The following is a 144,179-nucleotide window of genomic DNA, read 5'->3' as shown; positions in this document are numbered from 1 at the left end:
ATTTGGAAGCCCATAGAGGGCTTTGGTGAAAAAGGTAATATCCTCAGATGAAATGTGGAAAGAAGCTTTCTGAGAAACTGCTTAGTGATCTGTTAATTCATCTCACAGAGTTACATCTGTATTTCGTGGATCTCTTTGCTAGCCTTATTTCTGTGGAATCTGAGAACAGATATTTCGGATCCCTTTGAAGACTATAGGAACAAAGGAAATATCCTCCGATAACAAAGAGAAAGAAGCTTTCTGAGAAACTTCTTTGTGTTCTGTGAAATCATCTCACAGAGTTACAGCTTTCCCCTCAAGAAGCCTTTCCTAAGACAGTTCTTGTGGAATTGGTAAAGTGATATTTGGAAGCCCATAGAGGGCTATGGTGAAAAAGGAAATATCCTCCGATGAAATCTGGAAAGAAGCTTTCTGAGAAACTGCTTAGTGTTCTGTTAATTCATCTCACAGAGTTACATCTGTATTTCGTGGATCTCTTTGCTAGCCTTATTTCTGTGGAATCTGAGAACAGATATTTCGGATCCCTTTGAAGACTATAGGGCCAAAGGAAATATCCTCCGATAACAAAGAGAAAGAAGCTTTCTGAGAAACTTCTTTGTGTTCTGTGTAATCATCTCACAGAGTTACAGCTTTCCCCTCAAGAAGCCTTTCGCTAAGACAGTTCTTGTGGTATTGGCAAAGTGATATTTGGAAGAGCATAGAGGGCTAAGGTGAAAAAGGTAAAATCCTCAGATGAAATCTGGAAAGAAGCTTTCTGAGAAACTGCTTAGTGTTCTGTTAATTCATCTCACAGAATTACATCTGTATTTCGTGGATCTCTTTGCTAGCCTTATTTCTGTGGAATCTGAGAACAGATATTTTGGATCCCTATGAAGACTATAGGGCCAAAGGAAATATCCTCCGATAACAAAGAGAAAGAAGCTTTCTGAGAAACTTCTTTGTGTTCTGTGAAATCATGTCACAGAGTTACAGCTTTCCCCTCAAGAAGACTTTCGATAAGACAGTTCTTGTGGAAATGGCAAAGTGATATTTGGAAGCCCATAGAGGGCTATGGTGAAAAAGGAAATATCCTCAGATGAAATCTTTAAAAAAGCTTTCTGAGAAACTGCTTAGTGTTCTGTTAATTCATCTCACAGAGTTATATCTGTATTTCGTGGATCTCTTTGCTAGCCTTATTTCTCTTCAATCTGAGAACAGATATTTCGGATCCGTTTGAAGACTATAGGGCCAAAGGAAATATCCTCCGATAACAAAGAGAAAGAAGCTTTCTGAGAAACTTCTTTGTGTTCTGTGGAATCATCTCACAGAGTTACAGCTTTCCCCTCAAGAAGCCTTTCGCTAAGACAGTTCTTGTGGAATTGGCAAAGTGATATTTGGAAGCCAATAGAGGGCTATGGTGAAAAAGGAAATATCCTCCGATGAAATCTGGAAAGAAGCTTTCTGAGAAACTGCTTAGTGTTCTGTTAATTCATCTCACAGAGTTACATCTGTATTTCGTGGAACTCTTTGCTAGCCTTATTTCTGTGGAATCTGAGAACAGATATTTCGGATCCCTTTGAAGACTATAGGAACAAAGGATATATCCTCCGATATCAAATAGAAAGAAGCTTTCTGAGAAACTTCTTTGTGTTCTGTGAAATCATCTCACAGAGTTACAGCTTTCCCCTCAAGAAGCCTTTCGCTAAGACAGTTCTTGTGGAATTGGCAAAGTGATATTTGAAAGCCCAAAGAGGGCTATGGTGAAAAAGGAAATATCCTCAGATGGAATCTGGAAAGAAGCTTTCTGAGAAACTGCTTAGTGTTCTGTTAATTCATCTCACAGAGTTACATCTGTATTTCGTGGATCTCTTTGCTAGCCTTATTTCTGTGGAATCTGAGAACAGATATTTCCGATCCCTTTGAAGACTACAGGGCCAAAGGAAATATCCTCCGATAACAAAGAGAAAGAAGCTTTCTGAGATACTTCTTTGTGTTCTGTGAAATCATCTCACAGAGATACAGCTTTCCCATCAAGAAGCCTTTCGCTAAGACAGTTCTTGTGGATTTGGTAAAGTGATATTTGGAAGCCCATAGAGGGCTATGTTGAAGAAGGTAATATCTTCAGATGAAATCTGGAAAGAAGCTTTCTGAGAAACTGCTTAGTCTTCTGTTAATTCATCTCACAGTGTTACATCTGTATTTCGTGGATCTCTTTGCTAGCCTTATTTCTGGATAATCTGAGAACAGATATTTCGGATCCCTTTGAAGACTCTAGGGCCAAAGGAAATATCTTCCGATAACAAAGAGAAAGAAGCTTTCTGAGAAACTTATTTGTGTTCTGTGAAATCATCTCACAGAGTTACAGCTTTCCCCTCAAGAAGCCTTTCGCTAAGACAGTTCTTGTGGAATTGGAAAATTGATATTTGAAAGCCCAAAGAGGGCTATGGTGAAAAAGGAAATATCTTCAGATGAAATCTGGAAAGAAGCTTTCTGAGAAACTGCTTAGTGTTCTGTTAATTCATCTCACAGAGTTACATCTGTATTTCGTGAATCTCTTTGCTAGCCTTATTTCTGTGGAATCTGAGAACAGATATTTCGCAACCCTTAGAAGACTGTAGGGCCAAAGGAAATATCCTGTGATAACAAAGAGAAAGAAGCTTTCTGAGAAACTTCTTTGTGTTCTGTGAAATCATCTCACTGAGTTACAGCTTTCCCCTCAAGAAGCCTTTCGCTAAGACAGTTCTTGTGGAATTGGCAAAGTGATATTTGGAAGCCCATAGAGGGCTATGGTGAAAAAGGAAATATCCTCACATGAAATCTGGAAAGAAGCTTTCTGAGAGACTGCTTAGTGTTCTGATAATTCATCTCACATAGTTACATCTATATTTCGTGGATCTCTTTGCTAGTCTTATTTCTGTGGAATCTGAGAACAGATATTTCGGATCCCTTTGAAGACTACAGGGCCAAAGGAAATATCCTCCGATAACAAAGAGAAAGAAGCTTTCTGAGAAACTTCTTTGTGTTCTGTGAAATCATCTCACAGAGTTACAGCTTTCCCCTCAAGAAGCCTTTCGCTAAGACAGTTCTTGTGGAATTGGCAAAGTGATATTTGGAAGCCCCTAGAGGGCTATGGTGAAAAAGGAAATATCCTCACATGAAATCTGGAAAGAAGCTTTCTGAGAGACTGCTTAGTGTTCTGTTAATTCATCTCACATAGTTACATCTATATTTCGTGGATCTCTTTGCTAGCCTTATTTCTGTGGAATCTGAGAACAGATATTTCGGATCCCTTTGAAGACTATAGGGCCAAAGGAAATATCCTCCGATAACAAAGAGAAAGAAGCATTCTGAGAAACTTCTTTGTGTTCTGTGAAATCATCTCACAGAGATACAGCTATCCCCTCAAGAAGCCTTTCGCTAAGACAGTTCTTGTGGAATTGGCAAAGTTATATTTGGAAGCCCATAGAGGGCTTTGGTGAAAAAGGTAATATCCTCAGATGAAATGTGGAAAGAAGCTTTCTGAGAAACTGCTTAGTGATCTGTTAATTCATCTCACAGAGTTACATCTGTATTTCGTGGATCTCTTTGCTAGCCTTATTTCTGTGGAATCTGAGAACAGATATTTCGGATCCCTTTGAAGACTATAGGAACAAAGGAAATATCCTCCGATAACAAAGAGAAAGAAGCTTTCTGAGAAACTTCTTTGTGTTCTGTGAAATCATCTCACAGAGTTACAGCTTTCCCCTCAAGAAGCCTTTCCTAAGACAGTTCTTGTGGAATTGGTAAAGTGATATTTGGAAGCCCATAGAGGGCTATGGTGAAAAAGGAAATATCCTCCGATGAAATCTGGAAAGAAGCTTTCTGAGAAACTGCTTAGTGTTCTGTTAATTCATCTCACAGAGTAACATCCGTATTTCGTGGATCTCTTTGCTAGCCTTATTTCTGTGGAATCTGAGAACAGATATTTCGGATCCCTTTGAAGACTATAGGGCCAAAGGAAATATCCTCCGATAACAAAGAGAAAGAAGCTTTCTGAGAAACTTCTTTGTGTTCTGTGTAATCATCTCACAGAGTTACAGCTTTCCCCTCAAGAAGCCTTTCGCTAAGACAGTTCTTGTGGTATTGGCAAAGTGATATTTGGAAGAGCATAGAGGGCTAAGGTGAAAAAGGTAAAATCCTCAGATGAAATCTGGAAAGAAGCTTTCTGAGAAACTGCTTAGTGTTCTGTTAATTCATCTCACAGAATTACATCTGTATTTCGTGGATCTCTTTGCTAGCCTTATTTCTGTGGAATCTGAGAACAGATATTTTGGATCCCTATGAAGACTATAGGGCCAAAGGAAATATCCTCCGATAACAAAGAGAAAGAAGCTTTCTGAGAAACTTCTTTGTGTTCTGTGAAATCATGTCACAGAGTTACAGCTTTCCCCTCAAGAAGACTTTCGATAAGACAGTTCTTGTGGAAATGGCAAAGTGATATTTGGAAGCCCATAGAGGGCTATGGTGAAAAAGGAAATATCCTCAGATGAAATCTTTAAAAAAGCTTTCTGAGAAACTGCTTAGTGTTCTGTTAATTCATCTCACAGAGTTATATCTGTATTTCGTGGATCTCTTTGCTAGCCTTATTTCTCTTCAATCTGAGAACAGATATTTCGGATCCGTTTGAAGACTATAGGGCCAAAGGAAATATCCTCCGATAACAAAGAGAAAGAAGCTTTCTGAGAAACTTCTTTGTGTTCTGTGGAATCATCTCACAGAGTTACAGCTTTCCCCTCAAGAAGCCTTTCGCTAAGACAGTTCTTGTGGAATTGGCAAAGTGATATTTGGAAGCCAATAGAGGGCTATGGTGAAAAAGGAAATATCCTCCGATGAAATCTGGAAAGAAGCTTTCTGAGAAACTGCTTAGTGTTCTGTTAATTCATCTCACAGAGTTACATCTGTATTTCGTGGAACTCTTTGCTAGCCTTATTTCTGTGGAATCTGAGAACAGATATTTCGGATCCCTTTGAAGACTATAGGAACAAAGGATATATCCTCCGATATCAAATAGAAAGAAGCTTTCTGAGAAACTTCTTTGTGTTCTGTGAAATCATCTCACAGAGTTACAGCTTTCCCCTCAAGAAGCCTTTCGCTAAGACAGTTCTTGTGGAATTGGCAAAGTGATATTTGAAAGCCCAAAGAGGGCTATGGTGAAAAAGGAAATATCCTCAGATGGAATCTGGAAAGAAGCTTTCTGAGAAACTGCTTAGTGTTCTGTTAATTCATCTCACAGAGTTACATCTGTATTTCGTGGATCTCTTTGCTAGCCTTATTTCTGTGGAATCTGAGAACAGATATTTCCGATCCCTTTGAAGACTACAGGGCCAAAGGAAATATCCTCCGATAACAAAGAGAAAGAAGCTTTCTGAGATACTTCTTTGTGTTCTGTGAAATCATCTCACAGAGATACAGCTTTCCCATCAAGAAGCCTTTCGCTAAGACAGTTCTTGTGGATTTGGTAAAGTGATATTTGGAAGCCCATAGAGGGCTATGTTGAAGAAGGTAATATCTTCAGATGAAATCTGGAAAGAAGCTTTCTGAGAAACTGCTTAGTCTTCTGTTAATTCATCTCACAATGTTACATCTGTATTTCGTGGATCTCTTTGCTAGCCTTATTTCTGGATAATCTGAGAACAGATATTTCGGATCCCTTTGAAGACTCTAGGGCCAAAGGAAATATCTTCCGATAACAAAGAGAAAGAAGCTTTCTGAGAAACTTATTTGTGTTCTGTGAAATCATCTCACAGAGTTACAGCTTTCCCCTCAAGAAGCCTTTCGCTAAGACAGTTCTTGTGGAATTGGAAAATTGATATTTGAAAGCCCAAAGAGGGCTATGGTGAAAAAGGAAATATCTTCAGATGAAATCTGGAAAGAAGCTTTCTGAGAAACTGCTTAGTGTTCTGTTAATTCATCTCACAGAGTTACATCTGTATTTCGTGAATCTCTTTGCTAGCCTTATTTCTGTGGAATCTGAGAACAGATATTTCGGATCCCTTTGAAGACTATAGGGCCAAAGGAAATATCCTCCGATAACTAAGAGAAAGAAGCTTTCTGAGAATCTTCTTTGTGTTCTGTGAAATCATCTCACAGAGTTGCAGCTTTCCCCTCAAGAAGCCTTTCGCTAAGACAGTTCTTGTGGAATTGGCAAAGTGATATTTGGAAGCCCATAGAGGGCTATGGTGAAAAAGGAATTATCCTCAGATGAAATCTGGAAAGAAGCTTTCTGAGAAACTGCTTACTGTTTTGTTATTTCATCTCACAGAGTTACATCTGTATTTCGTGGATCTCTTTGCTAGCCTTATTTCTGTGGAATCTGAGAACAGATATTTCGCAACCCTTAGAAGACTGTAGGGCCAAAGGAAATATCCTCTGATAACAAAGAGAAAGAAGCTTTCTGAGAAACTTCTTTGTGTTCTGTGAAATCATCTCACTGAGTTACAGCTTTCCCCTCAAGAAGCCTTTCGCTAAGACAGTTCTTGTGGAATTGGCAAAGTGATATTTGGAAGCCCATAGAGGGCTATGGTGAAAAAGGAAATATCCTCAGATGAAATCTGGAAAGAAGCTTTCTGAGAGACTGCTTAGTGTTCTGTTAATTCATCTCACATAGTTACATCTATATTTCGTGGATCTCTTTGCTAGTCTTATTTCTGTGGAATCTGAGAACAGATATTTCGGATCCCTTTGAAGACTACAGGGCCAAAGGAAATATCCTCCGATAACAAAGAGAAAGAAGCTTTCTGAGAAACTTCTTTGTGTTCTGTGAAATCATCTCACAGAGTTACAGCTTTCCCCTCAAGAAGCCTTTCGCTAAGACAGTTCTTGTGGAATTGGCAAAGTGATATTTGGAAGCCCCTAGAGGGCTATGGTGAAAAAGGAAATATCCTCACATGAAATCTGGAAAGAAGCTTTCTGAGAGACTGCTTAGTGTTCTGTTAATTCATCTCACATAGTTACATCTATATTTCGTGGATCTCTTTGCTAGCCTTATTTCTGTGGAATCTGAGAACAGATATTTCGGATCCCTTTGAAGACTATAGGGCCAAAGGAAATATCCTCCGATAACAAAGAGAAAGAAGCATTCTGAGAAACTTCTTTGTGTTCTGTGAAATCATCTCACAGAGATACAGCTATCCCCTCAAGAAGCCTTTCGCTAAGACAGTTCTTGTGGAATTGGCAAAGTTATATTTGGAAGCCCATAGAGGGCTTTGGTGAAAAAGGTAATATCCTCAGATGAAATGTGGAAAGAAGCTTTCTGAGAAACTGCTTAGTGATCTGTAAATTCATCTCACAGAGTTACATCTGTATTTCGTGGATCTCTTTGCTAGCCTTATTTCTGTGGAATCTGAGAACAGATATTTCGGATCCCTTTGAAGACTATAGGAACAAAGGAAATATCCTCCGATAACAAAGAGAAAGAAGCTTTCTGAGAAACTTCTTTGTGTTCTGTGAAATCATCTCACAGAGTTACAGCTTTCCCCTCAAGAAGCCTTTCGTAAGACAGTTCTTGTGGAATTGGTAAAGTGATATTTGGAAGCCCATAGAGGGCTATGGTGAAAAAGGAAATATCCTCCGATGAAATCTGGAAAGAAGCTTTCTGAGAAACTGCTTAGTGTTCTGTTAATTCATCTCACAGAGTAACATCCGTATTTCGTGGATCTCTTTGCTAGCCTTATTTCTGTGGAATCTGAGAACAGATATTTCGGATCCCTTTGAAGACTATAGGGCCAAAGGAAATATCCTCCGATAACAAAGAGAAAGAAGCTTTCTGAGAAACTTCTTTGTGTTCTGTGTAATCATCTCACAGAGTTACAGCTTTCCCCTCAAGAAGCCTTTCGCTAAGACAGTTCTTGTGGTATTGGCAAAGTGATATTTGGAAGAGCATAGAGGGCTATGGTGAAAAAGGTAAAATCCTCAGATGAAATCTGGAAAGAAGCTTTCTGAGAAACTGCTTAGTGTTCTGTTAATTCATCTCACAGAGTTACATCTGTATTTCGTGGATCTCTTTGCTAGCCTTATTTCTGTGGAATCTGAGAACAGATATTTTGGATCCCTATGAAGACTATAGGGCCAAAGGAAATATCCTCCGATAACAAAGAGAAAGAAGCTTTCTGAGAAACTTCTTTGTGTTCTGTGAAATCATGTCACAGAGTTACAGCTTTCCCCTCAAGAAGACTTTCGATAAGACAGTTCTTGTGGAAATGGCAAAGTGATATTTGGAAGCCCATAGAGGGCTATGGTGAAAAAGGAAATATCCTCAGATGAAATCTTTAAAAAAGTTTTCTGAGAAACTGCTTAGTGTTCTGTTAATTCATCTCACAGTGTTATATCTGTATTTCGTGGATCTCTTTGCTAGCCTTATTTCTCTTCAATCTGAGAACAGATATTTCGGATCCGTTGGAAGACTATAGGGCCAAAGGAAATATCCTCCGATAACAAAGAGAAAGAAGCTTTCTGAGAAACTTCTTTGTGTTCTGTGGAATCATCTCACAGAGTTACAGCTTTCCCCTCAAGAAGCCTTTCGCTAAGACAGTTCTTGTGGAATTGGCAAAGTGATATTTGGAAGCCAATAGAGGGCTATGGTGAAAAAGGAAATATCCTCCTATGAAATCTGGAAAGAAGCTTTCTGAGAAACTGCTTAGTGTTCTGTTAATTCATCTCAGAGAGTTACATCTGTATTTCGTGGAACTCTTTGCTAGCCTTATTTCTGTGGAATCTCAGAACAGATATTTCGGATCCCTTTGAAGACTATAGGAACAAAGATATATCCTCCGATATCAAATAGAAAGAAGCTTTCTGAGAAACTTCTTTGTGTTCTGTGAAATCATCTCACAGAGTTACAGCTTTCCCCTCAAGAAGCCTTTCGCTAAGACAGTTCTTGTGGAATTGGCAAAGTGATATTTGAAAGCCCAAAGAGGGCTATGGTGAAAAAGGAAATATCCTCAGATGAAATCTGGAAAGAAGCTTTCTGAGAAACTGCTTAGTGTTCTGTTAATTCATCTCAGAGAGTTACATCTGTATTTCGTGGAACTCTTTGCTAGCCTTATTTCTGTGGAATCTCAGAACAGATATTTCGGATCCCTTTGAAGACTATAGGAACAAAGGATATATCCTCCGATATCAAATAGAAAGAAGCTTTCTGAGAAACTTCTTTGTGTTCTGTGAAATGATCTCACCGAGTTACAGCTTTCCCCTCAAGAAGCCTTTCGCTAAGACAGTTCTTGTGGAATTGGCAAAGTGATATTTGAAAGCCCAAAGAGGGCTATGGTGAAAAAGGAAATATCCTCAGATGAAATCTGGAAAGAAGCTTTCTGAGAAACTGCTTAGTGTTCTGTTAATTCATCTCACAGAGTTACATCTGTATTTCGTGGATCTCTTTGCTAGCCTTATTTCTGTGGAATCTGAGAACAGATATTTCGGATCCCTTTGAAGACTACAGGGCCAAAGGAAATATCCTCCGATAACAAAGAGAAAGAAGCTTTCTGAGAAACTTCTTTGTGTTCTGTGAAATCATCTCACAGAGTTACAGCTTTCCCCTCAAGAAGCCTTTCGCTAAGACAGTTCTTGTGGAATTGGCAAAGTGATATTTGGAAGCCCCTAGAGGGCTATGGTGAAAAAGGAAATATCCTCACATGAAATCTGGAAAGAAGCTTTCTGAGAGACTGCTTAGTGTTCTGTTAATTCATCTCTCATAGTTACATCTATATTTCGTGGATCTCTTTGCTAGCCTTATTTCTGTGGAATCTGAGAACAGAAATTTCGGATCCCTTTGAAGACTATAGGGCCAAAGGAAATATCCTCCGATAACAAAGAGAAAGAAGCATTCTGAGAAACTTCTTTGTGTTCTGTGAAATCATCTCACAGAGATACAGCTATCCCCTCAAGAAGCCTTTCGCTAAGACAGTTCTTGTGGAATTGGCAAAGTTATATTTGGAAGCCCATAGAGGGCTTTAGACTATAGGGCCAAAGGAAATATCCTCCGATAACTAAGAGAAAGAAGCTTTCTGAGAATCTTCTTTGTGTTCTGTGAAATCATCTCACAGAGTTGCAGCTTTCCCCTCAAGAAGCCTTTCGCTAAGACAGTTCTTGTGGAATTGGCAAAGTGATATTTGGAAGCCCATAGAGGGCTATGGTGAAAAAGGAATTATCCTCAGATGAAATCTGGAAAGAAGCTTTCTGAGAAACTGCTTACTGTTTTGTTATTTCATCTCACAGAGTTACATCTGTATTTCGTGGATCTCTTTGCTAGCCTTATTTCTGTGGAATCTGAGAACAGATATTTCGGATCCCTTTGAAGACTACAGGGCCAAAGGAAATATCCTCCGATAACAAAGAGAAAGAAGCTTTCTGAGAAACTTCTTTGTGTTCTGTGAAATCATCTCACAGAGTTACAGCTTTCCCCTCAAGAAGCCTTTCGCTAAGACAGTTCTTGTGGAATTGGCAAAGTGATATTTGGAAGCCCCTAGAGGGCTATGGTGAAAAAGGAAATATCCTCACATGAAATCTGGAAAGAAGCTTTCTGAGAGACTGCTTAGTGTTCTGTTAATTCATCTCTCATAGTTACATCTATATTTCGTGGATCTCTTTGCTAGCCTTATTTCTGTGGAATCTGAGAACAGATATTTCGGATCCCTTTGAAGACTATAGGGCCAAAGGAAATATCCTCCGATAACAAAGAGAAAGAAGCATTCTGAGAAACTTCTTTGTGTTCTGTGAAATCATCTCACAGAGATACAGCTATCCCCTCAAGAAGCCTTTCGCTAAGACAGTTCTTGTGGAATTGGCAAAGTTATATTTGGAAGCCCATAGAGGGCTTTGGTGAAAAAGGTAATATCCTCAGATGAAATGTGGAAAGAAGCTTTCTGAGAAACTGCTTAGTGATCTGTTAATTCATCTCACAGAGTTACACCTGTATTTCGTGGATCTCTTTGCTAGCCTTATTTCTGTGGAATCTCAGAACAGATATTTCGGATCCCTTTGAAGACTATAGGAACAAAGGAAATATCCTCCGATAACAAAGAGAAAGAAGCTTTCTGAGAAACTTCTTTGTGTTCTGTGAAATCATCTCACAGAGTTACAGCTTTCCCCTCAAGAAGCCTTTCGTAAGACAGTTCTTGTGGAATTGGTAAAGTGACATTTGGAAGCCCATAGAGGGCTATGGTGAAAAAGGAAATATCCTCCGATGAAATCTGGAAAGAAGCTTTCTGAGAAACTGCTTAGTGTTCTGTTAATTCATCTCACAGAGTTACATCTGTATTTCGTGGATCTCTTTGCTAGCCTTATTTCTGTGGAATCTGAGAACAGATATTTCGGATTCCTTTGAAGACTATAGGGCCAAAGGAAATATCCTCCGATAACAAAGAGAAAGAAGCTTTCTGAGAAACTTCTTTGTGTTCTGTGTAATCATCTCACAGAGTTACAGCTTTCCCCTCAAGAAGCCTTTCGCTATGACAGTTCTTGTGGTATTGGCAAAGTGATATTTGGAAGAGCATAGAGGGCTATGGTGAAAAAGGTAAAATCCTCAGATGAAATCTGGAAAGAAGCTTTCTGAGAAACTGCTTAGTGTTCTGTTAATTCATCTCACAGAGTTAAATCTGTATTTCGTGGATCTCTTTGCTAGCCTTATTTCTGTGGAATCTGAGAACAGATATTTCGGATCCCTTTGAAGACTATAGGAACAAAGGAAATATCCTCCGATAACAAAGAGAAAGAAGCTTTCTGAGAAACTTTTCTGTGTTCTGCGAAATCATCTCACAGAGTTACAGCTTTCCCCTCAAGAAGCCTTTCGCTAAGACAGTTCTTGTGGAATTGGCAAAGTGATATTTGAAAGCCCAAAGAGGGCTATGGTGAAAAAGGAAATATCCTCAGATGAAATCTGTAAAGAAGCTTTCTGAGAAACTACTTAGTGTTCCGTTAATTCATCTCACAGAGTTACATCTGTATTTCGTGGATCTCTTTGCTAGCCTTATTTCTGTGGAATCTGAGAACAGATATTTCGGATCCCTTTGAAGACTATAGGGCCAAAGGAAATATCCTCTGAAACAAAGAGAAAGAAGCTTTCTGAGATACTTCTTTGTGTTCTGTGAAATCATCTCACAGAGATACAGCTTTCCCCTCAAGAAGCCTTTCGCTAAGACAGTTCTTGTGGATTTGGTAAAGTGATATTTGGAAGCCCATAGAGGGCTATGTTGAGAAAGGTAATATCCTCAGATGAAATCTTTAAAGAAGCTTTCTGAGAAACTGCTTAGTGTTCTGTTAATTCATCTCACAGAGTTATATGTGTATTTCTTGGATCTCTTTGCTAGCCTTATTTCTCTTCAATATGAGAACAGATATTTCGGATGCCTTTGAAGACTATAGGGCCAAAGGAAATATCCTCCGATAACAAAGAGAAAGAAGCTTTCTGAGAAACTTCTTTGTGTGCTGTGGAATCATCTCACAGAGTTACAGCTTTCCCCTCAAGAAGCCTTTCGCTAAGACAGTTCTTGTGGAATTGGCAAAGTGATATTTGGAAGCCAATAGAGGGCTATGGTGAAAAAGGAAATATCCTCCGATGAAATCTGGAAAGAAGCTTTCTGAGAAACTGCTTAGTGCTCTGTTAATTCATCTCACAGAGTTACATCTGTATTTCGTGGAACTCTTTGCTAGCCTTATTTCTGTGGAATCTCAGAACAGATATTTCGGATCCCTTTGAAGACTATAGGAACAAAGGATATATCCTCCGATATCAAATAGAAAGAAGCTTTCTGAGAAACTTCTTTGTGTTCTGTGAAATCATCTCACAGAGTTACAGCTTTCCCCTCAAGAAGCCTTTCGCTAAGACAGTTCTTGTGGAATTGGCAAAGTGATATTTGAAAGCCCAAAGAGGGCTATGGTGAAAAAGGAAATATCCTCAGATGGAATCTGGAAAGAAGCTTTCTGAGAAACTGCTTAGTGTTCTGTTAATTCATCTCACAGAGTTACATCTCTATTTCGTGGATCTCTTTGCTAGCCTTATTTCTGTGGAATCTGAGAACAGATATTTCGGATCCCTTTGAAGACTACAGGGCCAAAGGAAATATCCTCCGATAACAAAGAGAAAGAAGCTTTCTGAGATACTTCTTTGTGTTCTGTGAAATCATCTCACAGAGATACAGCTTTCACATCAAGAAGCCTTTCGCTAAGACAGTTCTTGTGGATTTGGTAAAGTGATATTTGGAAGCCCATAGAGGGCTATGTTGAAAAAGGTAATATCTTCAGATGAAATCTGGAAAGAAGCTTTCTGAGAAACTGCTTAGTCTTCTGTTAATTCATCTCACAGTGTTACATCTGTATTTCGTGGATCTCTTTGCTAGCCTTATTTCTGTGGAATCTGAGAACAGATATTTCGGATCCCTTTGAAGACTCTAGGGCCAAAGGAAATATCTTCCGATAACAAAGAGAAAGAAGCTTTCTGAGAAACTTATTTGTGTTCTGTGAAATCATCTCACAGAGTTACAGCTTTCCCCTCAAGGAGCCTTTCGCTAAGACAGTTCTTGTGGAATTGGCAAAGTGATATTTGGAAGCCCATAGAGGGCTATGGTGAAAAAGGAAAATCCTCCGATGAAATCTGGTAAGAAGCTTTCTGAGAAACTGCTTAGTGTTCTGTTAATTCATCTCACAGAGTTACATCTGTATTTCGTTGATCTCTTTGGTAGCCTTATTTCTGTGGAATCTGAGAACAGATGTTTCGGATCCCTTTGAAGACTTTAGGGCCAAAGGAAATATCCTCCGATAACAAAGAGAAAGAAGCATTCTGAGAAACTTCTTTGTGTTCTGTGAAATCATCTCACAGAGATACAGCTATCCCCTCAAGAAGCCTTTCGCTAAGACAGTTCTTGTGGAATTGGCAAAGTTATATTTGGAAGCCCATAGAGGGCTTTGGTGAAAAAGGTAATATCCTCAGATGAAATCTGGAAAGAAGCTTTCTGAGAAACTGCTTAGTGATCTTTTAATTCATCTCACAGAGTTACATCTGTATTTCGTGGATCTCTTTGCTAGCCTTATTTCTGTGGAATCTGAGCACAGATATTTCGGATAGCTTTGAAGACTATAGGAACAAAGGAAATATCCTCCGATAACAAAGAGAAAGAAGCTTTCTGAGAAACTTCTTTGTGTTCTGTGAAATCATCTCACAGAGTTACAGCTTTCCCCTCAAGAAGCCTTTCGCTAAGACAGTTCTTGTGTAATTGGCAAAGTGATATTTGAAAGCCCTTAGAGGGCTATGTTGAAAAAGGAAATATCCTCAGATGAAATCCGGAAATAAGCTTTCTGAGAAACTGCTTAGTGTTCTGTTAATTCATCTCACAGAGTTACATCTCTATTTCGTGGATCTCTTTGCTAGCCTTATTTCTGTGGAATCTGAGAACACATATTTCGGATCCCTTTGAAGACTATAGGGCCAAAGGAAATATCCTCCCATAACAAAGAGAAAGAAGCTTTCTGAGAAACTTCTTTGTGTTCTGTGAAATCATCTCACAGAGTTACAGCTTTCCCCTCAAGAAGTCTTTTGCTAAGACAGTTCTTGTGGAATTGGCAAAGTGATATTTGGAAGTCCATAGAGGGCTATGGTGAAAAAGGAAATATCCTCCGATGAAATCTGGAAAGAAGCTTTCTGAGAAACTGCTCTGTGATGTGTGACTTCCACTCACAGAGTTACATCTGTATTTCGTGGATCTCTTTGCTAGCCTTATTTCTGTGGAATCTGAGAACAGATATTTCGGATCCCTTTGAAGACTATAGGGCCAAAGGAAATATCCTCCGATAACTAAGAGAAAGAAGCTTTCTGAGAATCTTCTTTGTGTTCTATGAAATCATCTCACAGAGTTGCAGCTTTCCCCTCAAGAAGCCTTTCGCTAAGACAGTTCTTGTGGAATTGGCAAAGTGATATTTGGAAGCCCTTAGAGGGCTATGGTGAAAAAGGAATTATCCTCAGATGAAATCTGGAAAGAAGCTTTCTGAGAAACTGCTTACTGTTTTGTTATTTCATCTCACAGAGTTACATCTGTATTTCGTGGATCTCTTTGCTAGCCTTATTTCTGTGGAATCTGAGAACAGATATTTCGCAACCCTTAGAAGACTGTAGGGCCAAAGGAAATATCCTCTGATAACAAAGAGAAAGAAGCTTTCTGAGAAACTTCTTTGTGTTCTGTGAAATCATCTCACTGAGTTACAGCTTTCCCCTCAAGAAGCCTTTCGCTAAGCCAGTTCTTCTGGAATTGGCAAAGTGATATTTGGAAGCCCCTAGAGGGCTATGGTGAAAAAGGAAATATCCTCAGATGAAATCTGGAAAGAAGTTTTCTGAGAAACTGCTTACTGTTCTGTTAATTCATCTCACAGAGTTACTTCTGTATTTCGTGGATGTCTTTGCTAGCCTTATTTCTGTTTAATCTCAGAAGAGATATTTCGGATTCCCTTGAAAACTATAGGGCCAAAGGAAATATCCTCTGATAACAAAGAGAATGAAGCTTTCTGAGAAACTTCTTTGTGTTCTGTGAAATCATCTCACAGAGTTACAGCTTTCCCCTCAAGAAGCCTTTCGCTAAGACAGTTCTTGTGGAATTGGCAAAGTGATATTTGGAAGCCCATAGAGGACTATGGTGAAAAAGGAAATATCCTCAGATGAAATCTGGAAAGAAGCTTTCTGAGAAACTGCTTAGTGTTCTGTTAATTCATCTCACAGAGTTACATCTGTATTTCGTGGATCTCTTTGCTAGCCTTTTATCTGTGCAATCTGAGAAGAGATATTTTGAATCCCTTTGAAGACTATAGTGCCAAAAGAAATATCCTCCGATAACAAAGAGAAAGAAGCTTTCTGAGAAACTTCTTTGTGTTCTGTGAAATCATCTCACAGAGTTACAGCTTTCCCCTCAAGAAGCCTTTCGCTAAGACCGTTCTTGTGGAAATGGCAAAGTGATATTTGGAACCCCTAGAGGGCTATGGTGAAAAAGGAAATATCCTCAGTTGAAATCTGGAAAGAAGCTTTCTGAGAAACTGCTTAGTGTTCTGTTAATTCATCTCACAGAGTTACATCTGTATTTCGTGGATCTCTTTGCTAGCCCTATTTCTGTTGAATCTGAGAACAGATATTTCGGATCCCTTTGAAGACTGTAGGAACAAAGGAAGTATCCTCCATAACAAATAGAAAGAAGCTTTCTGAGAAACTTCTTTGTGTTCTGTGAAATCATCTCAGAGAGTTACAGCTTTCCTCTCAAGAAGCTTTTCGCTAAGACAGTTCTTGTGGAATTGGCAAAGTGATATTTGGAAGTCCATAGAGGGCTATGGTGAAAAAGGAAATATCCTCCGATGAAATCTGGAAAGAAGCTTTCTGAGAAACTGCTTAGTGTTCTGTTAATTCATCTCACAGAGTTACATCTGTATTTCGTGGATCTCTTTGCTAGCCTTATTTCTGTGCAATCTGAGAACAGATATTTTGGATCCCTTTGAAGACTATAGGGCCAAAGGAAATATCCTCCGAAATAAAGAGAAAGAAGCTTTCTGAGAAACTTCTTTGTGTTCTGTGTAATCATCTCACAGAGTTACAGCTTTTCCCTCAAGAAGCCTTTCGATAAGACAGTTCTTGTGGAAATGGCAAAGTGATATTTGGAAGCCCATAGAGGGCTATGGTGAAAAAGGAAATATCCTCAGATGAAATATGGAAAGAAGCTTTCTGAGAAACTGCTCTGTGATGTGTGACTTCCACTCACAGAGTTACATCTGTATTTCGTTGATCTCTTTGCTAGCCTTATTTCTGTGGAATCTGAGAACAGATGTTTCGGATCCCTTTGAAGACTATAGGGCCAAAGGAAATATCCTCCGATAACAAAGAGAAAGAAGCTTTCTGAGAAACTTCTTTGTGTGCTGTGGAATCATCTCACAGAGTTACAGCTTTCCCCTCAAGAAGCCTTTCGCTAAGACAGTTCTTGTGGAATTGGCAAAGTGATATTTGGAAGCCAATAGAGGGCTATGGTGAAAAAGGAAATATCCTCCGATGAAATCTGGAAAGAAGCTTTCTGAGAAACTGCTTAGTGTTCTGTTAATTCATCTCACAGAGTTACATCTGTATTTCGTGGAACTCTTTGCTAGCCTTATTTCTGTGGAATCTCAGAACAGATATTTCGGATCCCTTTGAAGACTATAGGAACAAAGGATATATCCTCCGATATCAAATAGAAAGAAGCTTTCTGAGAAACTTCTTTGTGTTCTGTGAAATCATCTCACAGAGTTACAGCTTTCCCCTCAAGAAGCCTTTCGCTAAGACAGTTCTTGTGGAATTGGCAAAGTGATATTTGAAAGCCCAAAGAGGGCTATGGTGAAAAAGGAAATATCCTCAGATGGAATCTGGAAAGAAGCTTTCTGAGAAACTGCTTAGTGTTCTGTTAATTCATCTCACAGAGTTACATCTGTATTTCGTGGATCTCTTTGCTAGCCTTATTTCTGTGGAATCTGAGAACAGATATTTCGGATCCCTTTGAAGACTACAGGGCCAAAGGAAATATCCTCCGATAACAAAGAGAAAGAAGCTTTCTGAGATACTTCTTTGTGTTCTGTGAAATCATCTCACGGAGATACAGCTTTCCCATCAAGAAGCCTTTCGCTAAGACAGTTCTTGTGGATTTGGTAAAGTGATATTTGGAAGCCCATAGAGGGCTATGTTGAAAAAGGTAATATCTTCAGATGAAATCTGGAAAGAAGCTTTCTGAGAAACTGCTTAGTCTTCTGTTAATTCATCTCACAGTGTTACATCTGTATTTCGTGGATCTCTTTGCTAGCCTTATTTCTGGATAATCTGAGAACAGATATTTCGGATCCCTTTGAAGACTCTAGGGCCAAAGGAAATATCTTCCGATAACAAAGAGAAAGAAGCTTTCTGAGAAACTTATTTGTGTTCTGTGAAATCATCTCACAGAGTTACAGCTTTCCCCTCAAGGAGCCTTTCGCTAAGACAGTTCTTGTGGAATTGGCAAAGTGATATTTGGAAGCCCATAGAGGGCTATGGTGAAAAAGGAAATATCCTCCGATGAAATCTGGTAAGAAGCTTTCTGAGAAACTGCTTAGTGTTCTGTTAATTCATCTCACAGAGTTACATCTGTATTTCGTTGATCTCTTTGGTAGCCTTATTTCTGTGGAATCTGAGAACAGATGTTTCGGATCCCTTTGAAGACTTTAGGGCCAAAGGAAATATCCTCCGATAACAAAGAGAAAGAAGCATTCTGAGAAACTTCTTTGTGTTCTGTGAAATCATCTCACAGAGATACAGCTATCCCCTCAAGAAGCCTTTCGCTAAGACAGTTCTTGTGGAATTGGCAAAGTGATATTTGGAAGCCCCTAGAGGGCTTTGGTGAAAAAGGTAATATCCTCAGATGAAATCTGGAAAGAAGCTTTCTGAGAAACTGCTTAGTGGTCTTTTAATTCATCTCACAGAGTTACATCTGTATTTCGTGGATCTCTTTGCTAGCCTTATTTCTGTGGAATCTGAGCACAGATATTTCGGATAGCTTTGAAGACTATAGGAACAAAGGAAATATCCTCCGATAACAAAGAGAAAGAAGCTTTCTGAGAAACTTCTTTGTGTTCTGTGAAATCATCTCACAGAGTTACAGCTTTCCCCTCAAGAAGCCTTTCGCTAAGACAGTTCTTGTGTAATTGGCAAAGTGATATTTGAAAGCCCTTAGAGGGCTATGTTGAAAAAGGAAATATCCTCAGATGAAATCCGGAAATAAGCTTTCTGAGAAACTGCTTAGTGTTCTGTTAATTCATCTCACAGAGTTACATCTCTATTTCGTGGATCTCTTTGCTAGCCTTATTTCTGTGGAATCTGAGAACAGATATTTCGGATCCCTTTGAAGACTATAGGGCCAAAGGAAATATCCTCCCATAACAAAGAGAAAGAAGCTTTCTGAGAAACTTCTTTGTGTTCTGTGAAATCATCTCACAGAGTTACAGCTTTCCCCTCAAGAAGTCTTTTGCTAAGACAGTTCTTGTGGAATTGGCAAAGTGATATTTGGAAGTCCATAGAGGGCTATGGTGAAAAAGGAAATATCCTCAGATGAAATCTGGAAAGAAGCTTTCTGAGAAACTGCTCTGTGATGTGTGACTTCCACTCACAGAGTTACATCTGTATTTCGTGGATCTCTTTGCTAGCCTTATTTCTGTGGAATCTGAGAACAGATATTTCGGATCCCTTTGAAGACTATAGGGCCAAAGGAAATATCCTCCGATAACTAAGAGAAAGAAGCTTTCTGAGAATCTTCTTTGTGTTCTATGAAATCATCTCACAGAGTTGCAGCTTTCCCCTCAAGAAGCCTTTCGCTAAGACAGTTCTTGTGGAATTGGCAAAGTGATATTTGGAAGCCCATAGAGGGCTATGGTGAAAAAGGAATTATCCTCAGATGAAATCTGGAAAGAAGCTTTCTGAGAAACTGCTTACTGTTTTGTTATTTCATCTCACAGAGTTACATCTGTATTTCGTGGATCTCTTTGCTAGCCTTATTTCTGTGGAATCTGAGAATAGATATTTCGCAACCCTTAGAAGACTGTAGGGCCAAAGGAAATATCCTCTGATAACAAAGAGAAAGAAGCTTTCTGAGAAACTTCTTTGTGTTCTGTGAAATCATCTCACTGAGTTACAGCTTTCCCCTCAAGAAGGCTTTCGCTAAGACAGTTCTTGTGGAATTGGCAAAGTGATATTTGGAAGCCCATAGAGGGCTATGGTGAAAAAGGAAATATCCTCACATGAAATCTGGAAAGAAGCTTTCTGAGAGACTGCTTAGTGTTCTGTTAATTTATCTCACATAGTTACATCTATATTTCGTGGATCTCTTTGCTAGTCTTATTTCTGTGGAATCTGAGAACAGATATTTCGGATCCCTTTGAAGACTACAGGGCCAAAGGAAATATCCTCCGATAACAAAGAGAAAGAAGCTTTCTGAGAAACTTCTTTGTGTTCTGTGAAATCATCTCACAGAGTTACAGCTTTCCCCTCAAGAAGCCTTTCGCTAAGCCAGTTCTTCTGGAATTGGCAAAGTGATATTTGGAAGCCCCTAGAGGGCTATGGTGAAAAAGGAAATATCCTCAGATGAAATCTGGAAAGAAGTTTTCTGAGAAACTGCTTACTGTTCTGTTAATTCATCTCACAGAGTTACTTCTGTATTTCGTGGATGTCTTTGCTAGCCTTATTTCTGTTTAATCTCAGAAGAGATATTTCGGATTCCCTTGAAAACTATAGGGCCAAAGGAAATATCCTCTGATAACAAAGAGAATGAAGCTTTCTGAGAAACTTCTTTGTGTTCTGTGAAATCATCTCACAGAGTTACAGCTTTCCCCTCAAGAAGCCTTTCGCTAAGACAGTTCTTGTGGAATTGGCAAAGTGATATTTGGAAGCCCATAGAGGGCTATGGTGAAAAAGGAAATATCCTCAGATGAAATCTGGAAAGAAGCTTTCTGAGAAACTGCTTAGTGTTCTGTTAATTCATCTCACAGAGTTACATCTGTATTTCGTGGATCTCTTTGCTAGCCTTTTATCTGTGCAATCTGAGAAGAGATATTTTGAATCCCTTTGAAGACTATAGTGCCAAAAGAAATATCCTCCGATAACAAAGAGAAAGAAGCTTTCTGAGAAACTTCTTTGTGTTCTGTGAAATCATCTCACAGAGTTACAGCTTTCCCCTCAAGAAGCCTTTCGCTAAGACAGTTCTTGTGGAAATGGCAAAGTGATATTTGGAACCCCTAGAGGGCTATGGTGAAAAAGGAAATATCCTCAGTTGAAATCTGGAAAGAAGCTGTCTGAGAAACTGCTTAGTGTTCTGTTAATTCATCTCACAGAGTTACATCTGTATTTCGTGGATCTCTTTGCTAGCCCTATTTCTGTTGAATCTGAGAACAGATATTTCGGATCCCTTTGAAGACTGTAGGAACAAAGGAAGTATCCTCCATAACAAATAGAAAGAAGCTTTCTGAGAAACTTCTTTGTGTTCTGTGAAATCATCTCAGAGAGTTACAGCTTTCCTCTCAAGAAGCTTTTCGCTAAGACAGTTCTTGTGGAATTGGCAAAGTGATATTTGGAAGTCCATAGAGGGCTATGGTGAAAAAGGAAATATCCTCCGATGAAATCTGGAAAGAAGCTTTCTGAGAAACTGCTTAGTGTTCTGTTAATTCATCTCACAGAGTTACATCTGTATTTCGTGGATCTCTTTGCTAGCCTTATTTCTGTGCAATCTGAGAACAGATATTTTGGATCCCTTTGAAGACTATAGGGCCAAAGGAAATATCCTCCGAAATAAAGAGAAAGAAGCTTTCTGAGAAACTTCTTTGTGTTCTGTGTAATCATCTCACAGAGTTACAGCTTTTCCCTCAAGAAGCCTTTCGATAAGACAGTTCTTGTGGAAATGGCAAAGTGATATTTGGAAGCCCATAGAGGGCTATGGTGAAAAAGGAAATATCCTCAGATGAAATATGGAAAGAAGCTTTCTGAGAAACTGCTCTGTGATGTGTGACTTCCACTCACAGAGTTACATCTGTATTTCGTTGATCTCTTTGCTAGCCTTATTTCTGTGGAATCTGAGAACAGATGTTTCGGATCCCTTTGAAGACTATAGGGCCAAAGGAAATATCCTCCGATAACAAAGAGAAAGAAGCTTTCTGAGAAACTTCTATGTGTGCTGTGGAATCATCTCACAGAGTTACATCTTTCCCCTCAAGAAGCCTTTCGCTAAGACAGTTCTTGTGGAATTGGCAAAGTGATATTTGGAAGCCAATAGAGGGCTATGGTGAAAAAGGAAATATCCTCCGGTGAAATCTGGAAAGAAGCTTTCTGAGAAACTGCTTAGTGTTCTGTTAATTCATCTCACAGAGTTACATCTGTATTTCGTGGAACTCTTTGCTAGCCTTATTTCTGTGGAATCTCAGAACAGATATTTCGGATCCCTTTGAAGACTATAGGAACAAAGGATATATCCTCCGATATCAAATAGAAAGAAGCTTTCTGAGAAACTTCTTTGTGTTCTGTGAAATCATCTCACAGAGTTACAGCTTTCCCCTCAAGAAGCCTTTCGCTAAGACAGTTCTTGTGGAATTGGCAAAGTGATATTTGAAAGCCCAAAGAGGGCTATGGTGAAAAAGGAAATATCCTCAGATGGAATCTGGAAAGAAGCTTTCTGAGAAACTGCTTAGTGTTCTGTTAATTCATCTCACAGAGTTACATCTCTATTTCGTGGATCTCTTTGCTAGCCTTATTTCTGTGGAATCTGAGAACAGATATTTCGGATCCCTTTGAAGACTATAGGGCCAAAGGAAATATCCTCCCATAACAAAGAGAAAGAAGCTTTCTGAGAAACTTCTTTGTGTTCTGTGAAATCATCTCACAGAGTTACAGCTTTCCCCTCAAGAAGTCTTTTGCTAAGACAGTTCTTGTGGAATTGGCAAAGTGATATTTGGAAGTCCATAGAGGGCTATGGTGAAAAAGGAAATATCCTCAGATGAAATCTGGAAAGAAGCTTTCTGGGAAACTGCTCTGTGATGTGTGACTTCCACTCACAGAGTTACATCTGTATTTCGTGGATCTCTTTGCTAGCCTTATTTCTGTGGAATCTGAGAACAGATATTTCGGATCCCTTTGAAGACTATAGGGCCAAAGGAAATATCCTCCGATAACTAAGAGAAAGAAGCTTTCTGAGAATCTTCTTTGTGTTCTATGAAATCATCTCACAGAGTTGCAGCTTTCCCCTCAAGAAGCCTTTCGCTAAGACAGTTCTTGTGGAATTGGCAAAGTGATATTTGGAAGCCCATAGAGGGCTATGGTGAAAAAGGAATTATCCTCAGATGAAATCTGGAAAGAAGCTTTCTGAGAAACTGCTTACTGTTTTGTTATTTCATCTCACAGAGTTACATCTGTATTTCGTGGATCTCTTTGCTAGCCTTATTTCTGTGGAATCTGAGAACAGATATTTCGCAACCCTTAGAAGACTGTAGGGCCAAAGGAAATATCCTCTGATAACAAAGAGAAAGAAGCTTTCTGAGAAACTTCTTTGTGTTCTGTGAAATCATCTCACTGAGTTACAGCTTTCCCCTCAAGAAGGCTTTCGCTAAGACAGTTCTTGTGGAATTGGCAAAGTGATATTTGGAAGCCCATAGAGGGCTACGGTGAAAAAGGAAATATCCTCACATGAAATCTGGAAAGAAGCTTTCTGAGAGACTGCTTAGTGTTCTGTTAATTTATCTCACATAGTTACATCTATATTTCGTGGATCTCTTTGCTAGTCTTATTTCTGTGGAATCTGAGAACAGATATTTCGGATCCCTTTGAAGACTACAGGGCCAAAGGAAATATCCTCCGATAACAAAAAGAAAGAAGCTTTCTGAGAAACTTCTTTGTGTTCTGTGAAATCATCTCACAGAGTTACAGCTTTCCCCTCAAGAAGCCTTTCGCTAAGCCAGTTCTTCTGGAATTGGCAAAGTGATATTTGGAAGCCCCTAGAGGGCTATGGTGAAAAAGGAAATATCCTCAGATGAAATCTGGAAAGAAGTTTTCTGAGAAACTGCTTACTGTTCTGTTAATTCATCTCACAGAGTTACTTCTGTATTTCGTGGATGTCTTTGCTAGCCTTATTTCTGTTTAATCTCAGAAGAGATATTTCGGATTCCCTTGAAAACTATAGGGCCAAAGGAAATATCCTCTGATAACAAAGAGAATGAAGCTTTCTGAGAAACTTCTTTGTGTTCTGTGAAATCATCTCACAGAGTTACAGCTTTCCCCTCAAGAAGCCTTTCGCTAAGACAGTTCTTGTGGAATTGGCAAAGTGATATTTGGAAGCCCATAGAGGGCTATGGTGAAAAAGGAAATATCCTCAGATGAAATCTGGAAAGAAGCTTTCTGAGAAACTGCTTAGTGTTCTGTTAATTCATCTCACAGAGTTACATCTGTATTTCGTGGATCTCTTTGCTAGCCTTTTATCTGTGCAATCTGAGAAGAGATATTTTGAATCCCTTTGAAGACTATAGTGCCAAAAGAAATATCCTCCGATAACAAAGAGAAAGAAGCTTTCTGAGAAACTTCTTTGTGTTCTGTGAAATCATCTCACAGAGTTACAGCTTTCCCCTCAAGAAGCCTTTCGCTAAGACAGTTCTTGTGGAAATGGCAAAGTGATATTTGGAACCCCTAGAGGGCTATGGTGAAAAAGGAAATATCCTCAGTTGAAATCTGGAAAGAAGCTTTCTGAGAAACTGCTTAGTGTTCTGTTAATTCATCTCACAGAGTTACATCTGTATTTCGTGGATCTCTTTGCTAGCCCTATTTCTGTTGAATCTGAGAACAGATATTTCGGATCCCTTTGAAGACTGTAGGAACAAAGGAAGTATCCTCCATAACAAATAGAAAGAAGCTTTCTGAGAAACTTCTTTGTGTTCTGTGAAATCATCTCAGAGAGTTACAGCTTTCCTCTCAAGAAGCTTTTCGCTAAGACAGTTCTTGTGGAATTGGCAAAGTGATATTTGGAAGTCCATAGAGGGCTATGGTGAAAAAGGAAATATCCTCCGATGAAATCTGGAAAGAAGCTTTCTGAGAAACTGCTTAGTGTTCTGTTAATTCATCTCACAGAGTTACATCTGTATTTCGTGGATCTCTTTGCTAGCCTTATTTCTGTGCAATCTGAGAACAGATATTTTGGATCCCTTTGAAGACTCTAGGGCCAAAGGAAATATCCTCCGAAATAAAGAGAAAGAGGCTTTCTGAGAAACTTCTTTGTGTTCTGTGTAATCATCTCACAGAGTTACAGCTTTTCCCTCAAGAAGCCTTTCGATAAGACAGTTCTTGTGGAAATGGCAAAGTGATATTTGGAAGCCCATAGAGGGCTATGGTGAAAAAGGAAATATCCTCAGATGAAATATGGAAAGAAGCTTTCTGAGAAACTGCTCTGTGATGTGTGACTTCCACTCACAGAGTTACATCTGTATTTCGTTGATCTCTTTGCTAGCCTTATTTCTGTGGAATCTGAGAACAGATGTTTCGGATCCCTTTGAAGACTATAGGGCCAAAGGAAATATCCTCCGATAACAAAGAGAAAGAAGCTTTCTGAGAAACTTCTATGTGTGCTGTGGAATCATCTCACAGAGTTACATCTTTCCCCTCAAGAAGCCTTTCGCTAAGACAGTTCTTCTGGAATTGGCAAAGTGATATTTGGAAGCCAATAGAGGGCTATGGTGAAAAAGGAAATATCCTCCGATGAAATCTGGATAGAAGCTTTCTGAGAAACTGCTTAGTGTTCTGTTAATTCATCTCACAGAGTTACATCTGTATTTCGTGGAACTCTTTGCTAGCCTTATTTCTGTGGAATCTCAGAACAGATATTTCAGATCCCTTTGAAGACTATAGGAACAAAGGATATATCCTCCGATATCAAATAGAAAGAAGCTTTCTGAGAAACTTCTTTGTGTTCTGTGAAATCATCTCACAGATTTACAGCTTTCCCCTCAAGAAGCCTTTCGCTAAGACAGTTCTTGTGGAATTGGCAAAGTGATATTTGAAAGCCCAAAGAGGGCTATGGTGAAAAAGGAAATATCCTCAGATGGAATCTGGAAAGAAGCTTTCTGAGAAACTGCTTAGTGTTCTGTTAATTCATCTCACAGAGTTACATCTGTATTTCGTGGATCTCTTTGCTAGCCTTATTTCTGTGGAATCTGAGAACAGATATTTCGGATCCCTTTGAAGACTACAGGGCCAAAGGAAATATCCTCCGATAACAAAGAGAAAGAAGCTTTCTGAGATACTTCTTTGTGTTCTGTGAAATCATCTCACAGAGATACAGCTTTGCCATCAAGAAGCCTTTCGCTAAGACAGTTCTTGTGGATTTGGTAAAGTGATATTTGGAAGTCCATAGAGGGCTATGTTGAAAAAGGTAATATCTTCAGATGAAATCTGGAAAGAAGCTTTCTGAGAAACTGCTTAGTCTTCTGTTAATTCATCTCACAGTGTTACATCTGTATTTCGTGGATCTCTTTGCTAGCCTTATTTCTGGAAAATCTGAGAACAGATATTTCGGATCCCTTTGAAGACTCTAGGGCCAAAGGAAATACCTTCCTATAATAAAGAGAAAGAAGCTTTCTGAGAAACTTATTTGTGTTCTGTGAAATCATCTCACAGAGTTACAGCTTTCCCCTCAAGAAGCCTTTCGCTAAGACAGTTCTTGTGGAATTGGCAAAGTGATATTTGGAAGCCCATAGAGGGCTATGGTGAAAAAGGAAATATCCTCCGATGAAATCTGGTAAGAAGCTTTCTGAGAATCTGCTTAGTGTTCTGTTAATTCATCTCACAGAGTTACATCTGTATTTCGTTGATCTCTTTGGTAGCCTTATTTCTGTGGAATCTTAGCACAGATGTTTCGGATCCCTTTGAAGACTATAGGGCCAAAGGAAATATCCTCCGATAACAAAGAGAAAGAAGCATTCTGAGAAACTTCTTTGTGTTCTGTGAAATCATCTCACAGAGATACAGCTATCCCCTCAAGAAGCCTTTCGCTAAGACAGTTCTTCTGGAATTGGCAAAGTGATATTTGGAAGCCCCTAGAGGGCTTTGGTGAAAAAGGTAATATCCTCAGATGAAATCTGGAAAGAAGCTTTCTGAGAAACTGCTTAGTGATCTGTTAATTCATCTCACAGATTTACATCTGTATTTCGTTGATCTCTTTGCTAGCCTTATTTCTGTGGAATCTGAGAACAGATATTTCGGATAGCTTTGAAGACTATAGGAACAAAGGAAATATCCTCCGATAACAAAGAGAAAGAAGCTTTCTGAGAAACTTCTTTGTGTTCTGTGAAATCATCTCACAGAGTTACAGCTTTCCCCTCAAGAAGCCTTTCGCTAACACAGTTCTTGTGTAATTGGCAAAGTGATATTTGAAAGCCCTTAGAGGGCTATGTTGAAAAAGGAAATATCCTCAGATGAAATCCGGAAATAAGCTTTCTGAGAAACTGCTTAGTGTTCTGTTAATTAATCTCACAGTGTTACATCAGTATTTCGTGGATCTCTTTGCGAGCCTTATTTCTGTGGAATCTGAGAACAGATATTTCGGATCCCTTTGAAGACTATAGGGCCAAAGGAAATATCCTCCGATAACAAAGAGAAAGAAGCTTTCTGAGAAACTTCTTTGTGTTCTGTGAAATCATCTCACAGAGTTACAGCTTTCCCCTCAAGAAGTCTTTTGCTAAGACAGTTCTTGTGGAATTGGCAAAGTGATATTTGGAAGCCCATAGAGGGCTATGGTGAAAAAGGAAATATCCTCAGATGAAATCTGGAAAGAAGCTTTCTGAGAAACTGCTCTGTGATGTGTGACTTCCACTCACAGAGTTACATCTGTATTTCGTGGATCTCTTTGCTAGCCTTATTTCTGTGGAATCTGAGAACAGATATTTCGGATCCCTTTGAAGACTATAGGGCCAAAGGAAATATCCTCCGATAACTAAGAGAAAGAAGCTTTCTGAGAATCTTCTTTGTGTTCTGTGAAATCATCTCACAGAGTTGCAGCTTTCCCCTCAAGAAGCCTTTCGCTAAGACAGTTCTTGTGGAATTGGCAAAGTGATATTTGGAAGCCCATAGAGGGCTATGGTGAAAAAGGAATTATCCTCAGATGAAATCTGGAAAGAAGCTTTCTGAGAAACTGCTTACTGTTTTGTTATTTCATCTCACAGAGTTACATCTGTATTTCGTGGATCTCTTTGCTAGCCTTATTTCTGTGGAATCTGAGAACAGATATTTCGCAACCCTTAGAAGACTGTAGGGCCAAAGGAAATATCCTCTGATAACAAAGAGAAAGAAGCTTTCTGAGAAACTTCTTTGTGTTCTGTGAAATCATCTCACAGAGTTACAGCTTTCCCCTCAAGAAGCCTTTCGCTAAGACAGTTCTTGTGGAATTGGCAAAGTGATATTTGGAAGCCCATAAAGGGCTATGGTGAAAAAGGCAATATCCTCAGATGAAATATGGAAAGAAGCTTTCTGAGAAACTGCTTAGTGTTCTGTTAATTCATCTCACAGAGTTACATCTGTATTTCGTGGATCTCTTTGCTAGCCTTTTTTCTGTGCAATCTGAGAAGAGATATTTTGAATCCCTTAGAAGACTATAGTGCCAAAGGAAATATCCTCCGATAACAAAGAGAAAGAAGCTTTCTGAGAAACTTCTTTGTGTTCTGTGAAATCATCTCACAGAGTTACAGCTTTTCCCTCAAGAAGCCTTTCGATAAGACAGTTCTTGTGGAAATGGCAAAGTGATATTTGGAAGCCCATAGAGGGCTATGGTGAAAAAGGAAATATCCTCAGATGAAATCTTTAAAGAAGCTTTCTGAGAAACTGCTTAGTGTTCTGTTAATTCATCTCACAGAGTTACATCTGTATTTCGTGGATGTCTTTGCTAGCCTTATTTCTGTTTAATCTCAGAAGAGATATTTCGGATCCCTTTGAAGACTGTAGGGCCAAAGGAAATTTCCTCCGATAACAAAGAGAATGAAGCTTTCTGAGAAACTTCTTTGTGTTCTGTGAAATCATCTCACAGAGTTACATCTTTCCCCTCAAGAAGCCTTTCGCTAAGACAGTTCTTGTGGAATTGGCAAAGTGATATTTGGAAGCCCATAGAGGGCTATGGTGAAAAAGGAAATATCCTCAGATGAAATCTGGAAAGAAGCTTTCTGAGAAACTGCTTAGTGTTCTGTTAATTCATCTCACAGAGTTACATCTGTATTTCGTGGATCTCTTTCCTAGCCTTATTTCTGTGCAATCTGAGAAGAGATATTTTGAATCACTTTGAAGACTATAGAGCCAAGGGAAATATCCTCCGATAACAAAGAGAAAGAAGCTTTCTGAGAAACTTCTTTGTGTTCTGTGAAATCATCTCACAGAGTTACAGCTTTCCCCTCAAGAAGCCTTTCGCTAAGACAGTTCTTGTGGAAATGGCAAAGTGATATTTGGAACCCCTAGAGGGCTATGGTGAAAAAGGAAATATCCTCAGATGAAATCTGGAAAGAAGCTTTCTGAGAAACTGCTTAGTGTTCTGTTAATTCATCTCACAGAGTTACATCTGTATTTCGTGGATCTTTTTGCTAGCCTTATTTCTGTTCAATCGGAGAACAGATATTTCGGATGCTTTTGAAGACTATAAGGCCAAAGGAAATATCCTCCGATAACAAATAGAAAAAAGCTTTCTGAGAAACTTCTTTGTGTTCTGTGTAATCATCTCACAGAGTTACAGCTTTCCCCTCAAGAAGCCTTTCGCTAAGACAGTTCTGGTGCAATTTGCAAAGTGATATTTGGAAGCCCATAGAGCGCTATGGTGAAAAAGGAAATATCCTCCGATGAAATATGGAAAGAAGGTTTCTGAGAAACTGCTTAGTGTTCTGTTAATTCATCTCACAGAGTTACATCTGTATTTCGTGGATCTCTTTGCTAGCCTTATTACTGTGGAATCTGAGGACAGGTATTTCGGATCCCTTTGAAGACTATAGGAACAAGGAAATATCCTCCGATAACAAATAGAAAGAAGCTTTCTGAGAAACTTCTTTGTGTTCTGTGAAATCTTCTCACAGAGTTACAGCTTTCCCCTCAAGAAGCCTTTCGCTAAGACAGTTCTTGTGGAATTGGAAAAGTGATATTTGAAAGCCCATAGAGGGCAAAGGTGAAAAAGGAAATATCCTCAGATGAAATCTGGAAAGAAGCTTTCTGAGAAACTGCTTAGTGTTTTGTTAATTCATTTCACAGAGTTACATCTGTATTTCGTGGATCTCTTTGCTAGCCTTATTTCTGTTTTATCTGAGAACAGATATTTCGGATCCCTTTGAAGACTATAGGGCCGAAGGATATATCCTCCGATAACAAAGAGAAAGAAACTTTCTGAGAAACTTCTTTGTGTTCTGTGAAATCATCTCACAGAGATACAGCTTTCCATTCCAGAAGCCTTTCGCTAGGACAGTTCTTGTGGAACTGGCAAAGTGATATTCGGAAGCCCATAGAGGGCTATGGTGAAAAAGGAAATATCCTCAGATGAAATCTGGAAAGAAGCTTTCTTAGAAACTGCTTAGTGTTCTGTTAATTCATCTCAGAGTTATATCGGTATTTCGTGGATTGCTTTGCTAGCCTTATTTCTGTGGAATCTGAGAACAGATATTTCGGATCCCTTTGAAGACTATAGGGCCAAAGGAAATATCCTCCCATAACAAAGAGAAAGAAGCTTTCTGAGAAACTTCTTTGTGTTCTGTGAAATCATCTCACAGAGGTACAGCTTTCCCCTCAAGAAGTCTTTTGCTAAGACAGTTCTTGTGGAATTGGCAAAGTGATATTTGGAAGCCCATAGAGGGCTATGGTGAAAAAGGAAATATCCTCAGATGAAATCTGGAAAGAAGCTTTCTGAGAAACTGCTCTGTGATGTGTGACTTCCACTCACAGAGTTACATCTGTATTTCGTGGATCTCTTTGCTAGCCTTATTTCTGTGGAATCTGAGAACAGATATTTCGGATCCCTTTGAAGACTATAGAGCCAAAGGAAATATCCTCCGATAACAAAGAGAAAGAAGCTTTCTGAGAAACTTCTTTGTGTTCTGTGAAATCATCTCACAGAGTTGCAGCTTTCCCCTCAAGAAGCCTTTCGCAAAGACAGTTCTTGTGGAATTGGCAAAGTGATATTTGGAAGCCCATAGAGGGCTATGGTGAAAAAGGAATTATCCTCAGATGAAATCTGGAAAGAAGCTTTCTGAGAAACTGCTTACTGTTCTGTTATTTCATCTCACAGAGTTACATCTGTATTTCGTGGATCTCTTTGCTAGCCTTATTTCTGTGGAATCTGAGAACAGATATTTCGGAACCCTTAGAAGACTGTAGGGCCAAAGGAAATATCCTCTGATAACAAAGAGAAAGAAGCTTTCTGAGAAACTTCTTTGTGTTCTGTGAAATCATCTCACTGAGTTACAGCTTTCCCCTCAAGAAGCCTTTCGCAAGACAGTTCTTGTGGAATTGGCAAAGTGATATTTGGAAGCCCATAGAGGGCTATGGTGAAAAAGGAAATATCCTCAGATTAAATCTGAAAAGAAGCTTTCTGAGAAACTGCTTAGTGTTCTGTTAATTCATCTCACATAATTACATCTATATTTCCTGGATCTCTTTGCTAGTCTTATTTCTGTGGAATCTGAGAACAGATATTTCGGATTGCTTTGAAGACTACAGGGCCAAAGGAAATATCCTCCGATAACAAAGAGAAAGAAGCTTTCTGAGAAACTTCTTTGTGTTCTGTGAAATCATCTCACAGAGTTACAGCTTTCCCCTCAAGAAGCCTTTCGCTAAGACAGTTCTTGTGGAATTGGCAAAGTGATATTTGGAAGCCCCTAGAGGGCTATGGTGAAAAAGGAAATATCCTCAGATGAAATCTGGAAAGAAATTTTCTGAGAAACTGCTTACTGTTCTGTTAATTCATCTCACAGAGTTACATCTGTATTTCGTGCATGTCTTTGCTAGCCTTATTTCTGTTTAATCTCAGAAGAGATATTTCGGATCCCTTTGAAGACTGTAGGGCCAAATGAAATTTCCTCCGATAAAAAAGAGAAAGAAGCTTTCTGAGAAACTTCTTTGTGTTCTGTGAAATCATCTCACAGAGTTACATCTTTCCCCTCAAGAAGCCTTTCGCTAAGACAGTTCTTGTGGAATTGGCAAAGTGATATTTGGAAGCCCATAGAGGGCTATGGTGAAAAAGGAAATATCCTCAGATGAAATCTGGAAAGAAGCTTTCTGAGAAACTGCTTAGTGTTCTGTTAATTCATCTCACAGAGTTACATCTGTATTTCGTGGATCTCTTTGCTAGCCTTATTTCTGTGCAATCTGAGAAGAGATATTTTGAATCACTTTGAAGACTATAGTGCCAAAGGAAATATCCTCCGATAACAAAGAGAAAGAAGCTTTCTGAGAAACTTCTTTGTGTTCTGTGAAATCATCTCACAGAGTTACAGCTTTCCCCTCAAGAAGCCTTTCGCTAAGACAGTTCTTGTTGAAATGGCAAAGTGATATTTGGAACCCCTAGAGGGCTATGGTGAAAAAGGAAATATCCTCAGATGAAATCTGGAAAGAAGCTTTCTGAGAAACTGCTTAGTGTTCTGTTAATTCATCTCACAGAGTTACATCTGTATTTCGTGGATCTTTTTGCTAGCCTTATTTCTGTTCAATCGGAGAACAGATATTTCGGATGCTTTTGAAGACTATAAGGCCAAAGGAAATATCCTCCGATAACAAATAGAAAAAAGCTTTCTGAGAAACTTCTTTGTGTTCTGTGTAATCATCTCACAGAGTTACAGCTTTCCCCTCAAGAAGCCTTTCGCTAAGACAGTTCTGGTGCAATTTGCAAAATGATATTTGGAAGCCCATAGAGGGCTATGGTGAAAAAGGAAATATCCTCCGATGAAATATGGAAAGAAGGTTTCTGAGAAACTGCTTAGTGTTCTGTTAATTCATCTCACAGAGTTACATCTGTATTTCGTGGATGTCTTTGCTAGCCTTATTACTGTGGAATCTGAGGACAGGTATTTCGGATCCCTTTGAAGACTATAGGAACAAAGGAAATATCCTCCGATAACAAATAGAAAGAAGCTTTCTGAGAAACTTCTTTGTGTTCTGTGAAATCATCTCACAGAGTTACAGCTTTCCCCTCAAGAAGCCTTTCGCTAAGACAGTTCTTGTGGAATTGGAAAAGTGATATTTGAAAGCCCATAGAGGGCAAAGGTGAAAAAGGAAATATCCTCAGATGAAATCTGGAAAGAAGCTTTCTGAGAAACTGCTTAGTGTTCTGTTAATTCATCTCACAGAGTTACATCTGTATTTCGTGGATCTCTTTGCTAGCCTTATTTCTGTGGAATCTGAGAACAGATATTTCGGATCCCTTTGAAGACTATAGGGCCAAAGGAAATATCCTCCGATAACAAAGAGAAAGAAGCTTTCTGAGAAACTTCTTTGTGTTCTGTGAAATCATCTCACAGAGTTACAGCTTTCCCCTCAAGAAGCCTTTCGCTAAGACAGTTCTTGTGGAATTGGCAAAGTGATATTTGGAAGCCCATAGAGGGTTATGGTAAAAAAGGAATTATCCTCCAATGAAATCTGGAAAGAAGCTTTCTAAGAAACTGCTTAGTGTTCTGTTAATTCATCTCACAGAGTTACATCTGTATTTCGTGGATCTCTTTGCTAGCCTTATTTCTGTGGAATCTGAGAACAATTATTTCGGATCCCTTTGAAGACTATAGGAACAAAGGAAATATCCTCCGATAACAAAGAGAAAGAAGCTTTCTGAGAAACTTCTTTGTCTTCTGTGAAATCATCTCACAGAGTTACAGCTTTCCCCTCAAGAAGCCTTTCGCTAACACAGTTCTTGTGTAATTGGAAAAGTGATATTTGAAAGCCCTTGAGGGCTATGGTGAAAAAGGAAATATCCTCAGATGAAATCCGGAAATAAGCTTTCTAAGAAACTGCTTAGTGTTCTGTTAATTCATCTCACAGAGTTACATCTCTATTTCGTGGATCTCTTTGCTAGCCTTATTTCTGTGGAATCTGAGAACAGATATTTCGGATCCCTTTGAAGACTATAGGGCCAAAGGAAATATCCTCCCATAACAAAGAGAAAGAAGCTTTCTGAGAAACTTCTTTGTGTTCTGTGAAATCATCTCACAGAGTTACAGCTTTCCCCTCAAGAAGTCTTTTGCTAAGACAGTTCTTGTGGAATTGGCAAAGTGATATTTGGAAGTCCATAGAGGGCTATGGTGAAAAAGGAAATATCCTCCGATGAAATCTGGAAAGAAGCTTTCTGAGAAACTGCTCTGTGATGTGTGACTTCCACTCACAGAGTTACATCTGTATTTCGTGGATCTCTTTGCTAGCCTTATTTCTTGGAATCTGAGAACAGATATTTCGGATCCCTTTGAAGACTATAGGGCCAAAGGAAATATCCTCCGATAACTAAGAGAAAAAAGCTTTCTGAGAATCTTCTTTGTGTTCTGTGAAATCATCTCACAGAGTTGCAGCTTTCCCCTCAAGAAGCCTTTCGCTAAGACAGTTCTTGTGGAATTGGCAAAGTGATATTTGGAAGCCCATAGAGGGCTATGGTGAAAAAGGAATTATCCTCAGATGAAATCTGGAAAGAAGCTTTCTGTGAAACTCCTTAGTGTTCTGTTATTTCATCTCACAGAGTTACATCTGTATTTCGTGGATCTCTTTGCTAGCCTTATTTCTGTGGAATCTGAGAACAGATATTTCGGAACCTTTAGAAGACTGTAGGGCCAAAGGAAATATCCTCTGATAACAAAGAGAAAGAAGCTTTCTGAGAAACTTCTTTGTGTTCTGTGAAATCATCTCACTGAGTTACAGCTTTCCCCTCAAGAAGTCTTTCGCAAGACAGTTCTTGTGTAATTGGCAAAGTGATATTTGGAAGCCCATAGAGGGCTATGGTGAAAAAGGAAATATCCTCAGATTAAATCTGGAAAGAAGCTTTCTGAGAAACTGCTTAGTGTTCTGTTAATTCATCTCACATAGTTACATCTATATTTCGTGGATCTCTTTGCTAGTCTTATTTCTGTGGAATCTGAGAACAGATATTTCGGATCCCTTTGAAGACTACAGGGCCAAAGGAAATATCCTCCGATAACAAAGAGAAAGAAGCTTTCTGAGAAACTTCTTTGTGTTCTGTGAAATCATCTCACAGAGTTACAGCTTTCCCCTCAAGAAGCCTTTCGCTAAGTCAGTTCTTGTGGAATTGGCAAAGTGATATTTGGAAGCCCCTAGAGGGCTATGGTGAAAAAGGAAATATCCTCAGATGAAATCTGGAAAGAAGTTTTCTGAGAAACTGCTTACTGTTCTGTTAATTCATCTCACAGAGTTACATCTGTATTTCGTGGATGTCCTTGCTAGCCTTATTTCTGTTTAATCTCAGAAGAGATATTTCGGATTCCCTTGAAAACTATACGGCCAAAGGAAATATCCTCCGATAACAAAGAGAATGAAGCTTTCTGAGAAACTTCTTTGTGTTCTGTGAAATCATCTCACAGAGTTAGAGCTTTCCCCTCAAGAAGCCTTTCGCTAAGACAGTTCTTGTGGAATTGGCAAAGTGATATTTGGAAGCCCATAGAGGGCTATGGTGAAAAAGGAAATATCCTCAGATGAAATCTGGAAAGAAGCTTTCTGAGAAACTGCTTAGTGTTCTGTTAATTCATCTCACAGAGTTACATCTGTATTTCGTGGATCTCTTTGCTAGCCTTATTTCTGTGCAATCTGAGGACAGGTATTTCGGATCCCTTTGAAGACTATAGGAACAAAGGAAATATCCTCCGATAACAAAGAGAAAGAAGCTTTCTGAGAAACTTCTTTGTGTTCTGTGAAATCATCTCACAGAGTTACAGCTTTCCCCTAAAGAAGCCTTTCGCTAAGACAGTTCTTGTGGAATTGGCAAAGTGATATTTGGAAGCCCATAGAGGGTTATGGTAAAAAAGGAATTATCCTCCAATGAAATCTGGAAAGAAGCTTTCTAAGAAACTGCTTAGTGTTCTGTTAATTCATCTCACAGAGTTACATCTGTATTTCGTGGATCTCTTTGCTAGCCTTATTTCTGTGGAATCTGAGAACAATTATTTCGGATCCCTTTGAAGACTATAGGAACAAAGGAAATATCCTCCGATAACAAAGAGAAAGAAGCTTTCTGAGAAACTTCTTTGTCTTCTGTGAAATCATCTCACAGAGTTACAGCTTTCCCCTCAAGAAGCCTTTCGCTAACACAGTTCTTGTGTAATTGGAAAAGTGATATTTGAAAGCCCTTGAGGGCTATGGTGAAAAAGGAAATATCCTCAGATGAAATCCGGAAATAAGCTTTCTAAGAAACTGCTTAGTGTTCTGTTAATTCATCTCACAGAGTTACATCTCTATTTCGTGGATCTCTTTGCTAGCCTTATTTCTGTGGAATCTGAGAACAGATATTTCGGATCCCTTTGAAGACTATAGGGCCAAAGGAAATATCCTCCGATAACAAAGAGAAAGAAGCTTTCTGAGAAACTTCTTTGTGTTCTGTGAAATCATCTCACAGAGTTACAGCTTTCCCCTAAAGAAGCCTTTCGCTAAGACAGTTCTTGTGGAATTGGCAAAGTGATATTTGGAAGCCCATAGAGGGTTATGGTAAAAAAGGAATTATCCTCCAATGTAATATGGAAAGAAGCTTTCTAAGAAACTGCTTAGTGTTCTGTTAATTCATCTCACAGAGTTACATCTGTATTTCGTGGATCTCTTTGCTAGCCTTATTTCTGTGGAATCTGAGAACAATTATTTCGGATCCCTTTGAAGACTATAGGAACAAAGGAAATATCCTCCGATAACAAAGAGAAAGAAGCTTTCTGAGAAACTTCTTTGTGTTCTGTGAAATCATCTCACAGAGTTACAGCTTTCCCCTCAAGAAGCCTTTCGCTAACACAGTTCTTGTGTAATTGGAAAAGTGATATTTGAAAGCTCTTGAGGGCTATGGTGAAAAAGGAAATATCCTCAGATGAAATCCGGAAATAAGGTTTCTAAGAAACTGCTTAGTGTTCTGTTAATTCATCTCACAGAGTTACATCTGTATTTCGTGGATCTCTTTGCTAGCCTTATTTCTGTGGAATCTGAGAACAGATATTTCGGATCCCTTTGAAGACTATAGGGCCAAAGGAAATATCCTCCCATAACAAAGAGAAAGAATCTTTCTGAGAAACTTCTTTGTGTTCTGTGAAATCATCTCACAGAGTTACAGGTTTCCCCTCAAGAAGTCTTTTGCTAAGACAGTTCTTGTGGAATTGGCAAAGTGATATTTGGAAGCCCATAGAGGGCTATGGTGAAAAAGGAAATATCCTCAGATGAAATCTGGAAAGAAGCTTTCTGAGAAACTGCTCTGTGATGTGTCACTTCCACTCACAGAGTTACATCTGTATTTCGTGGATCTCTTTGCTAGCCTTATTTCTGTGGAATCTGAGAACAGATATTTCGGATCCCTTTGAAGACTATAGGGCCAAAGGAAATATCCTCCGATAACAAAGAGAAAGAAGCTTTCTGAGAATCTTCTTTGTGTTCTGTGAAATCATCTCACAGAGTTGCAGCTTTCCCCTCAAGAAGCCTTTCGCTAAGACAGTTCTTGTGGAATTGGAAAAGTGATATTTGAAAGCCCATAGAGGGGAAAGGTGAAAAAGGAAATATCCTCAGATGAAATTTGGAAAGAAGCTTTCTGAGAAACTGCTTAGTGTTCTGTTAATTCATCTCACAGAGTTACATCTGTATTTCGTGGATCTCTTTGCTAGCCTTATTTCTGTGGAATCTGAGAACAGATATTTCGGATCCCTTTGAAGACTATAGGGCCAAAGGAAATATCCTCCGATAACAAAGAGAAAGAAGCTTTCTGAGAAACTTCTTTGTGTTCTGTGAAATCATCTCACAGAGTTACAGCTTTCCCCTCAAGAAGCCTTTCGCTAAGACAGTTCTTGTGGAATTGGCAAAGTGATATTTGGAAGCCCATAGAGGGTTATGGTAAAAAAGGAATTATCCTCCAATGAAATCTGGAAAGAAGCTTTCTAAGAAACTGCTTAGTGTTCTGTTAATTCATCTCACAGAGTTACATCTGTATTTCGTGGATCTCTTTGCTAGCCTTATTTCTGTGGAATCTGAGAACAATTATTTCGGATCCCTTTGGAGACTATAGGAACAAAGGAAATATCCTCCGATAACAAAGAGAAAGAAGCTTTCTGAGAAACTTCTTTGTGTTCTGTGAAATCATCTCACAGAGTTACAGCTTTCCCCTCAAGAAGCCTTTCGCTAACACAGTTTTTGTGTAATTGGAAAAGTGATATTTGAAAGCCCTTGAGGGCTATGGTGAAAAAGGAAATATCCTCAGATGAAATCCGGAAGTAAGCTTTCTAAGAAACTGCTTAGTGTTCTGTTACTTCATCTCACAGAGTTACATCTCTATTTCGTGGATCTCTTTGCTAGCCTTATTTCTGTGGTATCTGAGAACAGATATTTCGGATCCCTTTGAAGACTATAGGGCCAAAGGAAATATCCTCCCATAACAAAGAGAAAGAAGCTTTCTGAGAAACTTCTTTGTGTTCTGTGAAATCATCTCACAGAGTTACAGCTTTACCCTCAAGAAGTCTTTTGCTAAGAGAGTTCTTGTGGAATTGGCAAAGTGATATTTGGAAGCCCATAGAGGGCTATGGTGAAAAAGGAAATATCCTCAGATGAAATCTGGAAAGAAGCTTTCTGAGAAACTGCTCTGTGATGTGTGACTTCCACTCACAGAGTTACATCTGTATTTCGTGGATCTCTTTGCTAGCCTTATTTCTGTGGAATCTGAGAACAGATATTTCGGATCCCTTTGAAGACTATAGGGCCAAAGGAAATATCCTCCGATAACTAAGAGAAAGAAGCTTTCCGAGAATCTTCTTTGTGTTCTGTGAAATCATCTCACAGAGTTGCAGCTTTCCCCTCAAGAAGCCTTCCGCAAAGACAGTTCTTGTGGAATTGGCAAAGTGATATTTGGAAGCCCATAGAGGGCTATGGTGAAAAAGGAATTATCCTCAGATGAAATCTGGAAAGAAGCTTTCTGAGAAACTGCTTACTGTTCTGTTATTTCATCTCACAGAGTTACATCTGTATTTCGTGGATCTCTTTGCTAGCCTTATTTCTGTGGAATCTGAGAACAGATATTTCGGAACCCTTAGAAGACTGTAGGGCCAAAGGAAATATCCTCTGATAACAAAGAGAAAGAAGCTTTCTGAGAAACTTCTTTGTGTTCTGTGAAATCATCTCACTGAGTTACAGCTTTCCCCTCAAGAAGCCTTTCGCAAGACAGTTCTTGTGGAATTGGCAAAGTGATATTTGGAAGCCCATAGAGGGCTATGGTGAAAAAGGAAATATCCTCAGATTAAATCTGGAAAGAAGCTTTCTGAGAAACTGTTTAGTGTTCTGTTAATTCATCTCACATAGTTACATCTATATTTCCTGGATCTCTTTGCTAGTCTTATTTCTGTGGAATCTGAGAACAGATATTTCGGATTGCTTTGAAGACTACAGGGCCAAAGGAAATATCCTCCGATAACAAAGAGAAAGAAGCTTTCTGAGAAACTTCTTTGTGTTCTGTGAAATCATCTCACAGAGTTACAGCTTTCCCCTCAAGAAGCCTTTCGCTAAGACAGTTCTTGTGGAATTGGCAAAGTGATATTTGGAAGCCCCTAGAGGGCTATGGTGAAAAAGGAAATATCCTCAGATGAAATCTGGAAAGAAGCTTTCTGAGAAACTGCTTAGTGTTCTGTTAATTCATCTCACAGAGTTACATCTGTATTTCGTGGATCTCTTTGCTAGCCTTATTTCTGTGCATTCTGAGAAGAGATATTTTGAATCACTTTGAAGACTATAGAGCCAAAGGAAATATCCTCCGATAACAAAGAGAAAGAAGCTTTCTGAGAAACTTCTTTGTGTTCTGTGAAATCATCTCACAGAGTTACAGCTTTCCCCTCAAGAAGCCTTTCGCTAAGACAGTTCTTGTGGAAATGGCAAAGTGATATTTGGAACCCCTAGAGGGCTATGGTGAAAAAGGAAATATCCTCAGATGAAATCTGGAAAGAAGCTTTCTGAGAAAATGCTTAGTGTTCTGTTAATTCATCTCACAGAGTTACATCTGTATTTCGTGGATCTTTTTGCTAGCCTTATTTCTGTTCAATCGGAGAACAGATATTTCGGATGCTTTTGAAGACTATAAGGCCAAAGGAAATATCCTCCGATAACAAATAGAAAAAAGCTTTCTGAGAAACTTCTTTGTGTTCTGTGTAATCATCTCACAGAGTAACAGCTTTCCCCTCAAGAAGCCTTTCGCTAAGACAGTTCTGGTGCAATTTGCAAAGTGATATTTGGAAGCCCATAGAGGGCTATGGTGAAAAAGGAAATATCCTCCGATGAAATATGGAAAGAAGGTTTCTGAGAAACTGCTTAGTGTTCTGTTAATTCATCTCACAGAGTTATATCTGTATTTCGTGGATCTCTTTGCTAGCCCTATTACTGTGGAATCTGAGGACAGGTATTTCGGATCCCTTTGAAGACTATGGGAACAAAGGAAATATCCTCCGATAACAAATAGAAATAAGCTTTCTGAGAAACTTCTTTGTGTTCTGTGAAATCATCTCACAGAGTTACAGCTTTCCCCTCAAGAAGCCTTTCGCTAAGACAGTTCTTGTGGAATTGGAAAAGTGATATTTGAAAGCCCATAGAGGGCAAAGGTGAAAAAGGAAATATCCTCAGATGAAATCTGGAAAGAAGCTTTCTGAGAAACTGCTTAGTGTTCTGTTAATTCATCTCACAGAGTTACATCTGTATTTCGTGGATCTCTTTGCTAGCCTTATTTCTGTAGAATCTGAGAACAGATATTTCGGATCCCTTTGAAGACTATAGGGCCAAAGGAAATATCCTCCGATAACAAAGAGAAAGAAGCTTTCTGAGAAACTTCTTTGTGTTCTGTGAAATCATCTCACAGAGTTACAGCTTTCCCCTCAAGAAGCCTTTCGCTAAGACAGTTCTTGTGGAATTGGCAAAGTGATATTTGGAAGCCCATAGAGGGTTATGGTAAAAAAGGAATTATCCTCCAATGAAATCTGGAAAGAAGCTTTCTAAGAAACTGCTTAGTGTTCTGTTAATTCATCTCACAGAGTTACATCTGTATTTCGTGGATCTCTTTGCTAGCCTTATTTCTGTGGAATCTGAGAACAATTATTTCGGATCCCTTTGAAGACTATAGGAACAAAGGAAATATCCTCCGATAACAAAGAGAAAGAAGCTTTCTGAGAAACTTCTTTGTGTTCTGTGAAATCATCTCACAGAGTTACAGCTTTCCCCTCACGAAGCCTTTCGCTAACACAGTTCTTGTGTAATTGGCAAAGTGATATTTGAAAGCCCTTGAGGGCTATGGTGAAAAAGGAAATATCCTCAGATGAAATCCGGAAATAAGCTTTCTAAGAAACTGCTTAGTGTTCTGTTAATTCATCTCACAGAGTTACATCTCTATTTCGTGGATCTCTTTGCTAGCCTTATTTGTGTGGAATCTGAGAATAGATATTTCGGATCCCTTTGAAGACTATAGGGCCAAAGGAAATATCCTCCCATAACAAAGAGAAAGAAGCTTTCTGAGAAACTTCTTTGTGTTCTGTGAAATCATCTCACAGAGTTACAGCTTTCCCCTCAAGAAGTCTTTTGCTAAGACAGTTCTTGTGGAATTGGCAAAGTGATATTAGGAAGCCCATAGAGGGCTATGGTGAAAAAGGAAATATCCTCAGATGAAATCTGGAAAGAAGCTTTCTGAGAAACTGCTTAGTGTTCTGTTAATTCATCTCACAGAGTTACATCTGTATTTCGTGGATCTCTTTGCTAGCCTTATTTCTGTGCAATCTGAGAAGAGATATTTTGAATCACTTTGAAGACTATAGAGCCAAAGGAAATATCCTCCGATAACAAAGAGAAAGAAGCTTTCTGAGAAACTTCTTTGTGTTCTGTGAAATCATCTCACAGAGTTACAGCTTTCCCCTCAAGAAGCCTTTCGCTAAGACAGTTCTTGTGGAAATGGCAAAGTGATATTTGGAACCCCTAGAGGGCTATGGTGAAAAAGGAAATATCCTCAGATGAAATCTGGAAAGAAGCTTTCTGAGAAAATGCTTAGTGTTCTGTTAATTCATCTCACAGAGTTACATCTGTATTTCGTGGATCTTTTTGCTAGCCTTATTTCTGTTCAATCGGAGAACAGATATTTCGGATGCTTTTGAAGACTATAAGGCCAAAGGAAATATCCTCCGATAACAAATAGAAAAAAGCTTTCTGAGAAACTTCTTTGTGTTCTGTGTAATCATCTCACAGAGTAACAGCTTTCCCCTCAAGAAGCCTTTCGCTAAGACAGTTCTGGTGCAATTTGCAAAGTGATATTTGGAAGCCCATAGAGGGCTATGGTGAAAAAGGAAATATCCTCCGATGAAATATGGAAAGAAGGTTTCTGAGAAACTGCTTAGTGTTCTGTTAATTCATCTCACAGAGTTATATCTGTATTTCGTGGATCTCTTTGCTAGCCCTATTACTGTGGAATCTGAGGACAGGTATTTCGGATCCCTTTGAAGACTATGGGAACAAAGGAAATATCCTCCGATAACAAATAGAAATAAGCTTTCTGAGAAACTTCTTTGTGTTCTGTGAAATCATCTCACAGAGTTACAGCTTTCCCCTCAAGAAGCCTTTCGCTAAGACAGTTCTTGTGGAATTGGAAAAGTGATATTTGAAAGCCCATAGAGGGCAAAGGTGAAAAAGGAAATATCCTCAGATGAAATCTGGAAAGAAGCTTTCTGAGAAACTGCTTAGTGTTCTGTTAATTCATCTCACAGAGTTACATCTGTATTTCGTGGATCTCTTTGCTAGCCTTATTTCTGTAGAATCTGAGAACAGATATTTCGGATCCCTTTGAAGACTATAGGGCCAAAGGAAATATCCTCCGATAACAAAGAGAAAGAAGCTTTCTGAGAAACTTCTTTGTGTTCTGTGAAATCATCTCACAGAGTTACAGCTTTCCCCTCAAGAAGCCTTTCGCTAAGACAGTTCTTGTGGAATTGGCAAAGTGATATTTGGAAGCCCATAGAGGGTTATGGTAAAAAAGGAATTATCCTCCAATGAAATCTGGAAAGAAGCTTTCTAAGAAACTGCTTAGTGTTCTGTTAATTCATCTCACAGAGTTACATCTGTATTTCGTGGATCTCTTTGCTAGCCTTATTTCTGTGGAATCTGAGAACAATTATTTCGGATCCCTTTGAAGACTATAGGAACAAAGGAAATATCCTCCGATAACAAAGAGAAAGAAGCTTTCTGAGAAACTTCTTTGTGTTCTGTGAAATCATCTCACAGAGTTACAGCTTTCCCCTCACGAAGCCTTTCGCTAACACAGTTCTTGTGTAATTGGCAAAGTGATATTTGAAAGCCCTTGAGGGCTATGGTGAAAAAGGAAATATCCTCAGATGAAATCCGGAAATAAGCTTTCTAAGAAACTGCTTAGTGTTCTGTTAATTCATCTCACAGAGTTACATCTCTATTTCGTGGATCTCTTTGCTAGCCTTATTTGTGTGGAATCTGAGAATAGATATTTCGGATCCCTTTGAAGACTATAGGGCCAAAGGAAATATCCTCCCATAACAAAGAGAAAGAAGCTTTCTGAGAAACTTCTTTGTGTTCTGTGAAATCATCTCACAGAGTTACAGCTTTCCCCTCAAGAAGTCTTTTGCTAAGACAGTTCTTGTGGAATTGGCAAAGTGATATTAGGAAGCCCATAGAGGGCTATGGTGAAAAAGGAAATATCCTCAGATGAAATCTGGAAAGAAGCTTTCTGAGAAACTGCTTAGTGTTCTGTTAATTCATCTCACAGAGTTACATCTGTATTTCGTGGATCTCTTTGCTAGCCTTATTTCTGTGCAATCTGAGAAGAGATATTTTGAATCACTTTGAAGACTATAGAGCCAAAGGAAATATCCTCCGATAACAAAGAGAAAGAAGCTTTCTGAGAAACTTCTTTGTGTTCTGTGAAATCATCTCACAGAGTTACAGCTTTCCCCTCAAGAAGCCTTTCGCTAAGACAGTTCTTGTGGAAATGGCAAAGTGATATTTGGAACCCCTAGAGGGCTATGGTGAAAAAGGAAATATCCTCAGATGAAATCTGGAAAGAAGCTTTCTGAGAAACTGCTTAGTGTTCTGTTAATTCATCTCACAGAGTTACATCTGTATTTCGTGGATCTTTTTGCTAGCCTTATTTCTGTTCAATCGGAGAACAGATATTTCGGATGCTTTTGAAGACTATAAGGCCAAAGGAAATATCCTCCGATAACAAATAGAAAAAAGCTTTCTGAGAAACTTCTTTGTGTTCTGTGTAATCATCTCACAGAGTTACAGCTTTCCCCTCAAGAAGCCTTTCGCTAAGACAGTTCTGGTGCAATTTGCAAAGTGATATTTGGAAGCCCATAGAGGGCTATGGTGAAAAAGGAAATATCCTCCGATGAAATATGGAAAGAAGGTTTCTGAGAAACTGCTTAGTGTTCTGTTAATTCATCTCACAGAGTTACATCTGTATTTCGTGGATCTCTTTGCTAGCCTTATTACTGTGGAATCTGAGGACAGGTATTTCGGATCCCTTTGAAGACTATAGGAACAAAGGAAATATCCTCCGATAAGAAATAGAAAGAAGCTTTCTGATAAACTTCTTTGTGTCCTGTGAAATCATCTCACAGAGTTACAGCTTTCCCCTCAAGAAGCCTTTCGCTAAGACAGTTCTTGTGGAATTGGAAAAGTGATATTTGAAAGCCCATAGAGGGCAAAGGTGAAAAAGGAAATATCCTCAGATGAAATCTGGAAAGAAGCTTTCTGAGAAACTGCTTAGTGTTCTGTTAATTCATCTCACAGAGTTACATCTGTATTTCGTGGATCTCTTTGCTAGCCTTATTTCTGTGGAATCTGAGAACAGATATTTCGGATCCCTTTGAAGACTATAGGGCCAAAGGAAATATCCTCCGATAACAAAGAGAAAGAAGCTTTCTGAGAAACTTCTTTGTGTTCTGTGAAATCATCTCACAGAGTTACAGCTTTCCCCTCATGAAGCCTTTCGCTAAGACAGTTCTTGTGGAATTGGCAAAGTGATATTTGGAGGCCCATAGAGGGTTATGGTAAAAAAGGAATTATCCTCCAATGAAATCTGGAAAGAAGCTTTCTAAGAAACTGCTTAGTGTTCTGTTAATTCATCTCACAGAGTTACATCTGTATTTCGTGGATCTCTTTGCTAGCCTTATTTCTGTGGAATCTGAGAACAATTATTTCGGATCCCTTTGGAGACTATAGGAACAAAGGAAATATCCTCCGATAACAAAGAGAAAGAAGCTTTCTGAGAAACTTCTTTGTGTTCTGTGAAATCATCTCACAGAGTTACAGCTTTCCCCTCAAGAAGCCTTTCGCTAACACAGTTCTTGTGTAATTGGAAAAGTGATATTTGAAAGCCCTTGAGGGCTATGGTGAAAAAGGAAATATCCTCAGATGAAATCCGGAAATAAGCTTTCTGAGAAACTGCTTAGTGTTCTGTTAATTCATCTCACAGAGTTACATCTGTATTTCGTGGATCTCTTTGCTAGCCTTATTTCTGTGCAATCTGAGAAGAGATATTTTGAATCACTTTGAAGACTATAGAGCCAAAGGAAATATCCTCCGATAACAAAGAGAAAGAAGCTTTCTGAGAAACTTCTTTGTGTTCTGTGAAATCATCTCACAGAGTTACAGCTTTCCCCTCAAGAAGCCTTTCGCTAAGACAGTTCTTGTGGAAATGGCAAAGTGATATTTGGAACCCCTAGAGGGCTATGGTGAAAAAGGAAATATCCTCAGATGAAATCTGGAAAGAAGCTTTCTGAGAAACTGCTCTGTGATGTGTGACTTCCACTCACAGAGTTACATCTGTATTTCGTGGATCTCTTTGCTAGCCTTATTTCTGTGGAATCTGAGAACAGATATTTCGGATCCCTTTGAAGACTATAGGGCCAAAGGAAATATCCTCCGATAACTAAGAGAAAGAAGCTTTCTGAGAATCTTCTTTGTGTTCTGTGAAATCATCTCACAGAGTTGCAGCTTTCCCCTCAAGAAGCCTTTCGCAAAGACAGTTCTTGTGGAATTGGCAAAGTGATATTTGGAAGCCCATAGAGGGCTATGGTGAAAAAGGAATTATCCTCAGATGAAATCTGGAAAGAAGCTTTCTGAGAAACTGCTTACTGTTCTGTTATTTCATCTCACAGAGTTACATCTGTATTTCGTGGATCTCTTTGCTAGCCTTATTTCTGTGGAATCTGAGAACAGATATTTCGGAACCCTTAGAAGACTGTAGGGCCAAAGGAAATATCCTCTGATAACAAAGAGAAAGAAGCTTTCTGAGAAACTTCTTTGTGTTCTGTGAAATCATCTCACTGAGTTACAGCTTTCCCCTCAAGAAGCCTTTCGCAAGACAGTTCTTGTGGAATTGGCAAAGTGATATTTGGAAGCCCAAAGAGGGCTATGGTGAAAAAGGAAATATCCTCAGATTAAATCTGGAAAGAAGCTTTCTGAGAAACTGCTTAGTGTTCTGTTAATTCATCTCACAGAGTTACATCTATATTTCCTGGATCTCTTTGCTAGTCTTATTTCTGTGGAATCTGAGAACAGATATTTCGGATTGCTTTGAAGACTACAGGGCCAAAGGAAATATCCTCCGATAACAAAGAGAAAGAAGCTTTCTGAGAAACTTCTTTGTGTTCTGTGAAATCATCTCACAGAGTTACAGCTTTCCCCTCAAGAAGCCTTTCGCTAAGACAGTTCTTGTGGAATTGGCAAAGTGATATTTGGAAGCCCCTAGAGGGCTATGGTGAAAAAGGAAATATCCTCAGATGAAATCTGGAAAGAAATTTTCTGAGAAACTGCTTACTGTTCTGTTAATTCATCTCACAGAGTTACATCTGTATTTCGTGGATGTCTTTGCTAGCCTTATTTCTGTTTAATCTCAGAAGAGATATTTCGGATCCCTTTGAAGACTGTAGGGCCAAAGGAAATTTCCTCCGATAACAAAGAGAATAAAGCTTTCTGAGAAACTTCTTTGTGTTCTGTGAAATCATCTCACAGAGTTACATCTTTCCCCTCAAGAAGCCTTTCGCTAAGACAGTTCTTGTGGAATTGGCAAAGTGATATTTGGAAGCCCATAGAGGGCTATGGTGAAAAAGGAAATATCCTCAGATGAAATCTGGAAAGAAGCTTTCTGAGAAACTGCTTAGTGTTCTGTTAATTCATCTCACAGAGTTACATCTGTATTTCGTGGATCTCTTTGCTAGCCTTATTTCTGTGCAATCTGAGAAGAGATATTTTGAATCACTTTGAAGAATATAGAGCCAAAGGAAATATCCTCCGATAACAAAGAGAAAGAAGCTTTCTGAGAAACTTCTTTGTGTTCTGTGAAATCATCTCACAGAGTTACAGCTTTCCCCTCATGAAGCCTTTCGCTAAGACAGTTCTTGTGGAATTGGCAAAGTGATATTTGGAGGCCCATAGAGGGTTATGGTAAAAAAGGAATTATCCTCCAATGAAATCTGGAAAGAAGCTTTCTAAGAAACTGCTTAGTGTTCTGTTAATTCATCTCACAGAGTTACATCTGTATTTCGTGGATCTCTTTGCTAGCCTTATTTCTGTGGAATCTGAGAACAATTATTTCGGATCCCTTTGGAGACTATAGGAACAAAGGAAATATCCTCCGATAACAAAGAGAAAGAAGCTTTCTGAGAAACTTCTTTGTGTTCTGTGAAATCATCTCACAGAGTTACAGCTTTCCAATCAAGAAGCCTTTCGCTAACACAGTTCTTGTGTAATTGGAAAAGTGATATTTGAAAGCCCTTGAGGGCTATGGTGAAAAAGGAAATATCCTCAGATGAAATCCGGAAATAAGCTTTCTGAGAAACTGCTTAGTGTTCTGTTAATTCATCTCACAGAGTTACATCTGTATTTCGTGGATCTCTTTGCTAGCCTTATTTCTGTGCAATCTGAGAAGAGATATTTTGAATCACTTTGAAGACTATAGAGCCAAAGGAAATATCCTCCGATAACAAAGAGAAAGAAGCTTTCTGAGAAACTTCTTTGTGTTCTGTGAAATCATCTCACAGAGTTACAGCTTTCCCCTCAAGAAGCCTTTCGCTAAGACAGTTCTTGTGGAAATGGCAAAGTGATATTTGGAACCCCTAGAGGGCTATGGTGAAAAAGGAAATATCCTCAGATGAAATCTGGAAAGAAGCTTTCTGAGAAACTGCTTAGTGTTCTGTTAATTCATCTCACAGAGTTACATCTGTATTTCGTGGATCTTTTTGCTAGCCTTATTTCTGTTCAATCGGAGAACAGATATTTCGGATGCTTTTGAAGACTATAAGGCCAAAGGAAATATCCTCCGATAACAAATAGAAAAAAGCTTTCTGAGAAACTTCTTTGTGTTCTGTGTAATCATCTCACAGAGTTACAGCTTTCCCCTCAAGAAGCCTTTCGCTAAGACAGTTCTGGTGCAATTTGCAAAGTGATATTTGGAAGCCCATAGAGGGCTATGGTGAAAAAGGAAATATCCTTCGATGAAATATGGAAAGAAGGTTTCTGAGAAACTGCTTAGTGTTCTGTTAATTCATCTCACAGAGTTACATCTGTATTTCGTGGATCTCTTTGCTAGCCTTATTACTGTGGAATCTGAGGACAGGTATTTCGGATCCCTTTGAAGACTATAGGAACAAAGGAAATATCCTCCGATAACAAATAGAAAGAAGCTTTCTGAGAAACTTCTTTGTGTTCTGTGAAATCATCTCACAGAGTTACAGCTTTCCCCTCAAGAAGCCTTTCGCTAAGACAGTTCTTGTGGAATTGGAAAAGTGATATTTGAAAGCCCATAGAGGGCAAAGGTGAAAAAGGAAATATCCTCAGATGAAATCTGGAAAGAAGCTTTCTGAGAAACTGCTTAGTGTTCTGTTAATTCATCTCACAGAGTTACATCTGTATTTCGTGGATCTCTTTGCTAGCCTTATTTCTGTGGAATCTGAGAACAGATATTTCGGATCCCTTTGAAGACTATAGGGCCAAAGGAAATATCCTCCGATAACAAAGAGAAAGAAGCTTTCTGAGAAACTTCTTTGTGTTCTGTGAAATCATCTCACAGAGTTACAGCTTTCCCCTCAAGAAGCCTTTCGCTAAGACAGTTCTTGTGGAATTGGCAAAGTGATATTTGGAGGCCCATAGAGGGTTATGGTAAAAAAGGAATTATCCTCCAATGAAATCTGGAAAGAAGCTTTCTAAGAAACTGCTTAGTGTTCTGTTAATTCATCTCACAGAGTTACATCTGTATTTCGTGGATCTCTTTGCTAGCCTTATTTCTGTGGAATCTGAGAACAATTATTTCGGATCCCTTTGGAGACTATAGGAACAAAGGAAATATCCTCCGATAACAAAGAGAAAGAAGCTTTCTGAGAAACTTCTTTGTGTTCTGTGAAATCATCTCACAGAGTTACAGCTTTCCCCTCAAGAAGCCTTTCGCTAACACAGTTTTTGTGTAATTGGAAAAGTGATATTTGAAAGCCCTTGAGGGCTATGGTGAAAAAGGAAATATCCTCAGATGAAATCCGGAAGTAAGCTTTCTAAGAAACTGCTTAGTGTTCTGTTACTTCATCTCACAGAGTTACATCTCTATTTCGTGGATCTCTTTGCTAGCCTTATTTCTGTGGTATCTGAGAACAGATATTTCGGATCCCTTTGAAGACTATAGGGCCAAAGGAAATATCCTCCCATAACAAAGAGAAAGAAGCTTTCTGAGAAACTTCTTTGTGTTCTGTGAAATCATCTCACAGAGTTACAGCTTTACCCTCAAGAAGTCTTTTGCTAAGAGAGTTCTTGTGGAATTGGCAAAGTGATATTTGGAAGCCCATAGAGGGCTATGGTGAAAAAGGAAATATCCTCAGATGAAATCTGGAAAGAAGCTTTCTGAGAAACTGCTCTGTGATGTGTGACTTCCACTCACAGAGTTACATCTGTATTTCGTGGATCTCTTTGCTAGCCTTATTTCTGTGGAATCTGAGAACAGATATTTCGGATCCCTTTGAAGACTATAGGGCCAAAGGAAATATCCTCCGATAACTAAGAGAAAGAAGCTTTCTGAGAATCTTCTTTGTGTTCTGTGAAATCATCTCACAGAGTTGCAGCTTTCCCCTCAAGAAGCCTTTCGCAAAGACAGTTCTTGTGGAATTGGCAAAGTGATATTTGGAAGCCCATAGAGGGCTATGGTGAAAAAGGAATTATCCTCAGATGAAATCTGGAAAGAAGCTTTCTGAGAAACTGCTTACTGTTCTGTTATTTCATCTCACAGAGTTACATCTGTATTTCGTGGATCTCTTTGCTAGCCTTATTTCTGTGGAATCTGAGAACAGATATTTCGGAACCCTTAGAAGACTGTAGGGCCAAAGGAAATATCCTCTGATAACAAAGAGAAAGAAGCTTTCTGAGAAACTTCTTTGTGTTCTGTGAAATCATCTCACTGAGTTACAGCTTTCCCCTCAAGAAGCCTTTCGCAAGACAGTTCTTGTGGAATTGGCAAAGTGATATTTGGAAGCCCAAAGAGGGCTATGGTGAAAAAGGAAATATCCTCAGATTAAATCTGGAAAGAAGCTTTCTGAGAAACTGCTTAGTGTTCTGTTAATTCATCTCACAGAGTTACATCTATATTTCCTGGATCTCTTTGCTAGTCTTATTTCTGTGGAATCTGAGAACAGATATTTCGGATTGCTTTGAAGACTACAGGGCCAAAGGAAATATCCTCCGATAACAAAGAGAAAGAAGCTTTCTGAGAAACTTCTTTGTGTTCTGTGAAATCATCTCACAGAGTTACAGCTTTCCCCTCAAGAAGCCTTTCGCTAAGACAGTTCTTGTGGAATTGGCAAAGTGATATTTGGAAGCCCCTAGAGGGCTATGGTGAAAAAGGAAATATCCTCAGATGAAATCTGGAAAGAAATTTTCTGAGAAACTGCTTACTGTTCTGTTAATTCATCTCACAGAGTTACATCTGTATTTCGTGGATGTCTTTGCTAGCCTTATTTCTGTTTAATCTCAGAAGAGATATTTCGGATCCCTTTGAAGACTGTAGGGCTAAAGGAAATTTCCTCCGATAACAAAGAGAATAAAGCTTTCTGAGAAACTTCTTTGTGTTCTGTGAAATCATCTCACAGAGTTACATCTTTCCCCTCAAGAAGCCTTTCGCTAAGACAGTTCTTGTGGAATTGGCAAAGTGATATTTGGAAGCCCATAGAGGGCTATGGTGAAAAAGGAAATATCCTCAGATGAAATCTGGAAAGAAGCTTTCTGAGAAACTGCTTAGTGTTCTGTTAATTCATCTCACAGAGTTACATCTGTATTTCGTGGATCTCTTTGCTAGCCTTATTTCTGTGCAATCTGAGAAGAGATATTTTGAATCACTTTGAAGAATATAGAGCCAAAGGAAATATCCTCCGATAACAAAGAGAAAGAAGCTTTCTGAGAAACTTCTTTGTGTTCTGTGAAATCATCTCACAGAGTTACAGCTTTCCCCTCAAGAAGCCTTTCGCTAAGACAGTTCTTGTGGAAATGGCAAAGTGATATTTGGAACCCCTAGAGGGCTATGGTGAAAAAGGAAATATCCTCAGATGAAATCTGGAAAGAAGCTTTCTGAGAAACTGCTTAGTGTTCTGTTAATTCATCTCACAGAGTTACATCTGTATTTCGTGGATCTTTTTGCTAGCCTTATTTCTGTTCAATCGGAGAACAGATATTTCGGATGCTTTTGAAGACTATAAGGCCAAAGGAAATATCCTCCGATAACAAATAGAAAAAAGCTTTCTGAGAAACTTCTTTGTGTTCTGTGTAATCATCTCACAGAGTTACAGCTTTCCCCTCAAGAAGCCTTTCGCTAAGACAGTTCTGGTGCAATTTGCAAAGTGATATTTGGAAGCCCATAGAGGGCTATGGTGAAAAAGGAAATATCCTCCGATGAAATATGGAAAGAAGGTTTCTGAGAAACTGCTTAGTGTTCTGTTAATTCATCTCACAGAGTTACATCTGTATTTCGTGGATCTCTTTGCTAGCCTTATTACTGTGGAATCTGAGGACAGGTATTTCGGATCCCTTTGAAGACTATAGGAACAAAGGAAATATCCTCCGATAACAAATAGAAAGAAGCTTTCTGAGAAACTTCTTTGTGTTCTGTGAAATCATCTCACAGAGTTACAGCTTTCCCCTCAAGAAGCCTTTCGCTAAGACAGTTCTTGTGGAATTGGAAAAGTGATATTTGAAAGCCCATAGAGGGCAAAGGTGAAAAAGGAAATATCCTCAGATGAAATCTGGAAAGAAGCTTTCTGAGAAACTGCTTAGTGTTCTGTTAATTCATCTCACAGAGTTACATCTGTTTTTCGTGGATCTCTTTGCTAGCCTTATTTCTGTGGAATCTGAGAACAGATATTTCGGATCCCTTTGAAGACTATAGGGCCAAAGGAAATATCCTCCGATAACAAAGAGAAAGAAGCTTTCTGAGAAACTTCTTTGTGTTCTGTGAAATCATCTCACAGAGTTACAGCTTTCCCCTCAAGAAGCCTTTCGCTAAGACAGTTCTTGTGGAATTGGCAAAGTGATATTTGGAGGCCCATAGAGGGTTATGGTAAAAAAGGAATTATCCTCCAATGAAATCTGGAAAGAAGCTTTCTAAGAAACTGCTTAGTGTTCTGTTAATTCATCTCACAGAGTTACATCTGTATTTCGTGGATCTCTTTGCTAGCCTTATTTCTGTGGAATCTGAGAACAATTATTTCGGATCCCTTTGGAGACTATAGGAACAAAGGAAATATCCTCCGATAACAAAGAGAAAGAAGCTTTCTGAGAAACTTCTTTGTGTTCTGTGAAATCATCTCACAGAGTTACAGCTTTCCCCTCAAGAAGCCTTTCGCTAACACAGTTCTTGTGTAATTGGAAAAGTGATATTTGAAAGCCCTTGAGGGCTATGGTGAAAAAGGAAATATCCTCAGATGAAATCCGGAAGTAAGCTTTCTAAGAAACTGCTTAGTGTTCTGTTACTTCATCTCACAGAGTTACATCTCTATTTCGTGGATCTCTTTGCTAGCCTTATTTCTGTGGTATCTGAGAACAGATATTTCGGATCCCTTTGAAGACTATAGGGCCAAAGGAAATATCCTCCCATAACAAAGAGAAAGAAGCTTTCTGAGAAACTTCTTTGTGTTCTGTGAAATCATCTCACAGAGTTACAGCTTTACCCTCAAGAAGTCTTTTGCTAAGAGAGTTCTTGTGGAATTGGCAAAGTGATATTTGGAAGCCCATAGAGGGCTATGGTGAAAAAGGAAATATCCTCAGATGAAATCTGGAAAGAAGCTTTCTGAGAAACTGCTCTGTGATGTGTGACTTCCACTCACAGAGTTACATCTGTATTTCGTGGATCTCTTTGCTAGCCTTATTTCTGTGGAATCTGAGAACAGATATTTCGGATCCCTTTGAAGACTATAGGGCCAAAGGAAATATCCTCCGATAACTAAGAGAAAGAAGCTTTCTGAGAATCTTCTTTGTGTTCTGTGAAATCATCTCACAGAGTTGCAGCTTTCCCCTCAAGAAGCCTTTCGCAAAGACAGTTCTTGTGGAATTGGCAAAGTGATATTTGGAAGCCCATAGAGGGCTATGGTGAAAAAGGAATTATCCTCAGATGAAATCTGGAAAGAAGCTTTCTGAGAAACTGCTTACTGTTCTGTTATTTCATCTCACAGAGTTACATCTGTATTTCGTGGATCTCTTTGCTAGCCTTATTTCTGTGGAATCTGAGAACAGATATTTCGGAACCCTTAGAAGACTGTAGGGCCAAAGGAAATATCCTCTGATAACAAAGAGAAAGAAGCTTTCTGAGAAACTTCTTTGTGTTCTGTGAAATCATCTCACTGAGTTACAGCTTTCCCCTCAAGAAGCCTTTCGCAAGACAGTTCTTGTGGAATTGGCAAAGTGATATTTGGAAGCCCATAGAGGGCTATGGTGAAAAAGGAAATATCCTCAGATTAAATCTGGAAAGAAGCTTTCTGAGAAACTGCTTAGTGTTCTGTTAATTCATCTCACAGAGTTACATCTATATTTCGTGGATCTCTTTGCTAGTCTTATTTCTGTGGAATCTGAGAACAGATATTTCGGATTGCTTTGAAGACTACAGGGCCAAAGGAAATATCCTCCGATAACAAAGAGAAATAAGCTTTCTGAGAAACTTCTTTGTGTTCTGTGAAATCATCTCACAGAGTTACAGCTTTCCCCTCAAGAAGCCTTTCGCTAAGACAGTTCTTGTGGAATTGGCAAAGTGATATTTGGAAGCCCCTAGAGGGCTATGGTGAAAAAGGAAATATCCTCAGATGAAATCTGGAAAGAAATTTTCTGAGAAACTGCTTACTGTTCTGTTAATTCATCTCACAGAGTTACATCTGTATTTCGTGGATGTCTTTGCTAGCCTTATTTCTGTTTAATCTCAGAAGAGATATTTCGGATCCCTTTGAAGACTGTAGGGCCAAAGGAAATTTCCTCCGATAACAAAGAGAATAAAGCTTTCTGAGAAACTTCTTTGTGTTCTGTGAAATCATCTCACAGAGTTACATCTTTCCCCTCAAGAAGCCTTTCGCTAAGACAGTTCTTGTGGAATTGGCAAAGTGATATTTGGAAGCCCATAGAGGGCTATGGTGAAAAAGGAAATATCCTCAGATGAAATCTGGAAAGAAGCTTTCTGAGAAACTGCTTAGTGTTCTGTTAATTCATCTCACAGAGTTACATCTGTATTTCGTGGATCTCTTTGCTAGCCTTATTTCTGTGCAATCTGAGAAGAGATATTTTGAATCCCTTTGAAGACTATAGAGCCAAAGGAAATATCCTCTGATAACAAAGAGAAAGAAGCTTTCTGAAAAACTTCTTTGTGTTCTGTGAAATCATCTCACAGAGTTACAGCTTTCCCCTCAAGAAGCCTTTCGCTAAGACAGTTCTTGTGGAAATGGCAAAGTGATATTTGGAACCCCTAGAGGGCTATGGTGAAAAAGGAAATATCCTCAGATGAAATCTGGAAAGAAGCTTTCTGAGAAACTGCTTAGTGTTCTGTTAATTCATCTCACAGAGTTACATCTGTATTTCGTGGATCTTTTTGCTAGCCTTATTTCTGTTCAATCGGAGAACAGATATTTCGGATGCTTTTGAAGACTATAAGGCCAAAGGAAATATCCTCCGATAACAAATAGAAAAAAGCTTTCTGAGAAACTTCTTTGTGTTCTGCGTAATCATCTCACAGAGTTACAGCTTTCCCCTCAAGAAGCCTTTCGCTAAGACAGTTCTGGTGCAATTTGCAAAGTGATATTTGGAAGCCCATAGAGGGCTATGGTGAAAAAGGAAATATCCTCCGATGAAATATGGAAAGAAGGTTTCTGAGAAACTGCTTAGTGTTCTGTTAATTCATCTCACAGAGTTATATCTGTATTTCGTGGATCTCTTTGCTAGCCTTATTACTGTGGAATCTGAGGACAGGTATTTCGGATCCCTTTGAAGACTATAGGAACAAAGGAAATATCCTCCGATAACAAATAGAAAGAAGCTTTCTGAGAAACTTCTTTGTGTTCTGTGAAATCATCTCACAGAGTTACAGCTTTCCCCTCAAGAAGCCTTTCGCTAAGACAGTTCTTGTGGAATTGGAAAAGTGATATTTGAAAGCCCATAGAGGGCAAAGGTGAAAAAGGAAATATCCTCAAATGAAATCCGGAAATAAGCTTTCTAAGAAACTGCTTAGTGTTCTGTTAATTCATCTCACAGAGTTACATCTATATTTCGTGGATCTCTTTGCTAGCCTTATTTCTGTGGAATCTGAGAACACATATTTCGGATCCCTTTGAAGACTATAGGGCCAAAGGAAATATCCTCCCATAACAAAGAGAAAGAAGCTTTCTGAGAAACTTCTTTGTGTTCTGTGAAATCATCTCACAGAGTTACAGCTTTCCCCTCAAAAAGTCTTTTGCTAAGAGAGTTCTTGTGGAATTGGCAAAGTGATATTTGGAAGCCCATAGAGGGCTATGGTGAAAAAGGAAATATCCTCAGATGAAATCTGGAAAGAAGCTTTCTGAGAAACTGCTCTGTGATGTGTGACTTCCACTCACAGAGTTACATCTGTATTTCGTGGATCTCTTTGCTAGCCATATTTCTGTGGAATCTGAGAACAGATATTTCGGATCCCTTTGAAGACTATAGGGCCAAAGGAAATATCCTCCGATAACTAAGAGAAAGAAGCTTTCTGAGAATCTTCTTTGTGTTCTGTGAAATCATCTCACAGAGTTGCAGCTTTCCCCTCAAGAAGCCTTTCGCAAAGACAGTTCTTGTGGAATTGGCAAAGTGATATTTGGAAGCCCATAGAGGGCTATGGTGAAAAAGGAATTATCCTCAGATGAAATCTGGAAAGAAGCTTTCTGAGAAACTGCTTACTGTTCTGTTATTTCATCTCACAGAGTTACATCTGTATTTCGTGGATCTCTTTGCTAGCCTTATTTCTGTGGAATCTGAGAACAGATATTTCGGAACCCTTAGAAGACTGTAGGGCCAAAGGAAATATCCTCTGATAACAAAGAGAAAGAAGCTTTCTGAGAAAATTCTTTGTGTTCTGTGAAATCATCTCACTGAGTTACAGCTTTCCCCTCAAGAAGCCTTTCGCAAGACAGTTCTTGTGGAATTGGCAAAGTGATATTTGGAAGCCCATAGAGGGCTATGGTGAAAAAGGAAATATCCTCAGATTAAATCTGGAAAGAAGCTTTCTGAGAAACTGCTTAGTGTTCTGTTAATTCATCTCACATAGTTACATCTATATTTCCTGGATCTCTTTGCTAGTCTTATTTCTGTGGAATCTGAGAACAGATATTTCGGATTGCTTTGAAGACTACAGGGCCAAAGGAAATATCCTCCGATAACAAAGAGAAAGAAGCTTTCTGAGAAACTTCTTTGTGTTCTGTGAAATCATCTCACAGAGTTACAGCTTTCCCCTCAAGAAGCCTTTCGCTAAGACAGTTCTTGTGGAAATGGCAAAGTGATATTTGGAACCCCTAGAGGGCTATGGTGAAAAACGAAATATCCTCAGATGAAATCTGGAAAGAAGCTTTCTGAGAAAATGCTTAGTGTTCTGTTAATTCATCTCACAGAGTTACATCTGTATTTCCTGGATCTTTTTGCTAGCCTTATTTCTGTTCAATCGGAGAACAGATATTTCGGATGCTTTTGAAGACTATAAGGCCAAAGGAAATATCCTCCGATAACAAATAGAAAAAAGCTTTCTGAGAAACTTCTTTGTGTTCTGTGTGATCATCTCACAGAGTTACAGCTTTCCCCTCAAGAAGCCTTTCGCTAAGACAGTTCTGGTGCAATTTGCAAAGTGATATTTGGAAGCCCATAGAGGGCTATGGTGAAAAAGGAAATATCCTCCGATGAAATATGGAAAGAAGGTTTCTGAGAAACTGCTTAGTGTTCTGTTAATTCATCTCACAGAGTTACATCTGTATTTCGTGGATCTCTTTGCTAGCCTTATTACTGTGGAATCTGAGGACAGGTATTTCGGATCCCTTTGAAGACTATAGGAACAAAGGAAATATCCTCCGATAACAAATAGAAAGAAGCTTTCTGAGAAACTTCTTTGTGTTCTGTGAAATCATCTCACAGAGTTACAGCTTTCCCCTCAAGAAGCCTTTCGCTAAGACAGTTCTTGTGGAATTGGAAAAGTGATATTTGAAAGCCCATAGAGGGCAAAGGTGAAAAAGGAAATATCCTCAGATGAAATCTGGAAAGAAGCTTTCTGAGAAACTGCTTAGTGTTCTGTTAATTCATCTCACAGAGTTACATCTGTATTTCGTGGATCTCTTTGCTAGCCTTATTTCTGTGGAATCTGAGAACAGATATTTCGGATCCCTTTGAAGACTATAGGGCCAAAGGAAATATCCTCCGATAACAAAGAGAAAGAAGCTTTCTGAGAAACTTCTTTGTGTTCTGTGAAATCATCTCACAGAGTTACAGCTTTCCCCTCAAGAAGCCTTTCGCTAAGACAGTTCTTGTGGAATTGGCAAAGTGATATTTGGAAGCCCATAGAGGGTTATGGTAAAAAAGGAATTATCCTCCAATGAAATCTGGAAAGAAGCTTTCTAAGAAACTGCTTAGTGTTCTGTTAATTCATCTCACAGAGTTACATCTGTATTTCGTGGATCTCTTTGCTAGCCTTATTTCTGTGGAATCTGAGAACAATTATTTCGGATCCCTTTGAAGACTATAGGAACAAAGGAAATATCCTCCGATAACAAAGAGAAAGAAGCTTTCTGAGAAACTTCTTTGTGTTCTGTGAAATCATCTCACAGAGTTACAGCTTTCCCCTCACGAAGCCTTTCGCTAACACAGTTCTTGTGTAATTGGCAAAGTGATATTTGAAAGCCCTTGAGGGCTATGGTGAAAAAGGAAATATCCTCAGATGAAATCCGGAAATAAGCTTTCTAAGAAACTGCTTAGTGTTCTGTTAATTCATCTCACAGAGTTACATGTCTATTTCGTGGATCTCTTTGCTAGCCTTATTTCTGTGGAATCTGAGAATAGATATTTCGGATCCCTTTGAAGACTATAGGGCCAAAGGAAATATCCTCCCATAACAAAGAGAAAGAAGCTTTCTGAGAAACTTCTTTGTGTTCTGTGAAATCATCTCACAGAGTTACATCTTTCCCCTCAAGAAGCCTTTCGCTAAGACAGTTCTTGTGGAATTGGCAAAGTGATATTTGGAAGCCCATAGAGGGCTATGGTGAAAAAGGAAATATCCTCAGATGAAATCTGGAAAGAAGCTTTCTGAGAAACTGCTTAGTGTTCTGTTAATTCATCTCACAGAGTTACATCTGTATTTCGTGGATCTCTTTGCTAGCCTTATTTCTGTGCAATCTGAGAAGAGATATTTTGAATCACTTTGAAGACTATAGAGCCAAAGGAAATATCCTCCGATAACAAAGAGAAAGAAGCTTTCTGAGAAACTTCTTTGTGTTCTGTGAAATCATCTCACAGAGTTACAGCTTTCCCCTCAAGAAGCCTTTCGCTAAGACAGTTCTTGTGGAAATGGCAAAGTGATATTTGGAACCCCTAGAGGGCTATGGTGAAAAAGGAAATATCCTCAGATGAAATCTGGAAAGAAGCTTTCTGAGAAACTGCTTAGTGTTCTGTTAATTCATCTCACAGAGTTACATCTGTATTTCGTGGATCTTTTTGCTAGCCTTATTTCTGTTCAATCGGAGAACAGATATTTCGGATGCTTTTGAAGACTATAAGGCCAAAGGAAATATCCTCCGATAACAAATAGAAAAAAGCTTTCTGAGAAACTTCTTTGTGTTCTGTGTAATCATCTCAGAGAGTTACAGCTTTCCCCTCAAGAAGCCTTTCGCTAAGATAGTTCTTGTGGAATTGGCAAAGTGATATTTGGAAGCCCATAGAGGGCTATGGTGAAAAAGGAAATATCCTCCGATGAAATATGGAAAGAAGGTTTCTGAGAAACTGCTTAGTGTTCTGTTAATTCATCTCACAGAGTTACATCTGTATTTCGTGGATCTCTTTTCTAGCCTTATTACTGTGGAATCTGAGGACAGGTATTTCGGATCCCTTTGAAGACTATAGGAACAAAGGAAATATCCTCCGATAACAAATAGAAAGAAGCTTTCTGAGAAACTTCTTTGTGTTCTGTGAAATCATCTCACAGAGTTACAGCTTTCCCCTCAAGAAGCCTTTCGCTAAGACAGTTCTTGTGGAATTGGAAAAGTGATATTTGAAAGCCCATAGAGGGCAAAGGTGAAAAAGGAAATATCCTCAGATGAAATCTGGAAAGAAGCTTTCTGAGAAACCGCTTAGTGTTCTGTTAATTCATCTCACAGAGTTACATCTGTATTTCGTGGATCTCTTTGCTAGCCTTATTTCTGTGGAATCTGAGAACAGATATTTCGGATCCCTTTGAAGACTATAGGGCCAAAGGAAATATCCTCCGATAACAAAGAGAAAGAAGCTTTCTGAGAAACTTCTTTGTGTTCTGTGAAATCATCTCACAGAGTTACAGCTTTCCCCTCAAGAAGCCTTTCGCTAAGACAGTTCTTGTGGAATTGGCAAAGTGATATTTGGAAGCCCATAGAGGGTTATGGTAAAAAAGGAATTATCCTCCAATGAAATCTGGAAAGAAGCTTTCTAAGAAACTGCTTAGTGTTCTGTTAATTCATCTCACAGAGTTACATCTGTATTTCGTGGATCTCTTTGCTAGCCTTATTTCTGTGGAATCTGAGAACAATTATTTCGGATCCCTTTGAAGACTATAGGAACAAAGGAAATATCCTCCGATAACAAAGAGAAAGAAGCTTTCTGAGAAACTTCTTTGTGTTCTGTGAAATCATCTCACAGAGTTACAGCTTTCCCCTCACGAAGCCTTTCGCTAACACAGTTCTTGTGTAATTGGCAAAGTGATATTTGAAAGCCCTTGAGGACTATGGTGAAAAAGGAAATATCCTCAGATGAAATCCGGAAATAAGCTTTCTAAGAAACTGCTTAGTGTTCTGTTAATTCATCTCACAGAGTTACATCTCTATTTCGTGGATCTCTTTGCTAGCCTTATTTCTGTGGAATCTGAGAATAGATATTTCGGATCCCTTTGAAGACTATAGGGCCAAAGGAAATATCCTCCCATAAGAAAGAGAAAGAAGCTTTCTGAGAAACTTCTTTGTGTTCTGTGAAATCATCTCACAGAGTTACAGCTTTCCCCTCAAGAAGTCTTTTGCTAAGACAGTTCTTGTGGAATTGGCAAAGTGATATTTGGAAGCCCATAGAGGGCTATGGTGAAAAAGGAAATATCCTCAGATGAAATCTGGAAAGAAGCTTTCTGAGAAACTGCTCTGTGATGTGTGACTTCCACTCACAGAGTTACATCTGTATTTCGTGGATCTCTTTGCTAGCCTTATTTCTGTGGAATCTGAGAACAGATATTTCGGATCCCTTTGAAGACTATAGGGCCAAAGGAAATATCCTCCGATAACTAAGAGAAAGAAGCTTTCTGAGAATCTTCTTTGTGTTCTGGGAAATCATCTCACAGAGTTGCAGCTTTCCCCTCAAGAAGCCTTTCGCTAAGACAGTTCTTGTGGAATTGGCAAAGTGATATTTGGAAGCCCATAGAGGGCTATGGTGAAAAAGGAATTATCCTCAGATGAAATCTGGAAAGAAGCTTTCTGAGAAACTGCTTACTGTTCTGTAATTTCATCTCACAGAGTTACATCTGTATTTCGTGGATCTCTTTGCTAGCCTTATTTCTGTGGAATCTGAGAACAGATATTTCGGAACCCTTAGAAGACTGTAGGGCCAAAGGAAATATCCTCTGATAACAAAGAGAAAGAAGCTTTCTGAGAAACTTCTTTGTGTTCTGTGAAATCATGTCACAGAGTTACAGCTTTCCCCTCAAGAAGCCTTTCGCTAAGACAGTTCTTGTGGAATTGGCAAAGTGATACTTGGAAGCCCCTAGAGGGTTATGGTGAAAAAGGAATTATCCTCCGATGAAATCAGGAAAGAAGGTTTCTGAGAAACTGCTTAGTGTTCTGTTAATTCATCTCACAGAGTTACATCTGTATTTCGTGGATCTCTTTGCTAGCCTTATTTCTGTTGAATATGAGAACAGATATTTCGGATCCCTTTGAAGACTATAGGGCGAAAGGAAATATCCTCTGATAACAAAGAGAATGAAGCTTTCTGAGAAACTTCTTTGTGTTCTGTGAAATCATCTCACAGAATTACAGCTTTCCCCTCAAGAATCCTTTCGCTAAGACAGTTCTTGTGGAATTGGCAAAGTGATATTTGGAAGCCCAGAGAGGGCTATGGTGAAAAAGGAAATATCCTCAGATGATACCTGAAAAGAAGCTTTCTGAGAAACTGCTTAGTGTTCTGTTAATTCATCTCACAGAGTTACATCTGTATTTCGTGGATCTCTTTGCTAGCCTTATATCTGGGGAATCTGAGAACAGATATTTCGGATCCCTTTGAAGACTAAAGGGCCAAAGGAAATATCCTCCGATAACAAAGAGAAAGAAGCTTTCTGAGAAACTTCTTTGTGTTCTGTGTAATCATCTCAGAGAGTTACAGCTTTCCCCTCAAGAAGCCTTTCGCTAAGACAGTTCTTGTGGAAATGGCAAAGTGATATTTGGAAGCCCATAGAGGGCTATGGTGAAAAAGGAAATATCCTCAGATGAAATCTGGAAAGAAGCTTTCTGAGAAACTGATTAGTGTTCTGTTAATTCATCTCACAGAGTTACATCTGTATTTCGTGGGTCTCTTTGCTAGCCTTATTTCTGTGGAATCTGAGAACAGATATTTCGGATCCCTTTGAAGACTATAGGGCCAAAGGAAATATCCTCCGATAACAAAGAGAAAGAAGCTTTCTGAGAAACTTGTTTGTGTTCTGTGAAATCATCTCACGGAGTTACAGCTTTCCCCTCAAGAAGCCTTTTGCTAAGACAGTTCTTCTGGAATTGGCAAAATGATATTTGGAAGCGCCTAGAGGGCTATGGTGAAAAATGAAATATCCTCAGATGAAATCTGGAAACGAGTTTTCTCTGAAACTGCTCTGTGATGTGTGACTTCCACTCACAGAGTTATATCTGTATTTCGTGGATCTCTTTGCTAGCCTTATATCTGGGGAATCTGAGAACAGATATTTCAGATCCCTTTGAAGACTATAGGGCCAAAGGAAATATCCTCCGATAACAAAGAGAAAGAAGCTTTCTGAGAAACTTCTTTGTGTTCTGTTTAATCATCTCAGAGAGTTACAGCTTTCCCCTCAAGAAGCCTTTTGCTAAGACAGTTCTTCTGGAATTGGCAAAGTGATATTTGGAAGTCCATAGAGGGCTATGGTGACAAAGGAAATATCCTCCGATGAAATCTGTAAAGAAGATTTCTGAGAAACTGCTTAGTGTTCTGTTAATTCATCTCACAGAGTTACATCTGTATTTCGTGGATCTCTTTGCTAGCCTTATTTCTGTGCAATCTGAGAACAGATATTTTGGATCCCTTTGAAGACTATAGGGCCAAAGGAAATATCCTCCGAAATAAAGAGAAAGAAGCTTTCTGAGAAACTTCTTTGTGTTCTGTGTAATCATCTCACAGAGTTACAGCTTTCCCCTCAAGAAGCCTTTCGATAAGACAGTTCTTGTGGAAATGGCAAAGTGATATTTGGAAGCCCATAGAGGGCTACGGTGAAAAAGGAAATATCCTCAGATGAAATCTTTAAAGAAGCTTTCTGAGAAACTGCTTAGTGTTCTGTTAATTCATCTCACAGAGTTATATCTGTATTTCGTGGATCTCTTTGCTAGCCTTATTTCTCTTCAATCTGAGAACAGATATTTCGGATGCCTTTGAAGACTATAGGGCCAAAGGAAATATCCTCCGATAACAAAGAGAAAGAAGCTTTCTGAGAAACTTCTTTGTGTTCTGTGGAATCACCTCACAGAGTTACAGCTTTCCCCTCAAGAAGCCTTTCGCTAAGACAGTTCTTCATGAATTGGCAAAGTGATATTTGGAAGCCCATAGAGGGCTATGGTGAAAAAGGAAATATCCTCCGATGAAATCTGGAAAGAAGCTTTCTGAGAAACTGCTTAGTGTTCTGTTAATTCATCTCACAGAGTTACATCTGCATTTCGTGGAACTCTTTGCTAGCCTTATTTCTGTGGATTCTCAGGACAGATATTTCGGATCCCTTTGAAGACTATAGGAACAAAGGATATATCCTCCGATATCAAATAGAAAGAAGCTTTCTGAGAAACTTCTTTGTGTTCTGTGAAATCATCTCACAGAGTTACAGCTTTCCCCTCAAGAAGCCTTTCGCTAAGACAGTTCTTGTGGAATTGGCAAAGTGATATTTGAAAGCCCAAAGAGGGCTATGGTGAAAAAGGAAATATCCTCAGATGAAATCTGTAAAGAAGCTTTCTGAGAAACTGCTTAGTGTTCTGTTAATTCATCTCACAGAGTTACATCTGTATTTCGTGGATCTCTTTGCTAGCCTTATTTCTGTGGAATCTGAGAACAGATATTTCGGATCCCTTTGAAGACTATAGGGCCAAAGGAAATATCCTCCGATAACAAAGAGAAAGAAGCTTTCTGAGAAACTTCTTTGTGTTCTGTGTAATCATCTCACAGAGTTACAACTTTCCCCTCAAGAAGCCTTTCGCTAAGAAAGTTCTTGTGGTATTGGCAAAGTGATATTTGGAAGAGCATAGAGGGCTATGGTGAAAAAGGTAAAATCCTCAGATGAAATCTGGAAAGAAGCTTTCTGAGAAACTGCTTAGTGTTCTGTTAATTCATCTCACAGAGTTACATCTGTATTTCGTGGATCTCTTTGGTAGCCTTATTTCTGTGGAATCTGAGAACAGATATTTCGGATCCCTTTGAAGACTATAGGGCCAAAGGAAATAACTTCCGATAACAAAGAGAAAGAAGCTTTCTGAGAAACTTGTTTGTATTCTGTGAAATCATCTCACAGAGTTACAGCTTTCCCCTCAAGAAGCCTTTTGCTAAGACAGTTCTTCTGGAATTGGCAAAATGATATTTGGAAGCGCCTAGAGGACTATGGTGAAAAATGAAATATCCTCAGATGAAATCTGGAAACAAGTTTTCTCTGAAACTGCTCTGTGATATGTGACTTCCACTCACAGAGTTACATCTGTATTTCGTGGATCTCTTTGCTAGCCTTATATCTGGGGAATCTGAGAACAGATATTTCAGATCACTTTGAAGACTATAGGTCCAAAGGAAATATCCTCCGATAACAAAGAGAAAGAAGCTTTCTGAGAAACTTCTTTGTGTTCTGTTTAATCATCTCAGAGAGTTACAGCTTTCCCCTAAAGAAGCCTTTCGCAAAGACAGTTCTTGTGGAAATGGCAAAGTGATATTTGGAAGCCCATAGAGGGCTTTGGTGAAAAAGGAAATATCCTCAGATGAAATCTGGAAAGAAGCTTTCTGAGAAACTGCTTAGTGTTCTGTTAATTCATCTCACAGAGTTACATCTGTATTTCGTGGATCTCTTTGCTAGCCTTATTTCTGTGGAATCTGAGAAGAGATATTTCGGATGCCTTTGAAGACTATAGGTCCAAAGGAAATATCCTCCGATAACAAAGAGAAAGAAGCTTTCTGAGAAACTTCTTTGTGTTCTGTGGAATCACCTCACAGAGTTACAGCTTTCCCCTCAAGAAGCCTTTCGCTAAGACAGTTCTTGTGGAATTGGCAAAGTGATATTTGGAAGCCCATAGAGGGCTATGGTGAAAAAGGAAATATCCTCCGATGAAATCTGGAAAGAAGCTTTCTGAGAAACTGCTTAGTGTTCTGTTAATTCATCTCACAGAGTTACATCTGTATTTCGTGGAACTCTTTGCTAGCCTTATTTCTGTGGATTCTCAGGACAGATATTTCGGATCCCTTTGAAGACTATAGGAACAAAGGATATATCCTCCGATATCAAATAGAAAGAAGCTTTCTGAGAAACTTCTTTGTGTTCTGTGAAATCATCTCACAGAGTTACAGCTTTCCCCTCAAGAAGCCTTTCGCTAAGACAGTTTTGTGGAATTGGCAAAGTGATATTTGAAAGCCCAAAGAGGGCTATGGTGAAAAAGGAAATATCCTCAGATGAAATCTGTAAAGAAGCTTTCTGAGAAACTGCTTAGTGTTCTGTTAATTCATCTCACAGAGTTACATCTGTATTTCGTGGATCTCTATGCTAGCCTTAGTTCTGTGGAATCTGAGAACAGATATTTCGGATCCCTTTGAAGACTATAGGGCCAAAGGAAATATCCTCCGATAACAAAGAGAAAGAAGCTTTCTGAGAAACTTCTTTGTGTTCTGTGTAATCATCTCACAGAGTTACAACTTTCCCCTCAAGAAGCCTTTCGCTAAGAAAGTTCTTGTGGTATTGGCAAAGTGATATTTGGAAGAGCATAGAGGGCTATGGTGAAAAAGGTAAAATCCTCAGATGAAATCTGGAAAGAAGCTTTCTGAGAAACTGCTTAGTGTTCTGTTAATTCATCTCACAGAGTTACATCTGTATTTCGTGGATCTCTTTGGTAGCCTTATTTCTGTGGAATCTGAGAACAGATATTTCGGATCCCTTTGAAGACTATAGGGCCAAAGGAAATAACTTCCGATAACAAAGAGAAAGAAGCTTTCTGAGAAACTTGTTTGTGTTCTGTGAAATCATCTCACAGAGTTACAGCTTTCCCCTCAAGAAGCCTTTTGCTAAGACAGTTCTTCTGGAATTGGCAAAATGATATTTGGAAGCGCCTAGAGGGCTATGGTGAAAAAGGAAATATCCTCAGATGAAATCTGGAAACAAGTTTTCTCTGAAACTGTTCTGTGATGTGTGACTTCCACTCACATAGTTACATTTGTATTTCGTGGATCTCTTTGCTAGCCTTATATCTGGGGAATATGAGAACTGATATTTCAGATCCCTTTGAAACTATAGGGCCAAAGGAAATATCCTCCGATAACAAAGAGATAGAAGCTTTCTGAGAAACTTCTTTGTGTTCTGTGAAATCATCTCACAGAGTTACAGCTTTCCCCTCACGAAGCCTTTCGCTAACACAGTTCTTGTGTAATTGGCAAAGTGATATTTGAAAGCCCTTGAGGGCTATGGTGAAAATGGAAATATCCTCAGATGAAATCCGGAGATAAGCTTTCTAAGAAACTGCTTAGTGTTCTGTTAATTCATCTCACAGAGTTACATCTCTATTTCGTGGATCTCTTTGCTAGCCTTATTTCTGTGGAATCTGAGAATAGATATTTCGGATCCCTTTGAAGACTATAGGGCCAAAGGAAATATCCTCCGATAACAAAGAGAAAGAAGCTTTCTGAGAAACTTCTTTGTGTTCTGTGAAATCATCTCACAGAGTTACAGCTTTCCCCTCAAGAAGTCTTTTGCTAAGACAGTTCTTGTGGAATTGGCAAAGTGATATTTGGAAGCCCATAGAGGGCTATGGTGAAAAAGGAAATATCCTCCGATGAAATCTGGAAAGAAGCTTTCTGAGAAACTGCTCTGTGATGTGTGACTTCCACTCACAGAGTTACATCTGTATTTCGTGGATCTCTTTGCTAGCCTTATTTCTGTGGAATCTGAGAACAGATATTTCGGATCCCTTTGAAGACTATAGGGCCAAAGGAAATATCCTCCGATAACAAAGAGAAAGAAGCTTTCTGAGAAACTTCTTTGTGTTCTGTGAAATCATCTCACAGAGTTGCAGCTTTCACCTCAAGAAGCCTTTCCCTAAGACAGTTCTTGTGGAATTGGCAAAGTGATATTTGGAAGAGCATAGAGGGCTATGGTGAAAAAGGTAATATCCTCAGATGAAATCTGGAAAGAAGCTTTCTGAGAAACTGCTTAGTGTTCTGTTAATTCATCTCACAGAGTTACATCTGTATTTCGTGGATCTCTTTGCTAGCCTTATTTCGGTGGAATCTGAGAACAGATATTTCGGATCCCTTTGAAGACTATAGGGCCAAAGGAAATATCCTCCGATAACAAAGAGAAAGAAGCTTTCTGAGAAACTTCTTTGTGTTCTGTGGAATCATCTCACAGAGTTACAGCTTTCCCCTCCAGAAGCCTTTCGCTAAGACAGTTCTTGTGGAATTGGCAAAGTGATATTTGGAAGCCCAGAGACGGCTATGGTGAAAAAGGAAATATCCTCAGATGAAATCTGGAAAGAAGCTTTCTGAGAAACTGCTTAGTGTTCTGTTAATTCATCACAGAGTTACATCTATATTTCGTGGATCTCTTTGCTAGCCTTATTTCTGTGGAATCTGAGAACAGATATTTCGGATCCCTTTGAAGACTATAGGGCCAAAGGAAATATCCTCCGATAACAAAGAGAAAGAAGCTTTCTGAGAAACAGCTTTGGGTTCTGTGAAATCATCTCACAGAGTTACAGCTTTCTCCTCAAGAAGCCTTTTGCTAAGACAGTTCTTCTGGAATTGGCAAAGTGATATTTCATAGCCCATAGAGGGCTATGGTGAAAAAGGAAATATCCTCAGATGAAATCTGGAAAGAAGCTTTCTGAGAAACTGCTTAGTGTTCTGTTAATTCATCTCACAGAGTTACATCTGTATTTCGTGGATCTCTTTGCTAGCCTTATTTCTGTGGAATGTGAGAAGAGATATTTCGGATCCCTTTGAAGACCATAGGGCCAAAGGAAATATCCTCCGATAACAAAGAGAAAGAAGCTTTCTGAGAAACTTCTTTGTGTTCTGTGAAATCATCTCACAGAGTTACAGCTTTCCGCTCAAGAAGTCTTTCTCTAAGACAGTTCTTGTGGAATTTGCAAAGTGATATTTGGAAGCCCATAGATGGCTATGGTGAAAAAGGAATTATCCTCAGATGAAATCTGGAAAGAAGCCTTCTGAGAAACTGCTTAGTGTTCTGTTAATTCATCTCACAGAGTTACATCTGTATTTCTTGGATCTCTTTGCTAGCCTTATTTCTGTGGAATCTGAGAACAGATATTTCGGATCCCTTTGAAGACTATAGGGAAAAAGGAAATATCCTCTGATAACAAAGAGAAAGAAGCTTTCTGAGAAACTTCTTTGTGTTCTGTGTAATCATCTCACAGAGTTACAGCTTTCCCCACAAGAAGCCTTTTGCTAAGACAGTTCTTGTGGAATTGGCAAAGTGATATTTGGAAGCCCAGAGAGGGCTATGGTCAAAAAGGAAATATCCTCAGATGAAATCTGGAAAGAAGCTTTCTGAGAAACTGCTCTGTGATGTGTGACTTCCACTCACAGAGTTACATCTGTATTTCGTTGATCTCTTTGCTAGCCTTATTTCTGTGGAATCTGAGAACAGATATTTCGGATCCCTTTGAAGACTATAGGGACAAAGGAAATATCCTCCAATAACAAAGAGAAAGAAGCTTTCTGAGAAACTTTTCTGTGTTCTGTGAGATCATCTCACAGAGTTACAGCTTTCCCCTCAAGAAGCATTTCGCTAAGACAGTTCTTGTGGAATTGGCAAAGTGATATTTGGAAGCCCATAGAGGGCTATGGTGAAAAAGGAAATATCCTCCGATGAAATCTGGAAAGAAGCATTCTGAGAAACTGCTTAGTGTTCTGTTAATTCATCTCACAGAATTATATCTGTATTTCGTGGATCTCTTTGCTAGCCTTATTTCTGTGGAATCTGAGAATAGATATTTCGGATCCCTTTGAAGACTATAGGGCCAAAGGAAATATCCTCCGATAACAAAGAGAAAGAAGCTTTCTGAGAAACTTCTTTGTGTTCTGTGAAATCATCTCACAGAGTTATAGCTTTCACCTCAAGAAGCCTTTCCCTAAGACAGTTCTTGTGGAATTGGCAAAGTGATATTTGGAAGAGCATAGAGGGCTATGGTGAAAAAGGTAATATCCTCAGATGAAATCTGGAAAGAAGCTTTCTGAGAAACTGCTTAGTGTTCTGTTAATTCATCTCACAGAGTTACATCTGTATTTCGTGGATCTCTTTGCTAGCCTTATTTCGGTGGAATCTGAGAACAGATATTTCGGATCCCTTTGAAGACTATAGGGCCAAAGGAAATATCCTCCGATAACAACGAGAAAGAAGCTTTCTGAGAAACTTCTTTGTGTTCTGTGGAATCATCTCACAGAGTTACAGCTTTCCCCTCCAGAAGCCTTTCGCTAAGACAGTTCTTGTGGAATTGGCAAAGTGATATTTGGAAGCCCAGAGAGGGCTATGGTGAAAAAGGAAATATCCTCAGATGAAATCTGGAAAGAAGCTTTCTGAGAAACTGCTTAGTGTTCTGTTAATTCATCTCACAGAGTTACATCTGTATTTCGTGGATCTCTTTGCTAGCCTTATTTCTGTGGAATCTGAGAACAGATATTTCGGATCCCTTTGAAGACTATAGGGCCAAAGGAAATATCCTCCGTTAACAAAGAGAAAGAAGCTTTCTGAGAAACTTCTTTGTGTTCTGTGAAATCATCTCACAGAGTTACAGCTTTCTCCTCAAGAAGCCTTTTGCTAAGACAGTTCTTCTGGAATTGGCAAAGTGATATTTCATAGCCCATAGAGGGCTATGGTGAAAAAGGAAATATCCTCAGATGAAATCTGGAAAGAAGCTTTCTGAGAAACTGCTCTGTGATGTATGACTTCCACTCACAGAGTTACATCTGTATTTCGTTGATCTCTTTGCTAGCCTTATTTCTGTGGAATCTGAGAACAGATATTTCGGATCCCTTTGAAGACTATAGGGCCAAAGGAAATATCCTCCAATAACAAAGAGTAAGAAGCTTTCTGAGAAACTTTTCTGTGTTCTGTGAGATCATCTCACACAGTTACAGCTTTCCCCTCAAGAAGCCTTTCCCTAAGACAGTTCTTGTGGAATTGGCAAAGTGATATTTGGAAGAGCATAGAGGGCTATGGTGAAAAAGGAAATATCCTCAGATGAAATCTGGAAGGAAGCTTTCTGAGAAACTGCTTAGTGTTCTGTTAATTCATTTCACAGAGTTACATCTGTATTTCGTGGATCTCTTTGCTAGCCTTATTTCGGTGGAATCTGAGAACAGATATTTCGGATCCCTTTGAAGACTATAGGGCCAAAGGAAATATCCTCCGATAACAAAGAGAAAGAAGCTTTCTGAGAAACTTCTTTGTGTTCTGTGGAATCATCTCACAGAGTTACAGCTTTCCCCTCCAGAAGCCTTTCGCTAAGACAGTTCTTGTGGAATTGGCAAAGTGATATTTGGAAGCCCAGAGAGGGCTATGGTGAAAAAGGAAATATCCTCAGATGAAATCTGGAAAGAAGCTTTCTGAGAAACTGCTTAGTGTTCTGTTAATTCATCTCACAGAGTTACATCTGTATTTCGTGGATCTCTTTGCTAGCCTTATTTCTGTGGAATCTGAGAACAGATATTTCGGATCCCTTTGAAGACTATAGGGCCAAAGGAAATATCCTCCGATAACAAAGAGAAAGAAGCTTTCTGAGAAACTTCTTTGTGTTCTGTGAAATCATCTCACAGAGTTACAGCTTTCTCCTCAAGAAGCCTTTTGCTAAGACAGTTCTTCTGGAATTGGCAAAGTGATATTTCGTAGCCCATAGAGGGCTATGGTGAAAAAGGAAATATCCTCAGATGAAATCTGGAAAGAAGCTTTCTGAGAAACTGCTTAGTGTTCTGTTAATTCATCTCACAGAGTTACATCTGTATTTCGTGGATCTCTTTGCTAGCCTTATTTCTGTGGAATGTGAGAAGAGATATTTCGGATCCCTTTGAAGACCATAGGGCCAAAGGAAATATCCTCCGATAACAAAGAGAAAGAAGCTTTCTGAGAAACTTCTTTGTGTTCTGTGTAATCATCTCACAGAGTTACAGCTTTCCCCTCAAGAAGCCTTTCGCTAAGACAGTTCTTGTGGAAATGGCAAAGTGATATTTGGAAGCCCTTAGAGGGCTGTGGTGAAAAAGGAAATATCCTCCGATGAAATCTGGAAAGAAGCTTTCTGAGAAACTGCTTAGTGTTCTGTTAATTCATCTCACAGAGTTACATCTGTATTTCGTGGATCTCTTTGCTAGCCTTATTTCTGTGCAATCTGAGAACAGATATTTCGGATGCCTTTGAAGACTATAGGGAAAAAGGAAATATCCTCTGATAACAAAGAGAAAGAAGCTTTCTGAGAAACTTCTTTGTGTTCTGTGTAATCATCTCACAGAGTTACAGCTTTCCCCACAAGAAGCCTTTTGCTAAGACAGTTCTTGTGGAATTGTCAAAGTGATATTTGGAAGCCTATAGAGGGCTATGGTGAAAAAGGAAATATCCTCAGATGAAATCTGGAAAGAAGCTTTCTGAGAAACTGCTTAGTGTTCTGTTAATTCATCTCACAGAGTTACATCTGTATTTCGTGGATCTCTTTGCTAGCCTTATTTCTGTGGAATCTGAGAACAGATATTTTGGATCCTTTTGAAGCCTATAGGGCCAAAGGAAATATCCTCCGATAAAAAAGAGAAAGAAGCTTTCTGAGAAACTTCTTTGTGTTCTGTGAAATCATCTCACAGAGTTACAGCTTTCCCCTCCAGAAGCCTTTCGGTAAGACAGTTCTTGTGGAATTGGCAAAGTGATATTTGGAAGCCCATAGAGGGCTATGGTCAAAAAGGAAATATCCTCAGATGAAATCTGGAAAGAAGCTTTCTGAGAAACTGCTCTGTGATGTGTGACTTTCACTCACAGAGTTACATCTGTATTTCGTTGATCTCTTTGCTAGCCTTATTTCTGTGGAATCTGAGAACAGATATTTCGGATCCCTTTGAAGACTATAGGGCCAAAGGAAATATCCTCCAATAACAAAGAGAAAGAAGCTTTCTGAGAAACTTTTCTGTGTTCTGTGAGATCATCTCACAGAGTTACAGCTTTCCCCTCAAGAAGCCTTTCGCTAACACAGTTCTTGTGGAATTGGCAAAGTGATATTTGGAAGCCCATAGAGGGCTATGGTGAAAAAGGAAATATCCTCCGATGAAATCTGGAAAGAAGCATTCTGAGAAACTGCTTAGTGTTCTGTTAATTCATCTCACAGAATTATATCTGTATTTCGTGGATCTCTTTGCTAGCCTTATTTCTGTGGAATCTGAGAACAGATATTTCGGATCCCTTTGAAGACTATAGGGCCATAGGAAATATCCTCCGATAACAAAGAGAAAGAAGCTTTCTGAGAAACTTCTTTGTGTTCTGTGAAATCATCTCACAGAGTTATAGCTTTCACCTCAAGAAGCCTTTCCCTAAGACAGTTCTTGTGGAATTGGCAAAGTGATATTTGGAAGAGCATAGAGGGCTATGGTGAAAAAGGTAATATCCTCAGATGAAATCTGGAAAGAAGCTTTCTGAGAAACTGCTTAGCGTTCTGTTAATTCATCTCACAGAGTTACATCTGTATTTCGTGGATCTCTTTGCTAGCCTTATTTCGGTGGAATCTGAGAACAGATATTTCGGATCCCTTTGAAGACTATAGGGCCAAAGGAAATATCCTCCGATAACAAAGAGAAAGAAGCTTTCTGAGAAACTTCTTTGTGTTCTGTGGAATCATCTCACAGAGTTACAGCTTTCCCCTCCAGAAGCCTTTCGCTAAGACAGTTCTTGTGGAATTGGCAAAGTGATATTTGGAAGCCCAGAGAGGGCTATGGTGAAAAAGGAAATATCCTCAGATGAAATCTGGAAAGAAGCTTTCTGAGAAACTGCTTAGTGTTCTGTTAATTCATCTCACAGTGTTACATCTGTATTTCGTGGATCTCTTTGCTAGCCTTATTTCTGTGGAATCTGAGAACAGATATTTCGGATCCCTTTGAAGACTATAGGGCCAAAGGAAATATCCTCCGATAACAAAGAGAAAGAAGCTTTCTGAGAAACTTCTTTGTGTTCTGTGAAATCATATCACAGAGTTACAGCTTTCTCCTCAAGAAGCCTTTTGCTAAGACAGTTCTTCTGGAATTGGCAAAGTGATATTTCGTAGCCCATAGAGGGCTATGGTGAAAAAGGAAATATCCTAAGATGAAATCTGGAAAGAAGCTTTCTGAGAAACTGCTTAGTGTTCTGTTAATTCATCTCACAGAATTACATCTGTATTTCGTGGATCTCTTTGCTAGCCTTATTTCTGTGGAATCTGAGAAGAGATATTTCGGATCCCTTTGAAGACCATAGGGCCAAAGGAAATATCCTCCGATAACAAAGAGAAAGAAGCTTTCTGAGAAACTTCTTTGTGTTCTGTGAAATCATTTCACAGAGTTACAGCTTTCCCCTCAAGAAGTCTTTCTCTAAGACAGTTCTTGTGGAATTTGCAAAGTGATATTTGGAAGCCCATAGAGGGCTATGGAGAAAAAGGAATTATCCTCAGATGAAATCTGGAAAGAAGCCTTCTGAGAAACTGCTTAGTGTTCTGTTAATTCATCTCACAGAGTTACATCTGTATTTCTTGGATCTCTTTGCTAGCCTTATTTCTGTGGAATCTGAGAACAGATATTTCGGATCCCTTTGAAGACTATAGGGAAAAAGGAAATATCCTCTGATAACAAAGAGAAAGAAGCTTTCTGAGAAACTTCTTTGTGTTCTGTGTAATCATCTCACAGAGTTACAGCTTTCCCCACAAGAAGCCTTTTGCTAAGACAGTTCTTGTGGAATTGTCAAAGTGATATTTGGAAGCCTATAGAGGGCTATGGTGAAAAAGGAAATATCCTCAGATGAAATCTGGAAAGAAGCTTTCTGAGAAACTGCTTAGTGTTCTGTTAATTCATCTCACAGAGTTACATCTGTATTTCGTGGATCTCTTTGCTAGCCTTATTTCTGTGGAATCTGAGAACAGATATTTTGGATCCTTTTGAAGCCTATAGGGCCAAAGGAAATATCCTCCGATAACAAAGTGAAAGAAGCTTTCTGAGAAACTTCTTTGTGTTCTGTGAAATCATCTCACAGAGTTACAGCTTTCCCCTCCAGAAGCCTTTCGGTAAGACAGTTCTTGTGGAATTGGCAAAGTGATATTTGGAAGCCCATAGAGGGCTATGGTCAAAAAGGAAATATCCTCAGATGAAATATGGAAAGAAGCTTTCTGAGAAACTGCTCTGTGATGTGTGACTTCCACTCACAGAGTTACATCTGTATTTCGTTGATCTCTTTGCTAGCCTTATTTCTGTGGAATCTGAGAACAGATGTTTCGGATCCCGTTGAAGACTACAGGGCCAAAGGAAATATCCTCCGATAACAAAGAGAAAAAAGCTTTCTGAGAATCTTCTTTGTGTTCTGTGAAATCATCTCACAGAGTTACAGCTTTCCCCTCAAGAAGCCTTTCGCTAAGACAGTTCTTGTGGAATTGGCAAAGTGATATTTGGAAGACCATAGAGGTCTATTGTGAAAAAGGAAATATCCTCAGATGAAATCTGGAAAGAAGCTTTCTGAGAAACTGCTTAGTGTTCTGTTAATTCATCTCACAGAGTTACATCTGTATTTCGTGGATCTCTTTGCTAGTCTTATTTCTGTGCAATCTGAGAACAGATATTTTGGATCCCTTTGAAGACTATAGGAACAAAGGAAATATCCTCCGATAATAAATAGAAAGAAGCTTTCTGAGAAACTTCTTTGTGTTCTGTGTAATCATCTCACAGAGTTACAACTTTCCCCTCAAGAAGCCTTTCGCTAAGACAGTTCTTGTGGAAATGGCAAAGTGATATTTGGAAGCCCATAGAGGGTTATGGTGAAAAAGGAAATATCCTCCGATGAAATCTGGAAAGAAGCTTTCTGAGAAACTGCTTAGTGTTCTGTTAATTCATCTCACAGTGTTACATCTGTATTTCGTGGATCTCTTTGCTAGCCTTATTTCTGTTCAATCTGAGAACACATATTTCGGATGCCTTTGAAGACTATAGGGCCAAAGGAAATATCCTCCGATAACAAAGAGAAAGAAGCTTTCTGAGAAACTACTTTGTGTTCTGTGTAATCATCTCACAGACTTACAGCTTTCCCCTCAAGAAGCCTTTCGCTAAGACAGTTCTTGTGGAATTGGTAAAGTGATATTTGGAAGCCCATAGAGGGCTATGGTGAAAAAGGAAATATCCTCCGATGAAATCTGGAAAGAAGCTTTCTGAGAAACTGCTTAGTGTTCTGTTAATTCATCTCACAGAGTTACATCTGTATTTCGTGGATCTCTTTGCTAGCCTTTTTTCTGGGGAATCTGAGAACAGATATTTCGGATCCCATTGAAGACTGTAGGAACAAAGGAAATATCCTCCATAACAAATAGAAAGAAGCTTTCTGAGAAACTTCTTTGTGTTCTGTGAAATCATCTCACAGAGTTACAGCTTCCCTCTCAAGAAGCTTTTCGCTAAGACAGTTCTTGTGGAATTGGCAAAGTGATATTTGGAAATCCATAGAGGGCAATGGTGAAAAAGGAAATATCCTCCGATGAAATCTGGAAAGAAGCTTTCTGAGAAACTGCTTAGTATTCTGTTATTTCATCTCACAGAGTTACATCTGTATTTCGTGGATCTCTTTGCTAGCCTTATTTCTGTGCAATCTGAGAACAGATATTTTGGATCCCTTTTAAGACTATAGGACCAACGGAAATATCCTCCGAAAATAAAGAGAAAGAAGCTTTCTGAGAAACTTCTTTGTGTTCTGTGTAATCATCTCACAGAGTTACAGCTTTCCCCCAAGAAGCCTTTCGATAAGACAGTTCTTGTGGAAATGGCAAAGTGATATTTGGAAGCCCGTAGAGGGCTATGGTGAAAAAGGAAATATCCTCAGATGAAATATGGAAAGAAGCTTTCTGAGAAACTGCTCTGTGATGTGTGACTTCCATTCACAGAGTTACATCTGTATTTCGTTGATCTCTTTGCTAGCCTTATTTCTGTGGAATCTGAGAACAGATGTTTCGGATCCCTTTGAAGACTATAGGGCCAAAGGAAATATCCTCCGATAACAAAGAGAAAGAAGCTTTCTGAGAATCTTCTTTGTGTTCTGTGAAATCATCTCACAGAGTTACAGCTTTCCCCTCAAGAAGCCTTTCGCTAAGACAGTTCTTGTGGAATTGGCAAAGTGATATTTGGAAGCCCATAGAGGTCTATTGTGAAAAAGGAAATATCCTCAGATGAAATCTGGAAAGAAGCTTTCTGAGAAACTGCTTAGTGTTCTGTTAATTCATCTCACAGAGTTACATCTGTATTTCGTGGATCTCTTTGCTAGCCTTATTTCTGTGCAATCTGAGAACAGATATTTTGGATCCCTTTGAAGACTATAGGAACAAAGGAAATATCCTCCGATAATAAATAGAGAGAAGCTTTCTGAGAAACTTCTTTGTATTCTGTGTAATCATCTCACAGAGTTACAGCTTTCCCCTCAAGAAGCCTTTCGCTAAGACAGTTCTTGTGGAAATGGCAAAGTGATATTTGGAAGCCCTTAGAGGGCTATGATGAAAAAGGAAATATCCTCCGATGAAATCTGTAAAGAAGCTTTCTGAGAAACTGCTTAGTGTTCTGTTAATTCATCTCACAGAGTTACATCTGTATTTCGTGGATCTCTTTGCTAGCCTTATTTCTGTGCAATCTGAGAACAGATATTTCGGATGCCTTTGAAGACTATAGGGCCAAAGGAAATATCCTCCGATAACAAAGAGAAAGAAGCTTTCTGAGAAACTTCTTTGTGTTCTGTGTAAACATGTCACAGAGTTACAGCTTTCCCCTCAAGAAGCCTTTCGCTAAGACAGTTCTTGTGGAATTGGCAAAGTGATATTTGGAAGAGCATAGAGGGCTATGGTGAAAAAGGTAAAATCCTCAGATGAAATCTGGAAAGAAGCTTTCTGAGAAACTGCTTAGTGTTCTGTTAATTCATCTCACAGAGTTACATCTGTATTTCGTGGATCTCTTTGCTAGCCTTATTTCGGTGGAATCTGAGAACAGATATTTCGGATCCCTTTGAAGACTATAGGGCCAAAGGAAATATCCTCCGATAACAAAGAGAAAGAAGCTTTCTGAGAAACTTCTTTGTGTTCTGTGGAATCATCTCACAGAGTTACAGCTTTCCCCTCAAGAAGCCTTTCGCTAAGACAGTTCTTGTGGAATTGGCAAAGTGATATTTGGAAGCCCATAGATTGCTATGGTGAAAAAGGAAATATCCTCCGATGAAATCTGGAAAGAAGCTTTCTGAGAAACTGCTTAGTGTTCTGTTAATTCATCTCACAGAGTTACATCTGTATTTCGTGGATCTCTTTGCTAGCCTTATTTCTGTGGAATCTGAGAAGAGATATTTCGGATCCCTTTGAAGACTATAGGGCCAAAGGAAATATCCTCCGATAACAAAGAGAAAGAAGCTTTCTGAGAAACTTCTTTGTGTTCTGTGAAATCATCTCACAGAGTTACAGCTTTCTCCTCAAGAAGCCTTTTGCTAAGACAGTTCTTCTGGAATTGGCAAAGTGATATTTCGTTGCCCATAGAGGGCTATGGTGAAAAAGGAAATATCCTCAGATGAAATCTGGAAAGAAGCTTTCTGAGAAACTGCTTAGTGTTCTGTTAATTCTTCTCACAGAGTTACATCTGTATTTCTTGGATCTCTTTGCTAGCCTTTTTTCTGTGGAATCTGAGAACAGATATTTCGGATCCCATGGAAGACTGTAGGAACAAAGAAAATATCCTCCATAACAAATAGAAAGAAGCTTTCTGAGAAACTTCTTTGTGTTCTGTTAAATCATCTCACAGAGTTACAGCTTTCCTCTCAAGAAGCTTTTCGCTAAGACAGTTCTTGTGGAATTGGCAAAGTGATATTTGGAAGTCCATAGAGGGCAATGGTGAAAAAGGAAATATCCTCCGATGAAATCTGGAAAGAAGCTTTCTGAGAAACTGCTTAGTATTCTGTTAATTCATCTCACAGAGTTAAATCTGTATTTCGTGGATCTCTTTGCTAGCCTTATTTCTGGGGAATCTGAGAACAGATATTCTGGATCCCTTTTAAGACTATAGGACCAACGGAAATATCCTCCGAAAATAAAGAGAAAGAAGCTTTCTGAGAAACTTCTTTGTGTTCTGTGTAATCATCTCAAAGAGTTACAGCTTTCCCCTCAAGAAGCCTTTCGATAAGACAGTTCTTGTGGAAATGGCAAAGTGATATTTGGAAGCCCATAGAGGGCTATGGTGAAAAAGGAAATATCCTCAGATGAAATATGGAAAGAAGCTTTCTGAGAAACTGCTCTGTGATGTGTGACTTCCACTCACAGAGTTACATCTGTATTTCGTTGATCGCTTTGCTAGCCTTATTTCTGTGGAATCTGAGAACAGATGTTTCGGATCCCTTTGAAGACTATAGGGCCAAAGGAAATATCCTCCGATAACAAAGAGAAAGAAGCTTTCTGAGAATCTTCTTTGTGTTCTGTGAAATCATCTCACAGAGTTACAGCTTTCCCCTCAAGAAGCCTTTCGCTAAGACAGTTCTTGTGGAATTGGCAAAGTGATATTTGGAAGCCCATAGAGGTCTATTGTGAAAAAGGAAATATCCTCAGATGAAATCTGGAAAGAAGCTTTCTGAGAAACTGCTTAGTGTTCTGTTAATTCATCTCACAGAGTTACATCTGTATTTCGTGGATCTCTTTGCTAGCCTTATTTCTGTGCAATCTGAGAACAGATATTTTGGATCCCTTTGAAGACTATAGGAACAAAGGAAATATTCTCCGATAATAAATAGAAAGAAGCTTTCTGAGAAACTTCTTTGTGTTCTGTGTAATCATCTCACAAAGTTACAGCTTTCCCCTCAAGAAGCCTTTCGCTAAGACAGTTCTTGTGGAAATGGCAAAGTGATATTTGGAAGCCCATAGAGGGCTATGGTGAAAAAGGAAATATCCTCCGATGAAATCTGGAAAGAAGCTTTCTGAGAAACTGCTTAGTGTTCTGTTAATTCATCTCACAGAGTTACATCTGTATTTCGTGGATCTCTTTGCTAGCCTTATTTCTGTTCAATCTGAGAACAGATATTTCGGATGCCTTTGAAGACTATAGGGCCAAAGGAAATATCCTCCGATAACAAAGAGAAAGAAGCTTTCTGAGAAACTTCTTTGTGTTCTGTGTAATCATCTCACAGAGTTACAGCTTTCCCCTCAAGAAGCCTTTCGCTAAGACAGTTCTTGTGGAATTGGTAAAGTGATATTTGGAAGCCCATAGAGGGCTATGGTGAAAAAGGAAATATCCTCCGATGAAATCTGGAAAGAAGCTTTCTGAGAAACTGCTTAGTGTTCTGTTAATTCATCTCACAGAGTAACATCTGTATTTCGTGGATCTCTTTGCTAGCCTTATTTCTGTGGAATCTGAGAACAGATATTTCGGATCCCTTTGAAGACTATAGGGCCAAAGGAAATATCCTCCGATAACAAAGAGAAAGAAGCTTTCTGAGAAACTTCTTTGTGTTCTGTGGAATCATGTCACAGAGTTACAGCTTTCCCCTCAAGAAGCCTTTCGCTAAGACAGTTCTTGTGGAATTGGCAAAGTGATATTTGGAAGAGCATAGAGGGCTATGGTGAAAAAGGTAAAATCCTCTAATGAAATCTGGAAAGAAGCTTTCTGAGAAACTGCTTAGTGTTCTGTTAATTCATCTCACAGAGTTACATCTGTATTTCGTGGATCTCTTTGCTAGCCTTATTTCTGTGGAATCTGAGAACAGATATTTTGGATCCCTATGAAGACTATAGGGCCAAAGGAAATATCCTCCGATAACACAGAGAAAGAAGCTTTCTGAGAAACTTCTTTGTGTTCTGTGAAATCATCTCACAGAGTTACAGCTTTCCCCTCAAGAAGACTTTTGCTAAGACAGTTCTTCTGGAATTGGCAACGTGATATTTCGTAGTCCATAGAGGGCTATGGTGAAAAAGGAAATATCCTCAGATGAAATCTGGAAAGAAGCTTTCTGAGAATCTGCTTAGTGTTCTGTTAATTCATCTCACAGAGTTACATCTGTATTTCGTGGATCAATTTGCTAGCCTTATTTCTGTGGAATCTGAGAACAGATATTTCGGATCCCTTTGAAGACTGTAGGAACAAAGGAATTATCCTCCATAACAAATAGAAAGAAGCTTTCTGAGAAACTTCTTTGTGTTCTGTGAAATCATCTCACAGAGATACAGCTTTCCTCTCAAGAAGCTTTTCGCTAAGACAGTTCTTGTGGAATTGGCAAAGTGATATTTGGAAGTCCATAGAGTGCTATGGTGAAAAAGGAAATATCCTCCGATGAAATCTGGAAAGAAGCTTTCTGAGAAACTGCTTAGTGTTCTGTTAATTCATCTCACAGAGTTACATCTGTATTTCTTGGATCTCTTTGCTAGCCTTATTTCTGTGCAATCTGAGAACAGATATTTTGGATCTCTTTAAAGACTATAGGGCCAAAGGAAATATCCTCCGAAATAAAGAGAAAGAAGTTTTCTGAGAAACTTCTTTGTGTTCTGTGGAATCATCTCACTGAGTTACAGCTTTCCCCTCAAGAAGCCTTTCGATAAGACAGTTCTTGTGGAAATGGCAAAGTGATATTTGGAAGCCCATAGAGGGCTATGCTGATAAAGGAAATATCCTCCGATGAAATCTGGAAAGAAGCTTTCTGAGAAACTGCTTAGTGTTCTGTTAATTCATCTCACAGAGTTACATCTGTATTTCGTGGAACTCTTTGCTAGCCTTATTTCTGTGGAATCTCAGAACAGATATTTCGGATCCCTTTGAAGACTATAGGAACAAAGGATATATCCTCCGATATCAAATAGAAAGAAGCTTTCTGAGAAACTTCTTTGTGTTCTGTGAAATCATCTCACAGAGTTACAGCTTTTCCCTCAAGAAGCCTTTCGCTAAGACAGTTCTTGTGGAATTGGCAAAGTGATATTTGAAAGCCCAAAGAGGGCAATGGTGAAAAAGGAAATATCCTCAGATGAAATCTGGAAAGAAGCTTTCTGAGAAACTGCTTAGTGTTCTGTTAATTCATCTCACAGAGTTACATCTGTATTTCGTGGATCTCTTTGCTAGCCTTAGTTCTGTGGAATCTGAGAACAGATATTTCGGATCCCTTTGAAGACTATAGGGCCAAAGGAAATATCCTCCGATAACAAAGAGAAAGAAGCTTTCTGAGATACTACTTTGTGTTCTGTGAAATCATCTCTCAGAGATACAGCTTTCCCCTCAAGAAGCCTTTCGCTAAGACAGTTCTTGTGGATTTGGTAAAGTGATATTTGGAAGCCCATAGAGGGCTATGTTGAAAAAGGTAATATCTTCAGATGAAATCTGGAAAGAAGCTTTCTGAGAAACTGCTTAGTCTTCTGTTAATTCATCTCACAGAGTTACATCTGTATTTCGTGGATCTCTTTGCTAGCCTTATTTCTGGATAATCTGAGAACAGATATTTCGGATCCCTTTGAAGACTCTAGGGCCAAAGGAAATATCTTCCGATAACAAAGAGAAAGAAGCTTTCTGAGAAACTTATTTGTGTTCTGTGAAATCATCTCACAGAGTTACAGCTTTCCCCTCAAGAAGCCTTTCGCTAAGACAGTTCTTGTGGAATTGGCAAAGTGATATTTGGAAGCCCATAGAGGGCAATGGTGAAAAAGGAAATATCCTCCGATGAAATCTGGTAAGAAGCTTTCTGAGAAACTGCTTAGTGTTCTGTTAATTCACCTCACAGAGTTACATCTGTATTTCGTTGATCTCTTTGGTAGCCTTATTTCTGTGGAATCTGAGAACAGATGTTTCGGATCCCTTTGAAGACTATAGGGCCAAAGGAAATATCCTCCGATAACTAAGAGAAAGAAGCATTCTGAGAAACTTCTTTGTGTTCTGTGAAATCATCTCACAGAGATACAGCTATCCCCTCAAGAAGCCTTTCGCTAAGACAGTTCTTGTGGAATTGGCAAAGTGATATTTGGAAGCCCATAGAGGGCTTAGGTGAAAAAGGTAATATCCTCAGATGAAATCGGGAAAGAAGCTTTCTGAGAAACTCCTTAGTGATCTTTTAATTCATCTCACAGAGTTACATCTGTAATTCGTGGATCTCTTTGCTAGCCTTATTTCTGTGGAATCTGAGAACAGATATTTCGGATCCCTTTGAAGACTATAGGAACAAAGGAAATATCCTCCGATAACAAAGAGAAAGAAGCTTTCTGAGAAACTTCTTTGTGTTCTGTGAAATCATCTCACAGAGTTACAGCTTTCCCCTCAAGAAGCCTTTCGCTAACACAGTTCTTGTGTAATTGGCAAAGTGATATTTGAAAGCCCTTAGAGGGCTATGGTGAAAAAGGAAATATCCTCAGATGAAATCCGGAAATAAGCTTTCTGAGAAACTGCTTAGTGTTCTGTTAATTCATCTCACAGAGTTACATCTGTATTTCGTGGATCTCTTTGCTAGCCTTATTTCTGTTGAATCTGAGAACAGATATTTCGGATGCTTTTGAAGACTATAAGGCCAAAGGAAATATCCTCCGATAACAAAGAGAAAAAAGCTTTCTGAGAAACTTCTTTGTGTTCTGTGTAATCATCTCACAGAGTTACAGCTTCCCCCTCAAGTAGCCTTTCGCTAAGACAGTTCTGGTGCAATTTGCAAAGTGATATTTGGAAGCCCATAGAGGGCTATGGTGAAAAAGGAAATATCCTCCGATGAAATCTGGAAAGAAGCTTTCTGAGAAACTGCTTAGTGTTCTGTTAATTCATCTCACAGAGTTACATCTGTATTTCGTGGATCTCTTTGCTAGCCTTATTTCTGTGCAATCTGAAAACAGATATTTTGGATCCCTTTGAAGACTATAGGAACAAAGGAAATATCCTCCGATAATAAATAGAAAGAAGGTTTCTGAGAAACTTCTTTGTGTTCTGTGTAATCATCTCACAGAGTTACAGCTTTCCCCTCAAGAAGCCTTTCGCTAAGACAGTTCTTGTGGAAATGGCAAAGTGATATTTGGAAGCCCTTAGAGGGATATGGTGAAAAAGGAAATATCCTCCGATGAAATCTGGAAAGAAGCTTTCTGAGAAACTGCTTAGTGTTCTGTTAATTCATCTCACAGAGTTACATCTGTATTTCGTGGATCTCTTTGCTAGCCTTATTTCTGTTCAATCTGAGAACAGATATTTCGGATGCCTTTGAAGACTATAGGGCCAAAGGAAATATCCTCCGATAACAAAGAGAAAGAAGCTTTCTGAGAAACTACTTTGTGTTCTGTGTAATCATCTCACAGACTTACAGCTTTCCCCTCAAGAAGCCTTTCGCTAAGACAGTTCTTGTGGAATTGGTAAAGTGATATTTGGAAGCCCATAGAGGGCTATGGTGAAAAAGGAAATATCCTCCGATGAAATCTGGAAAGAAGCTTTCTGAGAAACTGCTTAGTGTTCTGTTAATTCATCTCACAGAGTTACATCTGTATTTCGTGGATCTCTTTGCTAGCCTTTTTTCTGTGGAATCTGAGAACAGATATTTCGGATCCCATTGAAGACTGTAGGAACAAAGGAAATATCCTCCATAACAAATAGAAAGAAGCTTTCTGAGAAACTTCTTTGTGTTCTGTGAAATCATCTCACAGAGTTACAGCTTTCCTCTCAAGAAGCTTTTCGCTAAGACAGTTCTTGTGGAATTGGTAAAGTGATATTTGGAAGCCCATAGAGGGCTATGGTGAAAAAGGAAATATCCTCCGATGAAATCTGGAAAGAAGCTTTCTGAGAAACTGCTTAGTGTTCTGTTAATTCATCTCACAGAGTTACATCTGTATTTCGTGGATCTCTTTGCTAGCCTTTTTTCTGGGGAATCTGAGAACAGATATTTCGGATCCCATTGAAGACTGTAGGAACAAAGGAAATATCCTCCATAACAAATAGAAAGAAGCTTTCTGAGAAACTTCTTTGTGTTCTGTGAAATCATCTCACAGAGTTACAGCTTCCCTCTCAAGAAGCTTTTCGCTAAGACAGTTCTTGTGGAATTGGCAAAGTGATATTTGGAAATCCATAGAGGGCAATGGTGAAAAAGGAAATATCCTCCGATGAAATCTGGAAAGAAGCTTTCTGAGAAACTGCTTAGTATTCTGTTATTTCATCTCACAGAGTTACATCTGTATTTCGTGGATCTCTTTGCTAGCCTTATTTCTGTGCAATCTGAGAACAGATATTTTGGATCCCTTTTAAGACTATAGGACCAACGGAAATATCCTCCGAAAATAAAGAGAAAGAAGCTTTCTGAGAAACTTCTTTGTGTTCTGTGTAATCATCTCACAGAGTTACAGCTTTCCCCCAAGAAGCCTTTCGATAAGACAGTTCTTGTGGAAATGGCAAAGTGATATTTGGAAGCCCGTAGAGGGCTATGGTGAAAAAGGAAATATCCTCAGATGAAATATGGAAAGAAGCTTTCTGAGAAACTGCTCTGTGATGTGTGACTTCCATTCACAGAGTTACATCTGTATTTCGTTGATCTCTTTGCTAGCCTTATTTCTGTGGAATCTGAGAACAGATGTTTCGGATCCCTTTGAAGACTATAGGGCCAAAGGAAATATCCTCCGATAACAAAGAGAAAGAAGCTTTCTGAGAATCTTCTTTGTGTTCTGTGAAATCATCTCACAGAGTTACAGCTTTCCCCTCAAGAAGCCTTTCGCTAAGACAGTTCTTGTGGAATTGGCAAAGTGATATTTGGAAGCCCATAGAGGTCTATTGTGAAAAAGGAAATATCCTCAGATGAAATCTGGAAAGAAGCTTTCTGAGAAACTGCTTAGTGTTCTGTTAATTCATCTCACAGAGTTACATCTGTATTTCGTGGATCTCTTTGCTAGCCTTATTTCTGTGCAATCTGAGAACAGATATTTTGGATCCCTTTGAAGACTATAGGAACAAAGGAAATATCCTCCGATAATAAATAGAGAGAAGCTTTCTGAGAAACTTCTTTGTATTCTGTGTAATCATCTCACAGAGTTACAGCTTTCCCCTCAAGAAGCCTTTCGCTAAGACAGTTCTTGTGGAAATGGCAAAGTGATATTTGGAAGCCCTTAGAGGGCTATGATGAAAAAGGAAATATCCTCCGATGAAATCTGTAAAGAAGCTTTCTGAGAAACTGCTTAGTGTTCTGTTAATTCATCTCACAGAGTTACATCTGTATTTCGTGGATCTCTTTGCTAGCCTTATTTCTGTGCAATCTGAGAACAGATATTTCGGATGCCTTTGAAGACTATAGGGCCAAAGGAAATATCCTCCGATAACAAAGAGAAAGAAGCTTTCTGAGAAACTTCTTTGTGTTCTGTGTAAACATGTCACAGAGTTACAGCTTTCCCCTCAAGAAGCCTTTCGCTAAGACAGTTCTTGTGGAATTGGCAAAGTGATATTTGGAAGAGCATAGAGGGCTATGGTGAAAAAGGTAAAATCCTCAGATGAAATCTGGAAAGAAGCTTTCTGAGAAACTGCTTAGTGTTCTGTTAATTCATCTCACAGAGTTACATCTGTATTTCGTGGATCTCTTTGCTAGCCTTATTTCGGTGGAATCTGAGAACAGATATTTCGGATCCCTTTGAAGACTATAGGGCCAAAGGAAATATCCTCCGATAACAAAGAGAAAGAAGCTTTCTGAGAAACTTCTTTGTGTTCTGTGGAATCATCTCACAGAGTTACAGCTTTCCCCTCAAGAAGCCTTTCGCTAAGACAGTTCTTGTGGAATTGGCAAAGTGATATTTGGAAGCCCATAGATTGCTATGGTGAAAAAGGAAATATCCTCCGATGAAATCTGGAAAGAAGCTTTCTGAGAAACTGCTTAGTGTTCTGTTAATTCATCTCACAGAGTTACATCTGTATTTCGTGGATCTCTTTGCTAGCCTTATTTCTGTGGAATCTGAGAAGAGATATTTCGGATCCCTTTGAAGACTATAGGGCCAAAGGAAATATCCTCCGATAACAAAGAGAAAGAAGCTTTCTGAGAAACTTCTTTGTGTTCTGTGAAATCATCTCACAGAGTTACAGCTTTCTCCTCAAGAAGCCTTTTGCTAAGACAGTTCTTCTGGAATTGGCAAAGTGATATTTCGTTGCCCATAGAGGGCTATGGTGAAAAAGGAAATATCCTCAGATGAAATCTGGAAAGAAGCTTTCTGAGAAACTGCTTAGTGTTCTGTTAATTCTTCTCACAGAGTTACATCTGTATTTCTTGGATCTCTTTGCTAGCCTTTTTTCTGTGGAATCTGAGAACAGATATTTCGGATCCCATGGAAGACTGTAGGAACAAAGAAAATATCCTCCATAACAAATAGAAAGAAGCTTTCTGAGAAACTTCTTTGTGTTCTGTTAAATCATCTCACAGAGTTACAGCTTTCCTCTCAAGAAGCTTTTCGCTAAGACAGTTCTTGTGGAATTGGCAAAGTGATATTTGGAAGTCCATAGAGGGCAATGGTGAAAAAGGAAATATCCTCCGATGAAATCTGGAAAGAAGCTTTCTGAGAAACTGCTTAGTATTCTGTTAATTCATCTCACAGAGTTAAATCTGTATTTCGTGGATCTCTTTGCTAGCCTTATTTCTGGGGAATCTGAGAACAGATATTCTGGATCCCTTTTAAGACTATAGGACCAACGGAAATATCCTCCGAAAATAAAGAGAAAGAAGCTTTCTGAGAAACTTCTTTGTGTTCTGTGTAATCATCTCAAAGAGTTACAGCTTTCCCCTCAAGAAGCCTTTCGATAAGACAGTTCTTGTGGAAATGGCAAAGTGATATTTGGAAGCCCATAGAGGGCTATGGTGAAAAAGGAAATATCCTCAGATGAAATATGGAAAGAAGCTTTCTGAGAAACTGCTCTGTGATGTGTGACTTCCACTCACAGAGTTACATCTGTATTTCGTTGATCGCTTTGCTAGCCTTATTTCTGTGGAATCTGAGAACAGATGTTTCGGATCCCTTTGAAGACTATAGGGCCAAAGGAAATATCCTCCGATAACAAAGAGAAAGAAGCTTTCTGAGAATCTTCTTTGTGTTCTGTGAAATCATCTCACAGAGTTACAGCTTTCCCCTCAAGAAGCCTTTCGCTAAGACAGTTCTTGTGGAATTGGCAAAGTGATATTTGGAAGCCCATAGAGGTCTATTGTGAAAAAGGAAATATCCTCAGATGAAATCTGGAAAGAAGCTTTCTGAGAAACTGCTTAGTGTTCTGTTAATTCATCTCACAGAGTTACATCTGTATTTCGTGGATCTCTTTGCTAGCCTTATTTCTGTGCAATCTGAGAACAGATATTTTGGATCCCTTTGAAGACTATAGGAACAAAGGAAATATTCTCCGATAATAAATAGAAAGAAGCTTTCTGAGAAACTTCTTTGTGTTCTGTGGAATCATCTCACAAAGTTACAGCTTTCCCCTCAAGAAGCCTTTCGCTAAGACAGTTCTTGTGGAAATGGCAAAGTGATATTTGGAAGCCCATAGAGGGCTATGGTGAAAAAGGAAATATCCTCCGATGAAATCTGGAAAGAAGCTTTCTGAGAAACTGCTTAGTGTTCTGTTAATTCATCTCACAGAGTTACATCTGTATTTCGTGGATCTCTTTGCTAGCCTTATTTCTGTGGAATCTGAGAAGAGATATTTCGGATCCCTTTGAAGACTATAGGGCCAAAGGAAATATCCTCCGATAACAAAGAGAAAGAAGCTTTCTGAGAAACTTCTTTGTGTTCTGTGAAATCATCTCACAGAGTTACAGCTTTCTCCTCAAGAAGCCTTTTGCTAAGACAGTTCTTCTGGAATTGGCAAAGTGATATTTCGTTGCCCATAGAGGGCTATGGTGAAAAAGGAAATATCCTCAGATGAAATCTGGAAAGAAGCTTTCTGAGAAACTGCTTAGTGTTCTGTTAATTCTTCTCACAGAGTTACATCTGTATTTCTTGGATCTCTTTGCTAGCCTTTTTTCTGTGGAATCTGAGAACAGATATTTCGGATCCCATGGAAGACTGTAGGAACAAAGAAAATATCCTCCATAACAAATAGAAAGAAGCTTTCTGAGAAACTTCTTTGTGTTCTGTTAAATCATCTCACAGAGTTACAGCTTTCCTCTCAAGAAGCTTTTCGCTAAGACAGTTCTTGTGGAATTGGCAAAGTGATATTTGGAAGTCCATAGAGGGCAATGGTGAAAAAGGAAATATCCTCCGATGAAATCTGGAAAGAAGCTTTCTGAGAAACTGCTTAGTATTCTGTTAATTCATCTCACAGAGTTAAATCTGTATTTCGTGGATCTCTTTGCTAGCCTTATTTCTGGGGAATCTGAGAACAGATATTCTGGATCCCTTTTAAGACTATAGGACCAACGGAAATATCCTCCGAAAATAAAGAGAAAGAAGCTTTCTGAGAAACTTCTTTGTGTTCTGTGTAATCATCTCAAAGAGTTACAGCTTTCCCCTCAAGAAGCCTTTCGATAAGACAGTTCTTGTGGAAATGGCAAAGTGATATTTGGAAGCCCATAGAGGGCTATGGTGAAAAAGGAAATATCCTCAGATGAAATATGGAAAGAAGCTTTCTGAGAAACTGCTCTGTGATGTGTGACTTCCACTCACAGAGTTACATCTGTATTTCGTTGATCGCTTTGCTAGCCTTATTTCTGTGGAATCTGAGAACAGATGTTTCGGATCCCTTTGAAGACTATAGGGCCAAAGGAAATATCCTCCGATAACAAAGAGAAAGAAGCTTTCTGAGAATCTTCTTTGTGTTCTGTGAAATCATCTCACAGAGTTACAGCTTTCCCCTCAAGAAGCCTTTCGCTAAGACAGTTCTTGTGGAATTGGCAAAGTGATATTTGGAAGCCCATAGAGGTCTATTGTGAAAAAGGAAATATCCTCAGATGAAATCTGGAAAGAAGCTTTCTGAGAAACTGCTTAGTGTTCTGTTAATTCATCTCACAGAGTTACATCTGTATTTCGTGGATCTCTTTGCTAGCCTTATTTCTGTGCAATCTGAGAACAGATATTTTGGATCCCTTTGAAGACTATAGGAACAAAGGAAATATTCTCCGATAATAAATAGAAAGAAGCTTTCTGAGAAACTTCTTTGTGTTCTGTGTAATCATCTCACAAAGTTACAGCTTTCCCCTCAAGAAGCCTTTCGCTAAGACAGTTCTTGTGGAAATGGCAAAGTGATATTTGGAAGCCCATAGAGGGCTATGGTGAAAAAGGAAATATCCTCCGATGAAATCTGGAAAGAAGCTTTCTGAGAAACTGCTTAGTGTTCTGTTAATTCATCTCACAGAGTTACATCTGTATTTCGTGGATCTCTTTGCTAGCCTTATTTCTGTTCAATCTGAGAACAGATATTTCGGATGCCTTTGAAGACTATAGGGCCAAAGGAAATATCCTCCGATAACAAAGAGAAAGAAGCTTTCTGAGAAACTTCTTTGTGTTCTGTGTAATCATCTCACAGAGTTACAGCTTTCCCCTCAAGAAGCCTTTCGCTAAGACAGTTCTTGTGGAATTGGTAAAGTGATATTTGGAAGCCCATAGAGGGCTATGGTGAAAAAGGAAATATCCTCCGATGAAATCTGGAAAGAAGCTTTCTGAGAAACTGCTTAGTGTTCTGTTAATTCATCTCACAGAGTAACATCTGTATTTCGTGGATCTCTTTGCTAGCCTTATTTCTGTGGAATCTGAGAACAGATATTTCGGATCCCTTTGAAGACTATAGGGCCAAAGGAAATATCCTCCGATAACAAAGAGAAAGAAGCTTTCTGAGAAACTTCTTTGTGTTCTGTGGAATCATGTCACAGAGTTACAGCTTTCCCCTCAAGAAGCCTTTCGCTAAGACAGTTCTTGTGGAATTGGCAAAGTGATATTTGGAAGAGCATAGAGGGCTATGGTGAAAAAGGTAAAATCCTCTAATGAAATCTGGAAAGAAGCTTTCTGAGAAACTGCTTAGTGTTCTGTTAATTCATCTCACAGAGTTACATCTGTATTTCGTGGATCTCTTTGCTAGCCTTATTTCTGTGGAATCTGAGAACAGATATTTTGGATCCCTATGAAGACTATAGGGCCAAAGGAAATATCCTCCGATAACACAGAGAAAGAAGCTTTCTGAGAAACTTCTTTGTGTTCTGTGAAATCATCTCACAGAGTTACAGCTTTCCCCTCAAGAAGACTTTTGCTAAGACAGTTCTTCTGGAATTGGCAACGTGATATTTCGTAGTCCATAGAGGGCTATGGTGAAAAAGGAAATATCCTCAGATGAAATCTGGAAAGAAGCTTTCTGAGAATCTGCTTAGTGTTCTGTTAATTCATCTCACAGAGTTACATCTGTATTTCGTGGATCAATTTGCTAGCCTTATTTCTGTGGAATCTGAGAACAGATATTTCGGATCCCTTTGAAGACTGTAGGAACAAAGGAATTATCCTCCATAACAAATAGAAAGAAGCTTTCTGAGAAACTTCTTTGTGTTCTGTGAAATCATCTCACAGAGATACAGCTTTCCTCTCAAGAAGCTTTTCGCTAAGACAGTTCTTGTGGAATTGGCAAAGTGATATTTGGAAGTCCATAGAGTGCTATGGTGAAAAAGGAAATATCCTCCGATGAAATCTGGAAAGAAGCTTTCTGAGAAACTGCTTAGTGTTCTGTTAATTCATCTCACAGAGTTACATCTGTATTTCTTGGATCTCTTTGCTAGCCTTATTTCTGTGCAATCTGAGAACAGATATTTTGGATCTCTTTAAAGACTATAGGGCCAAAGGAAATATCCTCCGAAATAAAGAGAAAGAAGTTTTCTGAGAAACTTCTTTGTGTTCTGTGGAATCATCTCACTGAGTTACAGCTTTCCCCTCAAGAAGCCTTTCGATAAGACAGTTCTTGTGGAAATGGCAAAGTGATATTTGGAAGCCCATAGAGGGCTATGCTGATAAAGGAAATATCCTCCGATGAAATCTGGAAAGAAGCTTTCTGAGAAACTGCTTAGTGTTCTGTTAATTCATCTCACAGAGTTACATCTGTATTTCGTGGAACTCTTTGCTAGCCTTATTTCTGTGGAATCTCAGAACAGATATTTCGGATCCCTTTGAAGACTATAGGAACAAAGGATATATCCTCCGATATCAAATAGAAAGAAGCTTTCTGAGAAACTTCTTTGTGTTCTGTGAAATCATCTCACAGAGTTACAGCTTTTCCCTCAAGAAGCCTTTCGCTAAGACAGTTCTTGTGGAATTGGCAAAGTGATATTTGAAAGCCCAAAGAGGGCAATGGTGAAAAAGGAAATATCCTCAGATGAAATCTGGAAAGAAGCTTTCTGAGAAACTGCTTAGTGTTCTGTTAATTCATCTCACAGAGTTACATCTGTATTTCGTGGATCTCTTTGCTAGCCTTAGTTCTGTGGAATCTGAGAACAGATATTTCGGATCCCTTTGAAGACTATAGGGCCAAAGGAAATATCCTCCGATAACAAAGAGAAAGAAGCTTTCTGAGATACTACTTTGTGTTCTGTGAAATCATCTCTCAGAGATACAGCTTTCCCCTCAAGAAGCCTTTCGCTAAGACAGTTCTTGTGGATTTGGTAAAGTGATATTTGGAAGCCCATAGAGGGCTATGTTGAAAAAGGTAATATCTTCAGATGAAATCTGGAAAGAAGCTTTCTGAGAAACTGCTTAGTCTTCTGTTAATTCATCTCACAGTGTTACATCTGTATTTCGTGGATCTCTTTGCTAGCCTTATTTCTGGATAATCTGAGAACAGATATTTCGGATCCCTTTGAAGACTCTAGGGCCAAAGGAAATATCTTCCGATAACAAAGAGAAAGAAGCTTTCTGAGAAACTTATTTGTGTTCTGTGAAATCATCTCACAGAGTTACAGCTTTCCCCTCAAGAAGCCTTTCGCTAAGACAGTTCTTGTGGAATTGGCAAAGTGATATTTGGAAGCCCATAGAGGGCAATGGTGAAAAAGGAAATATCCTCCGATGAAATCTGGTAAGAAGCTTTCTGAGAAACTGCTTAGTGTTCTGTTAATTCACCTCACAGAGTTACATCTGTATTTCGTTGATCTCTTTGGTAGCCTTATTTCTGTGGAATCTGAGAACAGATGTTTCGGATCCCTTTGAAGACTATAGGGCCAAAGGAAATATCCTCCGATAACTAAGAGAAAGAAGCATTCTGAGAAACTTCTTTGTGTTCTGTGAAATCATCTCACAGAGATACAGCTATCCCCTCAAGAAGCCTTTCGCTAAGACAGTTCTTGTGGAATTGGCAAAGTGATATTTGGAAGCCCATAGAGGGCTTAGGTGAAAAAGGTAATATCCTCAGATGAAATCGGGAAAGAAGCTTTCTGAGAAACTCCTTAGTGATCTTTTAATTCATCTCACAGAGTTACATCTGTAATTCGTGGATCTCTTTGCTAGCCTTATTTCTGTGGAATCTGAGAACAGATATTTCGGATCCCTTTGAAGACTATAGGAACAAAGGAAATATCCTCCGATAACAAAGAGAAAGAAGCTTTCTGAGAAACTTCTTTGTGTTCTGTGAAATCATCTCACAGAGTTACAGCTTTCCCCTCAAGAAGCCTTTCGCTAACACAGTTCTTGTGTAATTGGCAAAGTGATATTTGAAAGCCCTTAGAGGGCTATGGTGAAAAAGGAAATATCCTCAGATGAAATCCGGAAATAAGCTTTCTGAGAAACTGCTTAGTGTTCTGTTAATTCATCTCACAGAGTTACATCTGTATTTCGTGGATCTCTTTGCTAGCCTTATTTCTGTTGAATCTGAGAACAGATATTTCGGATGCTTTTGAAGACTATAAGGCCAAAGGAAATATCCTCCGATAACAAAGAGAAAAAAGCTTTCTGAGAAACTTCTTTGTGTTCTGTGTAATCATCTCACAGAGTTACAGCTTCCCCCTCAAGTAGCCTTTCGCTAAGACAGTTCTGGTGCAATTTGCAAAGTGATATTTGGAAGCCCATAGAGGGCTATGGTGAAAAAGGAAATATCCTCCGATGAAATCTGGAAAGAAGCTTTCTGAGAAACTGCTTAGTGTTCTGTTAATTCATCTCACAGAGTTACATCTGTATTTCGTGGATCTCTTTGCTAGCCTTATTTCTGTGCAATCTGAAAACAGATATTTTGGATCCCTTTGAAGACTATAGGAACAAAGGAAATATCCTCCGATAATAAATAGAAAGAAGGTTTCTGAGAAACTTCTTTGTGTTCTGTGTAATCATCTCACAGAGTTACAGCTTTCCCCTCAAGAAGCCTTTCGCTAAGACAGTTCTTGTGGAAATGGCAAAGTGATATTTGGAAGCCCTTAGAGGGATATGGTGAAAAAGGAAATATCCTCCGATGAAATCTGGAAAGAAGCTTTCTGAGAAACTGCTTAGTGTTCTGTTAATTCATCTCACAGAGTTACATCTGTATTTCGTGGATCTCTTTGCTAGCCTTATTTCTGTTCAATCTGAGAACAGATATTTCGGATGCCTTTGAAGACTATAGGGCCAAAGGAAATATCCTCCGATAACAAAGAGAAAGAAGCTTTCTGAGAAACTACTTTGTGTTCTGTGTAATCATCTCACAGACTTACAGCTTTCCCCTCAAGAAGCCTTTCGCTAAGACAGTTCTTGTGGAATTGGTAAAGTGATATTTGGAAGCCCATAGAGGGCTATGGTGAAAAAGGAAATATCCTCCGATGAAATCTGGAAAGAAGCTTTCTGAGAAACTGCTTAGTGTTCTGTTAATTCATCTCACAGAGTTACATCTGTATTTCGTGGATCTCTTTGCTAGCCTTTTTTCTGTGGAATCTGAGAACAGATATTTCGGATCCCATTGAAGACTGTAGGAACAAAGGAAATATCCTCCATAACAAATAGAAAGAAGCTTTCTGAGAAACTTCTTTGTGTTCTGTGAAATCATCTCACAGAGTTACAGCTTTCCTCTCAAGAAGCTTTTCGCTAAGACAGTTCTTGTGGAATTGGCAAAGTGATATTTGGAAGTCCATAGAGGGCAATGGTGAAAAAGGAAATATCCTCCGATGAAATCTGGAAAGAAGCTTTCTGAGAAACTGCTTAGTATTCTGTTATTTCATCTCACAGAGTTACATCTGTATTTCGTGGATCTCTTTGCTAGCCTTATTTCTGGGGAATCTGAGAACAGATATTTCGGATCCCTTTGAAGACTATAGGGCCAAAGGAAATTTCCTCCGATAACTAAGAGAAAGAAGCTTTCTGAGAATCTTCTTTGTGTTCTGTGAAATCATCTCACAGAGTTGCAGCTTTCCCCTCAAGAAGCCTTTCGCTAAGACAGTTCTTGTGGAATTGGCAAAGTGATATTTGGAAGCCTATATAGGGCTATGGTGAAAATGGAATTATCCTCAGATGAAATCTGGAAAGAAGCTTTCTGAGAAACTGCTTACTGTTCTGTTATTTCATCTCACAGAGTTACATCTGTATTTCGTGTATCTCTTTGCTAGCCTTATTTCTGTGGAATCTGAGAACAGATATTTCGGAAAACTTAGAAGACTGTAGGGCCAAAGGAAATATCCTCTGAAAACAAAGAGAAAGAAGCTTTCTGAGAAACTTCTTTGTGTTCTGTGGAATCGTCTCACAGAGTTACAGCTTTCCCCTCAAGAAGCCTTTCGATAAGACAGTTCTTGTGGAAATGGCAAAGTGATATTTGGAAGCCCTTAGAAGGCTATGGTGAAAAAGGAAATATCCTCAGATGAAATCTTTAAAGAAGCTTTCTGAGAAACTGCTTAGTGTTCTGTTAATTCATCTCACAGAGTTATATCTGTATTTCGTGGATCTCTTTGCTAGCCTTAATTCTCTTCAATCTGAGAACAGATATTTCGGATGCCTTTGAAGACTATAGGGCCAAAGGAAATATCCTCCGATAACAAAGAGAAAGAAGCTTTCTGAGAAACTTCTTTGTGTTCTGTGGAATCATCTCACAGAGTTACAGCTTTCCCCTCAAGAAGCCTTTCGCTAAGACAGTTCTTGTGGAATTGGCAAAGTGATATTTGGAAGCCCATAGAGGGCTATGCTGAAAAAGGAAATATCCTCCGATGAAATCTGGAAAGAAGCTTTCTGAGAAACTGCTTAGTGTTCTGTTAATTCATCTCACAGAGTTACATCTGTATTTCGTGGAACTCTTTGCTAGCCTTATTTCTGTGGAATCTCAGAAAAGATATTTCGGATCCCTTTGAAGACTATAGGAACAAAGGATATATCCTCCGATATCAAATAGAAAGAAGCTTTCTGAGAAACTTCTTTGTGTTCTGTGAAATCATCTCACAGAGTTACAGCTTTTCCCTCAAGAAGCCTTTCGCTAAGACAGTTCTTGTGGAATTGGCAAAGTGATATTTGAAAGCCCAAAGAGGGCTATGGTGAAAAAGGAAATATCCTCAGATGAAATCTGGAAAGAAGCTTTCTGAGAAACTGCTTACTGTTCTGTTATTTCATCTCACAGAGTTACATCTGTATTTCGTGTATCTCTTTGCTAGCCTTATTTCTGTGGAATCTGAGAACAGATATTTCGGAAACTTTAGAAGACTGTAGGGCCAAAGGAAATATCCTCTGAAAACAAAGAGAAGGAAGCTTTCTGAGAAACTTCTTTGTGTTCTGTGAAATCATCTCACTGAGTTACAGCTTTCCCCTCAAGAAGCCTTTCGCTAAGACAGTTCTTGTGGAATTGGCAAAGTGATATTTGGAAGCCCATAGAGGGCTATGGTGAAAAAGGAAATATCGTCACATGAAATCTGGAAAGAAGCTTTCTGTGAGACTGCTTAGTGTTCTGTTAATTCATCTCACATAGTTACATCTATATTTCGTGGATCTCTTTGCTAGTCTTATTTCTGTGGAAACTGAGAACAGATATTTCGGATCCCTTTGAAGACTACAGGGCCAAAGGAAATATCCTCCGATAACAAAGAGAAAGAAGCTTTCTGAGAAACTTCTTTGTGTTCTGTGAAATCATCTCACAGAGTCACAGTTTTCCCCTCAAGAAGCCTTTCGCTAAGACAGTTCTTGTGGAATTGGCAACGTTATATTTGGAAGCACCTAGAGGGCTATGGTGAAAAAGAAAATATCCTCAGATGAAATCTGGAAAGAAGTTTTCTGAGAAACTGCTTACTGTTCTGTTAATTCATCTCACAGAGTTACATCTGTATTTCGTGGATCTCTTTGCTAGCCTCATTTCTGATTAATCTCAGAAGAGATATTTCGGATTCCTTTGAAGACTATAGGGCCAAAGGAAATATCCTCCGATAAAAAAGAGAATGAAGCTTTCTGAGAAACTTCTTTGTGTTCTGTGAAATCATCTCACAGAGTTACAGCTTTCCCCTCAAGAAGCCTTTCGCTAAGACAGTTCTTGTGGAATTGGCAAAGTGATATTTGGAAGCCTATAGAGGGCTATGGTTAAAAAGGAAATATCCTCTGATGAAATCTGGAAAGAAGCTTTCTGAGAAACTGCTTAGTGTTCTGTTAATTCATCTCACAGAGTTACATCTGTATTTCGTGGATCTCTTTGCTAGCCTTATTTCTGTGCAATCTGAGAAGAGATATTTTGAATCCCTTTGAAGACTATAGTGCCAAAGGAAATATCCTCCGATAACAAAGAGAAAGAAGCTTTCTGAGAAACTTCTTTGTGTTCTGTGAAATCATCTCACAGAGTTACAGCTTTCCCCTCAAGAAGCCTTTCGCTAAGACAGTTCTTGTGGAAATGGCAAAGTGATATTTGGAACCCCTAGAGGGCTATGATGAAAAAAGAAATATCCTCAGATGAAATCTGGAAAGAAGCTTTCTGAGAAACTGCTTAGTGTTCTGTTAATTCATCTCACAGAGTTACATCTGTATTTCGTGGATCTCTTTGCTAGCCTTATTTCTGTTGAATCTGAGAACAGATATTTCGGATGCTTTTGAAGACTATAAGGCCAAAGGAAATATCCTCCGATAACAAAGAGAAAAAAGCTTTCTGAGAAACTTCTTTGTGTTCTGTGTAATCATCTCACAGAGTTACAGCTTCCCCCTCAAGTAGCCTTTCGCTAAGACAGTTCTGGTGCAATTTGCAAAGTGATATTTGGAAGCCCATAGAGGGCTATGGTGAAAAAGGAAATATCCTCCGATGAAATCTGGAAAGAAGCTTTCTGAGAAACTGCTTAGTGTTCTGTTAATTCATCTCACAGAGTTACATCTGTATTTCGTGGATCTCTTTGCTAGCCTTATTTCTGTGCAATCTGAAAACAGATATTTTGGATCCCTTTGAAGACTATAGGAACAAAGGAAATATCCTCCGATAATAAATAGAAAGAAGGTTTCTGAGAAAGTTCTTTGTGTTCTGTGTAATCATCTCACAGAGTTACAGCTTTCCCCTCAAGAAGCCTTTCGCTAAGACAGTTCTTGTGGAAATGGCAAAGTGATATTTGGAAGCCCTTAGAGGGATATGGTGAAAAAGGAAATATCCTCCGATGAAATCTGGAAAGAAGCTTTCTGAGAAACTGCTTAGTGTTCTGTTAATTCATCTCACAGAGTTACATCTGTATTTCGTGGATCTCTTTGCTAGCCTTATTTCTGTTCAATCTGAGAACAGATATTTCGGATGCCTTTGAAGACTATAGGGCCAAAGGAAATATCCTCCGATAACAAAGAGAAAGAAGCTTTCTGAGAAACTACTTTGTGTTCTGTGTAATCATCTCACAGACTTACAGCTTTCCCCTCAAGAAGCCTTTCGCTAAGACAGTTCTTGTGGAATTGGTAAAGTGATATTTGGAAGCCCATAGAGGGCTATGGTGAAAAAGGAAATATCCTCCGATGAAATCTGGAAAGAAGCTTTCTGAGAAACTGCTTAGTGTTCTGTTAATTCATCTCACAGAGTTACATCTGTATTTCGTGGATCTCTTTGCTAGCCTTTTTTCTGTGGAATCTGAGAACAGATATTTCGGATCCCATTGAAGACTGTAGGAACAAAGGAAATATCCTCCATAACAAATAGAAAGAAGCTTTCTGAGAAACTTCTTTGTGTTCTGTGAAATCATCTCACAGAGTTACAGCTTTCCTCTCAAGAAGCTTTTCGCTAAGACAGTTCTTGTGGAATTGGCAAAGTGATATTTGGAAGTCCATAGAGGGCAATGGTGAAAAAGGAAATATCCTCCGATGAAATCTGGAAAGAAGCTTTCTGAGAAACTGCTTAGTATTCTGTTATTTCATCTCACAGAGTTACATCTGTATTTCGTGGATCTCTTTGCTAGCCTTATTTCTGGGGAATCTGAGAACAGATATTCTGGATCCCTTTTAAGACTATAGGACCAACGGAAATATCCTCCGAAAATAAAGAGAAAGAAGCTTTTTGAGAAACTTCTTTGTGTTCTGTGTAATCATCTCAAAGAGTTACAGCTTTCCCCTCAAGAAGCCTTTCGATAAGACAGTTCTTGTGGAAATGGCAAAGTGATATTTGGAAGCCCATAGAGGGCTATGGTGAAAAAGGAAATATCCTCAGATGAAATATGGAAAGAAGCTTTCTGAGAAACTGCTCTGTGATGTGTGACTTCCACTCACAGAGTTACATCTGTATTTCGTTGATCGCTTTGCTAGCCTTATTTCTGTGGAATCTGAGAACAGATGTTTCGGATCCCTTTGAAGACTATAGGGCCAAAGGAAATATCCTCCGATAACAAAGAGAAAGAAGCTTTCTGAGAATCTTCTTTGTGTTCTGTGAAATCATCTCACAGAGTTACAGCTTTCCCCTCAAGAAGCCTTTCGCTAAGACAGTTCTTGTGGAATTGGCAAAGTGATATTTGGAAGCCCATAGAGGGCTATGGTGAAAAAGGAAATATCCTCAGATGAAATCTGGAAAGAAGCTTTCTGAGAAACTGCTTAGTGTTCTGTTAATTCATCTCACAGAGTTACATCTGTATTTCGTGGATCTCTTTGCTAGCCTTATTTCTGTGCAATCTGAGAACAGATATTTTGGATCCCTTTGAAGACTATAGGAACAAAGGAAATATCCTCCGATAATAAATAGAGAGAAGCTTTCTGAGAAACTTCTTTGTGTTTTGTGTAATCATCTCACAGAGTTACAGCTTTCCCCTCAAGAAGCCTTTCGCTAAGACAGTTCTTGTGGAAATGGCAAAGTGATATTTGGAAGCCCATAGAGGGCTATGGTGAAAAAGGAAATATCCTCCGATGAAATCTGGAAAGAAGCTTTCTGAGAAACTGCTTAGTGTTCTGTTAATTCATCTCACAGAGTTACATCTGTATTTCGTGGATCTCTTTGCTAGCCTTATTTCTGTGCAATCTGAGAACAGATATTTCGGATGCCTTTGAAGACTATAGGGCCAAAGGAAATATCCTCCGATAACAAAGAGAAAGAAGCTTTCTGAGAAACTTCTTTGTGTTCTGTGTAAACATGTCACAGAGTTACAGCTTTCCCCTCAAGAAGCCTTTCGCTAAGACAGTTCTTGTGGAATTGGCAAAGTGATATTTGGAAGAGCATAGAGGGCTATGGTGAAAAAGGTAAAATCCTCAGATGAAATCTGGAAAGAAGCTTTCTGAGAAACTGCTTAGTGTTCTGTTAATTCATCTCACAGAGTTACATCTGTATTTCGTGGATCTCTTTGCTAGCCTTATTTCGGTGGAATCTGAGAACAGATATTTCGGATCCCTTTGAAGACTATAGGGCCAAAGGAAATATCCTCCGATAACAAAGAGAAAGAAGCTTTCTGAGAAACTTCTTTGTGTTCTGTGGAATCATCTCACAGAGTTACAGCTTTCCCCTCCAGAAGCCTTTCGCTAAGACAGTTCTTGTGGAATTGGCAAAGTGATATTTGGAAGCCCATAGATTGCTATGGTGAAAAAGGAAATATCCTCCGATGAAATCTGGAAAGAAGCTTTCTGAGAAACTGCTTAGTGTTCTGTTAATTCATCTCACAGAGTTACATCTGTATTTCGTGGATCTCTTTGCTAGCCTTATTTCTGTGGAATCTGAGAACAGATATTTCGGATCCCTTTGAAGACTATAGGGCCAAAGGAAATATCCTCCGATAACAAAGAGAAAGAAGCTTTCTGAGAAACTTCTTTGTGTTCTGTGAAATCATCTCACAGAGTTACAGCTTTCTCCTCAAGAAGCCTTTTGCTAAGACAGTTCTTCTGGAATTGGCAAAGTGATATTTCGTTGCCCATAGAGGGCTATGGTGAAAAAGGAAATATCCTCAGATGAAATCTGGAAAGAAGCTTTCTGAGAAACTGCTTAGTGTTCTGTTAATTCTTCTCACAGAGTTACATCTGTATTTCGTGGATCTCTTTGCTAGCCTTTTTTCTGTGGAATCTGAGAACAGATATTTCGGATCCCATGGAAGACTGTAGGAACAAAGGAAATATCCTCCATAACAAATAGAAAGAAGCTTTCTGAGAAACTTCTTTGTGTTCTGTTAAATCATCTCACAGAGTTACAGCTTTCCTCTCAAGAAGCTTTTCGCTAAGACAGTTCTTGTGGAATTGGCAAAGTGATATTTGGAAGTCCATAGAGGGCAATGGTGAAAAAGGAAATATCCTCCGATGAAATCTGGAAAGAAGCTTTCTGAGAAACTGCTTAGTATTCTGTTAATTCATCTCACAGAGTTAAATCTGTATTTCGTGGATCTCTTTGCTAGCCTTATTTCTGGGGAATCTGAGAACAGATATTCTGGATCCCTTTTAAGACTATAGGACCAACGGAAATATCCTCCGAAAATAAAAGAGAAAGAAGCTTTCTGAGAAACTTCTTTGTGTTCTGTGTAATCATCTCAAAGAGTTACAGCTTTCCCTTCAAGAAGCCTTTCGATAAGACAGTTCTTGTGGAAATGGCAAAGTGATATTTGGAAGCCCATAGAGGGCTATGGTGAAAAAGGAAATATCCTCAGATGAAATATGGAAAGAAGCTTTCTGAGAAACTGCTCTGTGATGTGTGACTTCCACTCACAGAGTTACATCTGTATTTCGTTGATCGCTTTGCTAGCCTTATTTCTGTGGAATCTGAGAACAGATGTTTCGGATCCCTTTGAAGACTATAGGGCCAAAGGAAATATCCTCCGATAACAAAGAGAAAGAAGCTTTCTGAGAATCTTCTTTGTGTTCTGTGAAATCATCTCACAGAGTTACAGCTTTCCCCTCAAGAAGCCTTTCGCTAAGACAGTTCTTGTGGAATTGGCAAAGTGATATTTGGAAGCCCATAGAGGTCTATTGTGAGAAAGGAAATATCCTCAGATGAAATCTGGAAAGAAGCTTTCTGAGAAACTGCTTAGTGTTCTGTTAATTCATCTCACAGAGTTACATCTGTATTTCTTGGATCTCTTTGCTAGCCTTATTTCTGTGCAATCTGAGAACAGATATTTTGGATCCCTTTGAAGACTATAGGAACAAAGGAAATATTCTCCGATAATAAATAGAAAGAAGCTTTCTGAGAAACTTCTTTGTGTTCTGTGTAATCATCTCACAGAGTTACAGCTTTCCCCTCAAGAAGCCTTTCGCTAAGACAGTTCTTGTGGAAATGGCAAAGTGATATTTGGAAGCCCATAGAGGGCTATGGTGAAAAAGGAAATATCCTCCGATGAAATCTGGAAAGAAGCTTTCTGAGAAGCTGCTTAGTGTTCTGTTAATTCATCTCACAGAGTTACATCTGTATTTCGTGGATCTCTTTGCTAGCCTTATTTCTGTTCAATCTGAGAACAGATATTTCGGATGCCTTTGAAGACTATAGGGCCAAAGGAAATATCCTCCGATAACAAAGAGAAAGAAGCTTTCTGAGAAACTTCTTTGTGTTCTGTGTAATCATCTCACAGAGTTACAGCTTTCCCCTCAAGAAGCCTTTCGCTAAGACAGTTCTTGTGGAATTGGTAAAGTGATATTTGGAAGCCCATAGAGGGCTATGGTGAAAAAGGAAATATCCTCCGATGAAATCTGGAAAGAAGCTTTCTGAGAAACTGCCTAGTGTTCTGTTAATTCATCTCACAGAGTAACATCTGTATTTCGTGGATCTCTTTGCTAGCCTTATTTCTGTGGAATCTGAGAACAGATATTTCGGATCCCTTTGAAGACTATAGGGCCAAAGGAAATATCCTCCGATAACAAAGAGAAAGAAGCTTTCTGAGAAACTTCTTTGTGTTCTGTGGAATCATGTCACAGAGTTACAGCTTTCCCCTCAAGAAGCCTTTCGCTAAGACAGTTCTTGTGGAATTGGCAAAGTGATATTTGGAAGAGCATAGAGGGCTATGGTGAAAAAGGTAAAATCCTCAGATGAAATCTGGAAAGAAGCTTTCTGAGAAACTGCTTAGTGTTCTGTTAATTCATCTCACAGAGTTACATCTGTATTTCGTGGATCTCTTTGCTAGCCTTATTTCTGTGGAATCTGAGAACAGATATTTTGGATCCCTATGAAGACTATAGGGCCAAAGGAAATATCCTCCGATAACACAGAGAAAGAAGCTTTCTGAGAAACTTCTTTGTGTTCTGTGAAATCATCTCACAGAGTTACAGCTTTCCCCTCAAGAAGACTTTTGCTAAGACAGTTCTTCTGGAATTGGCAACGTGATATTTCGTAGTCCATAGAGGGCTATGGTGAAAAAGGAAATATCCTCAGATGAAATCTGGAAAGAAGCTTTCTGAGAATCTGCTTAGTGTTCTGTTAATTCATCTCACAGAGTTACATCTGTATTTCGTGGATCAATTTGCTAGCCTTATTTCTGTGGAATCTGAGAACAGATATTTCAGATCCCTTTGAAGACTGTAGGAACAAAGGAATTATCCTCCATAACAAATAGAAAGAAGGTTTCTGAGAAACTTCTTTGTGTTCTGTGAAATCATCTCACAGAGTTACAGCTTTCCCCTCAAGAAGCCTTTCGCTAAGACAGTTCTTGTGGAAATGGCAAAGTGATATTTGGAAGCCCTTAGAGGGATATGGTGAAAAAGGAAATATCCTCCGATGAAATCTGGAAAGAAGCTTTCTGAGAAACTGCTTAGTGTTCTGTTAATTCATCTCACAGAGTTACATCTGTATTTCGTGGATCTCTTTGCTAGCCTTATTTCTGTTCAATCTGAGAACAGATATTTCGGATGCCTTTGAAGACTATAGGGCCAAAGGAAATATCCTCCGATAACAAAGAGAAAGAAGCTTTCTGAGAAACTACTTTGTGTTCTGTGTAATCATCTCACAGACTTACAGCTTTCCCCTCAAGAAGCCTTTCGCTAAGACAGTTCTTGTGGAATTGGTAAAGTGATATTTGGAAGCCCATAGAGGGCTATGGTGAAAAAGGAAATATCCTCCGATGAAATCTGGAAAGAAGCTTTCTGAGAAACTGCTTAGTGTTCTGTTAATTCATCTCACAGAGTTACATCTGTATTTCGTGGATCTCTTTGCTAGCCTTTTTTCTGTGGAATCTGAGAACAGATATTTCGGATCCCATTGAAGACTGTAGGAACAAAGGAAATATCCTCCATAACAAATAGAAAGAAGCTTTCTGAGAAACTTCTTTGTGTTCTGTGAAATCATCTCACAGAGTTACAGCTTTCCTCTCAAGAAGCTTTTCGCTAAGACAGTTCTTGTGGAATTGGCAAAGTGATATTTGGAAGTCCATAGAGGGCAATGGTGAAAAAGGAAATATCCTCCGATGAAATCTGGAAAGAAGCTTTCTGAGAAACTGCTTAGTATTCTGTTAATTCATCTCACAGAGTTAAATCTGTATTTCGTGGATCTCTTTGCTAGCCTTATTTCTGGGGAATCTGAGAACAGATATTCTGGATCCCTTTTAAGACTATAGGACCAACGGAAATATCCTCCGAAAATAAAGAGAAAGAAGCTTTCTGAGAAACTTCTTTGTGTTCTGTGTAATCATCTCAAAGAGTTACAGCTTTCCCCTCAAGAAGCCTTTCGATAAGACAGTTCTTGTGGAAATGGCAAAGTGATATTTGGAAGCCCATAGAGGGCTATGGTGAAAAAGGAAATATCCTCAGATGAAATATGGAAAGAAGCTTTCTGAGAAACTGCTCTGTGATGTGTGACTTCCACTCACAGAGTTACATCTGTATTTCGTTGATCGCTTTGCTAGCCTTATTTCTGTGGAATCTGAGAACAGATGTTTCGGATCCCTTTGAAGACTAAAGGGCCAAAGGAAATATCCACCGATAACAAAGAGAAAGAAGCTTTCTGAGAATCTTCTTTGTGTTCTGTGAAATCATCTCACAGAGTTACAGCTTTCCCCTCAAGAAGCCTTTCGCTAAGACAGTTCTTGTGGAATTGGCAAAGTGATATTTGGAAGCCCATAGAGGGCTATGGTGAAAAAGGAAATATCCTCAGATGAAATCTGGAAAGAAGCTTTCTGAGAAACTGCTTAGTGTTCTGTTAATTCATCTCACAGAGTTACATCTGTATTTCGTGGATCTCTTTGCTAGCCTTATTTCTGTTGAATCTGAGAACAGATATTTCGGATGCTTTTGAAGACTATAAGGCCAAAGGAAATATCCTCCGATAACAAAGAGAAAAAAGCTTTCTGAGAAACTTCTTTGTGTTCTGTGTAATCATCTCACAGAGTTACAGCTTCCCCCTCAAGTAGCCTTTCGCTAAGACAGTTCTGGTGCAATTTGCAAAGTGATATTTGGAAGCCCATAGAGGGCTATGGTGAAAAAGGAAATATCCTCCGATGAAATCTGGAAAGAAGCTTTCTGAGAAACTGCTTAGTGTTCTGTTAATTCATCTCACAGAGTTACATCTGTATTTCGTGGATCTCTTTGCTAGCCTTATTTCTGTGCAATCTGAAAACAGATATTTTGGATCCCTTTGAAGACTATAGGAACAAAGGAAATATCCTCCGATAATAAATAGAAAGAAGGTTTCTGAGAAAGTTCTTTGTGTTCTGTGTAATCATCTCACAGAGTTACAGCTTTCCCCTCAAGAAGCCTTTCGCTAAGACAGTTCTTGTGGAAATGGCAAAGTGATATTTGGAAGCCCTTAGAGGGATATGGTGAAAAAGGAAATATCCTCCGATGAAATCTGGAAAGAAGCTTTCTGAGAAACTGCTTAGTGTTCTGTTAATTCATCTCACAGAGTTACATCTGTATTTCGTGGATCTCTTTGCTAGCCTTATTTCTGTTCAATCTGAGAACAGATATTTCGGATGCCTTTGAAGACTATAGGGCCAAAGGAAATATCCTCCGATAACAAAGAGAAAGAAGCTTTCTGAGAAACTACTTTGTGTTCTGTGTAATCATCTCACAGACTTACAGCTTTCCCCTCAAGAAGCCTTTCGCTAAGACAGTTCTTGTGGAATTGGTAAAGTGATATTTGGAAGCCCATAGAGGGCTATGGTGAAAAAGGAAATATCCTCCGATGAAATCTGGAAAGAAGCTTTCTGAGAAACTGCTTAGTGTTCTGTTAATTCATCTCACAGAGTTACATCTGTATTTCGTGGATCTCTTTGCTAGCCTTTTTTCTGTGGAATCTGAGAACAGATATTTCGGATCCCATTGAAGACTGTAGGAACAAAGGAAATATCCTCCATAACAAATAGAAAGAAGCTTTCTGAGAAACTTCTTTGTGTTCTGTGAAATCATCTCACAGAGTTACAGCTTTCCTCTCAAGAAGCTTTTCGCTAAGACAGTTCTTGTGGAATTGGCAAAGTGATATTTGGAAGTCCATAGAGGGCAATGGTGAAAAAGGAAATATCCTCCGATGAAATCTGGAAAGAAGCTTTCTGAGAAACTGCTTAGTATTCTGTTATTTCATCTCACAGAGTTACATCTGTATTTCGTGGATCTCTTTGCTAGCCTTATTTCTGGGGAATCTGAGAACAGATATTCTGGATCCCTTTTAAGACTATAGGACCAACGGAAATATCCTCCGAAAATAAAGAGAAAGAAGCTTTTTGAGAAACTTCTTTGTGTTCTGTGTAATCATCTCAAAGAGTTACAGCTTTCCCCTCAAGAAGCCTTTCGATAAGACAGTTCTTGTGGAAATGGCAAAGTGATATTTGGAAGCCCATAGAGGGCTATGGTGAAAAAGGAAATATCCTCAGATGAAATATGGAAAGAAGCTTTCTGAGAAACTGCTCTGTGATGTGTGACTTCCACTCACAGAGTTACATCTGTATTTCGTTGATCGCTTTGCTAGCCTTATTTCTGTGGAATCTGAGAACAGATGTTTCGGATCCCTTTGAAGACTATAGGGCCAAAGGAAATATCCTCCGATAACAAAGAGAAAGAAGCTTTCTGAGAATCTTCTTTGTGTTCTGTGAAATCATCTCACAGAGTTACAGCTTTCCCCTCAAGAAGCCTTTCGCTAAGACAGTTCTTGTGGAATTGGCAAAGTGATATTTGGAAGCCCATAGAGGGCTATGGTGAAAAAGGAAATATCCTCAGATGAAATCTGGAAAGAAGCTTTCTGAGAAACTGCTTAGTGTTCTGTTAATTCATCTCACAGAGTTACATCTGTATTTCGTGGATCTCTTTGCTAGCCTTATTTCTGTGCAATCTGAGAACAGATATTTTGGATCCCTTTGAAGACTATAGGAACAAAGGAAATATCCTCCGATAATAAATAGAGAGAAGCTTTCTGAGAAACTTCTTTGTGTTTTGTGTAATCATCTCACAGAGTTACAGCTTTCCCCTCAAGAAGCCTTTCGCTAAGACAGTTCTTGTGGAAATGGCAAAGTGATATTTGGAAGCCCATAGAGGGCTATGGTGAAAAAGGAAATATCCTCCGATGAAATCTGGAAAGAAGCTTTCTGAGAAACTGCTTAGTGTTCTGTTAATTCATCTCACAGAGTTACATCTGTATTTCGTGGATCTCTTTGCTAGCCTTATTTCTGTGCAATCTGAGAACAGATATTTCGGATGCCTTTGAAGACTATAGGGCCAAAGGAAATATCCTCCGATAACAAAGAGAAAGAAGCTTTCTGAGAAACTTCTTTGTGTTCTGTGTAAACATGTCACAGAGTTACAGCTTTCCCCTCAAGAAGCCTTTCGCTAAGACAGTTCTTGTGGAATTGGCAAAGTGATATTTGGAAGAGCATAGAGGGCTATGGTGAAAAAGGTAAAATCCTCAGATGAAATCTGGAAAGAAGCTTTCTGAGAAACTGCTTAGTGTTCTGTTAATTCATCTCACAGAGTTACATCTGTATTTCGTGGATCTCTTTGCTAGCCTTATTTCGGTGGAATCTGAGAACAGATATTTCGGATCCCTTTGAAGACTATAGGGCCAAAGGAAATATCCTCCGATAACAAAGAGAAAGAAGCTTTCTGAGAAACTTCTTTGTGTTCTGTGGAATCATCTCACAGAGTTACAGCTTTCCCCTCCAGAAGCCTTTCGCTAAGACAGTTCTTGTGGAATTGGCAAAGTGATATTTGGAAGCCCATAGATTGCTATGGTGAAAAAGGAAATATCCTCCGATGAAATCTGGAAAGAAGCTTTCTGAGAAACTGCTTAGTGTTCTGTTAATTCATCTCACAGAGTAACATCTGTATTTCGTGGATCTCTTTGCTAGCCTTATTTCTGTGGAATCTGAGAACAGATATTTCGGATCCCTTTGAAGACTATAGGGCCAAAGGAAATATCCTCCGATAACAAAGAGAAAGAAGCTTTCTGAGAAACTTCTTTGTGTTCTGTGGAATCATGTCACAGAGTTACAGCTTTCCCCTCAAGAAGCCTTTCGCTAAGACACTTCTTGTGGAATTGGCAAAGTGATATTTGGAAGAGCATAGAGGGCTATGGTGAAAAAGGTAAAATCCTCAGATGAAATCTGGAAAGAAGCTTTCTGAGAAACTGCTTAGTGTTCTGTTAATTCATCTCACAGAGTTACATCTGTATTTCGTGGATCTCTTTGCTAGCCTTATTTCTGTGGAATCTGAGAACAGATATTTTGGATCCCTATGAAGACTATAGGGCCAAAGGAAATATCCTCCGATAACACAGAGAAAGAAGCTTTCTGAGAAACTTCTTTGTGTTCTGTGAAATCATCTCACAGAGTTACAGCTTTCCCCTCAAGAAGACTTTTGCTAAGACAGTTCTTCTGGAATTGGCAACGTGATATTTCGTAGTCCATAGAGGGCTATGGTGAAAAAGGAAATATCCTCAGATGAAATCTGGAAAGAAGCTTTCTGAGAATCTGCTTAGTGTTCTGTTAATTCATCTCACAGAGTTACATCTGTATTTCGTGGATCAATTTGCTAGCCTTATTTCTGTGGAATCTGAGAACAGATATTTCAGATCCCTTTGAAGACTGTAGGAACAAAGGAATTATTCTCCATAACAAATAGAAAGAAGGTTTCTGAGAAACTTCTTTGTGTTCTGTGAAATCATCTCACAGAGTTACAGCTTTCCCCTCAAGAAGCCTTTCGCTAAGACAGTTCTTGTGGAAATGGCAAAGTGATATTTGGAAGCCCTTAGAGGGATATGGTGAAAAAGGAAATATCCTCCGATGAAATCTGGAAAGAAGCTTTCTGAGAAACTGCTTAGTGTTCTGTTAATTCATCTCACAGAGTTACATCTGTATTTCGTGGATCTCTTTGCTAGCCTTATTTCTGTTCAATCTGAGAACAGATATTTCGGATGCCTTTGAAGACTATAGGGCCAAAGGAAATATCCTCCGATAACAAAGAGAAAGAAGCTTTCTGAGAAACTACTTTGTGTTCTGTGTAATCATCTCACAGACTTACAGCTTTCCCCTCAAGAAGCCTTTCGCTAAGACAGTTCTTGTGGAATTGGTAAAGTGATATTTGGAAGCCCATAGAGGGCTATGGTGAAAAAGGAAATATCCTCCGATGAAATCTGGAAAGAAGCTTTCTGAGAAACTGCTTAGTGTTCTGTTAATTCATCTCACAGAGTTACATCTGTATTTCGTGGATCTCTTTGCTAGCCTTTTTTCTGTGGAATCTGAGAACAGATATTTCGGATCCCATTGAAGACTGTAGGAACAAAGGAAATATCCTCCATAACAAATAGAAAGAAGCTTTCTGAGAAACTTCTTTGTGTTCTGTGAAATCATCTCACAGAGTTACAGCTTTCCTCTCAAGAAGCTTTTCGCTAAGACAGTTCTTGTGGAATTGGCAAAGTGATATTTGGAAGTCCATAGAGGGCAATGGTGAAAAAGGAAATATCCTCCGATGAAATCTGGAAAGAAGCTTTCTGAGAAACTGCTTAGTATTCTGTTAATTCATCTCACAGAGTTAAATCTGTATTTCGTGGATCTCTTTGCTAGCCTTATTTCTGGGGAATCTGAGAACAGATATTCTGGATCCCTTTTAAGACTATAGGACCAACGGAAATATCCTCCGAAAATAAAGAGAAAGAAGCTTTCTGAGAAACTTCTTTGTGTTCTGTGTAATCATCTCAAAGAGTTACAGCTTTCCCCTCAAGAAGCCTTTCGATAAGACAGTTCTTGTGGAAATGGCAAAGTGATATTTGGAAGCCCATAGAGGGCTATGGTGAAAAAGGAAATATCCTCAGATGAAATATGGAAAGAAGCTTTCTGAGAAACTGCTCTGTGATGTGTGACTTCCACTCACAGAGTTACATCTGTATTTCGTTGATCGCTTTGCTAGCCTTATTTCTGTGGAATCTGAGAACAGATGTTTCGGATCCCTTTGAAGACTATAGGGCCAAAGGAAATATCCTCCGATAACAAAGAGAAAGAAGCTTTCTGAGAATCTTCTTTGTGTTCTGTGAAATCATCTCACAGAGTTACAGCTTTCCCCTCAAGAAGCCTTTCGCTAAGACAGTTCTTGTGGAATTGGCAAAGTGATATTTGGAAGCCCATAGAGGGCTATGGTGAAAAAGGAAATATCCTCAGATGAAATCTGGAAAGAAGCTTTCTGAGAAACTGCTTAGTGTTCTGTTAATTCATCTCACAGAGTTACATCTGTATTTCGTGGATCTCTTTGCTAGCCTTATTTCTGTGCAATCTGAGAACAGATATTTTGGATCCCTTTGAAGACTATAGGAACAAAGGAAATATCCTCCGATAATAAATAGAGAGAAGCTTTCTGAGAAACTTCTTTGTGTTCTGTGTAATCATCTCACAGAGTTACAGCTTTCCCCTCAAGAAGCCTTTCGCTAAGACAGTTCTTGTGGAAATGGCAAAGTGATATTTGGAAGCCCATAGAGGGCTATGGTGAAAAAGGAAATATCCTCCGATGAAATCTGGAAAGAAGCTTTCTGAGAAACTGCTTAGTGTTCTGTTAATTCATCTCACAGAGTTACATCTGTATTTCGTGGATCTCTTTGCTAGCCTTATTTCTGTGCAATCTGAGAACAGATATTTCGGATGCCTTTGAAGACTATAGGGCCAAAGGAAATATCCTCCGATAACAAAGAGAAAGAAGCTTTCTGAGAAACTTCTTTGTGTTCTGTGTAAACATGTCACAGAGTTACAGCTTTCCCCTCAAGAAGCCTTTCGCTAAGACAGTTCTTGTGGAATTGGCAAAGTGATATTTGGAAGAGCATAGAGGGCTATGGTGAAAAAGGTAAAATCCTCAGATGAAATCTGGAAAGAAGCTTTCTGAGAAACTGCTTAGTGTTCTGTTAATTCATCTCACAGAGTTACATCTGTATTTCGTGGATCTCTTTGCTAGCCTTATTTCGGTGGAATCTGAGAACAGATATTTCGGATCCCTTTGAAGACTATAGGGCCAAAGGAAATATCCTCCGATAACAAAGAGAAAGAAGCTTTCTGAGAAACTTCTTTGTGTTCTGTGGAATCATCTCACAGAGTTACAGCTTTCCCCTCCAGAAGCCTTTCGCTAAGACAGTTCTTGTGGAATTGGCAAAGTGATATTTGGAAGCCCATAGATTGCTATGGTGAAAAAGGAAATATCCTCCGATGAAATCTGGAAAGAAGCTTTCTGAGAAACTGCTTAGTGTTCTGTTAATTCATCTCACAGAGTTACATCTGTATTTCGTGGATCTCTTTGCTAGCCTTATTTCTGTGGAATCTGAGAACAGATATTTCGGATCCCTTTGAAGACTATAGGGCCAAAGGAAATATCCTCCGATAACAAAGAGAAAGAAGCTTTCTGAGAAACTTCTTTGTGTTCTGTGAAATCATCTCACAGAGTTACAGCTTTCTCCTCAAGAAGCCTTTTGCTAAGACAGTTCTTCTGGAATTGGCAAAGTGATATTTCGTTGCCCATAGAGGGCTATGGTGAAAAAGGAAATATCCTCAGATGAAATCTGGAAAGAAGCTTTCTGAGAAACTGCTTAGTGTTCTGTTAATTCTTCTCACAGAGTTACATCTGTATTTCGTGGATCTCTTTGCTAGCCTTTTTTCTGTGGAATCTGAGAACAGATATTTCGGATCCCATGGAAGACTGTAGGAACAAAGGAAATATCCTCCATAACAAATAGAAAGAAGCTTTCTGAGAAACTTCTTTGTGTTCTGTTAAATCATCTCACAGAGTTACAGCTTTCCTCTCAAGAAGCTTTTCGCTAAGACAGTTCTTGTGGAATTGGCAAAGTGATATTTGGAAGTCCATAGAGGGCAATGGTGAAAAAGGAAATATCCTCCGATGAAATCTGGAAAGAAGCTTTCTGAGAAACTGCTTAGTATTCTGTTAATTCATCTCACAGAGTTAAATCTGTATTTCGTGGATCTCTTTGCTAGCCTTATTTCTGGGGAATCTGAGAACAGATATTCTGGATCCCTTTTAAGACTATAGGACCAACGGAAATATCCTCCGAAAATAAAAGAGAAAGAAGCTTTCTGAGAAACTTCTTTGTGTTCTGTGTAATCATCTCAAAGAGTTACAGCTTTCCCCTCAAGAAGCCTTTCGATAAGACAGTTCTTGTGGAAATGGCAAAGTGATATTTGGAAGCCCATAGAGGGCTATGGTGAAAAAGGAAATATCCTCAGATGAAATATGGAAAGAAGCTTTCTGAGAAACTGCTCTGTGATGTGTGACTTCCACTCACAGAGTTACATCTGTATTTCGTTGATCGCTTTGCTAGCCTTATTTCTGTGGAATCTGAGAACAGATGTTTCGGATCCCTTTGAAGACTATAGGGCCAAAGGAAATATCCTCCGATAACAAAGAGAAAGAAGCTTTCTGAGAATCTTCTTTGTGTTCTGTGAAATCATCTCACAGAGTTACAGCTTTCCCCTCAAGAAGCCTTTCGCTAAGACAGTTCTTGTGGAATTGGCAAAGTGATATTTGGAAGCCCATAGAGGTCTATTGTGAAAAAGGAAATATCCTCAGATGAAATCTGGAAAGAAGCTTTCTGAGAAACTGCTTAGTGTTCTGTTAATTCATCTCACAGAGTTACATCTGTATTTCGTGGATCTCTTTGCTAGCCTTATTTCTGTGCAATCTGAGAACAGATATTTTGGATCCCTTTGAAGACTATAGGAACAAAGGAAATATTCTCCGATAATAAATAGAAAGAAGCTTTCTGAGAAACTTCTTTGTGTTCTGTGTAATCATCTCACAGAGTTACAGCTTTCCCCTCAAGAAGCCTTTCGCTAAGACAGTTCTTGTGGAAATGGCAAAGTGATATTTGGAAGCCCATAGAGGGCTATGGTGAAAAAGGAAATATCCTCCGATGAAATCTGGAAAGAAGCTTTCTGAGAAGCTGCTTAGTGTTCTGTTAATTCATCTCACAGAGTTACATCTGTATTTCGTGGATCTCTTTGCTAGCCTTATTTCTGTTCAATCTGAGAACAGATATTTCGGATGCCTTTGAAGACTATAGGGCCAAAGGAAATATCCTCCGATAACAAAGAGAAAGAAGCTTTCTGAGAAACTTCTTTGTGTTCTGTGTAATCATCTCACAGAGTTACAGCTTTCCCCTCAAGAAGCCTTTCGCTAAGACAGTTCTTGTGGAATTGGCAAAGTGATATTTGAAAGCCCAAAGAGGGCTATGGTGATAAAGGAAATATCCTCAGATGAAATCTGGAAAGAAGCTTTGTGAGAAACTGCTTAGTGTTCTGTTAATTCATCTCACAGAGTTACATCTGTATTTTGTGGATCTCTTTGCTAGCCTTAGTTCTGTGGAATCTGAGAACAGATATTTCGGATCCCTTTGAAGACTATAGGGCCAAAGGAAATATCCTCCGATAACAAAGAGAAAGAAGCTTTCTGAGATACTACTTTGTGTTCTGTGAAATCATCTCTCAGAGATACAGCTTTCCCCTCAAGAAGCCTTTCGCTAAGACAGTTCTTGTGGATTTGGTAAAGTGATATTTGGAAGCCCATAGAGGGCTATGTTGAAAAAGGTAATATCTTCAGATGAAATCTGGAAAGAAGCTTTCTGAGAAACTGCTTAGTCTTCTGTTAATTCATCTCACAGTGTTACATCTGTATTTCGTGGATCTCTTTGCTAGCCTTATTTCTGGATAATCTGAGAACGGATATTTCGGATCCCTTTGAAGACTCTAGGGCCAAAGGAAATATCTTCCGATAACAAAGAGAAAGAAGCTTTCTGAGAAACTTATTTGTGTTCTGTGAAATCATCTCACAGAGTTACAGCTTTCCCCTCAAGAAGCCTTTCGCTAAGACAGTTCTTGTGGAATTGGCAAAGTGATATTTGGAAGCCCATAGAGGGCTATGGTGAAAAAGGAAATATCCTCCGATGAAATCTGGTAAGAAGCTTTCTGAGAAACTGCTTAGTGTTCTGTTAATTAACCTCACAGAGTTACATCTGTATTTCGTTGATCTCTTTGGTAGCCTTATTTCTGGGGAATCTGAGAACAGATGTTTCGGATCCCTTTGAAGACTATAGGGCCAAAGGAAATATCCTCCGATAACTAAGAGAAAGAAGCATTCTGAGAAACTTCTTTGTGTTCTGTGAAATCATCTCACAGAGATACAGCTATCCCCTCAAGAAGCCTTTCGCTAAGACAGTTCTTGTGGAATTGGCAAAGTGATATTTGGAAGCCCATAGAGGGCTTAGGTGAAAAAGGTAATATCCTCAGATGAAATCGGGAAAGAAGGTTTCTGAGAAACTGCTTAGTGATCTTTTAATTCATCTCACAGAGTTACATCTGTAATTCGTGGATCTCTTTGCTAGCCTTATTTCTGTGGAATCTGAGAACAGATATTTCGGATCCCTTTGAAGACAATAGGAACAAAGGAAATATCCTCCGATAACAAAGAGAAAGAAGCTTTCTGAGAAACTTCTTTGTGTTCTGTGAAATCATCTCACAGAGTTACAGCTTTCCCCTCAAGAAGCCTTTCGCTAACACAGTTCTTGTGTAATTGGCAAAGTGATATTTGAAAGCCCTTAGAGGGCTATGGTGAAAAAGGAAATATCCTCAGATGAAACCCGGAAATAAGCTTTCTGAGAAACTGCTTAGTGTTCTGTTAATTCATCTCACAGAGTTACATCTCTATTTCGTGGATCTCTTTGCTAGCCTTATTTCTGTGGAATCTGAGAACAGATATTTCGAATCCCTTTGAAGACTATAGGGCCAAAGGAAATATCCTCCGATAACAAAGAGAAAGAAGCTTTCTGAGAAACTTCTTTGTGTTCTGTGAAATCATCTCACAGAGTTACAGCTTTCCCCTCAAGAAGTCTTTTGCTAAGACAGTTCTTGTGGAATTGGCAAAGTGATATTTGGAAGCCCATAGAGGGCTATGGTGAAAAAGGAAATATCCACAGATGAAATCTGGAAAGAAGCTTTCTGAGAAACTGCTCTGTGATGTGTGACTTCCAATCACAGAGTTACATCTGTATTTCGTGGATCTCTTTGCTAGCCTTATTTCTGTGGAATCTGAGAACAGATATTTCGGATCCCTTTGAAGACTATAGGGCCAAAGGAAATATCCTCCGATAACTAAGAGAAAGAAGCTTTCTGAGAATCTTCTTTGTGTTCTGTGAAATCATCTCACAGAGTTGCAGCTTTCCCCTCAAGAAGCCTTTCGCTAAGACAGTTCTTGTGGAATTGGCAAAGTGATATTTGGAAGCCCATAGAGGGCTATGGTGAAAAAGGAATTATCCTCAGATGAAATTTGGAAAGAAGCTTTCTGAGAAACTGCTTACTGTTCTGTTATTTCATCTCACAGAGTTACATCTGTATTTCGTGTATCTCTTTGCTAGCCTTATTTCTGTGGAATCTGAGAACAGATATTTCGGAAACTTTAGAAGACTGTAGGGCCAAAGGAAATATCCTCTGAAAACAAAGAGAAAGAAGCTTTCTGAGAAACTTCTTTGTGTTCTGTGAAATCATCTCACTGAGTTACAGCTTTCCCCTCAAGAAGCCTTTCGCTAAGACAGTTCTTGTGGAATTGGCAAAGTGATATTTGGAAGCCCATAGAGGGCTATGGTGAAAAAGGAAATATCCTCACATGAAATCTGGAAAGAAGCTTTCTGAGAGACTGCTTAGTGTTCTGTTAATTCATCTCACATAGTTACATCTATATTTCGTGGATCCCTTTGCTAGTCTTATTTCTGTGGAAACTGAGAACAGATATTTCGGATCCCTTTGAAGACTACAGGGCCAAAGGAAATATCCTCCGATAACAAAGAGAAAGAAGCTTTCTGAGAAACTTCTTTGTGTTCTGTGAAATCATCTCACAGAGTTACAGCTTTCCCCTCAAGAAGCCTTTCGCTAAGACAGTTCTTGTGGAATTGGCAACGTTATATTTGGAAGCCCCTAGAGGGCTATGGTGAAAAAGAAAATATCCTCAGATGAAATCTGGAAAGAAGTTTTCTGAGAAACTGCTTACTGTTCTGTTAATTCATCTCACAGAGTTACATCTGTATTTCGTGGATCTCTTTGCTAGCCTCATTTCTGTTTAATCTCAGAAGAGATATTTCGGATTCCTTTGAAGACTATAGGGCCAAAGGAAATATCCTCCGATAAAAAAGAGAATGAAGCTTTCTGAGAAACTTCTTTGTGTTCTGTGAAATCATCTCACAGAGTTACAGCTTTCCCCTCAAGAAGCCTTTCGCTAAGACAGTTCTTGTGGAATTGGCAAAGTGATATTTGGAAGCCTATAGAGGGCTATGGTTAAAAAGGAAATATCCTCTGATGAAATCTGGAAAGAAGCTTTCTGAGAAACTGCTTAGTGTTCTGTTAATTCATCTCACAGAGTTACATCTGTATTTCGTGGATCTCCTTGCTAGCCTTATTTCTGTGCAATCTGAGAAGAGATATTTTGAATCCCTTTGAAGACTATAGTGCCAAAGGAAATATCCTCTGATAACAAAGAGAAAGAAGCTTTCTGAGAAACTTCTTTGTGTTCTGTGAAATCATCTCACAGAGTTACAGCTTTCCCCTCAAGAAGCCTTTCGCTAAGACAGTTCTTGTGGAAATGGCAAAGTGATATTTGGAACCCCTAGAGGGCTATGGTGAAAAAAGAAATATCCTCAGATGAAATCTGGAAAGAAGCTTTCTGAGAAACTGCTTAGTGTTCTGTTAATTCATCTCACAGAGTTACATCTGTATTTCGTGGATCTCTTTGCTAGCCTTATTTCTGTTCAATCGGAGAACAGATATTTCGGATGCTTTTGAAGACTATAAGGCCAAAGGAAATATCCTCCGATAACAAAGAGAAAAAAGCTTTCTGAGAAACTTCTTTGTGTTCTGTGTAATCATCTCACAGAGTTACAGCTTTCCCCTCAAGTAGCCTTTCGCTAAGACAGTTCTGGTGCAATTTGCAAAGTGATATTTGGAAGCCCATAGAGGGCTATGGTGAAAAAGGAAATATCCTCCGATGAAATATGGAAAGAAGCTTTCTGAGAAACTGCTTAGTGTTCTGTTAATTCATCTCACAGAGTTACATCTGTATTTCGTGGATCTCTTTGCTAGCCTTATTACTGTGGAATCTGAGGACAGATATTTCGGATCCCTTTTAAGACTATAGGAACAAAGGAAATATCCTCCGATAACAAATAGAAAGAAGCTTTCTGAGAAACTTCTTTGTGTTCTGTGAAATCATCTCACAGAGTTACAGCTTTCGCCTCAAGAAGCCTTTCGCTAAGACAGTTCTTGTGGAATTGGAAAAGTGATATTTGAAAGCCCATAGAGGGCAAAGGTGAAAAAGGAAATATCCTCAGATGAAATCTGGAAAGAAGCTTTCTGAGAAACTGCTTAGTGTTCTGTTAATTCATCTCACAGAGTTACATCTGTATTTCGTGGATCTCTTTGCTAGCCTTATTTCTGTGTAATCTGAGAACCGATATTTCGGATCCCTTTGAAGAGTATAGGGCCAAAGGAAATATCCTCCGATAACAAAGAGAAAGAAGCTTTCTGAGAAACTTCTTTGTGTTCTGTGAAATCATCTCACAGAGTTACAGCTTTCCCCTCAAGAAGCCTTTCGCTAAGACAGTTCTTGTGGAATTGGCAAAGTGATATTTGGAAGCCCATAGAGGGCTATGGTGAAAAAGGAAATATCCTCCGATGAAATCTGGAAAGAAGCTTTCTGAGATACTGCTCTGTGATGTGTGACTTCCAATCACAGAGTTACATCTGTATTTCGTGGATCTCTTTGCTAGCCTTATTTCTGTGGAATCTGAGAACAGATATTTCGGATCCCTTTGAAGACTATAGGGCCAAAGGAAATTTCCTCCGATAACTAAGAGAAAGAAGCTTTCTGAGAATCTTCTTTGTGTTCTGTGAAATCATCTCACAGAGTTGCAGCTTTCCCCTCAAGAAGCCTTTCGCTAAGACAGTTCTTGTGGAATTGGCAAAGTGATATTTGGAAGCCTATAGAGGGCTATGGTGAAAATGGAATTATCCTCAGATGAAATCTGGAAAGAAGCTTTCTGAGAAACTGCTTACTGTTCTGTTATTTCATCTCACAGAGTTACATCTGTATTTCGTGTATCTCTTTGCTAGCCTTATTTCTGTGGAATCTGAGAACAGATATTTCGGAAAACTTAGAAGACTGTAGGGCCAAAGGAAATATCCTCTGAAAACAAAGAGAAAGAAGCTTTCTGAGAAACTTCTTTGTGTTCTGTGGAATCGTCTCACAGAGTTACAGCTTTCCCCTCAAGAAGCCTTTCGATAAGACAGTTCTTGTGGAAATGGCAAACTGATATTTGGAAGCCCATAGAAGGCTATGGTGAAAAAGGAAATATCCTCAGATGAAATCTTTAAAGAAGCTTTCTGAGAAACTGCTTAGTGTTCTGTTAATTCATCTCACAGAGTTATATCTGTATTTCGTGGATCTCTTTGCTAGCCTTAATTCTCTTCAATCTGAGAACAGATATTTCGGATGCCTTTGAAGACTATAGGGCCAAAGGAAATATCCTCCGATAACAAAGAGAAAGAAGCTTTCTGAGAAACTTCTTTGTGTTCTGTGGAATCATCTCACAGAGTTACAGCTTTCCCCTCAAGAAGCCTTTCGCTAAGACAGTTCTTGTGGAATTGGCAAAGTGATATTTGGAAGCCCATAGAGGGCTATGCTGAAAAAGGAAATATCCTCCGATGAAATCTGGAAAGAAGCTTTCTTGGAAACTGCTTAGTGTTCTGTTAATTCATCTCACAGAGTTACATCTGTATTTCGTGGAACTCTTTGCTAGCCTTATTTCTGTGGAATCTCAGAAAAGATATTTCGGATCCCTTTGAAGACTATAGGAACAAAGGATATATCCTCCGATATCAAATAGAAAGAAGCTTTCTGAGAAACTTCTTTGTGTTCTGTGAAATCATCTCACAGAGTTACAGCTTTTCCCTCAAGAAGCCTTTCGCTAAGACAGTTCTTGTGGAATTGGCAAAGTGATATTTGAAAGCCCAAAGAGGGCTATGGTGAAAAAGGAAATATCCTCAGATGAAATCTGGAAAGAAGCTTTCTGAGAAACTGCTTACTGTTCTGTTATTTCATTTCACAGAGTTACATCTGTATTTCGTGTATCTCTTTGCTAGCCTTATTTCTGTGGAATCTGAGAACAGATATTTCGGAAACTTTAGAAGACTGTAGGACCAAAGGAAATATCCTCTGAAAACAAAGAGAAAGAAGCTTTCTGAGAAACTTCTTTGTGTTCTGTGAAATCATCTCACTGAGTTACAGCTTTCCCCTCAAGAAGCCTTTCGCTAAGACAGTTATTGTGGAATTGGCAAAGTGATATTTGGAAGCCCATAGAGGGCTATGGTGAAAAAGGAAATATCCTCACATGAAATCTGGAAAGAAGCTTTCTGAGAGACTGCTTAGTGTTCTGTTAATTCATCTCACATAGTTACATCTATATTTCGTGGATCTCTTTGCTAGTCTTATTTCTGTGGAAACTGAGAACAGATATTTCGGATCCCTTTGAAGACTACAGGGCCAAAGGAAATATCCTCCGATAACAAAGAGAAAGAAGCTTTCTGAGAAACTTCTTTGTGTTCTGTGAAATCATCTCACAGAGTCACAGCTTTCCCCTCAAGAAGCCTTTCGCTAAGATAGTTCTTGTGGAATTGGCAACGTTATATTTGGAAGCACCTAGAGGGCTATGGTGAAAAAGAAAATATCCTCAGATGAAATCTGGAAAGAAGTTTTCTGAGAAACTGCTTACTGTTCTGTTAATTCATCTCACAGAGTTACATCTGTATTTCGTGGATCTCTTTGCTAGCCTCATTTCTGATTAATCTCAGAAGAGATATTTCGGATTCCTTTGAAGACTATAGGGCCAAAGGAAATATCCTCCGATAAAAAAGAGAATGAAGCTTTCTGAGAAACTTCTTTGTGTTCAGTGAAATCATCTCACGGAGTTACAGCTTTCCCCTCAAGAAGCCTTTCGCTAAGACAGTTCTTGTGGAATTGGCAAAGTGATATTTGGAAGCCTATAGAGGGCTATGGTTAAAAAGGAAATATCCTCTGATGAAATCTGGAAAGAAGCTTTCTGAGAAACTGCTTAGTGTTCTGTTAATTCATCTCACAGAGTTACATCTGTATTTCGTGGATCTCTTTGCTAGCCTTATTTCTGTGCAATCTGAGAAGAGATATTTTGAATCCCTTTGAAGACTATAGTGCCAAAGGAAATATCCTCCGATAACAAAGAGAAAGAAGCTTTCTGAGAAACTTCTTTGTGTTCTGTGAAATCATCTCACAGAGTTACAGCTTTCCCCTCAAGAAGCCTTTCGCTAAGACAGTTCTTGTTGAAATGGCAAAGTGATATTTGGAACCCCTAGAGGGCTATGATGAAAAAAGAAATATCCTCAGATGAAATCTGGAAAGAAGCTTTCTGAGAAACTGCTTAGTGTTCTGTTAATTCATCTCACAGAGTTACATCTGTATTTCGTGGATCTCTTTGCTAGCCTTATTTCTGTTCAATCGGAGAACAGATATTTCGGATGCTTTTGAAGACAATAAGGCCAAAGGAAATATCCTCCGATAACAAAGAGAAAAAAGCTTTCTGAGAAACTTCTTTGTGTTCTGTGTAATCATCTCACAGAGTTACAGCTTTCCCCTCAAGTAGCCTTTCGCTAAGACAGTTCTGGTGCAATTTGCAAAGTGATATTTGGAAGCCCATAGAGGGCTATGGTGAAAAAGGAAATATCCTCCGATGAAATCTGGAAAGAAGCTTTCTGAGAAACTGCTTAGTGTTCTGTTAATTCATCTCACAGAGTTACATCTGTATTTAGTGGATCTCTTTGCTAGCCTTATTTCTGTGCAATCTGAAAACAGATATTTTGGATCCCTTTGAAGACTATAGGAACAAAGGAAATATCCTCCGATAATAAATAGAAAGAAGGTTTCTGAGAAACTTCTTTGTGTTCTGTGTAATCATCTCACAGAGTTACAGCTTTCCCCTCAAGAAGCCTTTCGCTAAGACAGTTCTTGTGGAAATGGCAAAGTGATATTTGGAAGCCCTTAGAGGGCTATGGTGAAAAAGGAAATATCCTCCGATGAAATCTGGAAAGAAGCTTTCTGAGAAACTGCTTAGTGTTCTGTTAATTCATCTCACAGAGTTACATCTGTATTTCGTGGATCTCTTTGCTAGCCTTATTTCTGTTCAATCTGAGAACAGATATTTCGGATGCCTTTGAAGACTATAGGGCCAAAGGAAATATCCTCCGATAACAAAGACAAAGAAGCTTTCTGAGAAACTACTTTGTGTTCTGTGTAATCATCTCACAGACTTACAGCTTTCCCCTCAAGAAGCCTTTCGCTAAGACAGTTCTTGTGGAATTGGTAAAGTGATATTTGGAAGCCCATAGAGGGCTATGGTGAAAAAGGAAATATCCTCCGATGAAATCTGGAAAGAAGCTTTCTGAGAAACTGCTTAGTGTTCTGTTAATTCATCTCACAGAGTTACATCTGTATTTCGTGGATCTCTTTGCTAGCCTTTTTTCTGTGGAATCTGAGAACAGATATTTCGGATCCCAATGAAGACTGTGGGAACAAAGGAAATATCCTCCATAACAAATAGAAAGAAGCTTTCTGAGAAACTTCTTTGTGTTCTGTGAAATCATCTCACAGAGTTACAGCTTTCCTATCAAGAAGCTTTTCGCTAAGACAGTTCTTGTGGAATTGGCAAAGTGATATTTGGAAGTCCATAGAGGGCAATGGTGAAAAAGGAAATATCCTCCGATGAAATCTGGAAAGAAGCTTTCTGAGAAACTGCTTAGTATTCTGTTATTTCATCTCACAGAGTTACATCTGTATTTCGTGGATCTCTTTGCTAGCCTTATTTCTGTGCAATCTGAGAACAGATATTTTGGATCCCTTTTAAGACTATAGGACCAACGGAAATATCCTCCGAAAATAAAGAGAAAGAAGCTTTCTGAGAAACTTCTTTGTGTTCTGTGTAATCATCTCACAGAGTTACAGCTTTCCCCCAAGAAGCCTTTCGATAAGACAGTTCTTGTGGAAATGGCAAAGTGATATTTGGAAGCCCATAGAGGGCTATGGTGAAAAAGGAAATATCCTCAGATGAAATATGGAAAGAAGCTTTCTGAGAAACTGCTCTGTGATGTGTGACTTCCACTCACAGAGTTACATCTGTATTTCGTTGATCTCTTTGCTAGCCTTATTTCTGTGGAATCTGAGAACAGATGTTTCGGATCCCTTTGAAGACTATAGGGCCAAAGGAAATATCCTCCGATAACAAAGAGAAAGAAGCTTTCTGAGAATCTTCTTTGTGTTCTGTGAAATCATCTCACAGAGTTACAGCTTTCCCCTCAAGAAGCCTTTCGCTAAGACAGTTCTTGTGGAATTGGCAAAGTGATATTTGGAAGCCCATAGAGGTCTATTGTGAAAAAGGAAATATCCTCAGATGAAATCTGGAAAGAAGCTTTCTGAGAAACTGCTTAGTGTTCTGTTAATTCACCTCACAGAGTTACATCTGTATTTCGTGGATCTCTTTGCTAGCCTTATTTCTGTGCAATCTGAGAACAGATATTTTGGATCCCTTTGAAGACTATAGGAACAAAGGAAATATCCTCCGATAATAAATAGAGAGAAGCTTTCTGAGAAACTTCTTTGTGTTCTGTGTAATCATCTCACAGACTTACAGCTTTCCCCTCAAGAAGCCTTTCGCTAAGTCAGTTCTTGTGGAAATGGCAAAGTGATATTTGGAAGCCCTTAGAGGGCTATGGTGAAAAAGGAAATATCCTCCGATGAAATCTGGAAAGAAGCTTTCTGAGAAACTGCTTAGTGTTCTGTTAATTCACCTCACAGAGTTACATCTGTATTTCGTGGATCTCTTTGCTAGCCTTATTTCTGTGCAATCTGAGAACAGATATTTCGGATGCCTTTGAAGACTATAGGGCCAAAGGAAATATCCTCCGATAACAAAGAGAAAGAAGCTTTCTGAGAAACTTCTTTGTGTTCTGTGTAATCATCTCACAGACTTACAGCTTTCCCCTCAAGAAGCCTTTCGCTAAGACAGTTCTTGTGGAATTGGTAAAGTGATATTTGGAAGCCCATAGAATGCTATGGTGAAAAAGGAAATATCCTCCGATGAAATCTGGAAAGAAGCTTTCTGAGAAACTGCTTAGTGTTCTGTTAATTCATCTCACAGAGTTACATCTGTATTTCGTGGATCTCTTTGCTAGCCTTTTTTCTGTGGAATCTGAGAACAGATATTTCGGATCCCAATGAAGACTGTGGGAACAAAGGAAATATCCTCCATAACAAATAGAAAGAAGCTTTCTGAGAAACTTCTTTGTGTTCTGTGAAATCATCTCACAGAGTTACAGCTTTCCTCTCAAGAAGCTTTTCGCTAAGACAGTTCTTGTGGAATTGGCAAAGTGAAATTTGGAAGTCCGTAGAGGGCAATGGTGAAAAAGGAAATATCCTCCGATGAAATCTGGAAAGAAGCTTTCTTAGAAACTGCTTAGTATTCTGTTATTTCATCTCACAGAGTTACATCTGTATTTCGTGGATCTCTTTGCTAGCCTTATTTCTGTGCAATCTGAGAACAGATATTTTGGATCCCTTTTAAGACTATAGGACCAAAGGAAATATCCTCCGAAAATAAAGAGAAAGAAGCTTTCTGAGAAACTTCTTTGTGTTCTGTGTAATCATGTCACAGAGTTACAGCTTTGCCCTCAAGAAGCCTTTCGCTAAGACAGTTCTTGTGGAATTGGCAAAGTGATATTTGGAAGAGCATAGAGGGCTATGGTGAAAAAGGTAAAATCCTCAGATGAAATCTGGAAAGAAGCTTTCTGAGAAACTGCTTAGTGTTCTGTTAATTCATCTCACAGAGTTACATCTGTATTTCGTGGATCTCTTTGCTAGCCTTATTTCGTTGGAATCTGAGAACAGATATTTCGGATCCCTTTGAAGACTATAGGGCCAAAGGAAATATCCTCCGATAACAAAGAGAAAGAAGCTTTCTGAGAAACTTCTTTGTGTTCTGTGGAATCATCTCACAGAGTTACAGCTTTCCCCTCCAGAAGCCTTTCGCTAAGACAGTTCTTGTGGAATTGGCAAAGTGATATTTGGAAGCCCATAGATTGCTATGGTGAAAAAGGAAATATCCTCCGATGAAATCTGGAAAGAAGCTTTCTGAGAAACTGCTTAGTGTTCTGTTAATTCATCTCACAGAATTACATCTGTATTTCGTGGATCTCTTTGGTAGCCTTATTTCTGTGGAATCTGAGAACAGATATTTCGGATCCCTTTGAAGACTATAGGGCCAAAGGAAATATCCTCCGATTACAAAGGGAAAGAAGCTTTCTGAGAAACTTCTTTGTGTTCTGTGAAATCATCTCACAGAGTTACAGCTTTCTCCTCAAGAAGCCTTTTGCTAAGACAGTTCTTCTGGAATTGGCAAAGTGATATTTCGTAGCCCATAGAGGGCTATGGTGAAAAAGGAAATATCCTCAGATGAAATCTGGAAATAAGCTTTTTGAGAAACTGCTTAGTGTTCTGTTAATTCATCTCACAGAGTTACATCTGTATTTCGTGGATCTCTTTGCTAGCCTTTTTTCTGTGGAATCTGAGAACAGATATTTCGGATCCCATGGAAGACTGTAGGAACAAAGGAAATATCCTCCATAACAAATAGAAAGAAGCTTTCTGAGAAACTTCTTTGTGTTCTGTTAAATCATCTCACAGAGTTACAGCTTTCCTCTCAAGAAGCTTTTCGCTAAGACAGTTCTTGTGGAATTGGCAAAGTGATATTTGGAAGTCCATAGAGGGCAATGGTGAAAAAGGAAATATCCTCCGATGAAATCTGCAAAGAAGCTTTCTGAGAAACTGCTTAGTGTTCTGTTAATTCATCTCACAGGGTTAAATCTGTATTTCGTGGATCTCTTTGCTAGCCTTATTTCTGGGGAATGTGAGAACAGATATTCTGGATCCCTTTTAAGACTATAGGACCAACGGAAATATCCTCCGAAAATAAAGAGAAAGAAGCTTTCTGAGAAACTTCTTTGTGTTCGGTGTAATCATCTCAAAGAGTTACAGCTTTCCCCTCAAGAAGCCTTTCGATAAGACAGTTCTTGTGGAAATGGCAAAGTGATATTTGGAAGCCCATAGAGGGCTATGGTGAAAAAGGAAATATCCTCAGATGAAATATGGAAAGAAGCTTTCTGAGAAACTGCTTAGTGTTCTGTTAATTCATCTCACAGAGTAACATCTGTATTTCGTGGATCTCATTGCTAGCCTTATTTCTGTGGAATCTGAGAACAGATATTTCGGATCCCTTTGAAGACTATAGGGCCAAAGGAAATATCCTCCGATAACAAAGAGAAAGAAGCTTTCTGAGAAACTTCTTTGTGTTCTGTGGAATCACGTCACAGAGTTACAGCTTTCCCCTCAAGAAGCCTTTCGCTAAGACAGTTCTTGTGGAATTGGCAAAGTGATATTTGGAAGAGCATAGAGGGCTATGGTGAAAAAGGTAAAATCCTCAGATGAAATCTGGAAAGAAGCTTTCTGAGAAACTGCTTAGTGTTCTGTTAATTCATCTCACAGAGTTACATCTGTATTTCGTGGATCTCTTTGCTAGCCATATTTCTGTGGAATCTGAGAACAGATATTTTGGATCCCTATGAAGACTATAGGGCCAAAGGAAATATCCTCCGATAACAAAGAGAAAGAAGCTTTCTGAGAAACTTCTTTGTGTTCTGTGAAATCATCTCACAGAGTTACAGCTTTCCCCTCAAGAAGACTTTTGCTAAGACAGTTCTTCTGGAATTGGCAACGTGATATTTCGTAGTCCATAGAGGGCTATGGTGAAAAAGGAAATATCCTCAGATGAAATCTGGAAAGAAGCTTTCTGAGAATCTGCTTAGTGTTCTGTTAATTCATCTCACAGAGTTACATCTGTATTTCGTGGATCTATTTGCTAGCCTTATTTCTCTGGAATCTGAGAACAGATATTTCGGATCCCTTTGAAGACTGTAGGAACAAAGGAATTATCCTCCATAACAAATAGAAAGAAGCTTTCTGAGAAACTTCTTTGTGTTCTGTGAAATCATCTCACAGAGATACAGCTTTCCTCTCAAGAAGCTTTTCCCTAAGACAGTTCTTGTGGAATTGGCAAAGTGATATTTGAAAGCCCAAAGAGGGCTATGGTGAAAAAGGAAATATCCTCAGATGAAATCTGGAAAGAAGCTTTCTGAGAAACTGCTTAGTGTTCTGTTAATTCATCTCACAGAGTTACATCTGTATTTCGTGGATCTCTTTGCTAGCCTTAGTTCTGTGGAATCTGAGAACAGATATTTCGGATCCCTTTGAAGACTATAGGGCCAAAGGAAATATCCTCCGATAACAAAGAGAAAGAAGCTTTCTGAGATACTACTTTGTGTTCTGTGAAATCATCTCTCAGAGATACAGCTTTCCCCTCAAGAAGCCTTTCGCTAAGACAGTTCTTGTGGATTTGGTAAAGTGATATTTGGAAGCCCATAGAGGGCTATGTTGAAAAAGGTAATATCTTCAGATGAAATCTGGAAAGAAGCTTTCTGAGAAACTGCTTAGTCTTCTGTTAATTCATCTCACAGTGTTACATCTGTATTTCGTGGATCTCTTTGCTAGCCTTATTTCTGGATAATCTGAGAACAGATATTTCGGATCCCTTTGAAGACTCTAGGGCCAAAGGAAATATCTTCCGATAACAAAGAGAAAGAAGCTTTCTGAGAAACTTATTTGTGTTCTGTGAAATCATCTCACAGAGTTACAGCTTTCCCCTCAAGAAGCCTTTCGCTAAGACAGTTCTTGTGGAATTGGCAAAGTGATATTTGGAAGCCCATAGAGGGCTATGGTGAAAAAGGAAATATCCTCCGGTGAAATCTGGTAAGAAGCTTTCTGAGAAACTGCTTAGTGTTCTGTTAATTCACCTCACAGAGTTACATCTGTATTTCGTTGATCTCTTTGGTAGCCTTATTTCTGTGGAATCTGAGAACAGATGTTTCGGATCCCTTTGAAGACTATAGGGCCAAAGGAAATATCCTCCGATAACTAAGAGAAAGAAGCATTCTGAGAAACTTCTTTGTGTTCTGTGAAATCATCTCACAGAGATACAGCTATCCCCTCAAGAAGCCTTTCGCTAAGACAGTTCTTGTGGAATTGGCAAAGTGATATTTGGAAGCCCATAGAGGGCTTAGGTGAAAAAGGTAATATCCTCAGATGAAATCGGGAAAGAAGCTTTCTGAGAAACTGCTTAGTGATCTTTTAATTCATCTCACAGAGTTACATCTGTAATTCGTGGATCTCTTTGCTAGCCTTATTTCTGTGGAATCTGAGAACAGATATTTCGGATCCCTTTGAAGACTATAGGAACAAAGGAAATATCCTCCGATAACAAAGAGAAAGAAGCTTTCTGAGAAACTTCTTTGTGTTCTGTGAAATCATCTCACAGAGTTACAGCTTTCCCTTCAAGAAGCCTTTCGCTAACACAGTTCTTGTGTAATTGGCAAAGTGATATTTGAAAGCCCTTAGAGGGCTATGGTGAAAAAGGAAATATCGTCAGATGAAATCCGGAAATAAGCTTTTTGAGGAACTGCTTAGTGTTCTGTTAATTCATCTCACAGTGTTACATCTCTATTTCGTGGATCTCTTTGCTAGCCTTATTTCTGTGGAATCTGAGAACAGATATTTCGAATCCCTTTGAAGACTATAGGGCCAAAGGAAATATCCTCCGATAACAAAGAGAAAGAAGCTTTCTGAGAAACTTCTTTGTGTTCTGTGAAATCATCTCACAGAGTTACAGCTTTCCCCTCAAGAAGTCTTTTGCTAAGACAGTTCTTGTGGAATTGGCAAAGTGATATTTGGAAGCCCATAGAGGGCTATGGTGAAAAAGGAAATATCCACAGATGAAATCTGGAAAGAAGCTTTCTGAGAAACTGCTCTGTGATGTGTGACTTCCAATCACAGATTTATATCTGTATTTCGTGGATCTCTTTGCTAGCCTTATTTCTGTGGAATCTGAGAACAGATATTTCGGATCCCTTTGAAGACTATAGGGCCAAAGGAAATATCCTCCGATAACTAAGAGAAAGAAGCTTTCTGAGAATCTTCTTTGTGTTCTGTGAAATCATCTCACAGAGTTGCAGCTTTCCCCTCAAGAAGCCTTTCGCTAAGACAGTTCTTGTGGAATTGGCAAAGTGATATTTGGAAGCCCATAGAGGGCTATGGTGAAAAAGGAATTATCCTCAGATGAAATTTGGAAAGAAGCTTTCTGAGAAACTGCTTACTGTTCTGTTATTTCATCTCACAGAGTTACATCTGTATTTCGTGTATCTCTTTGCTAGCCTTATTTCTGTGGAATCTGAGAACAGATATTTCGGAAACTTTAGAAGACTGTAGGGCCAAAGGAAATATCCTCTGAAAACAAAGAGAAAGAAGCTTTCTGAGAAACTTCTTTGTGTTCTGTGAAATCATCTCACTGAGTTACAGCTTTCCCCTCAAGAAGCCTTTCGCTAAGACAGTTCTTGTGGAATTGGCAAAGTGATATTTGGAAGCCCATAGAGGGCTATGGTGAAAAAGGAAATATCCTCACATGAAATCTGGAAAGAAGCTTTCTGAGAGACTGCTTAGTGTTCTGTTAATTCATCTCACATAGTTACATCTATATTTCGTGGATCTCTTTGCTAGTCTTATTTCTGTGGAAACTGAGAACAGATATTTCGGATCCCTTTGAAGACTACAGGGCGAAAGGAAATATCCTCCGATAACAAAGAGAAAGAAGCTTTCTGAGAAACTTCTTTGTGTTCTGTGAAATCATCTCACAGAGTTACAGCTTTCCCCTCAAGAAGCCTTTCGCTAAGACAGTTCTTGTGGAATTGGCAACGTTATATTTGGAAGCCCCTAGAGGGCTATGGTGAAAAAGAAAATATCCTCAGATGAAATCTGGAAAGAAGTTTTCTGAGAAACTGCTTACTGTTCTGTTAATTCATCTCACAGAGTTACATCTGTATTTCGTGGATCTCTTTGCTAGCCTCATTTCTGTTTAATCTCAGAAGAGATATTTCGGATTCCTTTGAAGACTATAGGGCCAAAGGAAATATCCTCCGATAAAAAAGAGAATGAAGCTTTCTGAGAAACTTCTTTGTGTTCTGTGAAATAATCTCACAGAGTTACAGCTTTCCCCTCAAGAAGCCTTTCGCTAAGACTGTTCTTGTGGAATTGGCAAAGTGATATTTGGAAGCCTATAGAGGGCTATGGTTAAAAAGGAAATATCCTCTGATGAAATCTGGAAAGAAGCTTTCTGAGAAACTGCTTAGTGTCCTGTTAATTCATCTCACAGAGTTACATCTGTATTTCGTGGATCTCCTTGCTAGCCTTATTTCTGTGAAATCTGAGAAGAGATATTTTGAATCCCTTTGAAGACAATAGTGCCAAAGGAAATATCCTCCGATAACAAAGAGAAAGAAGCTTTCTGAGAAACCTCTTTGTGTTCTGTGAAATCATCTCACAGAGTTCCAGCTTTCCCCTCAAGAAGCCTTTCGCTAAGACAGTTCTTGTGGAAATGGCAAAGTGATATTTGGAACCCCTAGAGGGCTATGGTGAAAAAAGAAATATCCTCAGATGAAATCTGGAAAGAAGCTTTCTGAGAAACTGCTTAGTGTTCTGTTAATTCATCTCACAGAGTTACATCTGTATTTCGTGGATCTCTTTGCTAGACTTATTTCTGTTCAATCGGAGTACAGATATTTCGGATGCTTTTGAAGACTATAAGGCCAAAGGAAATATCCTCCGATAACAAAGAGAAAAAAGCTTTCTGAGAAACTTCTTTGTGTTCTGTGTAATCATCTCACAGAGTTACAGCTTTCCCCTCAAGTAGCCTTTCGCTAAGACAGTTCTGGTGCAATTTGCAAAGTGATATTTGGAAGCCCATAGAGGGCTATGGTGAAAAAGGAAATATCCTCCGATGAAATATGGAAAGAAGCTTTCTGAGAAACTGCTTAGTGTTCTGTTAATTCATCTCACAGAGTTACATCTGTATTTCGTGGATCTCTTTGCTAGCCTTATTACTGTGGAATCTGAGGACAGATATTTCGGATCCCTTTTAAGACTATAGGAACAAAGGAAATATCCTCCGATAACAAATAGAAAGAAGCTTTCTGAGAAACTTCTTTGTGTTCTGTGAAATCATCTCACAGAGTTACAGCTTTCCCTTCAAGAAGCCTTTCGCTAAGACAGTTCTTGTGGAATTGCAAAAGTGATATTTGAAAGCCCATAGAGGGCAAAGGTGAAAAAGGAAATATCCTCAGATGAAATCTGGAAAGAAGCTTTCTGAGAAACTGCTTAGTGTTCTGTTAATTCATCTCACAGAGTTACATCTGTATTTCGTGGATCTCTTTGCTAGCCTTATTTCTGTGTAATCTGAGAACAGATATTTCGGATCCCTTTGAAGACTATAGGGCCAAAGGAAATATCCTCCGATAACAAAGAGAAAGAAGCTTTCTGAGAAACTTCTTTGTGTTCTGTGAAATCATCTCACAGAGTTACAGCTTTCCCCTCAAGAAGCCTTTCGCTAAGACAGTTCTTGTGGAATTGGCAAAGTGATATTTGGAAGCCCATAGAGGGCTATGGTGAAAAAGGAAATATCCTCAGATGAAATCTGGAAAGAAGCTTTCTGAGATACTGCTCTGTGATGTGTGACTTCCAATCACAGAGTTACATCTGTATTTCGTGGATCTCTTTGCTAGCTTTATTTCTGTGGAATCTGAGAACAGATATTTCGGATCCCTTTGAAGACTATAGGGCCAAAGGAAATTTCCTCCGATAACTAAGAGAAAGAAGCTTTCTGAGAATCTTCTTTGTGTTCTGTGAAATCATCTCACAGAGTTGCAGCTTTCCCCTCAAGAAGCCTTTCGCTAAGACAGTTCTTGTGGAATTGGCAAAGTGATATTTGGAAGCCTATAGAGGGCTATGGTGAAAAAGGAATTATCCTCAGATGAAATCTGGAAAGAAGCTTTCTGAGAAACTGCTTACTGTTCTGTTATTTCATCTCACAGAGTTACATCTGTATTTCGTGTATCTCTTTGCTAGCCTTATTTCTGTGGAATCTGAGAACAGATATTTCGGAAACCTTAGAAGACTGTAGGGCCAAAGGAAATATCCTCTGTAAACAAAGAGAAAGAAGCTTTCTGAGAAACTTCTTTGTGTTCTGTGGAATCGTCTCACAGAGTTACAGCTTTCCCCTCAAGAAGCCTTTCGATAAGACAGTTCTTGTGGAAATGGCAAAGTGATATTTGGAAGCCCATAGAGGGCTATGGTGAAAAAGGAAATATCCTCAGATGAAATCTTTAAAGAAGCTTTCTGAGAAACTGCTTAGTGTTCTGTTAATTCATCTCACAGAGTTATATCTGTATTTCGTGGATCTCTTTGCTAGCCTTAATTCTCTTCAATCTGAGAACAGATATTTCGGATGCCTTTGAAGACTATAGGGCCAAAGGAAATATCCTCTGACAACAAAGAGAAAGAAGCTTTCTGAGAAACTTCTTTGTGTTCTGTGGAATCATCTCACAGAGTTACAGCTTTCCCCTCAAGAAGCCTTTCGCTAAGACAGTTCTTGTGGAATTGGCAAAGTGATATTTGGAAGCCCATAGAGGGCTATGCTGAAAAAGGAAATATCCTCCGATGAAATCTGGAAAGAAGCTCTCTGAGAAACTGTTTAGTGTTCTGTTAATTCATCTCACAGAGTTACATCTGTATTTCGTGGAACTCTTTGCTAGCCTTATTTCTGTGGAATCTCAGAAAAGATATTTCGGATCCCTTTGAAGACTATAGGAACAAAGGATATATCCTCCGATATCAAATAGAAAGAAGCTTTCTGAGAAACTTCTTTGTGTTCTGTGAAATCATCTCACAGAGTTACAGCTTTTCCCTCAAGAAGCCTTTCGCTAAGACAGTTCTTGTGGAATTGGCAAAGTGATATTTGGAAGCCCATAGAGGGCTATGCTGAAAAAGGAAATATCCTCCGATGAAATCTGGAAAGAAGCTCTCTGAGAAACTGCTTAGTGTTCTGTTAATTCATCTCACAGAGTTACATCTGTATTTCGTGGAACTCTTTGCTAGCCTTATTTCTGTGGAATCTCAGAAAAGATATTTCGGATCCCTTTGAAGACTATAGGAACAAAGGATATATCCTCCGATATCAAATAGAAAGAAGCTTTCTGAGAAACTTCTTTGTGTTCTGTGAAATCATCTCACAGAGTTACAGCTTTTCCCTCAAGAAGCCTTTCGCTAAGACAGTTCTTGTGGAATTGGCAAAGTGATATTTGAAAGCCCAAAGGGGGCTATGGTGAAAAAGGAAATATCCTCAGATGAAATCTGGAAAGAAGCTTTCTGAGAAACTGCTTACTGTTCTGTTATTTCATCTCACAGAGTTACATCTGTATTTCGTGTATCTCTTTGCTAGCCTTATTTCTGTGGAATCTGAGAACAGAAATTTCGGAAACTTTAGAAGACTGTAGGGCCAAAGGAAATATCCTCTGAAAACAAAGAGAAAGAAGCTTTCTGAGAAACTTCTTTGTGTTCTGTGAAATCATCTCACTGAGTTACAGCTTTCCCCTCAAGAAGCCTTTCGCTAAGACAGTTCTTGTGGAATTGGCAAAGTGATATTTGGAAGCCCATAGAGGGCTATGGTGAAAAAGGAAATATCCTCACATGAAATCTGGAAAGAAGCTTTCTGAGAGACTGCTTAGTGTTCTGTTAATTCATCTCACATAGTTACATCTATATTTCGTGGATGTCTTTGCTAGTCTTATTTCTGTGGAAACTGAGAACAGATATTTCGGATCCCTTTGAAGACTACAGGGCCAAAGGAAATATCCTCCGATAACAAAGAGAAAGAAGCTTTCTGAGAAACTTCTTTGTGTTCTGTGAAATCATCTCACAGAGTCACAGCTTTCCCCTCAAGAAGCCTTTCGCTAAGACAGTTCTTGTGGAATTGGCAACGTTATATTTGGAAGCACCTAGAGGGCTATGGTGAAAAAGAAAATATCCTCAGATGAAATCTGGAAAGAAGTTTTCTGAGAAACTGCTTACTGTTCTGTTAATTCATCTCACAGAGTTACATCTGTATTTCGTGGATCTCTTTGCTAGCCTCATTTCTGTTTAATCTCAGAAGAGATATTTCGGATTCCTTTGAAGACTATAGGGCCAAAGGAAATATCCTCCGATAAAAAAGAGAATGAAGTTTTCTGAGAAACTTCTTTGTGTTCTGTGAAATCATCTCACAGAGTTACAGCTTTCCCCTCAAGAAGCCTTTCGCTAAGACAGTTCTTGTGGAATTGGCAAAGTGATATTTGGAAGCCTATAGAGGGCTATGGTTAAAAAGGAAATATCCTCTGATGAAATCTGGAAAGAAGCTTTCTGAGAAACTGCTTAGTGTTCTGTTAATTCATCTCACAGAGTTACATCTGTATTTCGTGGATCTCTTTGCTAGCCTTATTTCTGTGCAATCTGAGAAGAGATATTTTGAATCCCTTTGAAGACTATAGTGCCAAAGGAAATATCCTCCGATAACAAAAGAAAGAAGCTTTCTGAGAAAATTCTTTGTGTTCTGTGAAATCATCTCACAGAGTTACAGCTTTCCCCTCAAGAAGCCTTTCGCTAAGACAGTTCTTGTGGAAATGGCAAAGTGATATTTGGAACCCCTAGAGGGCTATGATGAAAAAAAGAAATATCCTCAGATGAAATCTGGAAAGAAGCTTTCTGAGAAACTGCTTAGTGTTCTGTTAATTCATCTCACAGAGTTACATCTGTATTTCGTGGATCTCTTTGCTAGCCTTATTTCTGTTCAATCGGAGAACAGATATTTCGGATGCTTTTGAAGACTATAAGGCCAAAGGAAATATCCTCCGATAACAAAGAGAAAAAAGCTTTCTGAGAAACTTCTTTGTGTTCTGTGTAATCATCTCACAGAGTTACAGCTTTCCCCTCAAGTAGCCTTTCGCTAAGACAGTTCTGGTGCAATTTGCAAAGTGATATTTGGAAGCCCATAGAGGGCTATGGTGAAAAAGGAAATATCCTCCGATGAAATCTGGAAAGAAGCTTTCTGAGAAACTGCTTAGTGTTCTGTTAATTCATCTCACAGAGTTACATCTGTATTTCGTGGATCTCTTTGCTAGCCTTATTACTGTGGAATCTGAGGACAGATATTTCGGATCCCTTTTAAGACTATAGGAACAAAGGAAATATCCTCCGATAACAAATAGAAAGAAGCTTTCTGAGAAACTTCTTTGTGTTCTGTGAAATCATCTCACAGAGTTACAGCTTTCCCCTCAAGAAGCCTTTCGCTAATACAGTTCTTGTGGAATTGGAAAAGTGATATTTGAAAGCCCATAGAGGGCAAAGGTGAAAAAGGAAATAACCTCAGATGAAATCTGGAAAGAAGCTTTCTGAGAAACTGCTTAGTGTTCTGTTAATTCATCTCACAGAGTTACATCTGTATTTCGTGGATCTCTTTGCTAGCCTTTTTTCTGTGGAATCTGAGAACAGATATTTCGGATCCCAATGAAGACTGTGGGAACAAAGGAAATATCCTCCATAACAAATAGAAAGAAGCTTTCTGAGAAACTTCTTTGTGTTCTGTGAAATCATCTCACAGAGTTACAGCTTTCCTCTCAAGAAGCTTTTCGCTAAGACAGTTCTTGTGGAATTGGCAAAGTGAAATTTGGAAGTCCGTAGAGGGCAATGGTGAAAAAGGAAATATCCTCCGATGAAATCTGGAAAGAAGCTTTCTTAGAAACTGCTTAGTATTCTGTTATTTCATCTCACAGAGTTACATCTGTATTTCGTGGATCTCTTTGCTAGCCTTATTTCTGTGCAATCTGAGAACAGATATTTTGGATCCCTTTTAAGACTATAGGACCAAAGGAAATATCCTCCGAAAATAAAGAGAAAGAAGCTTTCTGAGAAACTTCTTTGTGTTCTGTGTAATCATGTCACAGAGTTACAGCTTTGCCCTCAAGAAGCCTTTCGCTAAGACAGTTCTTGTGGAATTGGCAAAGTGATATTTGGAAGAGCATAGAGGGCTATGGTGAAAAAGGTAAAATCCTCAGATGAAATCTGGAAAGAAGCTTTCTGAGAAACTGCTTAGTGTTCTGTTAATTCATCTCACAGAGTTACATCTGTATTTCGTGGATCTCTTTGCTAGCCTTATTTCGTTGGAATCTGAGAACAGATATTTCGGATCCCTTTGAAGACTATAGGGCCAAAGGAAATATCCTCCGATAACAAAGAGAAAGAAGCTTTCTGAGAAACTTCTTTGTGTTCTGAGGAATCATCTCACAGAGTTACAGCTTTCCCCTCCAGAAGCCTTTCGCTAAGACAGTTCTTGTGGAATTGGCAAAGTGATATTTGGAAGCCCATAGATTGCTATGGTGAAAAAGGAAATATCCTCCGATGAAATCTGGAAAGAAGCTTTCTGAGAAACTGCTTAGTGTTCTGTTAATTCATCTCACAGAATTACATCTGTATTTCGTGGATCTCTTTGGTAGCCTTATTTCTGTGGAATCTGAGAACAGATATTTCGGATCCCTTTGAAGACTATAGGGCCAAAGGAAATATCCTCCGATTACAAAGGGAAAGAAGCTTTCTGAGAAACTTCTTTGTGTTCTGTGAAATCATCTCACAGAGTTACAGCTTTCTCCTCAAGAAGCCTTTTGCTAAGACAGTTCTTCTGGAATTGGCAAAGTGATATTTCGTAGCCCATAGAGGGCTATGGTGAAAAAGGAAATATCCTCAGATGAAATCTGGAAATAAGCTTTTTGAGAAACTGCTTAGTGTTCTGTTAATTCATCTCACAGAGTTACATCTGTATTTCGTGGATCTCTTTGCTAGCCTTTTTTCTGTGGAATCTGAGAACAGATATTTCGGATCCCATGGAAGACTGTAGGAACAAAGGAAATATCCTCCATAACAAATAGAAAGAAGCTTTCTGAGAAACTTCTTTGTGTTCTGTTAAATCATCTCACAGAGTTACAGCTTTCCTCTCAAGAAGCTTTTCGCTAAGACAGTTCTTGTGGAATTGGCAAAGTGATATTTGGAAGTCCATAGAGGGCAATGGTGAAAAAGGAAATATCCTCCGATGAAATCTGCAAAGAAGCTTTCTGAGAAACTGCTTAGTGTTCTGTTAATTCATCTCACAGGGTTAAATCTGTATTTCGTGGATCTCTTTGCTAGCCTTATTTCTGGGGAATGTGAGAACAGATATTCTGGATCCCTTTTAAGACTATAGGACCAACGGAAATATCCTCCGAAAATAAAGAGAAAGAAGCTTTCTGAGAAACTTCTTTGTGTTCGGTGTAATCATCTCAAAGAGTTACAGCTTTCCCCTCAAGAAGCCTTTCGATAAGACAGTTCTTGTGGAAATGGCAAAGTGATATTTGGAAGCCCATAGAGGGCTATGGTGAAAAAGGAAATATCCTCAGATGAAATATGGAAAGAAGCTTTCTGAGAAACTGCTTAGTGTTCTGTTAATTCATCTCACAGAGTAACATCTGTATTTCGTGGATCTCATTGCTAGCCTTATTTCTGTGGAATCTGAGAACAGATATTTCGGATCCCTTTGAAGACTATAGGGCCAAAGGAAATATCCTCCGATAACAAAGAGAAAGAAGCTTTCTGAGAAACTTCTTTGTGTTCTGTGGAATCACGTCACAGAGTTACAGCTTTCCCCTCAAGAAGCCTTTCGCTAAGACAGTTCTTGTGGAATTGGCAAAGTGATATTTGGAAGAGCATAGAGGGCTATGGTGAAAAAGGTAAAATCCTCAGATGAAATCTGGAAAGAAGCTTTCTGAGAAACTGCTTAGTGTTCTGTTAATTCATCTCACAGAGTTACATCTGTATTTCGTGGATCTCTTTGCTAGCCTTATTTCTGTGGAATCTGAGAACAGATATTTTGGATCCCTATGAAGACTATAGGGCCAAAGGAAATATCCTCCGATAACAAAGAGAAAGAAGCTTTCTGAGAAACTTCTTTGTGTTCTGTGAAATCATCTCACAGAGTTACAGCTTTCCCCTCAAGAAGACTTTTGCTAAGACAGTTCTTCTGGAATTGGCAACGTGATATTTCGTAGTCCATAGAGGGCTATGGTGAAAAAGGAAATATCCTCAGATGAAATCTGGAAAGAAGCTTTCTGAGAATCTGCTTAGTGTTCTGTTAATTCATCTCACAGAGTTACATCTGTATTTCGTGGATCTATTTGCTAGCCTTATTTCTCTGGAATCTGAGAACAGATATTTCGGATCCCTTTGAAGACTGTAGGAACAAAGGAATTATCCTCCATAACAAATAGAAAGAAGCTTTCTGAGAAACTTCTTTGTGTTCTGTGAAATCATCTCACAGAGATACAGCTTTCCTCTCAAGAAGCTTTTCCCTAAGACAGTTCTTGTGGAATTGGCAAAGTGATATTTGAAAGCCCAAAGAGGGCTATGGTGAAAAAGGAAATATCCTCAGATGAAATCTGGAAAGAAGCTTTCTGAGAAACTGCTTAGTGTTCTGTTAATTCATCTCACAGAGTTACATCTGTATTTCGTGGATCTCTTTGCTAGCCTTAGTTCTGTGGAATCTGAGAACAGATATTTCGGATCCCTTTGAAGACTATAGGGCCAAAGGAAATATCCTCCGATAACAAAGAGAAAGAAGCTTTCTGAGATACTACTTTGTGTTCTGTGAAATCATCTCTCAGAGATACAGCTTTCCCCTCAGGAAGCCTTTCGCTAAGACAGTTCTTGTGGATTTGGTAAAGTGATATTTGGAAGCCCATAGAGGGCTATGTTGAAAAAGGTAATATCTTCAGATGAAATCTGGAAAGAAGCTTTCTGAGAAACTGCTTAGTCTTCTGTTAATTCATCTCACAGTGTTACATCTGTATTTCGTGGATCTCTTTGCTAGCCTTATTTCTGGATAATCTGAGAACAGATATTTCGGATCCCTTTGAAGACTCTAGGGCCAAAGGAAATATCTTCCGATAACAAAGAGAAAGAAGCTTTCTGAGAAACTTATTTGTGTTCTGTGAAATCATCTCACAGAGTTACAGCTTTCCCCTCAAGAAGCCTTTCGCTAAGACAGTTCTTGTGGAATTGGCAAAGTGATATTTGGAAGCCCATAGAGGGCTATGGTGAAAAAGGAAATATCCTCCGGTGAAATCTGGTAAGAAGCTTTCTGAGAAACTGCTTAGTGTTCTGTTAGTTCACCTCACAGAGTTACATCTGTATTTCGTTGATCTCTTTGGTAGCCTTATTTCTGTGGAATCTGAGAACAGATGTTTCGGATCCCTTTGAAGACTATAGGGCCAAAGGAAATATCCTCCGATAACTAAGAGAAAGAAGCATTCTGAGAAACTTCTTTGTGTTCTGTGAAATCATCTCACAGAGATACAGCTATCCCCTCAAGAAGCCTTTCGCTAAGACAGTTCTTGTGGAATTGGCAAAGTGATATTTGGAAGCCCATAGAGGGCTTAGGTGAAAAAGGTAATATCCTCAGATGAAATCGGGAAAGAAGCTTTCTGAGAAACTGCTTAGTGATCTTTTAATTCATCTCACAGAGTTACATCTGTAATTCGTGGATCTCTTTGCTAGCCTTATTTCTGTGGAATCTGAGAACAGATATTTCGGATCCCTTTGAAGACTATAGGAACAAAGGAAATATCCTCCGATAACAAAGAGAAAGAAGCTTTCTGAGAAACTTCTTTGTGTTCTGTGAAATCATCTCACAGAGTTACAGCTTTCCCTTCAAGAAGCCTTTCGCTAACACAGTTCTTGTGTAATTGGCAAAGTGATATTTGAAAGCCCTTAGAGGGCTATGGTGAAAAAGGAAATATCGTCAGATGAAATCCGGAAATAAGCTTTTTGAGAAACTGCTTAGTGTTCTGTTAATTCATCTCACAGAGTTACATCTCTATTTCGTGGATCTCTTTGCTAGCCTTATTTCTGTGGAATCTGAGAACAGATATTTCGAATCCCTTTGAAGACTATAGGGCCAAAGGAAATATCCTCCGATAACAAAGAGAAAGAAGCTTTCTGAGAAACTTCTTTGTGTTCTGTGAAATCATCTCACAGAGTTACAGCTTTCCCCTCAAGAAGTCTTTTGCTAAGACAGTTCTTGTGGAATTGGCAAAGTGATATTTGGAAGCCCATAGAGGGCTATGGTGAAAAAGGAAATATCCACAGATGAAATCTGGAAAGAAGCTTTCTGAGAAACTGCTCTGTGATGTGTGACTTCCAATCACAGATTTACATCTGTATTTCGTGGATCTCTTTGCTAGCCTTATTTCTGTGGAATCTGAGAACAGATATTTCGGATCCCTTTGAAGACTATAGGGCCAAAGGAAATATCCTCCGATAACTAAGAGAAAGAAGCTTTCTGAGAATCTTCTTTGTGTTCTGTGAAATCATCTCACAGAGTTGCAGCTTTCCCCTCAAGAAGCCTTTCGCTAAGACAGTTCTTGTGGAATTGGCAAAGTGATATTTGGAAGCCCATAGAGGGCTATGGTGAAAAAGGAATTATCCTCAGATGAAATTTGGAAAGAAGCTTTCTGAGAAACTGCTTACTGTTCTGTTATTTCATCTCACAGAGTTACATCTGTATTTCGTGTATCTCTTTGCTAGCCTTATTTCTGTGGAATCTGAGAACAGATATTTCGGAAACTTTAGAAGACTGTAGGGCCAAAGGAAATATCCTCTGAAAACAAAGAGAAAGAAGCTTTCTGAGAAACTTCTTTGTGTTCTGTGAAATCATCTCACTGAGTTACAGCTTTCCCCTCAAGAAGCCTTTCGCTAAGACAGTTCTTGTGGAATTGGCAAAGTGATATTTGGAAGCCCATAGAGGGCTATGGTGAAAAAGGAAATATCCTCACATGAAATCTGGAAAGAAGCTTTCTGAGAGACTGCTTAGTGTTCTGTTAATTCATCTCACATAGTTACATCTATATTTCGTGGATCTCTTTGCTAGTCTTATTTCTGTGGAAACTGAGAACAGATATTTCGGATCCCTTTGAAGACTACAGGGCCAAAGGAAATATCCTCCGATAACAAAGAGAAAGAAGCTTTCTGAGAAACTTCTTTGTGTTCTGTGAAATCATCTCACAGAGTTACAGCTTTCCCCTCAAGAAGCCTTTCGCTAAGACAGTTCTTGTGGAATTGGCAACGTTATATTTGGAAGCCCCTAGAGGGCTATGGTGAAAAAGAAAATATCCTCAGATGAAATCTGGAAAGAAGTTTTCTGAGAAACTGCTTACTGTTCTGTTAATTCATCTCACAGAGTTACATCTGTATTTCGTGGATCTCTTTGCTAGCCTCATTTGTGTTTAATCTCAGAAGAGATATTTCGGATTCCTTTGAAGACTATAGGGCCAAAGGAAATATCCTCCGATAAAAAAGAGAATGAAGCTTTCTGAGAAACTTCTTTGTGTTCTGTGAAATCATCTCACAGAGTTACAGCTTTCCCCTCAAGAAGCCTTTCGCTAAGACTGTTCTTGTGGAATTGGCAAAGTGATATTTGGAAGCCTATAGAGGGCTATGGTTAAAAAGGAAATATCCTCTGATGAAATCTGGAAAGAAGCTTTCTGAGAAACTGCTTTGTGTCCTGTTAATTCATCTCACAGAGTTACATCTGTATTTCGTGGATCTCCTTGCTAGCCTTATTTCTGTGAAATCTGAGAAGAGATATTTTGAATCCCTTTGAAGACAATAGTGCCAAAGGAAATATCCTCCGATAACAAAGAGAAAGAAGCTTTCTGAGAAACCTCTTTGTGTTCTGTGAAATCATCTCACAGAGTTCCAGCTTTCCCCTCAAGAAGCCTTTCGCTAAGACAGTTCTTGTGGAAATGGCAAAGTGATATTTGGAACCCCTAGAGGGCTATGGTGAAAAAAGAAATATCCTCATATGAAATCTGGAAAGAAGCTTTCTGAGAAACTGCTTAGTGTTCTGTTAATTCATCTCACAGAGTTACATCTGTATTTCGTGGATCTCTTTGCTAGCCTTATTTCTGTTCAATCGGAGTACAGATATTTCGGATGCTTTTGAAGACTATAAGGCCAAAGGAAATATCCTCCGATAACAAAGAGAAAAAAGCTTTCTGAGAAACTTCTTTGTGTTCTGTGTAATCATCTCACAGAGTTACAGCTTTCCCCTCAAGTAGCCTTTCGCTAAGACAGTTCTGGTGCAATTTGCAAAGTGATATTTGGAAGCCCATAGAGGGCTATGGTGAAAAAGGAAATATCCTCCGATGAAATATGGAAAGAAGCTTTCTGAGAAACTGCTTAGTGTTCTGTTAATTCATCTCACAGAGTTACATCTGTATTTCGTGGATCTCTTTGCTAGCCTTATTACTGTGGAATCTGAGGACAGATATTTCGGATCCCTTTTAAGACTATAGGAACAAAGGAAATATCCTCCGATAACAAATAGAAAGAAGCTTTCTGAGAAACTTCTTTGTGTTCTGTGAAATCATCTCACAGAGTTACAGCTTTCCCTTCAAGAAGCCTTTCGCTAAGACAGTTCTTGTGGAATTGCAAAAGTGATATTTGAAAGCCCATAGAGGGCAAAGGTGAAAAAGGAAATATCCTCAGATGAAATCTGGAAAGAAGCTTTCTGAGAAACTGCTTAGTGTTCTGTTAATTCATCTCACAGAGTTACATCTGTATTTCGTGGATCTCTTTGCTAGCCTTATTTCTGTGTAATCTGAGAACAGATATTTCGGATCCCTTTGAAGACTATAGGGCCAAAGGAAATATCCTCCGATAACAAAGAGAAAGAAGCTTTCTGAGAAACTTCTTTGTGTTCTGTGAAATCATCTCACAGAGTTACAGCTTTCCCCTCAAGAAGCCTTTCGCTAAGACAGTTCTTGTGGAATAGGCAAAGTGATATTTGGAAGCCCATAGAGGGCTATGGTGAAAAAGGAAATATCCACAGATGAAATCTGGAAAGAAGCTTTCTGAGATACTGCTCTGTGATGTGTGACTTCCAATCACAGAGTTACATCTGTATTTCGTGGATCTCTTTGCTAGCTTTATTTCTGTGGAATCTGAGAACAGATATTTCGGATCCCTTTGAAGACTATAGGGCCAAAGGAAATTTCCTCCGATAACTAAGAGAAAGAAGCTTTCTGAGAATCTTCTTTGTGTTCTGTGAAATCATCTCACAGAGTTGCAGCTTTCCCCTCAAGAAGCCTTTCGCTAAGACAGTTCTTGTGGAATTGGCAAAGTGATATTTGGAAGCCTATAGAGGGCTATGGTGAAAAAGGAATTATCCTCAGATGAAATCTGGAAAGAAGCTTTCTGAGAAACTGCTTACTGTTCTGTTATTTCATCTCACAGAGTTACATCTGTATTTCGTGTATCTCTTTGCTAGCCTTATTTCTGTGGAATCTGAGAACAGATATTTCGGAAACCTTAGAAGACTGTAGGGCCAAAGGAAATATCCTCTGTAAACAAAGAGAAAGAAGCTTTCTGAGAAACTTCTTTGTGTTCTGTGGAATCGTCTCACAGAGTTACAGCTTTCCCCTCAAGAAGCCTTTCGATAAGACAGTTCTTGTGGAAATGGCAAAGTGATATTTGGAAGCCCATAGAGGGCTATGGTGAAAAAGGAAATATCCTCAGATGAAATCTTTAAAGAAGCTTTCTGAGAAACTGCTTAGTGTTCTGTTAATTCATCTCACAGAGTTATATCTGTATTTCGTGGATCTCTTTGCTAGCCTTAATTCTCTTCAATCTGAGAACAGATATTTCGGATGCCTTTGAAGACTATAGGGCCAAAGGAAATATCCTCTGACAACAAAGAGAAAGAAGCTTTCTGAGAAACTTCTTTGTGTTCTGTGGAATCATCTCACAGAGTTACAGCTTTCCCCTCAAGAAGCCTTTCGCTAAGACAGTTCTTGTGGAATTGGCAAAGTGATATTTGGAAGCCCATAGAGGGCTATGCTGAAAAAGGAAATATCCTCCGATGAAATCTGGAAAGAAGCTCTCTGAGAAACTGCTTAGTGTTCTGTTAATTCATCTCACAGAGTTACATCTGTATTTCGTGGAACTCTTTGCTAGCCTTATTTCTGTGGAATCTCAGAAAAGATATTTCGGATCCCTTTGAAGACTATAGGAACAAAGGATATATCCTCCGATATCAAATAGAAAGAAGCTTTCTGAGAAACTTCTTTGTGTTCTGTGAAATCATCTCACAGAGTTACAGCTTTTCCCTCAAGAAGCCTTTCGCTAAGACAGTTCTTGTGGAATTGGCAAAGTGATATTTGGAAGCCCATAGAGGGCTATGCTGAAAAAGGAAATATCCTCCGATGAAATCTGGAAAGAAGCTCTCTGAGAAACTGCTTAGTGTTCTGTTAATTCATCTCACAGAGTTACATCTGTATTTCGTGGAACTCTTTGCTAGCCTTATTTCTGTGGAATCTCAGAAAAGATATTTCGGATCCCTTTGAAGACTATAGGAACAAAGGATATATCCTCCGATATCAAATAGAAAGAAGCTTTCTGAGAAACTTCTTTGTGTTCTGTGAAATCATCTCACAGAGTTACAGCTTTTCCCTCAAGAAGCCTTTCGCTAAGACAGTTCTTGTGGAATTGGCAAAGTGATATTTGAAAGCCCAAAGGGGGCTATGGTGAAAAAGGAAATATCCTCAGATGAAATCTGGAAAGAAGCTTTCTGAGAAACTGCTTACTGTTCTGTTATTTCATCTCACAGAGTTACATCTGTATTTCGTGTATCTCTTTGCTAGCCTTATTTCTGTGGAATCTGAGAATAGAAATTTCGGAAACTTTAGAAGACTGTAGGGCCAAAGGAAATATCCTCTGAAAACAAAGAGAAAGAAGCTTTCTGAGAAACTTCTTTGTGTTCTGTGAAATCATCTCACTGAGTTACAGCTTTCCCCTCAAGAAGCCTTTCGCTAAGACAGTTCTTGTGGAATTGGCAAAGTGATATTTGGAAGCCCATAGAGGGCTATGGTGAAAAAGGAAATATCCTCACATGAAATCTGGAAAGAAGCTTTCTGAGAGACTGCTTAGTGTTCTGTTAATTCATCTCACATAGTTACATCTATATTTCGTGGATGTCTTTGCTAGTCTTATTTCTGTGGAAACTGAGAACAGATATTTCGGATCCCTTTGAAGACTACAGGGCCAAAGGAAATATCCTCCGATAACAAAGAGAAAGAAGCTTTCTGAGAAACTTCTTTGTGTTCTGTGAAATCATCTCACAGAGTCACAGCTTTCCCCTCAAGAAGCCTTTCGCTAAGACAGTTCTTGTGGAATTGGCAACGTTATATTTGGAAGCACCTAGAGGGCTATGGTGA

Source organism: Macaca nemestrina, chromosome 6, assembly GCF_043159975.1.
Source record: "Macaca nemestrina isolate mMacNem1 chromosome 6, mMacNem.hap1, whole genome shotgun sequence".
In the NCBI taxonomy this organism is placed as follows: domain Eukaryota; kingdom Metazoa; phylum Chordata; class Mammalia; order Primates; family Cercopithecidae; genus Macaca; species Macaca nemestrina.
Note: the sequence above shows the minus strand (reverse complement) of the source record.